A 144,179-nucleotide genomic window follows, 5' to 3' on the forward strand; every position below is an offset into this window, starting at 1 on the left:
AGACTCTTAGACAGGGTTTGCAAACAAGTGGTGGAGCTGAATGCAACGTTAGCAGGATCAAATACAAAACTCAATAAATAAAATCTGCTATTAAAAGCTCTTACAGACTCAGTAAAACCCCGTATATCTTCAAACTGTTTATCCTTTCCCTTCACAATAAAGAAAATAGTTTATACCTTTATGAAAGCAGGAATAAAGAGAAATGAAAGAGAAGCAAGTGCATAAATAAAAAAGAAACCTGGATCATATTCACAATATAAAACCACTGATGACGTCTCCTCCTGCTGCTGACAGGCCTCAAGTGCTCTACTCTCTTTTCGCTTTGTGCTTCTGTTGTCTTACATGAACAGACATCAGTGATACTGTGTGCAGCGTTGTGGCTTCAGCCTCCCGCTGCAGCGGCACCACACTCGGCCTCAGCACAGGTTGTGTAAGTATTTCTGACCGCAACCACAACAGTGGAGCAACAAGGTGGATTACAGTGTTTAACCCTAACGAGTGAGGAAAGCACCAGAGCGAGCTCATCATCACAGTCACTGTCTCTCTGCAGTGCAGGGTTTTAACATGTACTCTTCTTATCATCACGAGGAAGATCTCCTCCTCCTCATCATCATCGTCATCTTGACTAACAGGCTTGTTTTTAAAATCATTTATGTTTTAATATTTTGTTACCTCTACGTCACAAATAATTTATTCTATGATCAAAACAACGTGTTCACTTATTCTGTGATCACAGCAAAGAGAAAAAAAAAAAACCTTGATAAAGACTAAACTAATGTCGTCTCAGCCGTCCACAGTGGCGAGCTGCTCTACTGGCCATGTTGTAGTGGTTACACAGGAGCAGTGAAGAGCCATGTGCGTCTTTACACATCTGAACACGTGATTAGTTACTGTGCAGCTTGAACAGATTATTTCAGCTAACGCTAACTCTCATAGCTGTTGATCATACATCTGATTTGCACGCTAGCATATAAACAACATATAAAAAACAAATGTGTCCCGAATCCACATTATAAACTCATCCTAACTGTGTGAACGTGGTGTTTATATATCCCAGAATGCAATGTAACATCTGTGCTGCTGCTAGTTTGTTCCAGTGGTCAACTTTGGTACTGCATTAAAAAAATCCCCATATCCCCACAGACCACTGCTATAAAAGATGTTTTTTTTTTCTTTTTGTTTTTGGTGTGTGACATCATCTGAAAGTAAAGTTAATGAATAAAAGGCTCCATCCACTTCTTATAATACGACATCCACAGCTGGATGAACAGTGGGTCCATAAGTCTGATACCACACTGTAAATGATGGCTGGAGGTGTGAGTCATAAAATCTTTGGTGAAACTTTCACGTGACTTTCTGCATGTGCACTTCAGTTTTTCAGTTCAATTATCAACTGGACTGAATCGGGAGGTCTCCCAGGGCCCCAAAGACTCTATGGGACCCCAGGTCATCTGTGTGTCAACTACTCTGAGTAATTTGATTAATTATAATCTTTGGTACTGCTGCATCTTTACCCAATTCTGAAGACTGGGCTTGTCTGGACCCTTCTTTAAAATGTAGTCTTAACAGTTGTGGTAGAGTTGTATTATGGTTAGATGGTGCTGGAATTAAATGGACACACAGGAAACCTGGGGCAGGATAGTGGTCCAGTGTCCTACTAGTTGGTTTCTGGGATTCCGAGCTGACTGGTTTCTGACTGGTTTGGGGGGACATCTGAGAGACAAGTTAATCTGGCCCTGATAAAACTTTTGGGAGATACTGTTTGTTACTAGAGGACAGAGCTGTGTGTTAGCCTTTTTTTTAATCTAGTTTCATTAGCCTGATTGCTAATTAGCCAGCTAACCAGTTTAGCTAAGCAGCTGCTGATCTCACTGTGTCACGTGTGTGACCTACTTGTTCAGTGGAACACCTGATGTAGCTGAAAGTCTCTGATGCTAAGCTAACATGTGCTCTGCTTTGTGTTGTTCTTGCTCTGTTCATCAGGTCTGATGATTGGTGCTGAAGCTCAGTGCTCAGTGAGAGACGTATTTTCTTTGGTATCAGCTGTGAGCAGAGAGTTTACAAACATCTTCGAACCTTCAGCCGATGAGCAGCCGTGAATGTGAACAGTCTTAGAGGATGTGAAAGAAAATGGCAACACACAGAGGCTAAATGTCCTGGAAACACACTACTGATTCAGAGCACGAGGAGGGGGTTGGGTGGGGGGAGGGGCAGAAGTATTTAGTCTGTAAATACAAGTTTGCTGCTTTTCAATCTGTTGCTAGGCGACCTACGAGGAATCTGACTGATGGATGGAGGGAAAGCCACCTTCAGGAGCTGCTGGAGTCGGTCTGATGGTCGTGTCTCCAGCTGCTGTGTCTTTGAGGGGAGGATGGAGGTGAGGAGGTGAGGACGGACAAGAAACTCAGGGGGAGGAGTTTCTGTGTCCATCGAGCGAGGAAGAGGAGGAGGACGAGGAGGAGGAGCAGGAGGGCTGGAACTGTGTGGGACTGGTCTTTTCCTGAGTCTGACAGCTGCTGTGTTTCCCACGGTGCCCCGTCATCCCTGCTATGGCCGACTGGCGAGCGAACAGGACGCCTGAGGAGCAAACATCAGGTCTGAGTCAGCTCCACTATCCTAACACCTCACAGGCAGCCATTGTTTCTATTAGACAGAGATCTAAAACTGCAGTGATATAATCCTGTCTGATTTATAGTCTAACTGTACTTAGACTTGTTTGACTGTATGTTCAGACTGAAAGGTCAAGGACTCGACGGGCGCGCTGACGTAGATGAAATAGATGGAATAACAGCTAGCAAGTTTGTTCAGAATGTTTGGTATTGCAAAACTTTATTTAAAGGACCCGCAAAGTAAACAGATATGTCAGCCGGTATCTTTGTACCAACTGAGCACAAGTAGGTTATAAGTTAAGCATGTGAAATCTTTTAAATTAGCAGCGTTAACATTACCAACTGATTAGCATCAAGTTGTTTTGCATGCTATGGCACTAGTTAGCATGTAAGTCCCTCCTATTTTCAGTTTCCGGTAAACAAACAGAGACATGTAGTAAAGGAGGGAACTCGCCACTGTAGTTATCAGTTTCTCCTTCATTGTGCTCTGGAACAAATGTTTGATAGAAACTAAAGTTTACACAATGTGTTTTTTAGCGTTCTCTAGAGTGGAAAACTTCTACATTCCAATTGGTTGCTGTCGTCCCACGTGACTTTTTCTGACGCCCACACTGCCAACGGGCGTGCAGCTCTGACGTTGTGGTTGCTTTCAGTCTGAATGTACAGTAACAAACAGTATACCCCTCCTGTCACTGCCACTGACAGTATAATATATAATTAGGGCTACATCCATACTTCTGCATTTTTATTTTAAAATGCAAATGATCTATATCTGTACTATCACACCTGAAAACACATATCACATGACCATTCATGTACACTGAGCATGTGCAAACCTGTGTAAACAGGAAGCAGATTGTCTTCTCTGTAGTTGGTTAGTTACAGAAAATACTCTGAACAACAAAGACAGATGTAGCGTTAAAATACAGAATTTAACTGATCAGCTGCTAGCAAAGACAACGAGGTCAGTAATACTTGTAATTAATTATCATGTTGTATTCACCACTGGTAGTCCAGGCTGATAAGAGCCAATCAGGGAGTGACCGCGGGTGTCTACGTCAACGTTTCTAATGGTCTCAGTTTCTGATGTCCAGGTACAACACAACCCCAGAGTTTTCAAAATAAAATAGGTCCAGGCAGGAGGAAACTAAAACTAAAATGTAGTAGTGTGGACATAGCACTGAGGGAAACATTATAACATTATATATTTATTTTATATGTTTATTTACTTAATTCCCTCACTCTGTCTTCTCTGGAAGAGAGATCTCCTCTGAGGAGTCTCTCCTTTTGTCCTGTGTTGTACAGATTGTAAAGATCTTCGAGACAAAGCTATGTTTATTAAGTAGCACTGGCTTGACTTGACTCTGGCTTTGTGTAAATAGCTGATCAGAACTCTGATTCTGCTGCTAAAGGCAAATAAATTGCATAATTTAAGATGTTAAATGTAAAATTCGACCTGCAAATTTATATGGATAATACAGAGGCAGTCATCAGTAACTGTTATATTTCATCTACAGATCTGAACACACAGATTAATGTGATGTCAGTCTGTGTCAGGATGAGTTGGATCAAGTCCACACAAAACACTGAGAGAGCTCAGACATGATGTGACGGCCACCAGGCTTATACCCTGACACAACTGGTCCATGTTAAACCAGAGAGGCAGTAATTACTGCAATACACAAGCTGCCTCCATTTACACGCGCACACACACACACACACGCACGCACGCACACGCACACGCACGCACACACACACACACACACACACACACACACACACACACACACACACACACACACTCTCTAGGCAGGCACATAAGACAATAAGCCCCATCGACCTCAAATCCACAGGCCCAATTTTGAGATATTTAACTTTTTTAACTCTATTGGACTGCCACTTCATTACGATGGATTTTATAGCAAAGACATCAAATTGCGTGGAGGACTAAGCACCAGGGTGCTGCTATAACTTATTGAATTTCCTGCCTGCAATTACATCAGCAAACGGCCCCTCTATTTACCTGTGTAGACAACTCCATTTATTTCTATTGACATGTTGATGCTGCTAATGCCGTTGGTAGACAGGTTCAATGCGGTCTCTTGTCTATCATCTGTCAAGAGAGGAGCAGAGAGAAAAACTCAATATGAGCATTTAGAAAGGGAACAGAAGGAGCAGGAGCAGCGCCCGGTGGAGTATTGGTGATAATTCAGAGAGTGACAGGATAAGGAGAGCTTTATTAAAGAGGTCTGGGCACAGAGAACTGTCAAAAGATGTTACAGCCATTTGTACATGTCAGTTATGGATGAATCCTATCGCAGCACACAGTTGGAGAACTTGGCTGAATAAATGTGACAGAAATGTCTTAAGAAAAGAGACCAACAGTACACACACACACACACACACACACACTGATATCAAACTGTCTGTAAACACACACTCATATGGGTGGAGACAAATAACAGTGTTTGGATGTAATCTTTAAATGACAGAGCCACAGCCAGACGACCAGTGTGGGAATTAACCTGAGAGAGATTCTCACTCATTTCTCCATCACGTATCAAGTGCAAAGCCTGCTATTATGACTAATATGAGAGAGGCAGTGATGCAGACAGAGATGATATCACACTCCAGCAGATAGGCCCCTCATTCTTCCTTTAGCCTCTATCATTAAGTCACATGTGACTTATGGTGTGTCAGCCTGAGCTGGCTGCAGCCTGTGGTCCGCGGGAACTATTTCTTCATAACATCTGTGGAGCTGAGCTGCAAATTACACATGTGATATGATGAACTATGTGCACATTAGTGGTTCAGGCTGTCTGCAGGAGCCATTAGCTGCTTTTGACACAGGGCCCGCCTCACACTGTCATCTCGGTCTCATTACATCTGACTCCTGATTGTAAAAGATCCACATTCACATCACGCCCACACATGTGGAGTGTTCCGACAAATACTGATGTTAGATGAAAGTATGTAAGAGCAGCAGTAAAAGTTTATAATTCTACATTTCAACTAATCCCATGCAAGGACCAAGTGACTCTGTCCGTCTCTGACCTCCCTCCTCAGACTTTCTTCTTTAAACCTCATCACAGACATTTATCAGCTGTGTCCCAGTTCAGGGGGCCGAATCCTCCAGAGGCTGGGGCAGCGACGAGACCGTCCCATTTCGAAGTCTCCTCGAAAAGTGTCCTTCCTTTCCAACAGGTGGATCCTTCATGGCCCAACCTATCCCAAGATTCTTTGCACGCCAGTATTGACAATAATATGGCAGCAAACAGCACTGACAGAGAGCATGGGGATCACACTATTAAATGTAAGTATTGGGTTTCAGCTCAGTTCAACAGCTAATGGTACAACTGTTAAAACCAAGGACCTTAAAACCTCAAGTTTCTGTGAAAAAAAAGTTTTGTGTTGTACAACAGTAAGGGTGGGCACAGCTGGTTGCACAAAACGGAAATCCTCCTTCAAAGGATGCGAGGAAAGGACGCATTTCTGTTCAGCTTTCAAAGGACGTGAGGAAAGGACACATTTCGGTTAAGCTTTCAGACGATGCTAGGAAAGGACGCATTTTGGTTAGCCTTCAAAGGGCGTGGTCTAGGACGGCTATGAGGGCTATCCTCCTTAGGAAGCAGCCCCTGAATTGGGACACAGCTGTTGTGTGTGTTCTTGATGGAGCGGGAGGGAAAGGTAAGTCTACCACACCCACTCCGTAATTACAGCTGAGCACACAGGTCCGGTCCTCTGTGCTGTTTCTGTGAATTCTGAAGAAGCTTATATTCCACAAACAAACACAAACACATTAAGAAACAAACTTTTTCTCATTTCTTTGGTCTTGGCCTTGAGCTAATGACTCAGTATTTCTAAAATCCCGTCAACATCCTACTGAAGATTAAAAAAGATGAAGCCTCAGTCAGTGTGTGTCTCACCTCTGTTGTTGAGCTTGATGTTGAGGGGCAGCTGGGTGGCCATGGCCAGCAGGTTCTGCTGCAGGGCGTGCTGCATGATCCGCTGCTGCTCCTCTGCCACCATCATCATCTTCTTCTCTGGTGGTTCGCCGCTCTCCAGCTTCTCTCTGAGCTGCTCCAGAGCTGCTGCCTGCACGGCCGCCGCCGCTTGAGCTGCAGCCGCTGCCTGGGCCGCCGCTGCCGCCTGGGCGGCCACGGCCGCCGCGTGGTGGCTGCTGGGCGACATGGGGAGGGCCATCCGGCTGGGCAGGCAGCTGGACATCATAGGCTCCTCTGGAAAGAGGAAGACTATGAGACACACATCTGTAGCTGATACATGTTATATTTTATAACACACAGAAACCCCCATCATGAAAGATATTCACAGGAAATCCACTAAAATCTGTTCTGAATCTCCTTCATGATACATGTCACAGTATTTTTTCCTCAGTATGCTGGTGACACAGAGGTGCTCTGTTACAGTTGGTCTAGATCTATCTATCTATCTATCTATCTATCTATCTATCTATCTATCTATCTATCTATCTATCTATCTATCTATCTATCTATCTATCTATCTATCTATCTATCTATCAATCAAACCATTTGAATGCTCCATCATGACTGGACCAAAACGGTCACGTGACACACACACAGGTGGACGACAATAAAACAGATGTAACGTACAATATTTAAGAAATGTAATAATGTGGTGATTGTACAGGAGCCAAATTCAGTTTCTGAAGTCTCTTCATTATATCATGTGGATATATGGTGGAGGTCGCCTGTCCATAATCACACATCTTCTCTCTTATGTGTTGCACCTGTCCAGCTACATGTATGAGACTTCATTTCTAACAGTGTTGTGGATTCTTTTAGAATTTGTGGATAATATTTAGTGAACCTTTGGACCCAGAGACAAACTGGGGAATATTAATTGACATCTGTCAAAATGTGATCCCAAAGGAGGCGGAGCTTCTGCTGTCAGGGCACCACAACAACCTGCCTGATGAATTTGGATTCATTAAATCAGTGTCATCTTTTTAAAAGACATTTCTTTCACAAACTTTTTGAATAATCTCTTTTAAATATCTCACATATTTGTGCATTGCTTATTTATTTATTTATTATTGTTTTTATTTTTTATCTTGAGCAATTTGTCTACATGTTTGTTTTATTATTTCATCCTGTTGAAGCACTTTGTAATCTCTGATTTTTATAAGTGCTTTATAAATAAACTTTATCATTATATTATTATTATTATAACAATTTTTTTGTACGATGGAAAATAGATTAATAAAACATTTTTGCTTTACAGGAGGAGTCAGTTTGAGCTTTGTGCCCCTACAGACTTATTTATTAGAGAGCTGCCACACTGTGTGAACATGTATATAATACTTTCTTCTGGCTCACTTTGGGCCCTATAACAGACGCCTGGGACTGATGATGTCCCCTCAGTGACTCAGGCTGGGCCCAGAGGATGCTGGGAGATGCCAGTTATTCAGTGTGTTAATTGAAACACTGGATTTTATTTCATGTTGTGACCTTGCAGAGAAACGACACTAAAATAACTGTGATGTGTTGGAGTCACGCTACCCAGTCAGTCAGCTGCTGTCTCCTTGAAGACCTGCCATCAAAGAGCTGCCAGGCTCTCTGTGGTGCATTAGACTGTCTTGGAAATCGGCGGTGCTGATATGAGGAAGTCCTGCAAGATGTTTCCTCTTTTGGGGGGGGATGACCACACCGCCCGCATGTTACATGAGTATGAATGGATGGAAACGGTGCAGCGATTGTGAAATCAATTTGTGACATGCAAACACGATGACTTCTCCTTACGTGGCTCGGTGATCGTGCAACAGTTTCTCAAAGACATGTTGTGATCTGTGTAATACATCATGTGCAATCTCTGCTTCGACAAAGTGTCCATGAAGGAGGAAATGAATCATCCTCCAGAGTGACAGAAAAAGAATCAGTTTATTTAGGATGTGTTCTGCTGAAGGCTCCATTCCTCTTATTACCCTCCTTCAACATGCACCAGGTTTCACCAGAGCAGCTGCAGGATCCTGGTCCAGGCTTACGCTCGTGAACAGGGACAGTTGAGTCCCAGGTTCCTCCGAAAGTATCCAGGTGTGATATATAAGATATGTTATCTTCCAATCACAGTTCAGGCATCATCAATAACACTGATCACTTCCTGCAGATGTTCTCCATTAAAAGCACTCACAGGAAAAGAAGGTTTTATATTCAGGCTTATAATAGTTTGGGATTTTTCAGTGGTTTTTGTTTTTATTTTGTTTTGACTTTGTGTTTTAAATATCAGTTTAGTTTTAATGAGTTTTTAGAGCAGGTTTGTAGTTCATTTTTTTGTGTGTGAAAATGCTCAGTTTAAGTTTAGTTTTTATTAGTTTCCGTTAGTTTTTTTTGTAATACAGGGCGTTTGCCATCAACAAATTGGACTGTCCAGCACCAGTTATAGGAGCTGCAGCTCTGTGGCTCATCACTGCAGTTAATCAACAATAACATACTTGGCATCATTTATATAGTGAATGTTTTGCTGTGAGATACTGCTCCATCTGACAGAAGATAGATGTCATATCCTTATTTTGTCAAGTCTTGCCTTGTGTGTTAAATGTTGTGTGTTATATCTTGTGTGTTAAATGTTGTGTGTTATATCTTGTGTGATAAATGTTGTGTGTTAGATCTTGTGTGTTAAATGTTGTTGTCTAGATCTTGTGTGTTAAATGTTGTGTGTTAGATCTTGTGTAATAAATGTTGTTGTCTAGATCTTGTGTAATAAATGTTGTGTGTTAGATCTTGTGTGTTAAATGTTGTTGTCTAGATCTTGTGTAATAAATGTTGTGTGTTAGATCTTGTGTGATAAATGTTGTGTGTTAGATCTTGTGTGTTAAATGTTGTTGTCTAGATCTTGTGTGTTAAATGTTGTGTGTTAGATCTTGTGTGATAAATGTTGTGTGTTAGATCTTGTGTGATAAATGTTGTGTGTTAGATCTTGCTCATCTTCGTGTTGTCGTACCTTTCTTGATCACAGGCACCTGGGAGATATGGCCGCTGTTGTGAGTGAGCGTAGGCAGGTGGGACATCTGGATCTTTGGTGAGGACAGGAGGGTGGGGGTGCCCACGGGAGAGTAGCTGAAGATGGCAGAGCCGTAGCTCTGCCGACGGCCTTCCCGCCGGTTGCTGTCGATAGCTGCCTGGAGCTCGCCGGGGGAGCTCAGTCCTCGCTTTTCACATTCATACGGGTAGAGGTACTTCATATACCTGCAGGGGAGAGGAAGTCATTCACTTGGCTTTTTGTTCCTCAGTCACTTTGTACCATGTGATCAATCAATCATTAATCAGTCGATTTTTGCAGGGTAGGAGCAGGACTGAGGAAACAGAATGATCTGAAAACGGAACAACGACCTTCAAACTATGTTTCTCTTCCTCTTTAAGTGTTGACTTTACAAATGATATGCAGCAGCTTATTACGAGTATCGTTAGGCGTCCTCAAGTGGCCGTATTAGTAAAGACTGGAGCAGAGGAGTGAGTCATGTGACGTAGTATTCAGGGCGGTGGAGGTCAGGTTGGATGAACTGATGAACCTTAACTACGTGTTTATTATTGTTAACCTGACGACGGAGGTCAGTCATCCACCTGTAACAAAGTACTTATTCTAACTCAAACCCCTGACATTGACACGGGCCAATCCTGGTACAGAGCTGGTTTTCTGGCTCCAGCCCTGATCCACAACGAATTTTCATTCTGCGGACTGTGAAGTACAAATGACCCCGCCCACTCCTCAGTGTACACCGCGTGTTCATAAATGACATGAACTGTCACATGGTGATGAAGCTCAAACCCTGGATCACTACAGTAAACTGAACATTAATGTCTCAGTATTCTCCTTGACAGAGGTCAGTGATCTACTGAGAACATTTTCTTGTGTCTTTTTCTTTCTTTTTTTTATTCTTTTCTTATTGTATTACTTCATGATCCATTTAAAGCCTTCTATGAGACTCGGTTGCAAACAGAAATAATGAATCCGATAAGTCAAAATAGATCATTCGGAAACAATTTTGGACCAGTGAAGTGAATCAACCCGAGAAAAAGAAAAAAGATCATATTTTAATAACAGCACAGACCAAAAAAAAATGTACACTAACAACAAAGCATCTCACTCATGTTGGACACACCACACCATCATACTGAGACACCTGTCCTGGTGTTAGAGAGCAGCTATCAGTCATCTGTGTTGTACTCACTGTGTTCGGAGAGTGAAAGCTGCACTGGTAATGGAGGTAGGGAGGTTAAGGCCTTTGGTGATCTCACGCCATATTTTCTTATTGATGACTTCCACTAAGCCGCCTTTTTCTGTGACGAGCTTGTAGAGCATGTAGAGATCCAACACCTGCTTGGCCATGATAGGAATCCGATTCACTGGAGTCCCTGCAGAAAGCAAACAATATCCACAATCAATTCCATTAACTTTGGTTCCTCTCATCAATAGGCTGCTGCACCTCCTCATAAGGCCAATTTATCTGGAGCCAGTCAAATGTCTGACAGCTCTGTTAACAGCAGGAAATATAAGTTTCAGAAAGAAGTTTCTAATGCCTCAGCTGCAGCAGCCGCTCGACGCTGCTCCGTTCACTATAAAGGTTTTATTTCAATGTAGGGACAAAACACTTGAATCTCATGTGAGTCTGACAGCTGCTCCTCCTAAACAAAGATTAACAGGCATGAAAAAGAAAAAGTCAGTCATGAACAGCAGCGCTACAGATAAATTAGTCTTGACTTGTTTAAAACTTCACTAATACACTGTGTGGAGAATGGGAGGTCATCCTCTATTAATGACTGCCAGCCCACTCCCTGATTAGCAAAATAAAGGGTCTCAGATAATAATTTGTATTTGCAATTTAATGCGAGGCAATAAAGAGAGAACGGCCGGCTCTTTGTGAGGATTGCAAAGTGGTTGACCCTGAGATAATTAACCTGCATTTTGCTGATAGAGTTCCATTGTGCCCATCGGATTTACCATAATAGCGATCAATACCTGCAGAAATATAGTGCAAACAACAGCAGCGGGGCCTATACAGCGCAGGGGGAGCAGGGCTCTGAAGTATCGTCTGAGGTGGTAAAACCACATCAATTAAGGGCAGTAATTACGGCTTCATTTTGTTGTGCTGGCATGTGAACGAATGAGACACTATTAAAACAAAGGATTGATGTTCCCCTCTGCTCACAAGACAAACAGCAGCAGTAAGTCTGAGGCCGCGCCGCTCGACGTCGCTCTGAGAAGCAGAATCTGCAGCAGAGGCTGGATTCAGACTGAAAAATGACCTGAGCCGGAGCGACTGGCAGGAGGTGTGTGAGCTGGGCTGAAGGAATAACACAGGACAAATGAGAAAGTTCAGCTTAAAATAACTGTAGTTTTATTTGTCAGTGTGTGTTGGAGTAAATGTTCCGTTAAAGAAAAGTCAATTTTAAAAGAGGAACTGTAACATTGGTTATATACAGGAGTCCTCACTGCTGATTTTTAAAAACTCACTCATCTGAGCTGGACAGAGGAAGACCATGCAGCACCTTCATCACAATACACAGCTGAATGAAGTTATGAAGACATCCTACAATGAAGTTGCTGAAAACTTCCCAGCAGGGCTGATCACTCCCTGGTGTAACAACATCTGGACCACAGAGCCAGATTATGAAGCACTACACGGCACGTGCAGTGGCCTGTCCGTGAACTCAAAGACTCTGAAGTCTGGGGAACCCACACATCACCTTAAAGGGGTAGTTCGGATTCTTTGGTGTGGGGTTGTGTGAGGTAGTCATGCAAAGTCAGCGTGTTACCTGCAGTAGATTCAGATTACGGTTACGAGAGGCGGCCGGGAGCACCGGCACAGAGGCTGAGAAATGTGTGTTGCTGCACCGAAACAATCCAATATCCCATCAAATGTACGCTTCATGTACATCATGTAGAATATTTTCAGCGCGATATTTTCCCATCAAACATCTTCCAACATTAAATGTACCGTGATGAAAGAAGCTCTCTACCTGACCAAAGTTCAACTAGCATCAAGTAAGAAACCTGCTACCAGAAACTGGTTCAATGTAAATGCTCCAGACCAGGAAGAGTGGTTGGAAGACATTTTCATCATGAAAAGCCGACATATCTTTTGAGAGTCAGAGAGAATACGTTTAAAAAGAACTGGGGAAATTGGTCAATTTATATGAGACAAAACACAGACTAAATGAATGCCTAATTAAAATAGTTATATGAATATTGGAATATTTCCAATTCCAATTTTTTGTTATTTTATGTTTTATTTTGTATTTGGTTGTGTATACTGTACGTGTTATTCTGTTTCGTTCTTGATCTGCTGTTCTGTCTATATTCTTGTGAAAACAAGACTAGCCCCACTGTCACAGCTGGTAATGAGTGTCATCTTTAACATGATTTACCCTGACATTTAACCGTTTAAACAAACTTAACCTGATCACTTTAAGGTAACCTGAACTTCAGACTGAACCAATCCTTAACTAAAACCTACTGATTAAAACAGGTCTGTTGTGGTGTACAAGTGAGACAATGACAACGCACACTTTTCACGTTTTATGAGAAAAAACATTTGGAGGATATATACAGTATATATACTGTATATATACAGTATATATATGGTTAATGTGTGAGAGAGCTGATCTCTACAGTAAAACAAAAAGAAAAAGCAGCAGCAGCTTCTTCACCTCCACTCCCTCCCTACAGCTTATCTTTATTACCACAGATTATAATGTGCATGTGTGCTGATCTATAAAACTATTATTATGTTGAAGACACAATAGCCAACCAAACAAGGATTGAGGTAATAAATAAAAGTCTGAGCCTTTGTCTGACAGAATCTGAGCAGAGACAAGCCTCTTAAAACAAGATTTATGTGGGTTCAATACTTAGGGTGATGTATTTGTCTCTGTGATTCCCTGAAAGAGATATCAGGAATAAAAGAGTGAGGATGGACCTTTTGTCAGCACAAACTATCTAATCAGGCCATGTATCATTATGACAATGAGTAATGGAGGACAAGGTGGAAGAAATCCACTTTGCACAGTGGCTTTCAGTGGTAACAGTCGTACTCAGTTCATCCCTCAGCCGCTGAGAGAGGAGGAGGTTGTAATTGGAACAATGTGGAGCATCAGGGGCTCTAGTAGCGCAGTAATCATCTCTATGCTTGGCTTCATCGCTGACGTGTTCACTTTGCTCTTAGCCGATAATGGGATGAGAATTTCTCCTCCTCATTGACTTTGCTCTTTTAACCCATGAAATGAACGATTAATGCAGCATCACAGGGGAAACCGACTGTTTATCTGCTTCTGTTCAATGAAGATGAGGAGGAGAAGGAAGAGTAGGGTGGCAAGCATCACCACGACGTGAAGAGCCAGGGGCCAGGACAGGATGTTTTAGGCACTGAAGTGCTCCCAAATCATAAAGTAAATGTCTGGTGATGATCTTTATTTTACTTTCCGTCTACAAATCCCATGAAAAGACCCAAACCAGTTACAAACTGGACTCAGGATGATCATATTTTGAGAAAAGAGGTTGGTTTTATTCTGAAGGACTAAAAGAAACAAACAACAACTTGGTTGGTTTTCAGTGGGTTTACTGCCAACTCATCTGGCTTAGACAAAGTGCGTATATCAAAATCACAGTAGGCTATCCAAAAATAATAAATCATTATCTAAATAACTCCATTTAAAAGCATTAAACTTAAAATCAGTTTATATAATAAAGTATGAGGAATTATTAAGTCTAATATCAAAAAGTATTAAAACACATTCTCTGTTGTACAATTCTTAGAACTAGCATATTTTCAAGAAAACAATAAATTTACCCAAAGATTCCAATATATAAGAATTACAAATTAAAATGATTATTTTCTATAGATTTTCTTACTGCTAAAATCATGTTTCCTGTGCTCAAAACAATGTTCCTTATCCGTACTTACAGTGTAGCTTGATCCAAGTGATCCAAGCATTTATCAGCAGGTTTAGCTAGATCCTCTGAACAACAATAGCCATATTTTAAGAAAATCCACCACAACCACTGACTATCACAGTCATTACCTTCTTGGTTAATGAGCTGTCACAGGTTAGATTATACAGATTAGAAAAAAATCTGTTAAAACTGCTGAGGAACTATGTTGGCATTATAGTGTCGCTGCTGTTACCTAACGTTATAGCTCCCTCAAGTTTACCCCACAATATAACAAAGCACAATACAACAAAGTAAACAAATCACCTATAAAGAGTACACTACTATAAATATTACATTTACCCTCCTGAAGGAATAAATGAAACAAACAATAACTTTGCTGGTCTTCAGTGGCCTCACTGATACTCATGGTGTAACTGCAAACTGAAGAACAAAGTTGCTATTGTTGTGTTACTGCTAAATCAAAAATGCAATGAATTGAATGGGGGTAATCAGGGTTCCTGCTTGAGTAACGTTTGTTAGACGCTACAGTCTCCAGCTGACTGAGTCTGTGAGGCCTTTTAAAAGTTCTCCAGTTGGAACCAATGAGCTTGGAGGTGAGAAGTCAGACAGTATTTAGAGACGGACTAACACACTGCTGGTTTGGGTCTTTTCATTGGATTAGTTAGCAGCAGGAGAACAGTACAACCGTTCCTGACTTAGAAGAAGAAGAAGAAGAGTGTAGAAGAACAGCAGCTGCTCTGTGAGGCCAACATTAAAAAGATTATTGTTCCAGAGGGAAATCTGACTTGGACAGAGAATGCTGCTGCTGCACAGAACCACAGATCATACATGTCATATACTGAGATAAAAGTAGTTGTACAATAAATGACTCAGGATAAACTGTCAGATGAATTAAAGTCTAGAATTAGTGCTTTTTGTTATGTCAATGTAAAATGACTATGTTTAGGCGGCTATAATGTTTACCTGTAAACCATCTTAATCTGTGCGTTAGCATGCTAACATTTGCTAACTAGTAACAGTTGAAGCTGATGGGAATGATATTACTGTTGCAGTCTTGTATTCAAATGTCCTGTTCAACACATTTCTAATGTCACAAAACATCAAAGGTTCTATAAGTAAGAATGTGAAGTGATTTACATGTATTGATCACTTTTTTATTCTCAATATGTGTACATTTTTGTCAAATAATCCTCTGATGTCTCAAAAAAGACTAAACTGTCAGGTGCTGTCTTCAATTAAAACTAGACTAAAATATTGATAAAACTCCTTACAAAATCCTGGTGGATCATCCCTCTCTGTGTGCCTGTCAGTCAGGGTGCACATGCTGTATGCGTGTTACAGGGAATTAATCCAGGTGTCATATGATCAAAATCATCATACTACCAATACCACCACCATTATATAAAGTTGACAACTCTCACTATAGTGTCGGTGTCTGAATGTGAATCTGACACAGACATGAAAAAATATAAACAATATAAATCTTAATCATTTTAGCAGCTTAGACAGTGGAGGTCACATGTACCACTACATATGGCCACAGCTGAAACCCAGTGTAGCTACAATTATATTATGTCAGTGATTTAACTGGTGAAGGGTAGTAGTTTACCTGTGCTCTCTCTCTCTCTCTCTGTCTGAATAAGGGTAAACAAAATTCATGTGACTGCTTTCTGGTTATAACTCTTCACTTGTCAGACCTCTGATTAACGATGGATGAGCTCTATGAGCCACAGAGTCCACACTACAAAGATAGTAAAGAAAGGACAGAGGAAGTGCCCTCAGCTGTTGGTGCAGACAGGAAGTTAGGACAGATGGTTTTTTTCACCTTTTCCATCACTGAAGCCCAGTTGCCCCCACCCCCCACCCCCTTCTTAAATCATGCCAACTGAGAAGTCACTGTGATAAGCTTTTATCCCTTTTTTAATGTGTATTTATAAACTGACAGATATAGAGTGGCTAAACATAGATGCTAGTTCTCCCTGTGCCTGGTATTTACTCCTTTTATTTCACTGTCATTACCAAAGGCCTAGCTGCCCTCCTCTTCCCCCCTCCTTCATTATTCAACGCTTTTCTGTCAAAAATAAATCAAAAATTACACACAGACACACACACACACACACACACACACACACACACGCACACACACACAGCCGTTCAGTGAGGTAGCAATAAAAAATTATTAAAATCACTGAAACAGAAAAATATAAGAAATTCTGAGCAGCGTTTGAAATGATTTGACACGCTTACAGATCCTGTTGTCTAGTGTCAGTGCTGACACCAAATCTTTGATAAATGTGACATATAATATAACGTGTGACATCTAAACCCAGATGTTCCCAGATGTGATTTGGACACATGCAGCAGCAGAGCCCTGCACAGTGTGAAGACTGTCAGCTGAGAGGAGGCAGCAGCACAGCCAGGGGGAATTTTTATTGTCACAGCGATCGAACACTTGGTCATTTTTTAAGCTAACTCTCAAGCAGCCTTTTCTTCTACGATAGTGTTCTTAAGCAATTAGGTGCAGACAAAAGTTGACTTGTTTGAGAGAAAGTGCTGATGGTAGTCCTCAGAGATAATAATCAATTAATAACCACAACCCCGGGGCAACAGTAAATCACCTTGGGTATTTATCAGCACACAAAGGAGGCCATCACAGCCATTGTCTGCTCTGAGGACTCCAGGTCTCTGCTTCCAGGCTGCTCTGACCCTCTGCTGCATGAGCCGAGAGTCCAGGCTCCTCTGAGAGGAGACACTGAGCTGCAGCACAGAGGAACAGGGACAGACGTTCAGACAGGACATCTGAGAAAGACAGAATCATGAATGCGCTGTCCGACGCAAGGATGTTCTGAAACCTGAATCTGAAGACCAGAAATATAAATGTGGGCAAAGAGAACTCGCAAAGGAACAGGAAGACAGTCACCACCCTGGCTGACTTTGACAGGGACACGTGTCCATCACACATGCCTCAGTATATTTTTCGCTTTTTGTTATGAAAGACTGTTATAAAGACTTCGTGACCACAGTGACACTTCTGTGATCATGGTAAAACTTACATGAGTGGAGAAGAGTCATACAATGAACTCACTCAGTGATGTCAGTTATACAGAAGGTAAAGGCCAATTTATGGATGAGCCACAAGGGGAAACATGAGTCTGCCTGATGTAAACATCTGTAAAGGTCTTTGCATGTAAAGTTGCTGCTTGTTTCCTGCAGCATGTGTCCCATACCCCGTATCCTTGGTTCTATTCTCATTAAGCTCATTTAGCTGTCTCTCACACATTTTATTCTTTTTTCCACTAGTAGTATTAGGGCCACGTTGAGGGAAAAAAAATCGTAAATTTCGAGAATGAAGAATAAAGTCCTTAATTTGAGAATAAAATCATAATATTTCAAGAAAAAAGTCATAATATTAGGAACGTGGAGCATCCTGTGAAGTTATACTTGAGCATAGGTTTCACAAATAAGGAGCTACTTCATCATTTGGCACATCATCATCATCATCATCATCATCATCATCATCATCATCATCAGGACATTGTGAGGAAACTGAGCCTTTTCTAATTGACTGACTGTCCTTTCACCTGTTTGATAGGTTGTTGTAATATTCTTAAAAATCACCTTTTTTTTCTCTCAAAATTTTACATTTTGAAATCTTATATTACAACTTTTTTCTTGAAATATTATTTTATTCTCAAAATCTTGACTTCTCGAAATGTCAGATTTCTTTTTTTTCCTCAATGTGGCACTAATACTCTGTTGTATTGTTCAAACAAAGACAACAACCTAAAGTCTCCTCTTCCTGCTGTCATGAGGTGGCCATCTTGTTTTCTAGTGCAAATTTATGGAACATGTCTGTGCATGCAAACCCCTGACATGTAGAGAGGTGTTGTCTGTGTCTGCAGCTGTCTACCTCCACATCTGTCTTGAAGCTTCAGACAGCAGAAGAAAAACCTCTCAGCGTCCTGAACTGAACCATGACTTCAACTTTCTCTCCCAGTACAGATTATAAAAGTTTAACTGAGACTATCTGCTGGTTCTGGTCTGACACCTCACTGCAGGTGAGGTAACATTAGTCCTGGGATCACTGAGGCACTGGAGACTGAATTAGTGACTGAAAACTGCTCAGACCCCAAACAGCTGCAGAGATTACAAATCTCATCTGGGATGAGCTATATAATAAAAATAATATCTATAATAAATGGGAACACTTCTGGTCCCCAAGATAGTATGAGGGGGGGTGGAGGGTCTGGATCCTGCTGCCACTGTGACCATTGACCTTTGACCTCCCTTGTGCATTGTGAGCTCAGACTAAAGTTCTCAGATATCTGCAGGTATTTGGAGCAGAGCCCTCTATCGCTTTGGTATCAGAGCATCTTCTGTTGATGAAAATAATTCAGACAGAAAATACTCCAACCCATTTGTCTATGCAAATTAGTTGTGTATTAAAACACTGGGTTTATACACTGAGCATGTTTCCACCACAGCCAGATGAACATCTACATGATCTCTTCATGACTGTCCTGAAGTGAAATTGCTCTCAGACATTGAGTGGCTGCCATGGTGGCTCCCAATACTCTGATCCGACCACCCTGCACACCACCGAGAGCTGAGTCTGACCTCTGACCATCACACTGCTGGAGAGAGTGGATTGTGGTGGTTACACTGTTAGCGACAATGGAGCTAACACTAACGCTAACGCTAACGCTGTTATTGTCCCAGAGCAGGTAATCAAAGTTTGAAGCTGATGTTTGATCTGTCCGTTCTCTGCTGAAGAGGATTCATACAGTTTGACTCATGGTAGTTTCTATGGTTGCCATGGTGATATAGTGAACCGCTGTGGCACTCACCAACCCTGTGTTCACTCATGAATCAGTTTTATTACAGCTTTTCTATGGCAGATGCACATAAACCATGTCATTTTGCTGATCTGGGGTCAGATAAGAAAACTCTCTTATTTTGAAAGGCCAGGATAAAATTTATCTCAGGATTTAAAAAAATATTTATGAACGAAGTGAAGTCAGCACGTGTGTATCTGTATATATACAGTGGTGTGTATATGTATTATATGTATGTATGATGGTGTCTGTATATGAATATGATGGAGTGTGTATATGTAATATGATGGTGTGTGTATGTATACGGCAGTATATGTATGTATATGAGGGTGTGTATATTTATATGATGGTGTGTATATACGTATATGATGGTGTATGTATGTATGTGTGTATGAATGTGTGTTATGTTGTGTATGATGGTGTGTGTATATGAGACGTTTGTGTGTCGGGGCAGAGTGACAGTGATGTTTTCTAAAAACATTGATCAGATATTTAGAGCGGTCTTCTCTGATCACACTTGTCAGGGGCCAACGGTGGAGATAGGCTGCTGATCGGCTTCACACTGACAATGTCTCCCTACACTAAGTCCAAAATCAATCTCTAATTGAACGCTCCAACAACAATCCATACTGTCTCCAAAACCCAAGTGACCGCCCAGCTACATCATTACTTCATCAACGTGTGCTTTCCTGCAGCTGTCACAGCACAGGTGGACTCTGGTCAGAGGGACCTTAGCTTTTAATGGGATGTTCATAAACTCATGTCAAAGATAAAACATTTGAGTTAGGGCCAGGCCAAACAATATGCAAAAAAAAAAAACCCACAAAAAACATATTGCAATTATTTTATTTGAACAGATATTGTGATATGAGTCATGTTTTTGTGTGAATGTCGATTTTTCATTTCATTTTCACTGAAAAAATTTTTTTGTACCAAACAATCATGTTCCTTTACATCTGGAGAATATGATGTGTAGGTCAGGGCGTCTCTGTAGCACCACAATACTTCATTTTCTTATTTATTTATCTTTATCAAAAAAGCTGCAGCTCCCGTGATTTGGATATTACACTTTTCCATAATGAGATTTCAATAATATTTTGATCACTGTAATTGTTCAGCCTTAATTTGTGTGTCATCCTTTTTTCCCAAATACAGTGTGACTGCAGCTGACAGTGAACGTTTCATCTTCAAATAAAAAATATAAATTAGCATTTATCCTGAAAATTAAAAAAAAGATGAAAAAAGGCAGTTAATAAAAAAATCAAATGTGTTTTGACTAAAAACAAAGGTGTTCATACAGAGTACGAAATTAACAAGTGTAAGAATATGAGGAAGAAGCATAAATATTTACTTCTGGATAATTATTTAATCTTTTCTGAATGTTGTGTTGTAGCTTTATTATTAGATGAATCATGTTCATCAGGTGATTGTTGATAGTAACACACTCCTGTTTTGTTTTTTGATTAACAAGTGAAGCCTGAAATAAATCGTGAATCTTATTTGTTTTTTTATTCTTCTTTTCATTATTAGTGATTCAGTCTTTACAAAATTGAAAATATAAGAGAATTTTAAAATAAAGAAGAAATAAATGAATAATAGTAATATACTATAGAATATGCCTGGTAATAACAGTATCAGAAATCTTATCCATGTTTCCCACCAGAACTTATATTTTTTATATATTATATAATATATTACATATTTTATAAAAGCTTTAATAATTTCAAATATAAAAGCGTCCGTGTGTGATAATGTGTGTAATGATTCATCTAGATACTGAAGATTATATAGATATGGATCAGATGTTAGATTCTCATTATATTTATCTTTTCTGTGGGAAAAACCATTTTAATGTTTCTATATAAATTTTAATTCTAAATTTTCTTTTAATTCTTAATAAAAGTTTTGATGATGTAAACAGGAACTTTTCTTACACTGCACAGGAAATAGAAGAAACAGCAGAATCTGTTGTGGTTAAACACGGAATTAGAAGTTGATTTAAAAATACTCCAAATGATTGTTTCGAAAGTTCAGATGTTGTCATAGAAGAGAAATTAAACTCTTTGTCGGGAGTCAGGGTCACGCAGGTGAGGACATGAAACAATTTGTAAAACATGTTGTACTGAACCAGGAATGCAGAGCAACAAAAACACAGCAGTGACCTTGTGCTCCTAAAATAGACTCTGTCATTGTGACTGGCAGAGCCTTTTATTCTCTGCTGGGTGATTAACTTCCTCACATTATACCAGGCTCTGAACACGGATCTGCCCGTCCTGTAAAACCAGCAGCTGCCGGCAGAATCCTCACACCGTCGCTCTGTGAGCGGCCAATAAAAAACACAGGATTCATCGTATAGAGAGGAGGCCTGAGTAGCCCGGGGAGCAAGGTGACCTGACATCCCCGTTTTCCTGGGACAGGCCACCAAAAACAGGGAGTGTTCCGGCTGGAGCTGTCCCTGGAAATGTCCCTGTTTTTAACTGTGAATTAAAAACAGACCAGAGAGAAAGAAGAGCCGCAGAGCAGCAGGCAGATGTATAGCGTTGTGCTTATTTTGGCCAACAGAGGGGGCTGACTGCTAGCTGTAGCTGCTTCAGAAATGTAGCTAAAACCATCCAATCAGAGTTATACAATCAATTAATTTGTTTGTGGCAGAGAAAAGGTTGGCTGGCTCACTCATTGGTTAGGAGTTCATAACCGAGCAGTAGACTAACGAAAACAAACATACCCAAAGCCCCCAGCAGGAACTTGCAAAACAATATTCACAACCTGGTTTTGATTCTTTTAAACTGTGGACTATTACAAACTAAAGGAATATAAACCACAGGATCCATACTGAGGTATTTAAGGTGGAAATCACTTACCTCGTTTCTGCATGAAACTGAAGAGGTCGTCAAGAAACTCTTTGCGCTTTTCATCATCGTCCAGTTCATACAACTGAAAAAGAAAGCGAGAGAGACAGTTAATCATTTATTGAACATGTTTCTCCATCAGCGGTGGTGGGAGGTCTCTGAGTCTCCTGAACACATGTGAGGACGATGAGGTGATGTTAATGAAAACACATAGAAATGTGAAATCACAAACCAACATCAGGTGAAAACCACAATCCCTGTCATTAAAAACACGACTGAGCTAGATGTGAAACACAAAGACGTGACGTGTATCTGACTCTGAGACACGTGATTCTCTCTGCTGCTCTTCTACTGGTCCATTAGACTGTCAGTCAAACCTAATGACAGCTAACCATGTCACAGTGTCTACAGTACGAGTGCTAGCAAACTCGTTGTCCTGTTTGTTAACGTAAATTAGCTTTTGACCATGAATTGATTTTTCACATCCGGGAGCCTCAGAGAGGTCAAAGTTCGTCACTGATCTCCGGGTCTGAACAACTGACGACCGCCTGTTTAACCCCTTCATGAAGCTGCCTACGCCATCTGGACAGTGTCTGACTCCACCTAACTCCATTGCTGGTTTGTAGCAAGCGTAAGCCTTGTAAACAGGTGAGTTCGCCCTCTGTACAGTTGTCATGAAGGAGGAAATTAGCTATAGAAGCCAAAACTGTTTTTTGTACTGTTATAACTGTTTATTGCTGCTGTACAGTTTTACATGGGAGTCTATGGGGATTGACTCACTTTTGGAGACAGACTGTAGTGGTCATTAGAGGAACTGCAGTTTTTGTCACCTCAGTGTTGGCTTCATTGTTCAGCCTCAGAGGTTGAGGCTCGGCTTGGTTTCCACTGCCTGACTCCACTTAACTCACAGCTAATCTGATGCTAATCCAATATATTTAGCTGTGAAGTTGGACATTTTAACATGGGAGTCTATGGGGACTGGCTCACTTTTGGAGCCAGACTAAAGTGGTCATTAGAGGAACTGCAGTTTTTGGCACTTCAGTGTTTCAGCCCCAGGTTGCCCCATGATCAAAACGTTAAATAAAACAATGCAAAGCCTCGGAGCCTTTACAAATTGATTACAAATATATACTGCAATATTCAGTATCTAGTTAGTGTTTGTTCATGAGTTAGTTATTTATTATCAGACAGATTAAATATGAATTTCCACATCCTCCCAAGCTGCCACTCGACCCTGGTTAAAAGTTAACACACATGTGGACACACATTATATACAGTTAAAATGTGATTATTCTACAACTATTGTAATTGTGTTTTCTTTTTGGGTTTCCCTTGTCCTGCTCTGTAACATTCATCATAATTATGTACTGTTATTATGAAATGTAATACTGAATTATTATTAACAATAAATGTGTTATCAGAGTTGCAAAGAGCTTTCATTTACTGTCTTCAGTGTGTTGACCTCAGTCTCATGTTGTTGATCTGAAAACACTGTAAATGTACAGACTGAGATCAGGATCATATAGTATCAGCAGGATGTCCCCTGGACTTGGTCCTGCCTGTGGCCCTCAGTATAATTTAGTAGCACAGGTTTCCTTATTGGCAGATCCATTATGCTCCTCATCCTCTCTATTCACGGGGCAGCCGAAGAGTCAAAGAGGCTTTTAAATGGCCCTCTGCAGCCAGATACAGCTGATGGAAATATGTTAGTGGCAATGTTCACTTTGAGTGAGGCCCACAGCCATGTTAACAGGCCCACATGATCAATACTGAAAGACAGAGGGATGACCTTTGGAATCAGTGGGGCCCTGTGGACGAGGCCCCTGAGATAATAACTGATCATTTAGAAGTGTATTAGCTGTCACCAATATTAAAGGAGCAGTGCAGGTCAGCACTCAGGAGGAAACTGTGTGTGTGTGTGTGTGTGTGTGTGTGTGTGTGTGTGAGTGTGTGTGTGTGTGTGTGTGTGGGGGGGGGGGGTTAAAGGGAGGGTTCCGGAGGTGGGAGGCAGGCAGAGTGTGTGTGTGTGTATGTGTTTGTGCTGGGGGAGGGGAGCTGTGAGTGCAGTGTGAGTGCTGCGCTGCAGGCGGTCGGCGGCGGAGGGAATATCGAAACGTAAAGGAACAGCAAGTGACTGCAAAAATGTTAAGTGCACAGATGCACTGAGGACGACAATGCTGCAGGATCAATGGTGAGGCCTTAGAGTGCAGAGGCGCACACACAGGGGAAATGATAAGCTGCTGCAGACAATAACACGCATGTTCACACACACACACACACATCAACCAGCACAAAGAGGTAAAGACAGTAATATGAATTCAAAACATCTATATATAACTGAAAAACTGAATACTTCACACAATTTAACAGTTGGCTTCAACACAAACATGTGTCTGAATTTACATTGTTTCTACCTGAGTTTGAAGGAGGTGCAGCTGCACTGAGCATCGTCACTTATGACTTCACATTAGGTTGTTATGAAATTTCTACAGAGGAAATGAATTAATGCAATCCTGAGAGAAATTTGTATAATTGAATAATATATTACTACAGGAATGATTAAGGTTGACTTCTCACACAGATTCTTAAAAAAAAATGTCAACAGTCTTGTGACATAAAGTGTAGTAAAAATCTCTATTTTCTTTCTTTTTCATCTTCCCGTCTTCACTTCCCTCACTTCCTTTCATCATCACTGATTGGCTCTTGTTTTCACCCTTACCACCCCTCGTTAACCTGATTGAATTCACCTGGTCCCTACGCGGTTATTTAAAGACTTCATTCCCATTCATTCATTCTTTTTCACTTTTTCTGTGGGCTGGCATTCTGGTAAGAGACGTTTATGTTACTCTTCAGTTCTTATACTATAAACTTTATCTATCCATATTATTTTATGAAAGACATATGAGGTTCCTTTGATTTATTGTCTCAGGTTAATCTTTAATCTCTATTTGTTTCATTTCAGAAGCAGCAGCCCACATGTGTGTTTTCCCCTTCAATGCTACAAATAATTATTTCAGAATAAAACCATTGTCAGAAGATTGAGGTTTCATGGACTTTTCCTTTCCATGCATCCTGACCTGATGCCCATGATAACTCCTTTGTTCTGAACCTCCTACTTAACATTATAATAAAATGCTTGGGAGTATTTGTTGGAACTTTATTTGAAGTTGGCAGATAAAATGCATTTTACACATGAAGCTGTCTGAGTTTTTAATAGTCCATTTTTTTTCTTTAGTTTAACCAGCAGCTTTAAAGAACCTGCAGCAGTTCCTGCTCAGTTTCCAGTCAGAAAGTAATAATGATGAGTATTGAACTACATCTGTGTTTATCGTTTGTCTTCTTACACCTCAGGTGAAGACGTTCAAGTTGATCTGGAGGATATTATATTTAACTTTAAAGTCAGGTGACCAACAGTGTTTTCCAGACCTCAGGTGTATATTCAAATAGAGCAGTGAGGCAGGTCGATGAATCCATGTGTACTGGACACAGTGTATGATTGTTCATTAACCAGTCACATAAACACGTGATCAGACTGTACGTACATGTAATCACTGTCTGACTGTCTTCATATAGTTAAAACCTTAAACCGGCTGCACGGACTCAACATGTATGAGAAGAGCAGTGAACTCTTCTGATAACATTTCACCTACTTCCTTTTATAATCTGCTTTAATGGTGCACACACTCAGTTTGTTTTCCTGCAGCAAAGAGAAAAAGTCACTGGGCAGCATTCCTGTTTGTTTGAACACTATACGATAACCCCACCCCCACCTGTGTGTGTGTGTGTGTGTGTGTGTGTGTGTGTGAAGTAAATGAACAGACAGGCTGGGGCAGGCTGAAGGACACTGAGTTCAGCTGAACCTGGAGGCTGCGATCAGCCTGTAAGTAACCAGGGTCAGCTGAGTCTACACACACAGAAATACACCTGTAACCTGTGATTCTACACACACACACACACACACACACTGAACTACACCGGTAACCTGTGATTCTACACACACACACACTGAACTACACCTGTAACCTGTGATTATACACACACACACTGAACTACACCTGTAACCTGTGATTATACACACACACACACACTGAACTACACTTGTAACCTGTGATTCTACACACACACACACTGAACTACACCTGTAACCTGTGATTCTACACACACACTGAACTACACTGGTAACCTGTGATTCTACACACACACACACACACACACACACAAATACATCTGTAACCTGTGATTCTACACACACACACTCACACACACTGAACTACACTGGTAACCTGTGATTCTACACACACACACTGAACTACACCTGTAACCTGTGATTCTACACACACACACACTGAACTACACCTGTAACCTGTGGTTCTACACACACACACACTGAACTACACTTGTAACCTGTGATTCTACAGACACACACACACACACACACTGAACTACACCTGTAACCTGTGATTCTACACACACACACACACACACACACACACACACTGAACTACACCTGTAACCTGTGATTCTACACACACACACTGAACTACACCTGTAACCTGTGTTTCTACACACACACACACACACTGAACTACACTTGTAACCTGTGATTCTACACACACACACACACACACACACACTGAACTACACCTGTAACCTGGGAGGGTGAGAGTGAGAGGTGGAGGAAGAGTGAGAGGTGGAGGTAGAGCTGGAGGGGGAGGACGAAGACAAAAAAGGCCACAGCTTTCAGATAAAATCTGGGCAGTCATGAACCACGGGTTGACACTGAGAGAGGCCGAACAGAGGCTCCAGCCCGACATGAGCTGATTTACTGGAGCCTCTGTCATCCAGACGTTTCAGCCGGGGCACAGGAACGTAACCAGAATACCATTCATAATTCAGGCTTCCACTGATCACACTGCGTCCATCACTTCTTGGTCACGTTGTTCACAGAGCCATTGTAGATGGTGTCCTCCATTGCCATGCCAACCTTGGTCGATACAACACAGACCACATTCTCACATTTTTGGACAGACTGCTCAACATTGTGATACTGGTGGACCCCATGGTCGATGCAGAGCAACACTGATATGTGACAGTAGGAGTATTTGATTGATTGATTGACTGAAGGACTGATTTGATTTGTTGTTGTTTTGTTTTAACAGTATTTGTATTTCTAAGGAGAATTCTCTTCATTCAGAGCTATGATGACACGACCACCAGAAGTGCTTAAGATTGAGCACAACAGTGTGTAGTTGGTTAAACAAGAATGTGCAAATATGAATGAAGTCTATGTGTGTGTGTGTGTGTGTGTGTGTGTGTGTGCAACAGTTAATCGGAGAATAATGCTGCTGGCAACCTTCCAGCTGGCTGAGTGCCACAAATAACAGCATTCTGCAAGGGCTTTCCTCCCTCTCTCTGTCACACACACACACACACACACACACACACACACACAGCAATAACAGAGGATGTGAAAGCTAATATGAAGAGGCATCCTGCGCCTCCTCAGGATTAAGTGGCAACAAGCTGACCACATATTGGCAGCTCGAAGTGTTATTTTACCATGGACCCTGCAAGACACACACACACACACACACACACACACACACAAACACACACACACACACACACACACACAGAAGGGAGAAAGAAACAAGCAACGTATGACAGTTCGTTATCAGCTAAAAGTTAGTGAGGACAAATATGAGCTGGGATGAACCTGAGACTACGGAAACCTGCAGGGACGTATTAACAGGTGAGTGGAACTGAAGCTTTGTCTGTTGGAAAACTGAATCTGAAAACACTTTTCAAACAATATGTTTCGAGTTTGGTGATGGTGATGATGATGGAAAGCAGCTGAATGTCTGTGAAACTGTGAAGAAGGCAAACATGGCTGAAGTATCCAGCTGCTGCAGCGTCTGCTCAAACAGTCAGAGCAGATCTCAGACTGGTTTTACACAGCCAATATTTCAGCTGTAATAGTTCTGTAATGTTGGTAATAAATAGTTGCATAGGAATCCAGGTTAATCATGTTAAGGCAGACAGTAGCTGTGTCCAGATTCAGGGTCTCATCCTTTAGAGGCTTCATTTGAAGACCTATTGCGTCATAGTGGCGCGACTAGTTTCGCCCCGTTTCAAAGGTTCCTTCAAATGCGTCTTTCTTTTCCTGGTGGATCCTTCATGGCCCAACCTATCCCAAGATTCATTGTGAGACGGTAATGAAAGCAAACAACAGAGAGCCTGAGGATTACACTTTTAAATGTAAGTATTGGGTTTCAGCTCAGTTCAACAGCTAACGGTACAACTGTTAAAACCAAGGACCTTAAAACCTCAAGTTTTTGTGAAAAAGGCTACATATTGTCAAGGTTGCTAAGTGACAGGAGTCGCGCTTTGAGATGCAATGATAAGAGCGGGCACAGCTGGTGATGTAAAGCAAAAATCCTCCGTAGACCAGACCTACAACGGCTACGAAGGGCCACACCTGCATAGACTGCGTCCTCTGAAGGATGAGGCCCTTCAATTGGGACACAGCTATTGTTTTACTATCTTCACCACCACCTCGCTGCAGTCGGCCCCCGGTTCGGGTCCCGCATCGGACGGCCCTTTGCTGCATGTCACTCCCCCTCTCTCTGCCTCCCCATTTCCTGTCTCTCTCTACTGCACTGTCAATAAAGGCATAAAAGGCCAAAAAAAAAAATAAAAAAAAAAAAGCGGCAGACTTCGTGCAATGAGATAAACTGGCTGAGGAGATTCCAATGATTCCTCTGTATTCACTGTCTTCAGTCTCTGGTGAGGAAGCATCAGACTCAGACATTACTCCTGAGGTCTGTCCTCCACCATCTTTGATAGAAAACAGGCTTCAACGTTGAAGACAGGGTTCGAGTGGTGGCAGCTGAGGAAGTCTGAACTACTGTCTCCAGGAAGAAATTAGGAAATGACATTGATTGTGGTTAAAATCTGGTGTAGGCACGGGGGAAATATGGTGGAAAACTGTGGTACAGATTAGCTACCATGTTCAAGGTCATCTTCAGACGTCCATCATCCTGCTCCCTCCAGCTCAGTGTGACAGTACAGTCCGATACAGTCTGAATGCTCTCTGTCTTCTGTCGAATGTACTGTGATCAGACTTTGGGGTGAAATGCTCAAAGTAAGATGAATAGTCTCACAGGGACAGATCTGGAGACCAGTATCATCAGGATCATCAGCACATGAACACAGTCAGAGCAGCACACTGACATTAGAGAAGGCAGTGTTATCAAGATCAGCTCTGTGTAAGGTTGACATCAGCTGAAGTCGGTGTCTATAGTATCTAAACCTCTGATCTTGTTGCTGCTCATGTTCAGGTTCAGGCCACACGCTGGAAGGTGTTTTAAAGAGCAGGTGGATGAGTTCACCTGCTCTGTAGAGAGAACAGGTAGAACAGGTAGTGTGTGCCTGCGTGTGTGTAGCTGTCACACACTGACCACTGCCACTAGAAGAGCAGACTGCTCTCCTTCATCTGGGTCCCTTCAAAGGCCTCCAACATGGCCTCCAGCCAAACACACACACACACGTACCCGTCCCAGTAAAAGAGTGCACACACCGGATCACCACACTGTCCCTGCCAGCCGTTCATCCTCAGAGGCTCCTCATCCTGAGCTGCTCTGCTGCCGTGATGTTAAGATGCAACAAAGCTTCTAGGTCATACGTGTAGTACAGAACACACAACTGAATCACAGCATGGACGGATGGATAACGAAGCATCGTGGTTACACTTACATTATTCATGTTTTGTTTTGTATAATGTTGAGACCTCTTGTTGTAGAGGAGCACCGAGTTTAAATAAAGTTTAAAGGACTGACATGTATGTCTTAGTACGGGATGTGGCTCCACAGATAAATGTTTAACATAAGAGTGTGGTGGTAGAAATCCCACGTGTTAAAATTATAACTGATAGTGTTACTGTTACCTAATGCCAGTGAATGGAGGAAGGGATGCTCTGATTTAAAGCAGTGCTGTTGCAGATGAACATGTGATCATGATCAACATGATTGTTTCTCTACTCCTCAGTGTGAGCTGTGCTGAAGGTGGCGCCAGAGGAAAGGTCATGGTGTCATGAAAACGTCAGGGTTCATCCTCTGTGCATGAACGTGCTCCAAGAGCGTCTTCTCCTCCTTCTGGTATGTTTATACTGTACTATTGTTTTGTGTGGCTGTTGGTCAACATTAAAATCACAAGAATTTATAAGAATATGTATATACTGTGCAAACACAAGTCTTTTTTTTCTAACTGAGTGAAATGACCTGAAGTATGTGAGCAGCAGCCATGATTAGAGCTGGTCCAGCTTCAGTGCTTCCTATCTTATCTCCTTTAGCAGAGAAAACACTGGACCTTCCTTTACAAATGGAAAGGAGACAATGCTGCCCCACAATCCCTTGCTACAGCAACATTTAAAGTGATGCATCACTGTAGTTTCAGACCCACGTAAATGTAGAAACAACAGAGCAGCTGTTAAATGTTTGTGACAAGATCCAGAACTGATGAAAATCCTTGTCTGATCGACTGAAGCCCAAACCCATTGATTGATTTCTTCTCTTCCAGATCTGTTCAGTCAGGACTCATCATAAAGAACAAGCATATTCAATTTCTAGTTAACAACGCCATCGTTAGAACAATGTACTATAGCCTATACATAAATGTTGTTTCACTAAATCCCCTCCCATTGTGAAATTCGCTAAAAATGAATTTTCTCGACTTCATCTTACTCAGACTGAACCACTGACAGCAGGTCAGGCCAAGCTTTTATCTCAAATCACAAATATATTCACACAGATTAAATAATGACTAATAATATTTAGTTGATGTTTCAAATGTGCTCTGGCTCCTGCTCCTCTGTGTGCGCCTGGATCTTGGACCTCGTCCCACGCTGACTTGTGTGTTCTTGAGCTCTCAAGGCTGCTCTCCTAATTATCTTCAAATGAAACCCACTATGCCTGCATTGTCATTAAAAATACATTCAATAGCCAAAGTGCCCAAACAGGTGTGCTACAAATCCCTCAGCCCCTTCCTGTCCCATTTCACAGATCAGTGCCCCAGTCCTGAGCCGCCATGTCTCAGTGCCTCCACTTAAACCTCCCAGTTAGAGTTTAATCCTCCCGGATAAAACACTAACTAATATTTCCTTCTTAATGCCTGGGTCAGTGGGTCAGTCATCTGCCACTGGTTTAATGCTTTAACCAGCAACTGTGCTCATGGTATAATGTGAAATTTGAATTAGTGAAAAAAACACCTGATCACAAGAGACAAGGGAAACTCTACTCTTGGCTTAGGTGGAGACAGTTTGACCTGATTAGAGATTTACTGGAGAGGCCAAAAACTACAGATTAACAGCAGCAGGTGAGAACAGCTCAGTGTGTGTGCAAAACATAAATGAGACACAGCGGTGAAAAGCAATAATATTCCAGAGGTACAGAAGAGCTACGGTTGTTGTGTCCTATCAAAAATATTTTAAAATATCAATAATGAAGCAAACTAATAGCCGTCACTAATGAAAGCTGGATAAAAAAGATTATTCTCACCACTCTAGTGTGTAACGTACTCTAATAGTCTACTAGGACAGGAAACTACTGGATGGCTTTTAATGTGAAAAATCTGTGCATGAACTGTTGAATTTCAGTAGCTTAACAAAAGTCGAAGAAACAGAGACTAACCCCAACTTAACCCTTTTGTGCCTGTTATTGGAATTAAAATAGAAATTCATTGTACTATTCACTACTGGAAAAACTCAAATTATTACTGTAACATCATTAGAACTGGTTTATTTATAGCGCCACTGTTGAATATAGCGCCACCATCAGGCCGATTGGGATTACATATCATGCAAAGCATTAGTAGATCATTTCAGGTTAAAGTCTCAAGTTTCACATCTCTAGTTCGTTCCAACTCAACAAATTGGGTGAAGGCATGAGATGGCACATAATGATAAATAGGCCACGCCCACTTTTGTTAATCATTATGGCACTTCAGATTTTGGTGAATACTTGTGCCTAGATCATGTTCACCAAATTTAGTGAAATTCTGTCCTCTGGGGTTTGATGTGCCCCCTATGGGTAAGGCTCAAAATGCTTTGGTAGGACTAAACCTAAACACGGATTGAAAATATCTACCATGATTTATGATGATTGGACAAATGGTTACTGAGTTAGGGCCAATTTCCTGCTAAGCCCCACCCCTTGTTAAGTTCATTGGTCAATAACTTGAAAACTAAATAACATATTAACAACCTTTATACAGCTTTTGGTGAATTTGGTCCAGTGAGGATCAACAAAATGTTTAGTAGTAATCACACCGACAGTTTAGGAGGAGATTTCAGAAATGTGTTTTTCAAAAAATTCCAAATCAAATCTATCATGGTGGATGTTTATGTTTCACGAGAGATCACACTGAGCTGGACTTTGAGGGGTGTGGCCTTTCCAAAATGACATTTCTTGAGCCGTAATTACAATTCCTTTGATAATATATTATATAATATATAATATTTATATTTACATAATATAAATTAACATAATATCTATTTTATAAAATAAAATAAATTCAAAAGTTTTTCTGTCTATTATAGCCTGTTTTTAGTGAAGGCCTGTTTCTGAGGAAAACAAAAGCCTTGCTGCTGTTTGAGAATACCAGAACATTTGTTAAGGGAAATTCATTCACATATTCTTTTCCCGGCTTTTTGGAAATTTGCTCAAAATTTGCACATTTCAATGGAAAGAGACACTGAAACCATGTCTAAAAAGTACAAAGCCAAGATCCCATCCCAGTTAACTGGCATTAAAGAGCCAAACTAAATAAGGGAAAAAAACTCAGAACAGACACTGACAGTGATTGGGGTGGTGGGGGATAAAGAAGATCACAATGAAAGCCAGAAATTTCAAAGACATGGCCCCTTCCCTCCACAAACAGTGGTGACGAGAGACAGAGCTCAGAGCGTAACTGCAGGCTCAGCATGAACTCTCAATGAGCAGCAGGCAGTGTGTGTCATACAATGTGACACAGGCCGGCTGGAAACTGCTCCATGTTACACGATCTGCTGACACACTGAGGTCACACTCAATTCACTGGACCTTCAGCCTCTAATCAGTGGTTATCCCTCTCCATCACAGCACCACCCACTCCACCCTGCTGCAAACTGCCCTCCACACAACCCCCAATCAATTCATCAATCAATGTCATCTGAATTGATTATTTATCCAAATAACTTTGTGTGCCTGTATTGGAACATGTAAAGCACTTCCTCTTATTACCAAATATAAAGGCTGCCTGGACTTTACTCAGTATCACATCTTGGTTCATGGACATTCACAGATTTAAGTTTTCTTTCTTCGGATTTTCTCTGATGACTGAATTATAGGAGTTGATGCTCTATTCTTTTACATTTCCAAGTAGTTCTGAACAAACTACGCATGTAAATGACTGCACCTGATGTACCTGTCTGTGGATGTTATTTGCAGCAAATGTAAACACTCTCTGGAGCTGGTAGAGGTTGAATAACCAACGTGTTCCTCAAATCTGCACTCCAAAAATCAGAACAACCTCACAGGGTGGCCATAGTAACTATCCTCACCCACATAAGCCTCCTTCTCTGTTGGGTTGTGGAACTGCAAGTCTGCAGTTAACAAAGCTGATTTCATTGCTTCTGAAACTAACCCGCTATCTCTAGAACTACTGGCGCGCACTGAGACTTGGATCAAACCTGAAAACTCTCCTACCCCAGCTGCACACTCCACTTACTACACATTCTCTCATACTTCCTGCCTGTCCGACCAAGGAGGCAGGACTGGTCTCTTTATTTCCAACAAATGGAAATTCCCCGAACTGTCATCTCCAACAAATACACCTCCTTCGAGTAACATGCTGTTGACTGCTCTGGTAAATGTTTCTGTGGTTGTTATTTAACATCCACTGGCACAATTGGATGATTGTGTAGATGAACTAGACACACTGTTGTCTTACATTCCCAAACTTGGCTCTCTGCTGCTCATCCTAGGTGATATGAGCATCCATTTAAAACAATACGAGTTCTGAAACTTCCTGTCCGATATTTCAATTTTATGTAAAACTGTATTTGAGTTTTGAATAAAGCAGGTTTGCAGCCCTCTGAACGCTCTGACTCACAAATGGGGCAAGGATCTTAAGTCCATTCTCATTTGAAACAGTGCAGACACTGTCTCTGACCACTATTGCATTCCCTTTGCTCCACAACCTCTGGTCTCGTTATGCCGCAATCTCTGTAACCTGTCTCCCACCCACATGTCTGGATAGCCTCTGTCCTCTATCCATGCAACCTGCTCGCTCTAACCAGTCTCATGCACGGGTGACTGAAGCTATCTGAAAGCTGTGTACCAATCTCAGAGCTGCTGAGAAAAAATGGAGTAAAACCAGTGCCTCCACTAATCTCAAGGGCTATCTCACTCCTATCTTTGTTCTAATCAAGCATCAGTGGTGACAAAACTGCATTTACAATGATAAGATCTGCAGATCTATCACAAACACTGAAACAATTTTCCACTTTCAAAATATTACTCAGTCCGCCACCATCTCGGCCATCAGAAGCCGATTCTCTGAACCTCTGTGAGACGACGCCCCCAGTTAAGGGTACGTTGCTCTCCATGATCAGTCTGCTCACTGAGGGCACGGCACCTGCAGGCCAAACATCTACCAGTTCTATGACTACCTTCTTCTGTCTTCTCTGGTAAATGGCACAGCATTCACTTCATTCTCCACTCTTGCTAAGAGGGATGTGTCAAAACTCAAAGAAATATCTCATTCCATCGATAACATGTCTGAAAAATGCTTCACTGTTTTCATGAACGATTCCAACCACATTCAAAAAGAGTGCAAATGATAAGGGCATATTAGGCAAAGTACCTTCTTGGTTTGAGTCCTACCTCACTGGATGCTCCTTCATTGTGTCAGGCAAAGGACAAAAATCTTTATCCCATCGCTTTCCATAGGGGTGCCCTAAGGCTCAGTGCTGCGGCCCCTTCTCTTTGCAATATCCTTTCCTTGCACTTATTAAATAGATGTAGTACCTAGTACTTACACCAAGGTCTCCTATTGGACTGTTGTCCCCTCACTTGTGAGTCACTTCAGATAAAACTGTCATTTTAACAATACTGTGATTATACTGATAATCGTGATCATTTTGGTCACTATAAGCATGATAGTTCATTTCTATACCTTTTCATGCCTATTCATGTCACAACTTTAGCCCTAAAATACACGAATCAATCTTTCTCTCTTCTAGCTCACTCATGCGATGAGCAGACAGTTGCATGTGTGGGAAACCTAAAGGTAGTTCACAGGCAGTTCTTGTGCATACTATGAAATATAATCCTGCTGACGCCACTGATGGGTGCATCCCTGAGGTTAACATGTAATATGTTGCAGGTAAGGTTTTCTGTGCTCACAGACTTAGTTTATGTGTTAGCATGGTACTTTTTGCTTGTTGGTACCAAACACATTAATTGGAATGCCATTAAGTTTGCAGGTACCTGGTCTTGGACATTTTAAAATGTTGGCCAGTCAGAGATTAGCAAAGTGGTTACAGTTCATCCCGAGGGGAACACGGTTGTGTGAGCCAGATTTCAGGGCAATTCATCCAACAGGTGTTGAGATATTTCACTCTGGACCAAAGATGAGTTCAGAGATGATAAAGTTCACGAGATAACCAGCCCTACTTTGAGATGGATCATCTGAAGACAAACAAGCTCATTTTCCAAAATGTCACTCTGTCCTTAGACTACTGAAGTGGACTGTGATGACATGACATTCCTTGAGGTTACAATATTTACTAGAATAAATCATTTACTCGTTAATTCTCACTAAAACACTTTGCGTAACCCATCTCATGTTACTGCAGGCACCCATGAGACGTATGCAGGCACTGCTTTCGTGTCTCAAACTATTTCCAGAGCTACAACAGAGCCCAACGTCCTCTCTAAAATAGACCTGGTGAAGAAGCTGGAATGCTGCTCAGAGCTGAGGTGTTACTCAATGTCAGACAAGCAGGTGTTAGACCTGTGATATTAAAAAGCTGGCGTTGGCAGCTGCTTAATGGTCTGTTTATAGACCGGTTGTTCTTTCTCAGGCTCGATTAATTTATTCCTCACCAGAAGTGAGGGCTTTAAAAAAAAGTTAAAGCTAAACAGGAAGCATGTGATTCTGTAGGTCGCTGAAACCTGAGCTGATGTTAATTCTAACTTATTAGGATTCAAAGAGCAGCACCGGTCACAAAGTCCAGCTGATGATATCTGCTACTTGGGCTGGTTGAAGAATATCTTAAGTAACAGAAGATAGACCTGTCATTTCAGGCCTTTTTAAAAGCCAAATAAGCCAACACAGAAACAATGTGTGTCTCATTTGAAGTCATATTCAGGTGACCAGTGAAGTGCTGAACCTCAGAGAGTGACTGTTGTAATTAACTTCTGTATATAGAGTTTAATGTGACACTCTATAGTGCGACTTTAAATCCTCAACTTTATTGTATGGAAATTGTAGAACAAACAAACAGAAGGGATTATAGATAATGTAGGTAAGGAAAGAATGTATGAAAATAAATCACTGGGTGTGATACTAGATCACAAGATGTGGAGCTGGAAACCCCATAAGTTCTGTATAGCAAAGTTTGCAAGGAACGTTGCATTCTGGGAGTATCTGAATCACGATGTGCAGGTGTGGGGTAACACCGAGCCTCAACCTCAGGAGCTGAAAAACGAAGCCAACACTGAAGTGACAAAAACTGCAGTTCGTCTAATGACCACTAGAGTCTGGTTCCAACAGTGAGTCAATCCCCATAGAGTCCCATGTTAAAATGTCCAACTTTACGGCAGAAATAAAAATGTTTACAGCCTGGTACGAAAAATAGTTTGAAGTAATAATAATCGAGGGCGTGGTCTCTTTGAGTGACAAATTGGTTAGTGTATGTTTGCCCCAAAATGGTGTGCACCAGAGTCTCAGCTCCACCTCTTTGCCCATTTTAGGATTGGCCTGGCGCCAAGTTGAGTCAGACACTGCCAAGATGGCAACAGCGGAGCAGCTTATTCTGAGCTTCAAAACCTCTCTTCAGAAACCTGTGGGAAAGGTCACGATGCTTCGTCCATCTTTATATACAGTCGATAGGCAATGACTATAAAAGCAATTTACAACAATTGTAATGAGCCATGAGGATAGTGAACAATAACAGACATGATGAGGAAAGTCACCGTCATCTGACACTTTTCTCAGCATGTCCACTCCACATGCAGCCACTTCGCAAACTTTTCTTTGTGAACAGAAAAACTAGACCTTGATTTTGTAAATAGTCGGCCTATAAACAGTAAGCAACATCTAAAACCGCTCTCATTTAAAACGACTAAAGAATTATAATGCAGCCTAATAAATCTCAGCTGTGCTGTGGGTTGCTCTCCAGTCCAGTCAAACGCCACACCGGTCTCTGTGAAAGCTTGTAGGCTACATCAGCTGCAGGTGGAACGAGTGTAAAATAAACTCTGGCTGTTGATAATAAACAATAACAAAAAATAACAATCCAATAAACCTCAGAGCGAACAGCGACAGCGGCGCTTGACATGAGAGCCAAACACTGTCTCCGGATGCAGGTGTGTGCCATAGGTGCCTATTAGTCAATCATTTTCTAACGTAATCTACCCCCCACTCTATATGAAGAAGTACTAACACTTATTTTTTTCACTTCAAGAACTGCTCGTGAACCCAAACAATGTAAATACACGTCATCTGGGAGACCATTGTGGTGGCTTTAGGGGAGCTAGAATGCTGGCAGTCCTAGTGTTAAAGCCACATACTCTGAAGCTCAGGCATCTGGCAGAATTTTGAATGAACTGTGCAAATTGAGTTTAAAACAAGAAATAATTCACTTCTGGGCAAAATACAAAAAAATGATCTGTGAATATCTGTGAGGGGCTGGGGGGGGGGGTTATAATTTAAAAAACCATGGTGTTAGTTGTTGCTGGATGAGTGTGTGTAATGGTCTGAATGTGGCGTTAAAACAAAGTACAAATAAATGAATCAGTTCAAAAAGATAAAGAAATGGTTTGAAAAGGTTTACGGATGAGGAAGGATTGTGTTCACGATTCAGGTTTTATTGATTTTTTTGGGGATATTTGGGTTGGAGATTAAAGTGGGATAGTTGTTTATAAATTTTATATATAAGTTAATGGAGGAGTAATGAGAGAGGAGGAGGAACATATTGGTTGGTACTCCTTCCTTCTCCTGTTCAAACATTATTCATGTTTGTTTGTTTTTTTAACTGTTTTTATTTTTCAAGTTCGAAATAAATACATTTGTTCATTCATTCATTATCCATACTGCTTATTCTTATAGGGTTGTTGGAGCAGAACCCAGCTGACAATGGGCAAATTCATAAATTCTTTCATTCATTTATATAATAAACAGAAGTGCATATGTGTGTCTCGTTGTGCAGTCACAAACAACTAATCCCATGTGTGTACCTTGATTAAAACAGTACCAAGCTGTTATAACGTAACCGTATGAACTTCTCTATTTTACAATGCAAATGACGAAGAGGACAGTAACTCTTCTTTCGTTCACTGAGGAATATACTGTAGAATCAGATGTTTCTGTTATCCCTCCAACTGTCAAACTGAGCTCCTGTCTCACTGCACATCACAGAAACACACAGTCACCACACTGTGTCAGCGTGAAGGACAGTGAAACCTCAGTGAAAGCTCCATATAATGGTTTCATAGGTTTCACTGAGGGTTATTTGCTGTATCATTCTGTAATGACCCAGTTTCCCTGAGAGACTCAATCTAATCTAATCAATTTCACCCAATCTAATCTAATCTAGCATCATGTGATCTGATGTAAAGTGGTGTTGATAGATGTTCAGTGAAGACATAGGTGACGGGCTGTAGCTCTGAGTCAACACTCAGAAAAAAAAACATGAGGATGAAAGATATTTGCTTACCTGACAGGTTAAACAAAGTCCAACAGCCACAGCCACATGATGCAACATGGGAGAGAGAGAGAGAGAGAGAGAGAGACACAGACATTCAGAGTCAGCGATGGTTTCATTACAGTATGATGGACAGTTTCATCATGCACAGTCACAAAACATCCTCAACCATCATGTTGGGTTTTTTTAGATAGAACCAGAGGAATGTCGTGCAGCAAATGGTAGAGAACCGGTGTCTCGCTGCTCAGGACATTTGTACCTATGTGGCATGCCCCCCCTAACAATTCAGACATCAGGAAGCCCCACCATGTTGGTTTTTACAGTGTAATACTCTACAGAGCTCAGAGACAGGATGAAAATGAAGCAGTGAAGCAGTTTGAAGATGTCCTTCAGTGATGGAACTGAGACGTTGGACTGATATCCTGCTGACCAGAGAGCTCACTGTCGAACCACAGAGGTGAACTTGTTTTTAACTTTCTACACGAACAAACTAAACATTGAGTTTGGGCCTTTACATTTAATTAAATGTCCATATAGTACAAAGGTAGATGTCAAAGTCTTCTTTGATTATAAAGTAGGTCTAGGTTCTATATTAATACTGTGAAAGTATCAAAGCGCTCAGTCCACAGAGAAATTCACACAGCCTGTATTCAGAGACTGAGCCATAAAACGAGCCGTCAGGACTTCTGTAACTTTGTGATGTCACAACAAAGCAGTCACGGCTTTCAGCCATGCCCAAAGCCCCGCCCACTGTGACCCACCATCCAACCCTTCAGGATTTGGTTTCTCTGAGTGTTTTACCTGAAATCTGAAATTTTTATTCAGTCACTCAGAAAAGAGTCAGTCAATCAGAAGAGAGGAGGCTCTGAGCCTCTCTTTTGATTGGCTCACATACCTGTTGTTACTAGAGCTCCAGAGAGAAGCCTGAGAGAGGAGATGTAAAACTACATTGAGATGGTTTTTGGTTCTTAAATCCACAAATATATCTTCTAATGGATCAACACTTCTAATAAAACACAGAAGAAGAGGAATATGGAGCTTTAAATAATACAAGATTCTGTGAATTCATGCTCTGTATGTTGTGGACACATTTTTTTGTTCATATTCCAGTCACTCAGACAAAAGTGTGAGACAGACATGATGTAGAAACACCGCAGACTAATTGAGCTAATCTTTACCAATTGATAATGAGTCACTATCATCACTGTTTCACCACCTGAGACTCACTGAGCAGCCGGGAAATGTTGCTCAACTAACTGGTCTGGTGAAGGCTCACAGAGTCTCCTGAGGTGTGTGCTCTGTGTGTGGAGACAGAAGCTTCATCATGCTGAGTCACCTTCAACAACATCTTTATAAACCAGGATTAACCTTTACATCAAGTCAGCAATGATTGTGAGACTCTGTGAGACTGCCAGAGGAAGTGTTAGAGAGCAGAGACGGAGAACAACACACTGAGTCCTGCTGCTGGTAACGTTCAAGAACACAAAACATCCATTTCATCCTTTCATCCAGCAATCACAGCTCCTTTACACTGATCTCGCCAGTCAAACACACATCTATATACATAAAGATGTAAGTATAAACAGTATAAACTTGTATTGTTTATGTTCTTCTTGTTTTTATCAAAATTGTCTGATATTGTCCTTCTTAATATGTAGTTGCAAACATATTTTGTAATTTATCTTAATAAGAAATACTAAATTTCATCTTTAGAACATATGGCCGAACAGCTAATGCATTCTTGGATTTAAATTTTTTTGTGATGTTCTTATTCCAACTCTTGGCATATTCTGTTGGTACATTATGTTATACACGTTTAATAAATGCTGTAACACACACAGTGACTGCACTAGTGGCGGGAAAAAAGAAACGCTTATCAAAAAAGCTGTTTCAATCGTCCGACAGTGACTCCTGACAGTTAAAACTAATTTGCTTCTATATTGAAAAACTCTGACATTGCACACTTCTGGATCTTTTAAAGTCCTAATCTGTCATAAGATCATGTCCATGACACTCGAAACAATAAACCCAACAATCGACACTTGAGTGAATTTGCTTATTACGATCCAAAACAGTCTCTCAGGTGAAACTCCACGGAGGTATGACGTATCCACCAAATATTTCGCAGGTCTTGCACGGGCTCTGAGAAAGTCATTGTGTTCTATTCGTCCCCGTGTTTCCTTCGTCCTGGCTCGCCCCTATATTTACATATATACATATCTATATACCGCATATATATGTATATATACAACATAGTCAAAAGTATGCAGATACAGTCATGTGTGATAGCTGAACATGTGGTTCTAACCCAGCTCCACCTCCTGTTCCAGTGTCTCCACCTGCTGCTGCAGGGATTTACTCCCATTCAGATACAACAGCATCAGTGAGGTCCACGAGGCCACGTGGTCATCAGTCGTCCCAGGACGTTGTTGGATGGGGTTCAACTTTACTGCATGTCATATCCAGTTCTCTCCTTGTGTTATGTAATGTCTTTTTAATTACACATCACACTGCATTCTTCATATATCTCCACCATGCATCATCATCATCAGTGTGGTGTCTGAGGTTGTTTTTTGTTAACATAATTCAGTCTCTGACTTCATCATAAATACCACCTTAAATCCCCATAAATAGCAGGTAAACAAAACGGCACCACAATCATCTTCTCAGGAAACACAATGTGTACTCATTCATCCATCTGAACTCACTGTTCAATACAAAATTAAAAATAAACTTGACTGAACTACCATATAATAATGACGCTGACTGTAATAACATCACATTAGTGAGACTGCTGCTGCACAATTAGACCAAGACTAAGAAATGCTGAGTCTACAGTTCCAAAACATCAGCAGCAGAGAAGAGCAGACTGAGGTGTTGATGAAGGCTCCAGGCAGCAGCTTCATCGCTGCTCCTTCACCTAAAACTCCTGACTGTGAGTCCCCAGACCTCACAGCGGAGCTGAAAACTGGTTTCATAGATAGGTGTGTGTCACAGCCAAGGACTCGCTGAGTCTCCTCAGTGACTGACATCACGTCCTCCTTCATCTGAAACTTATATCCTCAATAAATCATGTTTCTCTGACATCAAATAAAACACGGTTTTAGAACAATGTAATTCACTGAACACAGACTGTGTGTGTGTGTGTGTGTGTGTGTGTGTGTATGCGCACGCGCGCGCGTGTGTGTGTGTGTGTGTGAGTTGACATGGAGCCATTAATTGTGTAATGTTTAACTGTGGTGAAAGGCTTGGTTTAATTTACAGTGATGAAACATGACTTCTACTTTTAATTAACAACATCCTGTGGACACACTCCACTCTCTGGTCTCTGGTCCCTGGTCTCACTCTCCTGCTTGACCGAGGCCATGACACGACCTCTGTGATTAACTCTGTTAACTTGTATGTCCATTCAAACATTAACTCCAGATTTAATGACACAGATGCAAGTTTGATTAAAACCCCTGCAGGTCCAGGACTTTGGATCAGTTCAGTGGACGTGCAGCAGGTCTGAAGGCCAGGATGGGTCAGGGGCACCCATCTGGATCACTCTAAAAGTGGGTGCAGAATGAAATCAGCCCCTCAGTCAGAACCAAATGAACATCAGGGTATGCTGACATGGTTACCAGGGACACACTCAAACTAACGTCTGTTTCCATGGAGCTTTGTAATGTCACAACAAGTCCCACAGTTCTCCCACTCTATGCACCATTAGTCTGTTGATTAATTAGTTTCTGGTCATTTGACTGACATATTTATTTAGGAATATTTATACTGTTGGCACAATACAAACTGAAATAAATAGAACTGAATGTTATCATTGTAAAAACGTAAAATGTAAATCTATCAGGTGATCAGCAACATGTTGTCAACATGTTCATGTCCTGAAATGTTAGTTACTGTTTATGAACTGTGACATTTACAGCGCTCCACACACAATGTTCACGGAGACTTACAGTAGCTTGTGTATTAATGTTAGCTTGTTTAATAATGTTAGCTCGGTTAGGCTTTTTAAATTCTTCATACCATGGGTCTGTCACCATGTTAGTCAGTTTGAGTTTATCCTGTTGTGTTGTGTTGTGCTGAGCTGAAACTTCCAGGGATATATATTTGGATAAAGTTACATTGGATTGAATATAGGTTGTACTTATGTATTTGGAATCACACTTGCACATGCTTTTCTTGAATGTGAAAATGTATAATGTATGTCAGTGAATTATCCGTGTGTCTGTCTATGTATAAACCTTATGTACTCAGGTCTCTCTTGAAAAAGAGATCCTGATCTCAATGAGTTGACCTGTTTAAATAAAGGATTTTGGTTGGTAAATCCTTTGGTGAAACTGATGCATTATATACTACAGTGGGTGTTGACGGTGATGAAGGAACATGTGTCCAAGCGCAGCAGTGGGCTGAAGATACACAGTTGTGTCTGATGTTGTAGTAATTATATAAACTAACAGTTGACTAAGAGTTGAGTTCATGTCCTTCATGTTTAGTTACTGATATACAACCACCTTCTGTTCCCAGGAGGACTCAGACCCTCAGCTCCTCCCTGCCCTCTAATCTGATTGACTGGACAGTTTTCAGCCTAATGACAGTTCAGAGGAAACCAACCAGGTGTCCACTGTGTGTGTGTGTGTGTGTGTGTGTGTGTGTGTGTGTGTGTGTGTGTGTGTGTGTGTGTTCCTCTGGATTTAAACCCTGCCACAGGCTCTCTTACTTTCCCACAGTAACTGGAACAGGGACCAGGTTCCATGAGGCCACCATGACTCATCAGGTTTTCGTTTCTGATATGAAGAATTTTCTGAGTGATCTCATGATATAACAGATGTCTGTAGAAGTTGTTACATATAAAGGATTTGGTGTGTATCTTTGGTTTTACACACACAGCATAAGAGAGATCTGACAGGTCTCCATCATCATCCTCACCAAGTCATGTCCAAAGAGCAACAAACTGAGCTTTTCATGTTCAGCTGAACTACTTTATATTGTACAGTGACACCTAGACCATCAACCACCTTCAACAGGGAATCACCACTGCACCTGTGTCTCAGTGTAATACACCCGCACAGACAACAGAGGACACCCACATGATCCCATATCATCCAATCAAATGAATATTAGACAAACAGTCATACAGATCGCTTGGCCCAACCCTCAGATACATCCCATAGGAACATACCAGTGGACCTTTGTGGTGGTATGGTAACAATGATAAACATGTGGATAAAAGAACCAAAGATGATGATTCATGTGGGAAACTATGGAACGTGGATTTGTTGCCTGCGTCAATACATCAAATTTGCAGGTCTCAAGACTGCAGAAACCAGCCTGCAATGCAAATGCAGCCACAGACCATCTATGTTTGGTCATTTCACTTTTACTGGTTTTCTTGAGTTTTGTTGAACATCACTGAGAAACTGACTAGTTCTAACAGGCTGCTGTCACTAGAGAGGCTTTTTGTAGGGTATATTGCCCATTTGAAGTCAGGACTCACAATGCCAATTTTCATGTCTCTGACTTGCTTCAGCTCACTGCAAACCGAGCAAAGGCTTAAAATGGCAGATATTCACGTTTAGGCCCCACCCAATTTCATAAATCAATATGGCACCTCAGATTTAGGTTAATACTTGCCCCCAGAACAGGTGTACCAAATTTGGTGAAAATCGATCAACCAGATTTTCAGGTACACATTTTTGGTATTTGTGGCACCCCCTATAGATATAGCTCAAAAAGCTTTGTTAGGCCTATTCCTTATCACAACATGAAGATATATACCAAGTTCTATGGTGATTGGACAAAGGTTAATGAGTTATGGCCAATATTATCTAAGCCCTGACTCTTTTTTGGTTAATGGCAGCCATGTTTGATCTTGCTAATTTGTAATAGAAATGTATATCTCAGTCCCCCAAGGCTGTAAACCAAATTTGGTGTTGCTAAATTCAAAATGTAAAAGTTCTATGCATTAAGCAGTTTTTTCATATTATGCAAATTATTAGACTCTGCTTTGTGATTGGATGGTAATTGTCCAATCAGATTTATTTTACAGATCTACAGAGTTGACTACAAACTGAGCATCACTTTACAAGCGCAACATCTTTCTGGCCCTAGTTTGAGCCAAAAGAATACTACACCCACTGTGAATCTCATGCCTTTGTTCAGATGTGAACATGCCTCCTGGTCGTGCAGAGGCATGTATGGTGAGGGGGTACTTAGCCATCAACGAGAATACCCTTCAAGAATCTAGAAGAGACAGCTTCACGCTGACTCTGTCCTCAGATTTAAACCATGTCACTGAAGTCTCAGTCCTCTACAGAGAGCCTGGAATCTGTCTCTGGCTGTGGACAACATGTCCGTGGAGAAGAAGCCATTTCAAAGGACCATGGAAGCTAATTAAAGGCTCTGTGTTTTTCAGTGTATTATTGCCTTCATCAGCCAAATGGCTACCTCAAACTGAGGCCACTGGAATGAGGGGAGGGGCAACTGTGTGGCCATAAACCATGGGTGCTAAACCTGAGACTTCCACCAATGTGGATGAGCCTGTGACATCAACCCCCACCCTCAGAACCACACCTAGACAGCCAGACAAAGGCTAACACCCAAATCCTCTCCTGCTGTAATCACTCGCACAAACCTCACACGCCTGGTTTCCCTCCACTGACGTCCCAGGAGGATGATGAGCTACTGTCTCGTCAATAGTCCTCCTATCAGATGAGGATTTTATATCACCTACCACTCCCATCTGATGGCCTCCAACACAGCTAGTATGTCACAGAGAAGCGTCGGAGCTATCAAAACCAGCAGGTCAACACATAAAGGTTTCATGTTGTTACTCAGCAGCAACAGACTTTCTGGGTCTGGATCATTTTTTTCAGTTGTTTTTTTTTCCTTGTTAATAAAGTTCCTTGATTTAATCCTGAATTACAACAAAACATAAAAAAACAGGTGCCGAATCAGGATTTGATAGGAACCAGAACCAATCAGCAGAACTGGATTTGATACAGGGCCCACATGAGCTTGCTGTCTCCCACACTCTGCACATGCAAGCCAGTCTCAACATGTTTCTGCTGCGGGCCGTCTCAGCACATTACAGCACTTCACCTGAACGAAAAGGAGCTCACATCCTCATCACCAGATGGAGAGAAGATAATGAGGGCCTCATTCTTTCTCCACCAATGACCCGACCCCGGGGGGGGGGGGGTCATTTCCACTAAGGGTGGGCTGTTCTTTTTTCAAAATCGTAGTTTTGTCAAGATCCTGTTTTTCTGGATTTGTCTTTATCTGTTGCATCATCTGATCAGGATGTTAAAAGCACAATAATAATTTCAGTTGCAGTAATCCAGATGTTTCAGTCTTTCACCACGTCCTCCACAGACATTTAGACAAATGAATGAAAGCAGAAATAAATACATCAAAACAGGACAACTAGGGTTTCTTATCCAACATCTGATTGTAACCATGAAGCTTAACTCACCCAGAAGGCCTAAAATACCTAATGGTCCTCACAAGTGTGGATGCAGACACACACACACACACACACACACACACACACACACACGCACACACACACACACACACATGCTAACCACAAACAGAAGCATGTTCCTGAGTGTGTAAATCTCACTCTCCCATGCTTTCAGACATCTGTGTTGGACTCAGCCAGCTGGACCCGGGCCAATGCAAGCTCTACCAAAGAGTGTAGTGCAGTGAGAAGGGTCAGACAGAGTGTGGTGTGACATCAGTGCTGGCAGACACACAGGAGCTGGAGGATGCTTAGGCAGGAGAGTACGGCACACCGCGGGGACCAGCACTGCTGCTTCCCCTTCCCTGAGGAACCGCAGGGCTCCCGCAGGCCCGTAGCTCGTCCGCAAATTATTAAAGTTAGTTAGTTACGTGTCATAATTAGGTGACCTCTAGTGGTCATAGTAATTATAACAGGAGCAAAGAAGGAAGTCAGGCAGTCAACTTTTATCATTCAATGTTTTATCCGTGACTGTTCCACAGCCTTAACCGTATGTTTGTTTTTGTTACCATGACGATGAAGGGTCTGCAACTTTAAGGAAGAACTCATTTTAAGCTTGTTTAGGCTAAAATTAATACATTTAGGCTACTGTCAGCTTGTTTAGGCTAATTTTGTTTTGTGTAGTAATGTTACTTTGGTTAGTAACGTTAGCTTGTTTAGGCTAATGCTAGCTTGTGTAGTAATGTTAGCTTGTTTAGTAATGTTAGCTTGTTTAGGCTAATGTAGCAACAGCTCATAACATGACCTGGGTGCTCACAAAATTGGCATATAACATATCCTTTTTAAATTAATATTTTCCCCAACATGGGTCAGTTTAAAGTACCCCTTACACACCCACTATATGGAGGTGTGTTTCTTTGTGTGTGTGTGTGTGTCTGTGTGTGTGTGTGTGTGTGTGTGTGTGTGTGTGTGTGTGTGTGTGTGTGTGTGAAATCAACTATAATCCCTCTCAGTTGAAGACCCCTGCCCCCCACTTTCCATTAGCAACATCAACTGTGTGGGTGTTAATATTTCCCTCCAGCTGTCAGACCTTTCAGCCTCAGTCATTGATAAAAATGTTGCCTGGTTGTGGTTCAGAGGAAAACTCGGGGGTCACCAAAACATGTGGATCTGTCCTTTCTTGGTCTGGACCAAAGTGCTGGACTGAAACTGATGGACAGCTGAGACTATAGTGCTTGCTTTCAGTACGTTTAAAGTATGTTTAAAGTCATGACCTTCCTGTCACAGGTCTTGTTTTTATGGCTGATGTTTCTGCTACTTTCATTAGATCTGCCCACAGTGACACTGTGTTGGAACATGAATGCCTGTAAGTGACATCATGGCAGATTCTATTCAGCCTTATGAGAAGTTGTACCAGTTGTTTAGAGCAGCTGTGGAGTCGTCTACCTGCTCAGACAGTGGAGAGGAGCTCAGTGTTCGCCATCAGCAGTGTGTGTGTGTGTGTGTGTGTGTGTATGTGTTTGTATCTGTGATATCACCATTTTATTTTGGAGGTGGTGAAGAACCAGTGTGGCAGCAGTAAGTGGCAACACGACAAACTGAGGTGATGGGACAGCAAAATGTCAGTGTGATGGCATATCAGTGGCAGGGCATTGAGGAACATGTGAGTGTGTGTTTGAGTGAGTGTGTGTTTTTGTAATGTGCTTTTGTTACCTCTTTGGGACATTTTCCAGTATAAACAAAAAATACAGCGTTAAAGCACAATATTAAATAACTGATAAGAGCCTCAAGGCAGGTTCCTCCACTGTTGCCTGCCCTGTCTACCTGTACTGTAGGAAGTGTCACAATATAAACAACATATTCCTGAATGAATTGGAGTTTTTTATCATAATAACAAACCAGAGGCTCACTGGAGAAGCGTGATGAGCTCCATCTGGATAAACAGAATCTTCTACCTGCCCATCAGACTTCATGTACCTCTCCTCACCCTTCATTGAGTTTTTTTTTCAGTTTGTTCTATGATTGTGGAAGATGGGAGGACCCCCCCTCCCCCCCCCCCCCCCTCCCCTCTGGCTGAGACCAGCAGTCCTCTCATTAACTCACAGTCCAGCTCCCAAGAAGACCAGCTGATCAAAGTGCACCATCCTACCGGGGAGTTTATCTACATTATCCGGATAAACTGACCATAAATTCAATTCTAAATGGCTGCTTCTTCTGTTGGACAGTTAATAAGGAACATGACAATATATGGAATGCCATCTAAATCAATATTAAATAACTAAATCAATACATATTTAAATACAGCTATGAAATAAATCCTGAAATAAATAAGTGCATTTATCATTAATAAATGAATAAATGAAGCTGTTGCTTTGGTCTGAATCTGTGAGATAACCACGCCCCCTCAAATGAATACAACAAATGGAAATAAAAAGAGCTGTGAAATAAATGTGGCATTTGGAAATAAAAGTCTTCGGAAATAAAATAAATGTGAAATTATAAAATCCATTAAAAGTCAGCTGAAATAGCCGTGTCAGTTACAGTACTGTGATGACATCTGAGATCAACACTTAACACATAACTGAAGAATTCCCAGTCCCACTCTGTACAGGTAGAGGACGAACAACTACTGTCCATCATCTGCTATGTACTGTAATGTGAACTGTAGAAGATGAATGCAGTAAATACACACACACACACACGTGCACATGCACACGGACACACAGATGCACACACACACACACACACACACTCAAACAAACACAAAGAGCCTCTGGTCAATATTAGCAAACACACAGTGCTAGCTGAGGGCAAAGTAACCCCCCCCCCCACCACCACCACCACCCTTGCTTCCTGCAGCAGGAGGATGCAGACTCTGTGGCTGCTGTGTGTGTGAGTGTGTGTGTGTGTGTGTGTGTGTGTGTGTGTGTGTGTGTGTGTGTGTGTGTGTGTGTGTGTGCGTGCGTGCGTGTCTCATTAACCTCAGCAGTAGAGTAGGGGAGCTTTGGCGAATCAACAGCTCGTCCCTGTGTGTGCTGGCCTTTTATAGGACCTGACAAGCCAACTCCAAATGGCTGCCATTCCCATGATACCTTTGTTTTTATAGGGCAGTCAACAAACATCTCCCCAGAGAGCACATAGGAGCCCCAGCACTGAGTTGATCCTGATCCTGAGTCCACCGTGACTCCACGAGGCTGGCTAACATTTAACATGTGTGGCTCTGTGGTTCTTCACTTGGACCAGAACTCATCCTCCTTCGCCCACATGTTCAGGACTGTTTGCTTCAGACACTGTATGTGTCACAAAGTTTCAGCCCCGAGCCTCTGTTCTAGCTAATGTCTGTATAACACAGCAAAGGCTGATAGGGACGGAGCTCCAGTTTCATGTGTAATAGGCACAGTGAATATCCACAGTCTGTTGATAGTGCATAATTTAAAGGTCCCTCATTATAAAGGTAGATGTCCATGTGTTGTTTGATTATAAAGCAGGTCTAGGTTCTATAATAAAACTGTGAAAGTATTAAAGCGCTTCCACATAGAAATGCACACAGCCTGTATTTGGAAACTGAGCCTTAAAATGAGCCGTCAGGACTTCTCATGAGGACTCACAGAACAGAGAGAGGAAATTTTTGGTTTTTGATTCTTAAAATTACAAATATAAAAGGTCCATATTTCACTCTTCTCCTGAGTTTTATGAGATATATGACAGGCAGCTGAATGACGTCGATCATGGTCCATTCTTCTCTTTGCTTTCTGACCGTGTGAAACCACAGCTCATTAGATCAGAGAACAAGGAAACAGAACACACCTCATTTGTTCTTTCATTTATCAGCACATCTGACTACAGTAACACAAGTGGGTGGAAGTGTTTCAGACACACACATTACACTCACACTCACTACGAGTGATGAAATATAAAAGCTGAAACAGCCTCTGGTTTGTCTTCAGTATCATTAGTCCAGTTTTCTTTGTTCAGTGTAGGTCTGCTGTGTCTGTGATAATGAACACAACATGTAGAGTATTTGTGTAGCATGAATACATACAGGAGTAGGGCAGTGGGACATGGTGAAATTAATTGGTAGATTAATCAAAAATAAATCAATATGAACTGGGATAAATGTGTCTGTCCACAGTGTTAGTGGATCTACTTTCTACAACAGAAGCATTCCACATGAAAACATCCACAGTGTATGTGTGGTTCATAAAACTGCTGAATATTATAAACAGTCATTGTGTGTCTATGTGTGTGTGTGTGTGTGTGTGTGTATGTGAGATTTGTAGTATCTCAGACATCTGCTTAGACGACGCTGGTCTGAGCAGCCTGGAGTCCTGGCAGGAAATACCAGCTCTGTGTGATGATGTGGCACTCTGAGCCATAAATTCACCATTCCCCCTCCTCCTCCTCCTTCCTCCCCCCTCTCAGCTCACCCCATCCCCCATCCCGCTTATCCACATCCACTTTCTGCCTCTCTCATATTTAGCGTTCCACACTTCCTCAGTTCTTCTAAGAACCATGTGGAGCCACAGGGTTCTCCAATGGGCCAGGTTATGAACCAATTTATTTTTTTGTAATACAGGAAAAATAATGTCTCAGCCAAGCGACTTCCTGTCATGTAGCTCTTGTTTTGTGTCGCTTGATTAATGGTCTGATTGCATCCATCTATTAGATGAATTAGGTTATGGTAATCCAATTAAAAACCCGAGCAGCAGCAGAGCGACGGCGCAGCTCAGCAGGGTCTGGATCAGACCACGTCAGTCAAGTACTCAGAGTCAGATGGACAGGATCTGAGTCTGGAGGTCTGATGGAAATGTGATTTGTCTTTTGATAATAGGTATGTTAACAACATGGATCAGCGGAACAGACATGAACACTATATCAGCTCAGCGTACTGACTGACCGCATCAAACCACAGTCAGAGTGTGTCTCACATACAGTGAAGTGACGGCAGCACACAGAGGAGATTCCCTTGACTTAACGAGGATATAATTCAGATTAAACATGAGATTACCTTTTAAAATGACACATCTGTAATTTCCTTGTATTTATTTCCTACAGATTTGCTGAAAAGATTTCAACACAAAGTACTATGTTATATGAGTTTAGTTAGTTGTTATTGGCAAAGCCCCATTAAAATTTAGTTTTCATTCATTGTGATATATTATTGGAAATTTATCCTCTTACACTTTTAATTATTTATTAAGACGGCCACTGACTCTATTAGGTTTTCTCAGCTCTTCCAGATTAGCTGGTAGCTTTCAGGAGCGGGTTACCCACTTGTCCTCCAGGCCGCATGTCGAAGTATTCTTGGGCAAGATACTGAGCCCCACATCGCCCCTGATGGCTGCTCCATCAGTGTATGAGTGTGATGTATGAATGTGAGTGAATGGGTGAATGTGGCGGTATTGTAAAGCGCTTTGAGTGATCAGTAAGATACACTGCTGCTGCCAACATTACATGTTGTACATACGCTGTACTTTTAAAATAAGACACGATGAAGATTAGAGCCCAGGCGATTAATAAATTAATCCATTTACTGATTAGCTAATCAAAAGAGAAATAATCAACACAATTTCATAAGTTCAGTAATCAATTAATCATTTAAATCACTTGTTTTCTTTATTAGGAATATAAAATTACTGACACATTTATCAATAACAAAAACAGCTGTAGAAGTTTCAGTTCACTGTGAATATAAAGCTGACCACATGTGTTGAACCAGTGTAAATACAAACAATGTGAGTTCCTCATGAGCTGCAACAGGAAGCAGTCTGTCCCCCACGGAGCTGGACTGTGGGGCTTTGGCACCTCTGAAATGGGATGTGGGATTAGAACAGCAAGCTGATAAGCTGCCATGAGGTGATGATAACCATATGGGCATCAACAAATCTAAGCTATTACACATATAATGAACCCAGTTTTTCTTGATAAAGACAGGAGATAAACCCTTCTGCAGATTAGGATGAAAACTTTTTGTTTCATGTAAAAATGTGCAGCAGCGGCAGCAGCTAATGCTCCCTGTTCTCCATCCCCTTTACATAAATGGTCACGTCCTCCTCATGCGCTCAATTGCTAATCTGCGGTTTTAATCTGATGTTGACCCCCTCGGTGATCTCTGACCAAGTTAGGTATGTAAGAGAGCTAAGCAGCATTCTGATTGGCAAGTAGGTCAGAAGCCTTCACAGAGTGTCAGCAGGCTCCTGTCAGATTTCACAGGAGTGCACGTCGATTAAAGAGGATCACATTACAGGCATGGCCACATTCCTCCAGAGTCACTGAGTCTGTGTGACTGCACATACACGCCGTGCTCATCCTACCATGTTAGACACAATAAAGATCAGCTGTTCCTTCAACAAACGAGAAGAGTCTGTGTGATAGGCTCAGATTCTTCAGAGTCATACAGCATGATCATACAGCATGATCTGACCTCTGTTTGCTTCTGCTCTGATGGCTTCAGCTCATAATTGTTGCCATCACTGATTCTGTTGGTTAACCCTTCAGACTGTTAATGTGACTCATAGAACAACACTCCTAATGTGTGATATTTCATTATCTTGGTGCAGCAGGTTGGATGAGTTTACAGTGTTACTGTCAGTCATGGTGAGGTGAAGCTGCATGTCATGTGACAGTGTGTTGTTAGTGGTACTGAAGAGTGAGGATCATCTAACTGGATCCAGGCGACATGTAGGTTTTTATAATGATATTTCTCACTGACTGTCCACTCACTTCTCCCTGATGAAGGTTCATTTGGTGGCTGCCGAGCCGAAGGACCTGTTCATGTTTGTGAGTCAGATTTTAGCACAGAAGCTGATGTGTGTTGTTGTTCAGGGTCTGAGGCTCTTGTGTTGTGTAGCAGCTGCTGTCTTTCTCAGTGTTTTAGTCTCATTGCTTTATGCAACATTTGATTGGCTGTGGTGAAATAAGGCCTTGTCTACATAGACAGACTTTTTAAAGTGTTTTAAAGGTCCCATATAGTATAAGGGTATTTGTGCATGTGTTGTTTGATTATAAAGTTCTATATTAATACTGTGAGAGTATCAAAGTGCTCAGTCCACAAAGAAATGCACACAGTCTGTATTCAGAACCTGAGCCTTAAAACCAGCCGTCAGGACTTCTGTGACTTTGTGATGTCACAACAAAGCAGTCTCAGCCATGCTCCAAGCCCCGCCCACCTGGACCCACCATCCAACCTTGCAGGATTTGGTTTCTGGCAGTGTTTGCTAATCAGAGGAGAGGTTCAGAGACTCCTCTCTTCTAATTGGCTCATCAACCTGTTATTACTAGAGCTCCAGAGAGAAGCTTGAGAGAGGAGATGTTAAAGTACAGTGAGATGGTTTTTGGTTCTTAAAAGCACAAATATATCTTCTTATGGATCAACACTTCTAATAAAACCACAAGAGAAGTGGAAAATATCCTTAAATACCTTTAAGACAAGCCGTCAGGACTTCCTTAACTTTGTGATGTCACTATGAAACAGTCTTCACCCTCAGCATGCCCCACCTGGACCCACCATCCAACCCTGCAGGATTTGGTTTCACTGAAATCTGCTGTATTTTTATTTGATCTCTGTTAAAGACTCTTAAAATATGTGACGAGATTTACAGAGCAGATGTTTTTTTTCAATGAGATTTTAGGATCCGAATAATAAAAGAAATGACATGGCGCTGACCCTGGCTGCTTGTGATGACAGTTACTTCTGCTTAATCAGTGTCACACCCTGTGACTTCAGACAGTGTGAGACCTGCAGCAGCTTCATATTGTGAAGGAGTCTGAGATAGAGATGGCGCCCTGAAGAAGACCTGTGTCCACCAACATCCTTCCTCACACAATCACATGGTGTCTGTTTGACATACAAAACAAGAACACTTTTTCCTGCTGCTGACTCCGTCACAAATAATACAGGTCTCTCTAGGCTTTTTTCCAACATTTCAATATTGATTTTTCATTCCCATGTGAGCGACGCTAAATAATCTTTTCCACGACAATTTCTGACAACGCTGAGACATCCGTCAGGAGCCTGGATGGGGCTGGAGATAAAACCGGAGAGGCAAACAAATCCATCAGGACTTCTTTTTAACATCAAGAGGTCTCTTCCTGCTGAAAATGGAATAGTCTCTTTTAGAAGAGCCACGAAACACAGCTGCTCGTGCCTCTTCTCTCCTAAAGTCATAAACATGGACTCATTCCAGAAATTATTAAAAAAGAACCATTACGTCCCAGTTTAGGGTGAATCAAAGCCACCAGCTTATTTCCCAATGGCCCCCGCCAGGCTCTCCATAAATTACCGCTCCTCCTGCAGTGTTGCAAGCCTTCCTCTGTTTGTACAAAGTGTTTTCTCAACAAAAGGAAACAAAGACAGGAAGTAGAACTGTTTCCTTTTTTCACACTGAAGAATCCATAAGCACATTAGGAACTATATCTGGTTTGTATTGATTGCAGCTGCACTTAAGCTTGAATTTACTGATTGCTTCCCTGACCCTGTGAAGAGAGAACAGGCTTCTGGCTGAACTTCTCTCAGTCACAATTAAAATGACTTGGTAAATGTGTTGTGTGGTATTTATCACCCAGCGTCCTCTTCCTTTTGTGCCATTGTCCACTGTTCATCTCTCCAGGCAGTCAGTGTGTGTACCGAGGCGTTTGTAACAAGCCTGGACAAAGAACCACTAAGCCAATTTCCATGTGTCAACAAGCTGTGGAATTCCTCCGGGTTGTCTCCATAAACAAAAGGACACACTGATGTCATAATAATAATAATAATTAAGATTTTTCAAGGTACCCAAGGCCGCTTTACAGAGTAAGAAGACAAAAAGTAAATAAATAAAACAAATAAATGAAAACAAGACGAGACAGAATAAGGATGGCAATGACTAGAGGAGATTGGAGGAGAAGTGAGCTAGAGGCCAGAGGCCTTCATGAACAGGTGGGTTTTCAGCAGTTTTTTGTACATGTCCAGAGATGAGGTTGTGCGGATCTCTGCCGGGAGAGAGTACCAGAGGGTCGGGGCTGCCACATTGAATGCTCTGTCACCGAAAGATCGCAGTGCTGTGAGGGGTGGAGAGCAGACACATGTCCGAGGACAGTAGGTTCCGGGACGGGGTATAGGGGTGGAGGAGGTCAGACAGGTACTGGCGGGCCAGATCATGGAGGGATTTGTAGGTGAGGGAGAGGAAGTTGGATGAGGGTGGGGGTGATGTGCTGCCAGGGCTTGGTGCGGGTGAGAACCCTGGCATCTGAGTTTCTCGACATACTGGAACCTGTCCAGGGTTTTGCTGGGAACCCCGAACAGGACTCCATTGCAGTAATCCAGACGGGTGGTGACGAAGGCGATGGCCGGAGTCAAGAGATGTTTTTGAGGTGGAAGAAAGCAGTCTCATCTTCAGCTGTGACCTCATCACTACGTTCAAATCACTTCTGAGAGACAAAGTGGGGTCATTTTAAATATATTTCCACAGTCCTTGAGGACTTTTTGTCCATCAGAGCGAAAACAGCAAAAACTGATATTTGCTGCAACGCAACATCACCCGGCGAGGTGCTGCTCCAGGGCAGCTTTCAGTCTGAGTCGAACACACTGACCATACCAACAGAGGGAAGAAGCTCAGTGCCGGAACTGAAGGTAAAATAAAAAACTCATCCGGCGCTAAAGAGCTTTTAATCAGATGTGAGGTAAAGGGGGAGTGGTCTGCTGTGTACAGAGCTAACACTGATGATCTGAGTCAGTCACAGTGTCTGCAGGTGAAAGGTCGCTGTGATCACCTGTATGAGCTCAGACACTGTCTCTCAGCTCAGTGCTTCATCAAGCTCAGGTTACACATTCATTAGACAATGTGACAACATCTGGTGTCGTTAGCAGTTAGCACTCTCAGCTAACAGGAAGTCCTGCTTTCTCATCGTCATAAAGAGCATGCTCCAACATGTTTGAACCGCTTCACTGTCCACTCCTCCACCTGGGATAAAAAACTCTACTTGACAGACGGAGCAGATAATTGACTGCAAGCTCCCATTAACACCTGCAGCTAATTACTCAGCATCCGTCACATCTCATTTCCTCCTGTTCTTCATTTAGAACAGAGGTTCCCAAGCTGGAACCGTCGATGCTCAAAGTTGTGCAGGTTTTCAAACAGGACAAACAAAATTTCAACAACAAATGTGTGAGATCCAGATCTCAGACTCAACCTTCACCCTGTCACTTTTTCACACTGTCACTCTATCACTCCTTCACTCTTTCACTCTTATACCCTGTCATTCCTTCACTATGTCACTCCTTCACTCTGTCACTCTTATACCCTGTCACTCCTTCACTCTGTCACTCTTATACCCTGTCACTCCTTCACTATGTCACTCTGTCACCCCTTCACTCTTTCACTCTGTCCCTCTTTCACCCTCTCACTCTGTCAGTCCTTCACTCTTTCACCCTCTCACCCTGTCACTCTGTCACTCTTTCACTCTGTCAGTCCTTCACTCTTTCACCCTCTCACCCTGTCACTCTGTCACTCTTTCACTCTGTCATTCCTTCACTCTGTCACTCTTTCACCCTCTCACTCTTTCACCCTCTCACTCTGTCACCCTCTCACTCTTTCGCCCTGTGAACTGTGTCTGCCCCCTCATGGACAGGAAGACCCCTCCACATTAAAATGTGCTGCTGTTCTGCTACATTTCAAACATTTGTCAACAAGTGGAAGTAAAGAAGAAAGAAGCACAACACAATCCTCTGAGGGTGGAGACAGTGTCTTACTTCAAATGACACCTGAACAGATTCCCTGCCTCTCAGGGGCCCCGTGTCCAGGATTATGCAAATGAGCTCTCACTGATTTCCCTGTAAAATTGAGTCTATGACACAATGACCAGCAGCGAGTCTACATCCAACCCTCCCTCCATTTTACCTGATTACAGTGACGGTGTGTGGCTTTGCTTCGAAGAGGAAACCCTGACAGGACCTCACCAACTGTTTAGCAGCTGTTTACACACTAACTCCAAGTTGTTCCTGTGGTAAATATTCTTCTCACACACTGTGGTGACATGGGGTTGTAGTTGTGTGAGCTCAGCTGAATCCATCATTTATGTAGGTTTATATTTTTATCAAAATTTTTCAAACCTTACAAACTGAGTTGTAATGTGGGTTTTTCACAAATCACAAATTCACAAATCAAATACTTTGATGATAAATCATAATCATAATGTTCCTTTAAAGCTAACAAGTGCAGTTTCCCCTCCTTTTAAGCTCTGTGTTTGGTCTCCACCAGCTACTGAGGGAAATATCTGGCTGTTTAGCTGCTAAATGATCCACTTTGCTCTCTGGTTGGTGCTGATGTAATGGCATTAATGTGCTGCCTTGATTCACTGTGACACTGGTCAGGTATATGGGAGTATAATCCTGATTTATGTTCATTAAATTGTCGTGCCGTACTGTGGAGGTGGCTCCTGCACCTTTGCAAGTGACCTGTAACCCGACACTGTGCCCCTGCCTCCACTTTATGGCTTCTCTTGATTAGTGGACTGAGTGGGGAAGCTCTCTCAGTGGAGTGTCACCTCACACTTCTCTATCAGCCGGAGAGGGTATTGTCTTTCCATCGGGCCGCAGTGGTGTGAGAGGAGAGCAGGAAACATGACCAGCAGCTATTGTTAGGTGGATGTCACCCTGTCACTCACAGCCCAATGAGTGAGGGGAGTGAGGGGTGAGATAACAGGTCTGTCTGTGTGTGCAGGGGGAGATGGTGATTAGTGATGGGGGTGGAGTTACTGACCTCCTGAATCAGAGGCTCTGAACTGCCACCGCCACTTGAATTTCCCAGCTTCCTCTGTGCCGGCCCGCTGCCTCGGCCTGACTGAAGACATTTAAAGGAGACACTTGATTATCTCTGTCTGATACTGGAGACAGCAGCAGAATCAACAGATACAGGTGCTGTGATGTCAGATGAATGAAGTGCAGGAGTATTCAATTCAAATTCAACCACATTCAGTTAGACAAAATTTCCTCAAGCAGGGGTTGGTTGCACAGGGTGATAATACCTCTTCTATATAATAATAAATATATAATCCTTTAGCATTTCAAATACAATAACAGCTCTAACAAGTAACAAATACATGACAGAGGGAAAAATTCAAAATGCTTCATTTTACAAAATGCAATAAAAAGTACCAGCTTGACTTTCCATTTTTCTTCTCTATGGTTAAAGCGATAGCTCGGGTTATTTGTCATGGGGTTGTGTGAGATAGTCATGCATGGTCAATGTGTTACCTGCAGTAAATTCAGATCAGCTGCCAGTTACGAGAGGCGGCCGGGAGCGAGGCACAGAAGCAGAGCGGTGACTTACTGTGCATGGGGCCAGCAGAAAAAAATGTTTTACACACTAAAAGAATGTACGCTTTTAGAATATTTTCAGTGCTTTATCTACCTGTCAAAACAAAGTTTTGATTCACTCAGCTGACCTGTGGCATAATACAGTGCGTTCTCTAGTTACGCTTGTGGGTAGGAATACGCTAGTTCAGCAGTTGAGAAATTCCAAAGAGCTGTTTTGACGGGAAGATACAGCGCTGAAAAAATGCTACATGAAGCGTACATTACATGGATAATGAATTGTTTCTGTGGGCGTCTTTTAAAGGTGTCCAAAACATTTTTTTCTGTTGGCCCCATGCAAAGCAACACACTTTGCTCTGCTAGTGTGCTGTGTTCCCTGCTGCCTCTCCTAACTGGCAGCGCTAAACTATAATTTTGGAGGATGTATCCATGTATCCAGCTGGATCATTATGAAATGATGATACAAGGTTAATAAATAATATTTCTAATCTACTATCAGTGACATGTGGCCACTACCAGTCTGCATTATCAGGGCGTAGATGTGGGTATGGACAGTAGGGACATGTCTCTACCATCTCTGACGATCTTCCCATTTTAACTCAACTGTGTTTCAGCTGAGATCTATGAGCTGTCAGGTTTGAGTTGGTCATCAGGATACAGGGTGACAGACATAGAGGAGACTCATCACTGCATCACTGTGTTGAGCAGTTGCAGCAGCAGCAGTGGAGACTCTGAAACAGTATTTATAGTCTAAAGGTTTCACATGTCACAGAAGTGAAAACGTCTTCACATCAGCTGATGTTATATTTAAATTTGTTCACGTGTGAATGAAGACATCAGGACCTTTTAAAGAAGAACTGAAGCGTCAGTAACAGCTGAGCTCAGCTAATCAGAAAGTTTTGTGATCAATCCAAACATTGATCTGCTTTGAAATCAGCTGGAGAAATATTTACTATTGAAAGCTATGATGTCACACACACACAGACAGGTGAGCTGCAGGCTCTCAGGTGAACTCTGATGTAAAAAAAAAAAAAAAAAAAAAAAAAAGAGATTTATTTTTTCAATTTGACAAAAAACATCCAAGATAAAACCAAACCTACACATTTGTTATAGACACACCACAAAAGTACACATGTAGTAAAATATAAAAATGAATGCAAACTACCTGTGGTGTTTTCTCTGCAAAGCAGATGCAAAGAAGCCATATGACGTCAACATTTACAGACTCAGCTCTTGTTCTGCCAGACGCTTCTGTCGAGCTGCATTGAGGCTTTTTGAAAAGTCCTCAGTGAGCAGGATTAACACAGAGGTTAATTAACTTATGTTACACCTGATCTTTGTGGCCCATTGACCTGAGCAGATCCAGATTATCCTCAATCTGGAGCCACACAGAAACACTGAGACCAGGCTTCAGCTGCACACACACACACACACACACACACACACACACACACACACATACACGCATTTGCTTCACTATCTGACATGTGAGTGTGTGTCAGAGCACTGATACAGAGAGGCCCCTCAGGCTTCAATAGGAATGTAATGGAATGGTATGCATTATGTGCACACACACACACCTGCACAAACACATTAATCTATGACAGGAGGTACAACAGATGGAACTGGTGTGTGTGTCTCTTTCTGTCAGCCAGTCGCCTTTTTTGCATATACGTCCACCCCCCACCAACCCCACCTCCAAAATACATGCAGTTCACATTTCAATCCTTCCTGGGTTTCAAGTGAACTCTCCTGAATTACCTCGAAACTCTCCTGTCCATGTGTGACCGAGGAAGATCTACATTAACCAGCATTTCTCTCTAAATACTCTCCACCATGCTCTGACAGTCAGAGAGGAAGGGGGGAGGCTGGGGGGGATTCACTGCGCTGGGGCAGCGAAGGTGTGTAATCCAAGAAACAAGACTGAGGGTTTATGTCACCCAGTGTGAGCGCCACAGAGAGCCTGAGTGAAACCACAATGTTTGAGGTTTGATCCAGACTTATAAAACATCATTCAGTGTCTTGGGGGGGGGGGGGGGGCCGGGCCCGGATCTGAGTCCACTTGACCCCAAAGTCCAGTTTGTTTGATTAATGTGAACACTGTAATGTGTCCGGGAACGGATCAACCAACCATTCTCAGGTCCACTTGAAAAGGTGCTCTCAAGTACAGTTCATATGTACTTGGGTACAGTTCACATCAGAGGTGTGGACTGCTGTTTACAGTGTGACATCATAACTCCTCGACCCTGAAAGCATCTCTCTATGTGGGACTTGGTAATGAAAGCAAAAAACACTGACAGAGAGCCTGAGGATTACACTTTTAAATGTAAGTACTGGGTTTCAGCTCAGTTCAACAGCTAACAGTACAACTGTTAAAACCAAGGACCTTAAAACCTCAAGTCTACAAAGTCACAGGTATAGTCATGTAGTCATCAGCTGTGTCCCAATTCAGGGGCCACATCCTTTAGAAGACGCGGTGAAGGTGTGGCCCTTCATAGACCGTGAAGGCCGAACTGAAATGAGACGGTCTAGTCTATGGAGGATTTTTGCTTTGTGTCACCAGCTGTGCCGCTTTTACTGTTGCCTCAAAAAGTGCAGCTCCTGTCGCCTTGCAACCTTGACAACATGTAACTTTTTTAACAAAAACTTGGTTTTAACAGATACACCATTATACACCTTTGAAATAGGACAGTGCAGCCTCTGAAGGATGAGACCCTGAGCTGAGACACAGCTAGTGATGCAACTGAACTCTTCTTCTTCGTGTTCATTGGCCGATCACAAACCAACCAGGTGCATACTGCGTACTGTGTTGGACTGTGTAGATACGTGAGTGTTCTCAGGTGCAGAACAAAATCGCTAATGTGTTGTTATTGGACCTTCTTACATTTCTGTAACGCTTATTATTGAAAATCCAACCCTACTACACAACCTTACTCAACAATATGTCGTGCATTTCCCTGCATTTGTCTAGACAGGGATCAGCCCAAGACTGTCGGGTTAAACTTCACCAGCTTCACAGATTCATCACGTTGATCACGAGTTGCAATAATGACCAGTGGAAGACGTAATTCTGGGCTTGGGTGATAAATTAATATCTCGATACAGCCTGGCCCAAATATCAGGATATACGATTTTATTGTGATTTTTTTTTTTTTTATGCAACAATATATAATTATATTACTGAAGTTTATGTTTCCGGTCTAATTGATGCTGACATTCAGACTCATCAGCTTGTGTGATCAATATTATAAAGTATATTGCGATATTATTGAATATTGGTCCAAGCCAAGAAGAAACAAACAGCTCATTTCCATCAGTCAATGTAACTAATCCCCAATCTTATGGATATATTGCTATGTTGTGCAGACAACCATGTTGATCTCATCTGTCTTTCTTTTATAAACACATACGCAGGTTGTACGCGGTACCATTGTGGACTGACTGACCGGACAGCAGTGAACGCCTCCAGGAGTCATTATACAAGAAACAATTCAGCACCAACGACAGATCCTCTCATCCACCACACAGACCTTGACACACAAACAGAGACTTTTATGGCAGCAGTCTAATCTGCTAGCTTGGCGTTTGTCTATCAATGATTGCTCAATCTTGTTAGCGCAGAGCAGCTACCCAGGTGGCACATACAAATCTGCAGCCATTGACCGTACAAGCGTTTCATTACATACACTGGGTCAGAAAAATGCTGAATGGTCATTATAGTGAATGCAAATGAGGCTGAAGGTCATGCATATTGAAGAATCAGTGGATTTTTCTGCCCTAGGTATGTTATCTGTGGCCCCTGAGACAGGCTCTGATCTGTGTGCAGCGTGTACAGGCTTCAGTCACAGGAAAACACACTGATAACACCACAGGAAAAGGGACATGTCCACTGAATAACCAGTTTTCTTGATGCATGTTTCACAGCAGTACCAACCTGAGAAATTTAACCTGCTCCCTTCAAAGGTTATCCATGTTAACAAGTCATTTAGACTCAGTTTTTCTTCAGTCCACAGGACCGTTAGGTGCGGACGTTGGCTGCTGGAAGGAACGTTTTCAGGTTTCAGGATCTGAGGATTTCATGTCACGATTGATTTCAAACACGTCCAGGATCTACTTCTCAAGCGAATTGCTGTACCAGCTCCACTCTGTCTACCCTGATATCGTGGATCCAGCAGGATGATTGCCGACTAGATGGCTTTGCTGACCGGCCCAATTATATCATGTGTCTCTATCACAGGGTCTCTTTCATGAGTGACATATTTGAAAATCAATTCAAGGTGAGCTAGCAGCTCAAGGCGGATGAGAAGGTGGTGCCAGGAAAGGACTTCACTTAAGTAGCATGGCAACAGCTCGGCTACACACAGTCAGATATTTCCAAGCATTAACTTCTGAGGCTGAAAAATTAAGCCAACAGGGAAGAACCAAAAACTGCAGTTCCTCTAATGACCACTAGAGGGTGGCTCCAAAAGTGAGTCAATCCCAATAGACTCCCATGTTAAAATGCACAACTTTACAGCCGAAATAAACATGTTTACAGCCTGGTACAGAAACAGTTTTAGTCTCTAGAGCTAATTTCCTCCTTCATGACAACAGTACCGGGAGTGAATTTTTATATAACTCACCTGTTTACATTTTATTAAGGCTTAAAGTTCTGCCTGATTGAGGGCGTGGCTGCTTTGAGTGACAGATGAATGTATGCTTGCCACCAGCCGACATGCACCGAAGGCTGGGCTCCACACGTGCCCTTACTCTTTGCCGATTTTTGGATTAGCCGGGAGTTCGGTGGACTCAGGTAATGCCAAGATGGCGACAATGGAGCAGCTCACTCTGAGCTTCAAAACCACTCTTCAGAAACCTGTGGGTGACATCACAGAGGCTACATCCATCTTTATTTACAGTCTATGGATATTTCTCAAAGCAAAGTTGTCTGTAAAGTTTGTCCGGCAACGGTCATCCATCCAGAGGTGATGCAACAAATCTATTCAATCGCCTGAAAAGGGCAAATCCAAAGTGTTTGACTCAGGGCTGTAAAACTCCACTCATCTGTATCATCACTGACCAACCCATTAGATCAGTCAAACAAATAGGATCGAAGCAACAAACGATGGAAAGACTGAGGCAGTCGGATTCTGTCGACCTGAGGATGTGGTGCTGTTCAAAGCTGTGGACAATACGAGATTTAGGGCACTGATGCAATATAGTGTTTTAAATGGTGCCAACAGATACGTCCATCAGCTGGTCTGAGTCTGAATGTTCTCAACAGTGCAGCTCAGAACTGAGAAGAACGACCACAGTTCAGACAACCAAAAAATAGTCAATGGTACAAAAACAAAAGCAACGCCTGATTGATTCTGACTGCGAGGAATCTAAAACCAACAAATGTTGAGTATTTCAACTTAAATATTTATTTATTAAAATTATCACTGATTTATTTGTGACAGTTACTGCCATCCACATTAGGTTCTTATGTATTCCAGGTTGATCAGTCAAGTCTGAACTACTTTCCAGGGACACAGGAATCTTTTCTGGGAGTGGTGACTTTGATCAAAGGAACCAAGGTCTAATCTAGTTTATGGACCGTAGATACTGGCTCCCCGGTCTGAGGGTAGAACTTGTTATACTGTTGTTGTTTCATCTTTATGGTTCTTCAGATGACTTTTAGTTCTCTTCTTTAGTTTCCTGACAACTTTGATGATTGTGGATAAACTGAACCAGGCATTTATACAAGTCTCAGCAGGTTGACTTTCATAACATACAACAATGAATGTGAACCTGTGACTGCATGGCAATGTTAACAACACAATTAAGAAATCTAGAGCTAAGTTTTCTACTTAAGTACAACACTTTAAGGTTTAATTTCTCCCTAGCTGAGGGAGTTCTTAACGGTGTTACACAGAATCTCTTAAAAGGTTTCCTTTGTTCACGAAAAAAGTTAATTATTTTACAGCAGTAAAAGTCATGTTACAATGGTAAAATTCTACTGTTTCCATGGAGACCGTTTGTTCACTGGCATTAGCTTGTGATACCTGTTATCACTTTTGGGAAGATGGTAACATTAAAGGAATGTGTAATGTAGAATCAACTCCTCATTGAATCAGATGTACCTTTAGTTTTGTTTCTTAGTTTGGTTGCTATGGTGTTTTGTGCAGTGGTTTAACTGACTTAGTAATTCCTTAATTATAGGACCTTGATAAGGAGAAACATTAAGTATTTATGTGAACATTTTAAGGAAACCTTAAGGAGAAAACTTAAGGGTGTTTTGTCCAACCATTTTTATTTTAGGGAAGCCTTAATTCAGACTTTAAGGAAAATCTTAACTTAAGGTGTTTTTCTGCAACTGGCCTGTGCTCATTAACCTGACGCGCACGAGGCCCATGCTCTCAGGTGTGGGGGAGGGGTAGTGCTACACACTGAGCTCACTTTGGAGCTGATATATCGTCCTCACCACATTTACTTATGCCTTTAATTTTTGTGACATCATCCCCTCACAGAGGGCCTGCTCCCAACCCAATAACTCAACCCTTAAGGGCCTCTCAGGGGCCCATAACCGCTGACGTGAAGTCCTGCATCATTATATTGTCTTACACCACGTTTATCCTACAACAACGGTACAAACTGACACACATGTATTTAATCCAAAGATAAGGCATTGTCATGGTAACTCTGGGGCCTCACCACTGTGGAAAAAGCGAGTCGGAGAAGCAGCAGTAAGGCAATGTTTGCCCAACAGTCAGATCTCGTAAATAGAGCGGGGGGGGGGGGCTTTTTTGCAAGCAGCTGCAGAAATTCCAGGCTGCTGCGATTAAAAAGTAACACCCACATTGAGGGTGGGAAAGGTGTTTGAACAAGCTGACCCTGCCTCTGTTTTAATGAAAAGAGAGGAGCCTTCTGCTGTAAAAACAACTATTTCTCAATGGTGCAATTGTGCCGAGCCCAGTTTTAACTGCATGCCAGCTCCCATCTCCCTGCACACACAGACACAGACAGGAGACCCGGTGGTACCATCACACTGTCATCATGAGGCTCTGCAGAGGAACCAGACTGTGGGTGTGTCTGAGGGTTGGTATGTGTGTGAGGAGGGAATTAAGATGAATGATGTTTCTGTAAATACTGCTGAAAATGGAAAAAAGATCATGTGATCATTGAAAATGTTGAAAATACAGCAAATGGTTTCATTTGTCTCAAACTAAGAAACCAGAATTGTAAAATGCCACAGTGAAACAAGTGGTTGATTAATTATTATTTAAAATTAATTAGTGATGATGTTGATCATCAATTAATCATTATTACGTCATCATAAGTCGCTGAGTTCTAGCTCCATAATCTTTTCTATGTTAGACAGAGAACAAACAATGAGAACAATGACATACATATATGTCATTCATTTCTCCTTATGCTGTATATATATATCTATATATATATATATATATATATATATAGATATATATATAGATATATAGATAGATAAAGACCAGTACAGACCAGATACATGAGTTTCATTATTGTGACACAGATCAGAGACTAGTCCTCCACACATTACTGGCCCCAGGTCATCTGTGTATAAATTAAGTTTTTAGTTATCTGAATATACACAACTGTAAACAGGGGGCCCCTTCTACACAGCATGGCCCCTCCATCAGGACCTGGTTTAGTGGACACTGTGATGAAGTTGTAAATGAATGAATAACTAAAAGCTGACAGACACAGGGACAGAGAGGGAATAAATACTCCGGGACCAGCAGAACCATGAGGAGATACCATCACACACAGACCAGGTCACACAGACCTGTGATGATATCCTGTAGCTCTGAGCTGATCACAGACTCTGAGGTCGATGTTGAATAAAAGTCATAAACATTCTCACAGAGTTTATTTAAAGAACCGAAGGCGATATAATTTATTAGTGAAATGATTGTTTACCGACCCTGTCACCGGCTTTTCAGGCCCAGCAACCAGCCCAGTCCCCCTGCACTCTTCCTGTACCTCCGGATTAGGCGCTCTGTACCTGGGCTTTCGGGGTCCCCAGGGCCCTGGGGCAGTTTCCTGCATCACCATTAATCAGCTCAGGTATTAGCACTGAAAATGAAGTGTCCAGGACTTACAGACACAGTTCAGGTCCTTTTCCTCTATCACTTCTTCTATTTTTCCACTACAGCCTCTCCACCCGCTCCCCCACCCCCAACCCCACCCCTCCCTTTCTTCACCATATAACTGTAATGGCACACACTGAAAGAATCCAGGAATGCCATTAAAGCATTTCCAGTGACGGAGCACATTTTAAAGTGCGCTGCAGCTGTTAGACGAATACGAGGAACCACAGATCCTAACAGGGGGCCGGGCCCCACACACGGCTCCAGCTCACTCCACCGTCCGATAAAAAAACAACAAAAGAAGAAAACAACAAAAGAAAAAAAAAACTAGCTCTTCACCACGCGGAGCGTTTGAAGTGACCTGTGTTACAGTAGCTTCATGTCTCCACACAGTGTTGACACAGGAGTTGTGCGGCAGCAGCATGTGTGTGTATGTGTGTGTGTGTGTTTTCCAGCCCGTGTCTCCCTGCCTTGGTTTTATGGTCACATTAAAGTGGGTGGTGCAAGGGTGGAGGGGGAGGGGTCAGATTAGAGGGCTGATTGTTTTTCAAGACAAACCTTTGAATAAACGACTGAAAAAACACTGAGTGAATATTCACAGAGGCGGGTTTGATCGCTCAGTGCAGTTCACAGCGGCTCCTCTCTAAGATTTTAAAGCTGAATGTTTAAACCTGCTTGATCCAGACTTGATGTTCACTCTGGTGGATCTCCACTTGATTTTCAAATGTGTGTTTATGTGTTAAAAAACGGATAAAAGCCAGTGTACTGCTCTTCTTGGCTCAGATATCAGAGTCAGCCTCAGTCTCACAGTCTCATTAACGAGGAACAAAGAGTTTAAGACTGATATTTGATTTGGTGCAAAATGAGCCAAACTGCAAAAAATATCTTCACCGTGAGACCAAACCAAGAGTCATTCTGTCTGTTCTTCTTCTGATCATCTGATTTTATTGAAACAGAGCAGCATTGGTAACATGTAGATTTATTTTTGCCTCTCTGCTTCACAACCATGTGCGTTACAGAGCTGGCTGCTGCACCACGATGTTTGAAGGTGGATATTTTTGCAGTGTGGATGATTTGAGTGGCAGGGGGAGGGGGTGAAATCATACACCAGCAGAGCTGCAGCTCCTCCTCCTCCAACACTTTTCTATAGTTGTTGGAAAAACAAGCTGGAAGAGGCACAATCCACGAGAAGGAGCGGCTCCACAAACACAAGCCCACACTCCGACATGTTCACGGCATCATTCGCTCAGGGAGGGAGGGGTCATGTCTCTGTCCCTGAAGATTTGCCAGCAGCAACATAAAAGCTGCTTGGTGGCGTATCAGTATAGAAGAGCCAGTTTTCAACGAGCCGCCGCTGACTGTAAAAACAACTCTCTCAACATGTGACATCACCTCACGATCTGCCTCAGGAAGCTTCTAGAAAATGACAGAAGTACTACACACAATGAGACAGCCCGCCTCTTTAATTACAGAGGTCACAACGATGAACTGTGGGGAATTCGTCAAGTTCATGTTGTTCAAAGGAAAATCATTCTTATGACTCTGTGATGATTTACAGTCAGTTTAAAATGTGAGTGACAGTCAGTACTGAGAAAGACCTGTCCAAAAACACAACACAGAAACACACACACACACGCACACACACACACACACCGGTCGGTTCACTTCGGTTAAGGTCCCGATTTTGACTGCAAGTGGTTCCCTCTTTCATTGATAATGTTTTCACTCCCACTCAAAATATAATATCAACAGATTTCAAAATAAAATATCATAAAACTCTAAAGGAAAACAGTTCAGTTAAAGGATTTTTCTAACTTTACATTGAACGCCCTGTTTTTTCTCCTGCTGCTTTGACTGTAATGAATAAATTCAGACTCCTATTATAACTAATACTGAACTTTGATGCAGAGCTTATGTTGTGTAATGTTTCTGACTGCCACACATTAACATAGTGTGTGTCTCTGTCTCTTGGACTGAGGATAAATTGAGGATTAATCCCTCCACCTCTTGCAGATTCTTGCTTGAAGCTATAATCTGGTGCAAAGCGTCAGATAATGACATTTATGTTGCACACGGTTCATTGATAAAAATAAATCAAAATAAACACATTCTATAAATCTAATCTAAAAAAATATACACAAACTACACAAACATTATGAATAATCCAGATTTCTGTGAGTTTACTTCAGTTCGAGTTTTGACTGTTTTAGTATTTGGTGTTTTAGTATTATGTTTGTCGTGTTGTGTTCATTGCTACACGTGTGTATTAGAGTCAACATCCACACATTAAAATGATGCTATTATTTAAAAAATGAACAGGACACTGAGCAGAATGAAAGTTTTGGAATATTTCAGGATCAGTTCAACATTGTCCCTCAGAACCACACACACATTCTGGATTATTTCTGAAGTAGTGTTTATGATATTTCTTGTCATAACTAATTTTCAGTCCAGTGAACTGAAAATCAACCTACAGAATGTGACGACACTAAAAGTTCAAAGCATTTTCACCAGCGGCCTTCAAACATCGGCCGGAGGCTGTAAAAGAGAGACTCGCTGTAGATATGTGGATGAGTCAGCAGCCGCAGATAAAACACATTTCCACGCAGCTCTCTGGATGGAGCTGCGAGTGTGAACAGTTTACTCTCCTCCTCAGACGCCTGCAGGCTCACATATCCCTGCCAACACGCCTGTAAATAATGTGTGCGTGTTTCAGAGAGGAAACACAGTGGAGTGTGTAACCCACCGTTTTCTTTCTGTCGTAATCGTCTGGCACAAAGCCGACTCCCAGCCACACACACACACACACACACACACACACACACACACACACACACGCGCGCTGCCAGACAGGGAGATCCCAGCATTTTTGGGTGTGAGCCAGGCGGGAATACCACCAGGTCCAGTTTCCTGCATTTCCTGATCCACTGCCAAAACTACACGCAGCAGCCTCCCCCCTCCCTCTCTGAGCCTCAGGTCTTTGTGTCGTCTCCTCTCAGCATCTTTTTCTGTCACCACAGGAATTTCTTTTATGTTGAAAGTCTCATCTCTACAGGTTCTGCTGAACTCTGCAGCCTGTCACTGAATATCTGACAAATGGTTTTAATTAATGGTTTTAAGACAAAAACCTGATGTAAAATAAAAACAAAAGCAGGTTCAGTCTATTTTTAGTTTCTTCCAGCTCTGACTCTCATGTCAGAAGTTACTCAGGAGCCACTGTAAACACAGACTGGTCCCTTTTGGTCGAGATCAGATTAAAACTGGTCCGCCTCACTGGGGCCTTTTTATATTTAGCCCACATCTTGTTCCTATTTCCAAAGATGCATTTACTGCCTTCAAATGTGGTTTTGTTTTGCAGCTTTGGGCATGCTTAGCATGCTGGCTCCACTCTGTCTGCCTAGCAGCCATAAGCATCCTTTTATTGTCCCATGACCATTACACTGAATGACTACATACAAATGACCCCCACAATAACGGCACATCCTGAGGAATCTTTGAAGCATAGAGGTTGATTTTACACACAGCACGCAGCTCGGCCACAGGAAGCTGGCCGTAATGAAAATAAAAGTGTTTTCAGATTAAAGGAAAAGCTTGATAATAATGGTAAGAGGTGTATTTTAAATCCATCTGAAGCTGAACAGGAAAAACTGCTGTTAGCTGTCCACTCATACACACACTGACCTTACAATAAGAATGATTATTAATAAACCTTTAATAAAGAAGAAGCTGGACGCTCCACTGACTCGTCTCACCATCCTCCACATATTACTCTCTCTGCACTGAGGCTATTGGTTTCAACCTCTATTTAAATTGCATTTCCATGCATTGGGTTGCTTTAATGTGCGGCACTAATGCAGTCACTAATGTACACATCACATTTAGGGAAGTCCGTAAATGATCCATCATAAATAAGAGATGACATGGAGAGTATAGATCTGCCGCTGGCGGCGGGAAACAGACAGACAGACAGACAGTAACTGACTGTCAGTAACCAGGAACATTAACCTGGAGGAGCAGCCTTCAGTATAATACAAACTAAAACTTTAGAATGGCTTTATTAATAGTTAACAAATCACTGAAGTGTCACAGATCAATTATCAGCATTTAATTATAATTAATAAATTATTGAGCCATGTGACCTTCTTCTTTCTGAGAGAGAGCTTCAACCAAAATCTGTTTTTTATTAACTCAATATGGATCACCATAATGTATTACTGTATAACCAAACAGCCTGACGGGGAGAAATGTTCTCATTAATAATGTTTCCTTACTTAGTCTTTTTATTTTCTAGATTGTCATAATTCAGATCCAGATCCTCTACAGTGGATTTTGCCTATCACCCAGTCTGCCAGTCGCAGCCTGAAAGTTTTTATTATTAATTAATTAACTAAATAGTGAATAAGACCATTAATAAAAGTTTAAGTTACAGTTTATAAAGCCGTTATAAAGTCTCAGTCTAATTAGCATCAGCCTCAGTGGGTCAGTGCGCTCCTACCTGTTTGAACTGCTCCTCGTAAGTCCACTCGTGGTGCTGGGACTGTGGCTGCGCCGACGGAGACTCCGCGCGGCGGGCTGGGGCCACCGGGACTCGGGCCATGAGATGCATAGGGGCGCTCTTCGGAGACAGGCAGGCTCCTTGGAGCGAGGACTGTCGGTGGTGGTAGTGGTTCAGCCCGACGTCTTCCTCGTCCTCCTCCTCCTCGTCCAGGATCTCCTGCTCCTCCGTGTCGTCTCCCTCCTCGTCCCGCTCCTTCTCGCTGCCCGGTCTGGAGGAGCTCCCGTCCCCGTCCACCCTGCGGACCTCCATGTGAGGGAGCGTCACCACGGGGGACGAGCCGGCCACTCCGGCGGCCAGGGCGCCGCGCATCGCCGCCTGGTAGTGGCGGAACGCCAGGGCTTGTTGGTGTATCTGGGACTCCACCATGGACCTCAGGTCCTTCTCTTTCTCCGCCTGTCGGAGCTTCTCCTCCAGAGCCAGCCGAGCTGCCTGTTGGCGCTGCAGGTTCTCCATGACCGCCTCGAGCTTCATGCCGCCGCTGCCGGCCTGGTGGGACAGCGCGCCGGGGAACGGGCTGTGGGAGGAGGCGGAGGGAGCCTGGAGGGGAAGGCTACCGGCGGACGAGAAGGAGCCTTGCTGCAGGAGTGGGACGAGAGGACGGTAAGTAACGACTCACCGGCACTTTACCGTGAAAACACACAAGGTCTACCTGAGATCCCGATCACACACACTGACACAGGTACGGAATCTGAGTCTGGTTCTGAAACATCTCACAGTAACAAACAATAACAAACAAACGGAGGAGAAAACTTCTAGTGAGCAGCTAAAACACTGTTAAACTGTCCACACACACACACACTCAAACACACACACATAGCTACACACACATACTCTCACACAAACACACACACACACACACACACACACACACACTCTCTCACACACACACACACACAGACACACACACACACACACACACACACACAGTCTCAGTGTGTAACATGAGCAGAATCAAACGTTCAGACACAATCAGCTGAGTCCGGTAGAAATAAGTCCTGGCCGCTTACCAACGCAGATTTAGTTGCTATACTCGTGTTATCAACCATGCTTCTCTCCGTCAGACGCGCGAAATGATTTATCAGAGGGATCGGAGTCTTCTTTCAGTCCTGGGTCCGGGTCTCCGCATTCAGCATCCAGGTCCGGGCAGCAGTCTGAGTTAGTAGTTGAAGTGTGTTTGGTGTTGAACGGCGGAGCCTCGAGCTGCTTTTGGCAACAAGTGGTAACAGTGGAGAGGATGACCTCTGGAGGCAGAGATCAGCCCCCTGCTGCCTGCTGCCCGCGTCAATACGGAGCAACTGAGAGCGGAGGCCCGGCTCCAGGGAGACCACCACCCCTCTGTCAGGTCCTCTGCTCATTTACAACACTTCATCTCATTAAAATAATACATTCATTTATTTGTTTTCAATTGTTTTAATGCAGGAAAACTTTTTTCTAACTTTTGTAAAGCTTTAAATAACGATTATTAGATGTAATTTTATATTAAAGTATCCATGCATATAGTGTAATTACATAAAGCTGCTGTTGCTGTTTTTATTATATTGATGATTTTTTTATTTATGTTAATTTATGCATATGAGATCCTGAAGATATTATTCATTATTTATGTGTTTTTATGTGTGTTACTACAGACTGATGTCCTTCTACTGTCATGTGTGTATCATGTTTATGTTCAGTTCATCACACTGATGCAGAAAATCGTATAAAATCCACCACTGATATGATGATGCTGCTGCTCATTAACACAACCAGACACTCTGCTCTGTTTAAACTGTATGAGTCTGATAAATGTATAGACCATCTCTACAGGAACCCCCCCCCCCCCCCCCCCCCCCCCCCCCCCCCCCGTGTGTCCACCTGTGTGTTCGTCTGTATTAAAAGGTCACATGTCGCTGATGCTGCCTTCAGATTAACCTCTGGGTCTTCTCCATCTACTTGAACTCAATCCTTCAGCCTTATGCTCCTTCTCAGCCGCTGCGTTCCCCCTCCATTGCCGTCCCAGACAAACTCTCAGTCCACACTGTTCTGGTCTGTGGTTCCCCGATGGCGGAGCAAGCTACCAGATGTTATCTCTCTATCTATCTTCAAGAATCTGATGAAGACTCATCTTTACGGTCTTTACTTGATCTCCTTCACTTATTAAATAGATGTAGCACTTAGCTTTGGTGATGTCCCTCACTGTAAGTCTGACAGAGGAGTAAATGTAAATGTGTGATCTCGACCTCTCCTGTTACACGTCATGTACAGGTGGAGAGCAAAGGCTCACCTGTCCGACTGTGAGAGAGAGACGACACCTACAATAGCCTCCTTCACTGCCGTCTGCTCCACCCTAACAACATCCACCTGCTCCACTCCGTAAAGTGGAAACCTGCTCCACCGTTTGTTTTCTAGTTATATAACGTGACTTTACTTTAAATCATACATTCACTTATTAAACACGGTGTGAAGTGAAGAACTGTTGCTCTGTGAACATGGTCTCTGAGAAGCAGCACTCGCCACAGAGACTCCACCATTAAGAAAGAAAGAAAGAAAGAAAGAAAGAAAGAAAGAAAGAAGTGTGTTGTGTCTTATTTTATCACCTGTTATTTCCTGTGTTCTGTGTGTTGTCGTGTTGTTATACCAGTATCTGCTGCTCAGTGTTGACTGTGAACAGAGAAGAATAATCACACGGTGATTTGTCAGTTGTGTTTTAGTTACAGCAGCTGTCTCTTCTAACTCACTTCAGTTCTCTAAGCTGCTGTACACTGCACATAAATATGTCTCTGTTTTTAATTTGTGTCTCTGTCATACGCTCCTGACCGGTGGAGGACGGCATCTTGTTCCCATGTTATGCAAAGTGTATATTATGGAAGTGACAAATAAATGTGCTCGTGATTCTTTCAGTCTGCTCGGTGCAGAATCACAGGTCGACCTGGAGCCTGATAAACACATTAAATTTCATTATTCAGACAAAAATAAATCTGGTCTTTTCTTCTCTGTATGGAAGTGAGTCCATGAAGAAAACTAAGAGCTGTATTTGAACATTTTGCCTTTTCATTATTTAATTCAGAACTGATGTATTTATCAGAGAGTTGCTTCCATGTGTCTGTACAATAAAAAGAAACTACTGAAGAGACAGTGATTATTTTGCCATGTTAATTCATTACCTGTTTATTATTATAAGTGATGACCTGGTTTTAATCACAGTTTGCTGTTAAAAACAGAGAAGAACAATGTGCTGCTGTGATTATAAAATACTGAAGTGTAGTGACTGTTGTACGTCCATACTGGTCTGTACTGGGACACCAGAGTGGGGCTTAGTGCTGGTTCTAGTGATTCTGATCTGGACTCACTCAACAAGCATGTTGCTTCATCTCAGTCGGAACCTGAACCTGATGATACTATGGAGCTGTGGAGTCAGGAGAGTGTCCTCTGATTGTCTGACAGGAGCCTTCACATGATTCAGATACAGATCCTTCAAACAGAACCTTCCACAGTTTAATCTGAGGCTGGTTGCAGTGTCTTAAATCACCAGAGAAGACCGGACTGAACATCAGGTAGGTTTTAATGCAGGAATGTGCCACAAGTTCATTTGTATCTTTAGGTAGTTTTGAATACTGTGAACACTGTAGTGACACAGTGTGCTGTAGAACAGCGCCCCCTAGTGGCTGCTCAGAAGACCCCACAGGAACAGCTGAAGTCCAGGTACTGGAGCATCACTGCGTCCATGGACAGTTGAGGCCTGCACTGCGGAGCAGGATAACTTTTCATTATCTAACTGAACCTGACATTGACTTAACATTTGTCTGATGATGAACAAACTGTTATGAACATGAGATGCAGATAAAACAGTTAAAGTTCATGTCAGGCTGTTTCTGCTGCAGAGAGGAGAGAAAGAAAAGAGAAGTAGTCGATGTCTGATGAGTCAGTCTGACTGAAATGTTCATTTATTATGATGGAACTATTGAACAGTGCGTGGACCATTTAGTTTAGTTTTTATTTCCAGTCTCCTCGTGTTATTCTGAGCTGCAGTGATGAAGAAGAGAGTAAAAGCTTCATCACTGTCGTATTAAAGAATCTCTGTTCAGCTCAAATGAAGCTGAAATAGTTATTATGTATCATTTAGCGTGATAAACTCTGTGCGTTTATTAGTTAAACTCTGTTTTAAAACCAGAGGGGAAACATGGAAAACTATTCCACTGATTTTTTATATTTTGTATCTACTGCTTTTTATTACTGATCACTTCATTGTAAACTCTTATGTCTCTGTTAGGATCCCTGGAAGAATGATGACTCCTTTTTTCCAGTGATCTGATTGGTCAGCAGTTTGGACGTTGACAGGTTTTGTTCTGATCCTCTGAAGGTAACCTGCGCTGGATGCAGGTTAGGAGTTAAGTGAAAGTTACCATGGTGATTTACTCCAGTAAGACGTGAATGACTGTCGTAGGACTGAAAAAAGAGTTAAACTGTGATTTACCTCGATAACCTCAAATCCTGCTTGGTAGTACAGCAGGCCTCTGGTGTTACTGTAGGTGTGTACTGTGTGTCCGTTTATCTATGCAGCACCATGCAGTTCACAGGGTTTTACAGAGCCATAGAGATGCATTAAAATGAGACATTAAAAGACAAATAAAAACAAAGTGAAGGAGTCTTCCCTCCTCTAATGTATCTGAACACTCTGCATCACTTCGACATCATATGTTTACACTCACTGTGGCGTAGTTTCCCTGTGGTCAGTCTCCATCCTGCAGCAGAAGCACCTCCAACAGAGGATTCAGTCCAACACTCAGATTTACTGGGGGAGGGGAGGGGGGTGACAGGGGGAGGAAAAAGCAGAGCAGATGTGAGCTCAATAATGATCAGTGATATTGATCAGCTACTTGGTAACATAAAAACACTGGGCCTGTAGACAGGAGGGCAGAGGAGGCAAGTGCATCCTCATCCGCACTCGTGACCTCGTCCCATTTTACGCTGTAAATCAGTTCAGCGACCTCTGAGTCTGTTGCAGATCATACATTAAAGAATAATATCTTTTTATCTGAAGAGTTTATTCTAACAGTCTTTCATTTGTTGTTCTGAACCACAAAACATACCTGTTCAGGTGTTTGACCCCAGCTTTGAACAGGAATGTAAAGATGTTTGCTCAGTAAATACAAAGGTGAGGACACGTCATGAACAGGTATGTCAGTCTGCTGCGGCTACACCTGTCGCCTGTCTAATGTAGGAGACATCTGTTAAATGTTCCCACCTCTGTGTGTTTCCAGGTGTTGGGGAGTTCTCCTGAATGTTTGTTAAAAGTTGTCACAACAGAGGTCCAGCTGAATTGTGGGTAATTTAGGTGAGTTAGAAGAATGTGTGGAATAAAAAAAGATTTTATCTCTGGTTCTGCTGGTTCCTGTTTGCTATCGGACTTCTTCTGTTTGTTTGGCACATTACTGCCACCTGTAGGCCACAATCTGCATTGCGTCCCGCTTCCGTGTGTGTGTGAGTGTGTGTGTGTGTGTGTGTATGAAACAAACACAATGGAGACCCAATTCATATGAAAACTGCTCCACACCTACTAGACCTAAAAAAAAAAAAACCATGATAAACAAAAAAAATGACATAATTATAAATAAATAAATGCAAAAAAAATAAATTCATTGTAGTAATGAAAAGATGCAGAGTATCTCTCCTGGGGGCAATAATGGCGACTTCTTCTCTCACTATAGCGGAGTATGAATTACAAAATAAACACACATGCACATGTATGTTAATATTGTTTAACATTAAAGAAAGCAGACTGGATACCTATTATAAAAACTAATGTTAAAGGTAAAAGACGAACTAACCCCATTTATTTATTCATACTGGGGGGATACATATTAAAAATGGTTCATGTCCCTGAGTTGCAGCATAGATTTTCTCATATATTACATGTGTTTTCTATTGTCTTCATTGTTTTCAGACAGCTGGCTGCTCACCTTACCCTGCCGCCTCCTCGTCCTCCAAGGCCCTCCATGTCTCTAATCTCTTCATAAAGTTGGAGCTATCGGTGATTTGAGGAGCCGCGGCTCTCGAGACAAATTCTCAGGGAGTTCCAGATGAAGGGTTATCGACCGACCCCGTACGCCTCGAGCCGTGGAGAGGCTGACCCCTCCATCCTGTCAGTGATTAACCTCCAGGGATTGTCGACCAAATCGCCGGGTGCAATCAATGGCTTCACAACTGTCACACACTGACCACCTCCACTAATGATGACAAGCTAATTAGGTGCTTCTCGGTGCAAGGGCATCAACTCTTCAATAATTTATTTAGCCTTTTTTATTCTGAGCAGTGTAATGACTGTGTCCTGTGGTTCAGGACGCGTCATCTGGGACAGCGGGTTAGGTCTACCTGTCACATGGCTGTTGTTCCTGCTCCTCTCTCTTTATTCCAGCAGATCAGTTCAATCCGAATTCATCCAGATCAATAACAGATCAGTGTTTTATCCTGGTCTATCAATGACACTTCACCTGCTAATCTCCTCCACTCAAACAGAAGTCACAGCACTGAGTAACACTGGGACACAGAGCAAGATATTTTACATTTTCACAAGTCTTTACCTAGAAAATGACACGTTTTCCTTAACAAGCAGAATCATATCTACCAGCAGGTTACTGAACACTGAAATACCCATAATGCCCTTTAATGCCACACTGGAGCTCCATCATTACTGACTTGTGTGGTGCAACCAATCACTGATCAAAAACCTGAGAGTATAGGAAAAAACCTAACATCTGGTCCACTCAAGCTTTCTCAGAGTCATCTCTGAATTTTTTTTTTAAATCCTATTGGACACTGTCACGTTCACATTTGGGGAAATGAAGAGATGCACACATGCAATTTTTCCATTTTGTGGAACAATGCAGCCATAAAAGAAAAACAATGTTGAATGCTAACTGCTTTGGTGAGAAATGAAACAAAAGGCCACAAATGTCATTTTCTCTATGATCAACATCACAAACAGTGATTTAGTTTGTGAACCCAACACAAAAACATGTCGTCCATTAACTCATGAATCTTTCCATAGGTTAGAAATTGAACTCAGGGAGTAGAGAGAAGAACATTCAGGTGGATGAGCAGTGAAACAGAACTGAACAGAGAAAAATAAAGACTTGAAAATATTTATTCAGTCGCACCTGAGGCTCATTGTTTCTACCTGTACTTGAAATGGTGACAATCAAACATGATAATAATCATTCAAATAAATTTTAGTCTCCAGCGCATAAATATTACAGAGATTGTCTGAACTGTAACACAGTCTGCAGTCCGCTGCTGTCAGCTCATGGTGTCAGTGGTGGTGAGTGGTTCTGGTCTTCTACTGCCCTCTAGTGGCTCCTAATGTTCTCTAACCTACAGAGCTGATCTTAGTGAACAGGCTTTTCAACATTACAGCAACATTACATTACAGTACTGTGGCCTGTACTACGAAGCAAGTTCAACATGCCCAGGATAACTTTTAGTCCTGATAACCTGTAGGTTATCGGTTAAGATCTGGCAACCCTTGCCTTTAACTATGGTGATGTGCGATTCCACTGATTTCCTTTCCGATCCAAAACCAAATAATACCCAGGCTGGTATCGCTGTTACCTATACGATACCGATACAATACCGATACTCTGTACAAAAGCTTACTATGTTCAGAGAAGGCAAATAGGCCTAATAATAAATAGGCTTGCCTCAACCTTTTTACAAACCATTCCAGATTCAAATTTTTTGTCTGAAGAAGTTCCACACACGAGTTTGTTTGCATTCGGCCATCATCAGTAGGAAAGGTAAAACCAGGTATTATTAAGACTGGATAGCGTTGGTACTTTCTACTGTTTCCCTGTTGATGATAAAAGACACATTTACCCCAAATTATTGAGTTCGGGTATCGATCTTTGAATGTGAGAATCGATTGTAAAACCGAAATGTTTGGAAACGGAAGTATCAATATTTCAGTATTGATCCACACACCACTACCTGTAACCACTTTGCCCACAATACACACAGCATAGCAATCCCCTCATACTGTAACCATGGTTACTGTTTGTTTGTTTGTTTTATATCATTTCTTTGCAGTGGATATGAAGCAGTAAAGTTAACATGATTTACTAACTGGATTTGTACTAAATAAAAAACAACAAATGAAAATATAAAAGAACTAGAATCACCCTCTCCTGGTTGCTTCCTCCATCAACCAGCCAAGTTACAGTAACTGTGGTCACTATCTCTCCTTCCTGAGTTACAGCATTGACCTTTGACCTTTGACCTATGACCACCAAAATCTAATCAGTTCATCCTTGGGTCCAAGTGAATGTTTGAGCCAAATCTATAGAAGTTCCCTGAAGGTGTTGAGACGTCACGTTCACGAGAATGAGACTGCTGACCTGAAAACATGATTCTTCCGCCTGTAGAGACAAGAAAAGGAGAAGCCCCGCTGCGTCTTTCGTAGGGAGGGCGTCGCCATCTTGCAGCATTATAACCCGTCGACACGGGGTTAGCTGATTTCAGCCTAAAGCCTGAAGCTGCTCTGTCTTTTTTTAATTTCACCGCCTGTAATGTGCTCAGCCAGGCAGGAAGAGACGGCATTTAGTTAGCGAGTACTGCGATACCAAATATGACCATACCACAAAATCAGTAATAAACAAAGCCTGAGTCTGTTAGAACGTCACTGACTTCCACATCAGTGTAGTTCCACATCAGAGCCTCTCTGAGTCATTGAACACACCCGTCAGTCTAAACACAGCAGGCAACATGACAGAACCACAACCATCAGAACCACTTCAAACGTGATTCCTTTAGAGCAGGTCACAGCTGACCCAAACCTCCACAGAGATATTTCTTACTGTGACTCCTAGTTTACCAGAGCAGGACTAAGGACCGCGTCTGGACTCCAAATGTTAGATAATCCCAGACCTTATCACATGCAGGTCTATTGTCTTTCTCACCATCATCTTCTTTCTTCCTTTTTCATTAAAGTTTTTTTTATGGGGCTTTTTATGCCTTTATGATAACACAGTAGAGAGAGACAGGAAATGGGGAGGCAGAGAGAGGGGGAATGACATGCGGTAAAGGGTGATATTCAGCCTCTAAAACTACTACTAGTAACTATTATAGACAGACAGACAGACAGACAGACAGACAGATAGACAGACAGATATGTGTGTTCAGAAATGCTTCACTCTCTTACGGATCCAAACAACCCTGTGACGTACTGTAGGTGATGACATTATTCGAAAATGGCGGCTCACATAGATAGCTATTACAAAACACAAATTTGTCATATCTATCTGATTTTTGTCAGGGTGGGTTTATTAATATATCTGAGCACTACCAGTACCAATACATACATGTTTGTAGTGCTAAATATGACTCACGTTTGACACGATCCCACAGACTCTGATTATCTGACTATTTTACCTACTGACCTGTAAGACAAGAAGGCAAGAGTGGAAAATGACAAAACAAACAGTAACAGTTGCTAACAGTGTTAATCAAGGGGGGATATTGTCCTAATGATGGATGAAGCCACTAAAAATCATCAAATCAATCATCCAAAATTCATCCAGACAAACACTGGTGTATGTGGACAGTAGCTGTTGATAGTAAGTGTTTTTCAGATGGACAGCCATTAAACTCCAACATCATTTGAATACCAAGTTATGAGACTTTACAGTGGTGTTATGTCTAAACTTCAAGTCTTTTCAATCCTCCTGTTGATGCAAGCTTCCATCTTAAGGTTGAAGTGAGCCAGCGGAGGTGTGGGATGGATGGCAGGATGAAAAGCCAGCACAAAGAGGGTGGACATGATGAACCATACACGCACACGCACACACACACGCACACACACACACACACACTCTGACAGCCTGTCCTCAAACACATTCATGGTGCTGCTCTCAGTTACTCACATGAAAAGTTTCAGATGTCAGTTGTCAGTGAAGTTGTTTAAAATAGAGCTTCAAACCTCACCTGCTTTCACAAACACAGGCGTGAACGTTGCACCATGCTGCAGTTCCTCAGTGATGACATCAGACAGGTGTGAGGGGCGGGGCTTCAGGTGATCTGACATGCACTTCATTCACTGAATTCTGATGCTGTTTGACTCATGAACTAAATCATGTTAACCAAGCTCACTCAGCCAAAATCATGATGGTGAAAGTTAGAATGATGACTCAGACTATTTATTGCAGTGTCATGGGAAATATAAACATACTGTATAAAACAACACAGGTTGCAGTAAAGTGGAATGATTCTTAAAGTGTGATCAATCATTTTGTCGTTGCCTAAAATAAACATCTCAGAAACAGTCGTGACAGAGGTCAGTGGAGTCTGGTTCAGACCTCAGCAGTGGTGAACAGCTAATACACAGCAGAGCACTCAGGTGTTTGCAGCAGGTTTGGCAGGAATGAGTTGGCATAGGAAGGTTTCCGGCACCTTCAACGGATACAGGTGATACAGGATCTACGAGGAAAAGTCTGTAAGAGTCTGAAGCTTGACTCAGATCCTTTGTCACAGTGGAATTAACTGAGGAAAAAATAATCTGGGATAAAGTCAGTGATGACATATGCAACAAATATCAGAATAACTAACTGGCTTTGAAAATAGCTGTGCATTTCCCATGTGCCCCCTGAAGCTCCAGATACTTATATATATATATGTATATACAGAAGAGAAGGATACAGTGGATCAGAGGATTATTATAACAAAGGTTTATTAGGCCTGTCAGATCCTCTGAATGCCCAGTGCTCATGTTGCAGGCTGCAGAGACAGTGGAGGATACAGCCCAAGCGAAAGTGTACTGCCTGTGATTCATGTTGTCATGGTTTCACTGTGTGCTCTGTCTGTTCTGGTTCCTCTACAGGCCCCAGTGACACTATGCACCAGCATACAGAAGTATTTGTGTCTTCATACAGTTTCCAGCTCTGAATCTTCGAGTGCACTGATCCTCCACCACCTCCCTGAGCTGAACAGATGATAATCAGTTTTACTTTTCCCTCTCTGGGATGGAGTCAATTATTAAACATCTAATTCATCAATTCCTACATGGTTTATTCTATTTTTCTTTACCTGTCAGAAAATCAGATACAGATCATCTGATTCCTCAAGTTAAGTCAATTTCTATTTGACACAGCACAGCAATTATGACAAAATTTCATATAAATTCATTGCAATTTTGGGGGATTTTAACCATGCCACATCCAGAAATACTCGGATGACACAGCTGTTGTGGCGCGAATCAGGAATGGGCAGGAAGAGGAGTACAAGGATCTGATGATGGCCTTCAGTGAATGGAGCCAGTCAATATTCAAGGGTAGGACAGTGAAGTCATGCACACTTATAAATACCTAGGTGTGCACCTGGACAGTAAACTGGACTGGTGCCTGAACACAGATGCCATCTACCTGAAGAGGCAGAGCCGGCTCTTTATCCTCAGGAGGCTCAGGTCCTTTGACGTCTGCAGTGAAATGCTGCACGTTTTATCAGTCAGTGGCCTTTACTACAAATGTGTGTTCAATAAAGTGGCATGTCTAGGATTTTCATTTTCATTAAGTGTCTGTTAAATCACTAGACTAAAAATAAAGAAAAAGAGCTCTTCTTTAAACTAAAGTGAGTTTGTTACAATATCTTCAAAATCACCCGTCACCTACATCATAGTTAATACTGCTGATCCAGCAGCTGCAGTTTGTTGTTCACTGTTTGCTGTTGTCAAGGACTGCAGGGACAACCAGGATTTTATTTAAAACAAGTTATTACAGACAAACTTTTCTGTCCTGTTCATTTTTATAAGTATATGCCATTGTTTTTTATTAAGCATATCAAACATGTTTTCTGATTGACACCCCCCTCAAAAAAGTCACACTCTTCTGCAGCCCCACCTCCTAGAAATTAGGTTTATATACAGCTACTCAGTGACAGTAAATACGTTCAGAAGGAAACTTGACTGTAACCAGGTTAAGTTTTCTGTTAGATGTTCCATTTAATGTTACATATCTGGGTGGAACAGGATTTGGTTCCGGTTAGAGAAAGATCCTGGTTGGTTCTCCTATAGAAAAAGTTCAGTGACTTCAGACACAACCTGTTTATTTACATTAAACCAAAACCACCATCTTTCACCAACCAGAACCAGAACCAAAGAGCTGCTGTTGTCTAAACCACAGACAGGACTCTGGGTGTGAACCTGTTGCCTCCGAACATGACCCAGTCAGGATGTTTTAGATGCAGAGCAGGTTAGAGAGTAACCATGGAAACCACCTCACTGCCTCCCAGGCTACAATATAAACTCATTAAGTTTGAAAGACTCCATTGTTTATCAAGTATCTAGTGAAAAGATACTCTTGAGGTGCATCATGGGAACTGTAGGAATCAGTGTTTTTGGAGCTTGACTCGCAGCAGGATAAAGTCAGGACATTCTGCCTCCTTTGTTTGGACTCTTTTTCTTTAATGTGTCACATGTCAGTCCTCCAGTCTTATGGAACTGTAATACTGAACCACTGGAGCACTTATTTATCTATGTCTCAGACTGACTCTGTAGTGGAACTGTCAGGATCTGGATGTTGAACAAGTTCCCTCTGGATCAAAACTGTGACAGACCAAACATATATTCATAGGATATTTTGTGCATAGTGTCAACAGGCATGAACTCTGGGTTGTGAGCATGTAACTGAGAATGTCATGAGACTGAGGTGTGTTGTCAGGACATATGTATGTATAATACATACACAATATTCCATGATCCTGTCCTGTCTCATCCTGAACCATGATCTGAAACTGAAGATTAAAGCAGACACACTGAGGGGTACTGGACTGGGGCAGTGAGGGCTGACAGCAGAACAGGGAGGTGCAGGTCCAGGCCGCATCATAAGCTTTTGCTCTACAAGTCTGTAAATTGTCTCGGTGGATTGTTCACATTCACACTCTGAAAAACTACCAAGCATTTATACAGAAGCTCTTCCCTCCAGTCTCAACATCAGTTCTCAATCTCATTGAAGTACTCTGAGAAGCCTGAGTATGGAGTGATGTCACCAGGATCTGCAGGACAAGACAACACAGATGTTAAACACTCACCTGGTACAGATGTTTACAGTACAGTAACGTCTGATTTTAAAAGAAAAGAGATTTTTTTCTTATGTAACAACATGTGTTTGTTAGTTTGGTGACAGTCAGACACAAGCAGACACACAACAGCTGATCAGAGTCAAACAGCATCTTCAGACTTGTACCTTCACATGGTCCCCTTTTAAAACTGATGTCATCAATAGCAATGTCACTTCGTAGTGATGGGCCCCGGATGGCTTCAAATATAATCTGCAGGAAACACAAACCATGTGACTATGTTAACCACCAGCCACAGAACAATAGACACCATTCATTTTGACCTCAGTTTGTTTTTTTGGGGATTTTTTTGTTTTCACATTTCACAATTCAACAGTTTTAAGTAAGAAACACAAAGTTTCCTTTCCCACTCACACCCAGAAAAAAAGAGGGAAACATAAGAGAAACATCCTTTTGTAATTGTAAATATGGGAGAATCTTGTTATACAATTTCAGACACCCCTAAAGTGGACTGTACCATTTCTTAACCTTGACATTAATTGAACCTCAAGTCTTTACTCCTGTCCGTCACGGTGACACTGTTTCAAATTGTTTCTCAAACTGTCTGAGGGACCACAAAGCCTATAGTAGTGAGCAGTGTATACAGTATATATGAGTAGTATATTATATATATTATATATTTTTTTTATATCAAATCATCTCAGATGTAAATTCAAACATTATTTGAATTGGTTGTTTTACCGTGTTGTTGGAGTTCACTGTAACCAACCTTTTTGCAACACTGTCTACTCACATATTTACATCAGTTTACAGTTTGTGTTCCATGTTAACATGATCAGGGTGACATCTGAAAGGAAATGTGGATGAATCTTATGGTTAATCTGCTCTGGGATTGTGATAAATTTCTCCAGTTATCAGCCTATTAACTGTCAAACAAAGACAACTGACAAGGTCATGGACCAATGGATTAAAATGCAGCGAGTACTCGACCAATCAGAAATGTTCAGCACTGCAGACACCTCCCCTAAAAGTTCCTGAACCTTTGGAAAGTACTACCCCCCCCCCCGACCAGGGACTTTTTTGAGGTTCCTGCAATGGAAACATGCATAGTTCCTCAAAAGGTTCCAAGTTCCTGGGGAAAGTTCCTGCGGTGGAAACGCGCCAATAGAAGACAAAACCAAGCTCAACATAAACACTGCTGGAAAATAGCTGCATGAGAGGTAAAACACAACGATGAGTTCATGGCCCAGTACAGAACTGAAACACCGGACCAGAGACACAGCAGGGTGCTGCACTCTTTGTTCATTTCAGTCCAAACCTGAATGTCCCACACATGAAATGAGAAACCTTTACAACAGGAATCAAATCCACCTGTGATTACTTCATCACTTATTTTGACAACTACAAGAGATGTTTTAATATTAATTATTATCTGTGTAGTAAACAAATACCAACTAAATTATAAAATAAAATAAGTAACTAAATAATTAGAGATCCACTGTGAGGACAGAGATCCTAGAGCACAGGTTACACATCATCAAAAGGCTCAGAGTCGCTCAGACCTGACACAAAAAGGTCTCCATAATGAACTTGGCTTCTCTGTCAGCTACAGTTAGTAGCACAATGCAGTGCATTAACCTGATCAATTTGATGACGACCCTGTCATTTACATTTTTCTACGTACCTGGTGTCGGGCATCACAGTGGTAGTCCACCATCGCCCTCATCCAGCTGACGCTGTGCTCGCCACGCCTCCTCCACAGCAGCGCGTCCCGCTCTCTGCTGCTGTGGCGCAGGAGCACGCTCAGTATGCCGGTGCCTGATCCGTACATGTGGTAGTGGAAGATCAAACACTGAGGGGACGAGGAGCCCCGCAGGTCAGAGGTCAGCAGCCGAGCTTTTTCACCCGGACGAATGAGTGATGCCTCGATGTACATGAAGTAACCTGGAAGAAGGAAACGCTATATAAAACCAGGACCAGATCTTCAGGTCTGGAACATTAATGTTATACTTCACATCATCTTGTGAATCATCTGAGTGAATGAATGAAGCAGTAAATGGAGAATGACTCACCCACCCCAGTGGTGTGGTCTCCTCTGGGTCCTGTGTAGGAGGTGGGGGTGTATCCTCGGATCCGCAGCCAGTTGGCCTCGTCTCCCGTCTTATCCTGTGTGTACCCGCAGACTCCACTTTCAAAGTTACACTGGCCTGGGAGGGAGCCTGTGGAACACACACAGAGTCAGTGCAGACATGTAAGGTGGAAGGATCCACTTATAGAGACTGGCTCAGTGCAGCTCCAGGATCTGTGAGTGAAGGAGACCCAACAGCCTCAGTTCGGGGGGGTCTTTATACAGTTGTATAAAGTCTACTGTGGCTTTGTCCAGTCTGATGATGTCATCAGGTTTGTCTCACAGCTCCAACCTGCTAATGAAAGCTAATGAGTTGGATTATGGGAAATGTAGGTTCAAGCTTGTCAAACTTGACCCACATATGAACTCAAAGTCAGAATCTTAGTCGGGCAATACTTCATCACTTCATCACAGGAGCACCTGTTACATTAATACCTGGTAACATGATGTTACAGAAATGTTCATTACCTGCTTTAAGATCAGTTTTAGTTATACATACATCTGTAATCTTATTGGTTTATTTATTCTCAGCTAACTGATACAGCATCTCTTCATCAACCAGCCGAGTTACAGGAAGTACACACACAATCACAATCTCTCCTTCCTGACTTAGTGTTGAATAATAACCAGAAGTGTTTTTACAGAACATTATGATGTCACAGTGAAGTTGACCTTTGACCTTTTGGATACAAAATGTCATCACTTCATCATTTTCTCCTATTAGATATTTGTGTTAAATGTGTCATAATTAGCGTAGGAGTTCTTGAGATATGGCCAAAAAAAAAGTGTTTTGAGAGGTCACAGTGACCTTGACCTTCGACCTTCGACCATCAAAATCTAACCAGTTCACCCTTGAGTCCAAGTGAATGTTTGAGCCGAATTTGAAGAAGTTCTCTTGAAGTGTTACTGAGATATCACGTTCAGGAGAACGGGACAGACCTGCCTCCACCCTGACTGTCGCTGGTGCAGAGGAATAATAACTGATGGATCGGTGATCTACACCATTAAATGCTGACTTCATGAGTCCATGGGGTTCAGGTTGGCGTGTAATAAGTGGAACACTGTGGGAAATTATTGGTGTGATATTAACTTAAACACAGTGTGTTTGTCTACAGTTGTGGCTTAGAAGATCAGATCATAGTTTATGGTGAGTTAATGCAGGAAACTGTAAAACGGTTCACATGCTTTTTCTTGCCACTGTGGATGAAGAGCTGCACAAAGTGACCAGTCTTACTGTGACCTGCTGCTGCTTTCAAACCCACCATGTGTGAGCAGCATGAAATCAGATGGAGTCAATTATTATTGATTGACTTCTTCATGAGTTTGTTTGGCTGCACTGGAAACAGACAGCTGCTGTAAACCACACCTGCTGTTCCCAGATCAGCCAGCAATGACATTTAAATTATTACAGATTCTCCTGGTTTATGTCAGACATTAATAATAGTTGTCAGTTTACCTGATGTGATTTGACAGTCTCCCACATTGACAGTGATGTCATCGATGGCGATCAGGCCACATTCCCAGAGGTTCTTACATATGCTGACGAACACCACCTGGGAAACAGGAAAGTAGTGAGTAATGCTGTCCAATTATCATCCGGTCCATTCATCATTCATCCATCCATCAGCCTGTCTCACTCCACAAAGAGTATGTCATCGATCTGACGCTGCATACCTTGGAAAGCATGGGCTTCCTGTAGGTGACCTCCACCTGAGTCCACATGGCCCTGGACGTGTCAGCCAGGCTCCATACCTTCTCCTGGGCCACGTTGTTCTCATCATAAATGTAAACAGCCAGAGCACTTTCCACTTTTTTAAATCCATGCAGCATGTAGTAGAACCTCAGGCAGTATTTGTGGTTCCCCGGTAAGAAGGGACCATGAAGCCGACCCACGTAACCGGGCCTTGAGGCTAAACAAGTGTTAGCCAGGAGGAAACAGCCTGAGACAGATGAGACAAACAGGGTAAAGAAGAAGAGAGTTATTAGTTCATCTACAATAGACACTTTAATATTAAAGAAACCTTTGCAAACTTAAACCCTAGATTCGAATCTATCCCTGTCACCCATGCTTTTACTGTGTACGCCAAGTGTAGCTTCCTGTTCCGGGTTCACAGGTGTGGGGGTGTGGCCAGGAGAACAAAGGAGGGTGAATTGTTTGGTAAAGGAGGGAAAAGGCATTTATCCCCTTTTGTGGTAAAGTCTCATCCACACGGAGGTCATGGGAATTCACAAAACACACATTTCAGTACAACAACAGTTCTTTTGAGAACCCCTGCAGCAGCCTTTTGGACAAGTTGGAGACAGTTGATGGATTTCTGGGGAAGCCCAGCAAATAAGGAATTACAGTAATCAACGTGGGTGGAAACAAGAGCATGAATGAGAGTTTGAGCGGAGTTTTGCTTAGATCAGATCATTTCTGATCTGACAGATTCAGTGATATTGCTAAAACGTTTATTAAAATTGAGGTCTGAATCAAAGATTACTCTAAACTAAAGCTTGGCTCACAAAATCCCTGTGTTCTGGGTCCGATCACCATTACCCCTGTTTTATCATAATTTAACATTAAAAAGAAAAATTTGAGACAGATCCACATGTCCAGCCATGTTCCAACTGTGAATGGTGAGATATAGTAGTAGTATTGAATCATCACACATAATGCAGCATATATTGTGTACAGCTGTTGTGGCGCGTATCAGGAACGGGCCAGAAGAGGAGTACAGGGATCTGACGATGGCCTTCAGTGAATGGAGTGACAAGAACTGCCTCCTTCTGAACACCTCCAAGACCAAGGAGATGGTCATGGACTTTCAGAGGTCCAGCCCCCCAACCCCCCACCCCCCACCCCCGCCCCCACCCCCCCCACCCTTCAGCCAGTTCAGGGACCAGTCCAGTAAACTGTAAACCTCCAGTAAACTGGACTGGTCCCTGAACACAGATGCCATCTACCTAAAGGGGCAGCGGCAGCTCTTGGCTCTTTGTACACTGACTAAATAACATCAGGTTTACTGTGTTTGCATATATTAGAGGAGATGAAGAAGAAAAAAAAGTAGTTGTTTATGTTCTTCATGTACAAAAACACAGATGGCTTCATTTGGAATGATCCTGACATCCATCGCTGCAGTGACTCACCTGCTCCTGTGGTGTGGTCTCCTGTCCTGTAGGCATTAGGTTTGACCGAAGCTCTGCTCCACGCCTTCATCTCTGCTCTCTCCTCGTAGTACAGACACAGGCCGTTCTCAAAGTCACAGTTGGCTATGGAGGGGTCAAAGGTCGGCTCTGCAACACAAACCACAGCGGGTCCAACATGAACCTCGTTAACAGAGGTCAGAGAGGAAACAGTGAGCACTGTGAAGCAGGAGGGGAGGGTTAGGACCAGGAGGCTACAGGAACAGAGGATCACAGAACAACATGAAAGAAGACATAAACATATACAGACAACGCTCTAATGACTTCATAGATTTCAGTTAATCTGAGAGATGAATTTTTCTCTATTAACAAGAGGCTGATCACTTTAATTTCTATCTGTTCCTGTGTGTGTGACACACTAAGGCCCAATTCCAATCCAGATAAATCCTAGAACACAGTCACATTTCTGTTTGAGGTCATTTATGACTTCTCCTTTGGAAACAAACACAGGAACTCACATTTGTAGGTTTGTGACATTTCCTCCATCCCAGACTCAAAACGATGCTGCGCTCACCTGGGAGTGTGGTTTGTTAGCATGCATTGATGCGGCACTGGGTGCTGGAGGGCTTTATAACCCCATCCCACTTAAGGGTCACTAGTTTGGAACAACACTTAATGTGGCGGACCCTTCACGGGGTGTAATGTAAATGTTGAGTTGCACATAATACAAAAGCCGACAGAGCTCAACACACTGCAGCTTCAGATAATATACCGTAAATACACAACACACATAATCTTCACTTGTGTGACAACACTTATGTCTCATTTAAAAAAAACACATAGAACCTATCCTGTGTTGTTTCCTGTTCTCTCTCTGCATCACTGGTGGATTTTAAAACTGATTTTGATTGGCTGATGATTAATAACCATCTAATCAATCTAATCAACCGCTCTCTAGATATATGCTCTCATCTGTGTCATCATTTCTCAAACAGACTGTCTACAGTCCATCAGCGCCTGAGCAGAATTTAATTAGCATTGACTCACAGACTGTAACAGAGCTTCTTCTATAATCTTCTACGTCCTCCTGAACATGAGCAGGTCTGATCAGCAGCTCCCGGAAGAGCTGCTTTCAGGTTATTGAGGTTCAACCGGTTATTAAATCCGAGGTTCACTGACTGTTTCCAGCAGCACTGTGAATGTTTAATGACTGTGATCAATAAAGACAAAGATGATGATTGTTTGTGATAACGGCTTAGTGACGCTGTTTGTCTGGATCAGATCACAGATCAGTTCATGCAGAAAACCAGGTCACTGAGCGGGGCCCACTCACTCGAAGTTCACTAACCCAGGACCCTCGGGGTCGGCTGGACCTGGAAGGGCCCCACTCTTGCTCCATGACCCAAGCTATGGTTCTCGACGCCTAACCATAACAGTTCACCCTGTCTCTGTTGGGTTCCTGACCTGAACCATCGTCCCTCTCTTCTGTTTTCCCTCCATTCTTTCCTTCTGTCCTTCTGTCTCTTTCTCCCTGTCTCTATCTTTCTTTTTGCCTCTTTCTTTATTGTCTTCTCTCTTCTTCAGCCGCCTTTTCATTTTGTTTCTGGTTTTCTGACTTTTCTCTCTAAGAGTGCCCCCCCCCACCTTCCCTGGCATCTCTTTCATTCTGTGTTTTGTCCCTCAGAGGGCTTGGTGGTTGATGAGAATCTGAGTCTAACCCTAAGGTGTAATTAACATTACAGCCTCTAGTGGCCATGAGTGAGACTTCAGACCTGGAGTCCTGCTTATTGAAGTGAACCAGGACTGAGGTCCAGGTCTGTGACTGAGGTCTGGATGTCTCCTCTCACCTGTGTCAGTGTGGCAGAACTCAGGGGAGAAGGAGATGTCGTCTATGGCCACGTATCCACCTTTGGCGCTGTTGAAGGCCACTTCAAACACCACCTGACGAAACAGACATGAACACTGTGAGAACATGTGTTGGGGTCTGACGACTGATGGATGAGGCAGCTGTAGGAGCCCATAGTGACATCAGGGTAAACTGAGGAACATGGGTGAGTCAGCTGCCTGATGGAAAAGCTCTGGTCCAGTGTTGGCTCGACCCAACAGAGGAGCTGACCCAGTTAGTGGAGTTAAAGGAGCTTTTTCCACACGACAGCAGCGGCTTGTGGGAGGTGTTCTTGGCTCAGAGCTCAGGGAAAGGAAGGAGGGGAAGTGCAGGGGAAACCACAGCAGAGAGAGAGTGTGTGTGTGTGTGTGTGTGTGTGTGTGTGTGTGTGTGTGTGTGTGTGTGTGTGTGTGTCTGCCCAAATGCACACACCACAGCACAAACATAACAATCAGACAGACAGAGAAGTAACGTGTTTTTTCTGCAGCATCAGATGAAAAAGAGATTAAAGGGAAACAAGGTGAACACAGCAACATCTGCCCATACACTTCTGATCTGTCTGAACACACAAACACACACACACAAGTTCATTACAAAGGAGAGTATTTACTGGAGTCACAGTCGTCATCCTGCATAACATGATTTTTATTTAATTTACAGGTTTTAGATTTTAAAGTTTTCATTTATGACAACTGTCATTTCCATCTTTCTTCTGTTGGTTCTGGGGTTGAAGCACTGACCAGGGTTTGGATCTCTCTGTTCACTCATCTCCTGTAATCTCTCTACTTCCTTCCTATTCATGAAGTTTTTTAAGGAAATGTTATAATGGAGTCAATGAGATACAGTTTTTTTTGTAGTTTTATTTGTTTGCACTTTGTTAAAGCAGCTGAATCAGCTGTGATCAGCTCCTGTTTGCAGTGTATTATGGATGTACAGACAATTATCACTGGATCGATGTGATATTGAAGAAGAACTCTAAATGAAGTCTTGTCTCTGGTTTCTAAGTGGATCTCTGGACAACATGTGAGATAATATCCTGAGAGTGTAGGTCACACCGAATCTAACAACATGAGAATCAGGTCGTGTTTCACATGAGACTGAGAGTTATAATCTGTAACTTTTCCACATTAAAATGTCTAAAAACTAGATCTATGTTCTATATGTTGTTGAGTTGTGTTCTTACATTTTCCTCCATCAATTCTCAAACCAGAGAAATCTGTGATTTTAATCATGGAAACAGTATGTTTCATTTGGTCTCCTGTCAATGATATCATATCCTTTATGATGTCATTGACAGGAGACCAAATGTTTTTAAGCCACATACACTTTTTACACCTTGGTGGTTTTCAGCTCTATATTTGAACCAGATGAAGGATTTTAGTCATCGGACGTCTGGATCTGAAGTTATCAGAGAAACAAGCTGAGTAAATGTTAGACAGCTCAGCTCCCAGCTGCTGGAGACGTCCTGTCCTGTGTCACTGAAGAGCATCGGTGAATCTCTGATTTTTAAAATGAAACTGCTTTATTCAGTGTTTCTACTGGTTTTAATCCCCTGGTGTGTTTGTTATGGAGAGGAGGACACCTCTGTGGGTAATTCAGCTGCGGGTAAAAACCTGCTGAACGTCTGCTTCATAAGTTATCAGAGAAACAATCAGGACAAAGGTTAGTATCAATCTCAGCTCCAACTCTTCCCTGAGTCTCTGTCCTCCGTACAGCGTCGCTCAAACACTGACTTTAAATGTCAAACTGCTTCATTCAGTGTTTTTAACAGTTAGAATCTGTTTGATTTCCTGAGCCACTGACACTGAAGGAATCCAAACCTGGAGGAGCTTACAGCAATGGTGGTGAAGACAACAACTCCCATGATCCCATGCTATTTCATGATATCACCCAATGCTGTCTTTTGTTATTGTTTTGATTGAGAGACCCTTAGAGGCAGAAGTTAAAGACTGTGCGTTTAAAGCACCTTCATCACCTCCTTGGATAGACCACAATAACTTACTTCCACATACACCTGTCCCTCTCACATCACACAGCATCTTTGCCTCACATATCACCTGGTTTCCATGGTGACTCAACTTAAAGTTTTCTGGATCATTAACTTTGACATGTTTTTCTAACACTTGTAACATCCATACAAATATAGTTTTGGTCTCATCTCTGTATTCAGCAGCAGTTTATTTTGCTTTAGTAACCGAGAGAATGTATGTGTGAAGACTAACATGCAATTAAACTGGATATGTGTAATAATGTACTTGCTCGGTGCAGCTCTGACCTCCAGTGGGTGGGGGGCCTTGATGTCCACGCTGACCATGGTCCAGCCTCCAGTAACGTATACCCCCGGCCTCCAGATCTCCTCGTAGTGGCCCAGCTGGTCTCTGGTGAAGACTGAGAAGATGTTTCCCCTCTCCTGGTCTCGCTGGTAATAGAAGGACAGGCAGCCGGCCATGGGCACCGTGGTCATGGGGGAGGTCAGCTTGGCCACTTCCTGGAAATGCTTGGCATACACGGAGTCCACATACATGTAGTGGCCTGGGGCAGAGGAAGATGAAGGTTCATGGTTACGTACATATGAGTGGTCGTAAAGGCCGTCAGCAGACTGTGTGAAGAGACACACTCACTTACGGACTGTTACTGTGACTCATGACACACACCTCCAAGCAGAGATGATAACCAGCAGGTCTTCACTCTAACCCAACAATACAACAGCTCATGTCAGTGACCAGCACCTTCCTGATTACAGACTCTGCCTCCACAACCATCACTTCAAGTACACTGACAACCTCCAGAGACCAGATGCATATAACTCAGTGTAGATTCATGACTAAAACTATGTGTATGCACAAAACCAGAAATATGGTTCACCTTTATATTAGGGGCACATGTGCACGAGCCTCATTTCCACTCCCACATTCAGCCATAAATGGATGAAGACACTCCCTTAATCCATCAGTTTTCATTAAAAAAAACAGTCTGTGCCACAGGTGATCAGACACAGAGAAGAAAGACAAGAAAGAACAATTTCACTGATTGTGCAAGTGAAGTAAAAACATGCATCAGTTTACTTTAGTACAATCACTGCAAATGTGAAATGCTGTTTTACTCATTTATTGGGACTAGAAAGTCTTAATGGAGCTCCAGACGGGCTCTAAAACTGTGATTAGTAAATATTAAAATAGTATGAAACTGAATGAGTCACAATAAATAATAAATATAAGATTAATATATGAATTAAAATCTAAAATAAATAAATCAATATCAAATGATGCCAAAGGACACATTGAGCACACACACACAATTATTTCCATTTATGAATTGTAAAATTGTAAGACTTATAATAACAATAATAATAATAATGAATGAAGCTCTGTGAAATTTTATTTTATGTTAAATTAAGTGTTGCAACTTATTTTGTATTTTCACTTCACTGTAACTTGGATCTCTTTGGAAAACCATGTGTACGCATGGTCAAAGGAATGAGATGAACACACCAATTTATGTGTGCGAAATGGCATACGCATCATTTATCCATCTGGTCCCTGGTCTCCTCAGCTTCATCTGCAGCTGGAGCCTGGTCTTAAAGACCATGAACTGTTAGAGTTGGGAATACTTTATGAGTATGAAGGAGGGTCCTACAGCCTGAAAACTGTACCAGTTATTCCTTTAATCAAAAACTAAAAGGTGCCAGCAGACACCCTCTCAACAGGTTCATGGAAAGAGTTGTGTTGAGTCAGATAAAGAAGCTAAACTCAGAATCCAACAAGCCTGTAAAGATTCAATCTGCCACTATAGCTTCAGTGCCGACGACTGATCAGTGGTTTAAGATACAGAAAGAAATAGAGTAGTTGGTGCTGTCTGATCTAACAGACCATGAAACACTCTATATGGTTTTAATTGTACTGCTCTTGACTGGATGAGGAGCTGACTGGCAGGTAGAAAGGTTAAAGGTGTTTAATGGTAGTTTTTCTAAGGATGTCACAGGATGGCATCCCTCAGGGAAGCTGCTTAGGGTCTTTGCATTTCTCTATATGTATTAGTTTTTTGTGATTGCTTATACACTAAAAGTGAATGCTTAGACCAAAGCTTCGAACCCTTAACTTTTGAAATCATGTCTTAAACAGAAGTACAACGACATTTCATAATTTTCAATTCTACAACACACACACTTTTTCTTACATAAGAGACTTTGTTCAAGACTTAAATCTAGCAATCATTGATTGATTTGGCAACACAGACACACACACAACTAAAAACTGAACACCACTCGGTATGAGTCTTAGTGCTACAGATAGACCTCAGGTGAGCTTCTGTGAGAACTTGTAAACAACAACAACAAACAACTCAGTTTCACTGGGTTTGATGTAACTTTACTGTTTATTGTATGAAGTGCAAGTGAAAACACTTAACTATAAGATTTATAATTATATAAACTGGTGCAGTGACCGTTCACAATATCCCTGATGGGAGTAATGGGTTAATTTTAAAGCAACATGACATCACAGTTTATGTGACATCATTGTGTATTGTTAAACTGGAGTTCAGAAACTCAGCTTGGAGGGGTCCACACAGAAAGGAAGGTCCTGGCAGACAGCTAGTCAGAGCTCAGTACTCACAATAATAAGCAGCTACAGACAGCTGACCACAGTAGTGACAGACGGAAGCTGTATATTTAGCTGAAACATTCTGAACACACAAACCACAGAGAGGAACGTCTCTGCTCTGTTACAGTACAACTGAGCTGCTGCTGGACTCCATCATTACTGCTCGGAATTCAATTCAATGTGCAGTTTATTCACAAGCAGATGCAAAGTTAACGTGACCAGATAACTGAAATGAAAATCGGGGGCATTTCCAGTCCGACGGTCAATATATCATTAAGATATCCAATATTTTTTATCTATGATGTAAAAAGGGGGACAGTCCTGGTTTCATGTATTTTGACCATGGTAACTGTCGTACTGTAGTAAACTATGGTGAGGGCCAACTTATAAAGTTAGTAGGGTTGCCCAATGTCCCGAAAAACTTACAGAACTTAGCTACATAATCATCCCGTAATTGGAAACTAAATGATGTGTTCCATATTGAACTGATACTGTCCCGTATTTTTGAGACTCAATTCAGTGCAAATCTATGAGAGATACATACTACAGGTTAACAATTAAGGCTCCTTCAACTTTCTCAAACTGAACAGTGATGAAACAGAGGTTCTCCTTTTTGGTACCAAAAACACTTTAGTCAAACCCAACAGTGCCTTGAGTACCTTGAAAGGCGCCTATAAATAAAATGTAATTTTGTTATTACAACAGGGTGATTTGTGTAAAATAGAAGGAAACCCTCCTGTTCTCCCTAAGCCTGACATGTTATGTTCCCAAACAGAGAATTGTGGTCCTGGCTCACGACCAGTGCATCTCAGCCAATAATTTTGTTGTTTTTGCTGTTTTTCTACATGGAGCTTAAACAGAAGAAAAATACAGAGGGGGCTGAGTCCAGGCAACTAGATTTAAGCTCCTCCTCCTAAATTCTTCTCTTTTGTCAGTAGCGACATGCAACACATCGTTAGCTCGGATAGATTCTACACAATTCAACTGTTCATTTCATTTTACAGAAACCATGAACAGTATAAATCATTCAGATTTACCGCCATCCTAAACCAGCATGACAGTGAAATGGTGGGGACTCCCTACCTCTGAAGAGGTTGTGAATGTCTGTTCCTCAGCTGGCCAAAATAAGCACAACAGTAGACGTCTGCCTGTCTCTTCTGTGGTCCATTTTTAATTGACTCTTTAGGGGACAGCTCTAGCCAGGGACAAGCCACCAAAAACTGGGACTGTCCCCAGAATGGGGACGTCTGGTCACCCTAAGCAAAGTGTTCATTCTACACATATTTGAGTCAGAGTTCAGTCCTAGTCTAGTTCTCCATCTCCACACAGGACCTCTGGAGCTCAGAGTGACCATCAGGTTCTTGGTCTCCTCTCTTCGTTCCTTCCTCCTCATGGTTTCTGCTCTGATATGCATTGTCAGCTGTGAGATCTTATATAGACAGGTGTGTCTTTATCATGTCCAATCAGCTGAGTTTACCACAGCTGGACTCCAATCAAGGTGTAGAAACATCTCAGAGATGATCCAGAGAAATGGAGGAACCGGAGCTAAATTTACAGTCATAGTAAAGTGTCTGAATACTTATGTCAATGTGGTATTTCAGTTAGTGTGTTTGTGTTTGTGTGTGTGTGCGTGCGTGCATGCGTGTACCTCTCTGGTTACTGCTGCTGTGGTCTTCCAGCAGGTTGGACTCTGGTTCTCTGATCACACTCCCTCCAACGTACCAGTTGACATTTGGGTTCCAGCTGTTGCTGTAGCCACAGAGGTGATGCTCTTCAAAGTCACACTCTGGTCATAGGAACATTACAGTCATTTCACTCAGTCTCACATACTGTGCATCACATCAGATTTTAAATCTGAAACATCTCAGCCAATATGAAGCCGACACTGACCGATACAGTAACCATGAACAATGTGGATTTCAAAGATGGCCACGCTGTTCCCTGGGCCAGGTTCTGGTCGACCTTCCAGCAGAATCTGTGGAGGAAAAAAGTCTTACCATCCACCTGTGTCTGAAGAGCCACCAAGTCACACCAACATCACCCCACATCAGGTTGTAATTGCAGGACATTATAGTAAAGCAGCAAAGAGCAGGTGTCAGGTTTGACAAAGCAAAGTCACCGACCCGCAGCCCTTTGCTCCATGTCATCCCCTCTCTCTCTCTCTCTCTCTCTCTCTCTCTCTCTCTCTCTCTCTTTCCCCCCTTCCTGTCTCTCTCTAACTGTCTCTATCACAATAAAGGCAAAAATGTCAATCAGTGTATGTAGAAAAATAAACTAAATTCAACAGTGTCTGTGTGGTAAATAACATCTTGACCACCATATTGTAAATACAGTGACGAAATAATCTACTTCAGTACAGTTTAAGATTTTGCTCCAAAAAGAGTTAAACAAAAACTTTAACTGGAGTTAATGGAAAGAGAAGAAGTGGAAGCTGATATTATGATGCTAAGCTTATTTGCTTTGCTTCAGCTACTATAACCGAAATATTAAGTGTATTGACCCTTTATGTTCAGGACACCGTGGGGGGTGTCTCCACTGAGTTTAATCAGGATCGTTCTAAGAGAGGTAAGATTATTTATAAAGAACATTTCATACACATTTGAGTGTATGAAATCAAATGAGTGTTTGAAATCACAAGTGAGTTACATAGTAAAACTAGAATAAACACTTCCTGGTTGTTTCCTCTACCAACCAGCCAAGTTGCAGGAAATATGGTCACAGTCTCTCTTTCCTGAGTTACAGCAGTGAATAATGGCCAGAAGTGTTTTGGGCATTCCTGATATATTGCATTCACAAGAACATGAGATCACTGTGACCTTAAACTTTGTTAACCAAAAAGTCCAAGTGAACATCTGGGCCAAATCTTAATAAATTTCTTCAATGTAGTTTTCAGATATCACATTCAAGAGGCCAAAACCATGTTTTGTGAGGTCACTGTGACCTTGACCTTTAGCCACCAAAATCTAATCAATTCATCCTTGAGCCCTAATGAATGTTTGTGCCAAATTTGAAGGTCTGTCAAGGCGTTACTGAGATATCACATTCACAAGGCCCACACCGTGTTTTGTGGGGTCATCGCCACCTTGACCTATGACCACCAAAAATCAGCAGGGACAGAAGCTCAGTTTTACACATTCACAGGTGAGTATCATTTCTTCACGCTGATTTAATGACCAGGCACGTGTGAATGGGTGAGGTACACACATATAAACATACAGTATGGACAAGGCCTGAGTCAAAATATTGTGTCACACGACACCTGACGCATATGATTTGTTCTGCCAGTCTATGCAGTGAATCACTGTGTTCACATCCTCCAGTCAGAGCTGTAAACACTCAGTGAAGATAACTGCTCTGTCATTAATTTAATTACCAACATGATGTGGTTTTGTTTCCCCTCATAACTCAGCATGTCGTACTGTTCACTCTCACGTTCTCATGTTAATCATTGCTCCTCCCACAGAGACGTCAGGAAGTCAGATTCAGAAAGTGACATCATAGATGTCATCATAGAAACTCACTAGTTTTCTTTACATTGTGATTAGTAGCCAGCAGAACTTTATTAAAAACTTTTTTTTTTTAATATAAAAATATAAAGTCTGCTTGACACGTAAACATTAAAAGCATGTGAACTACATACATTAACAATTAAAAACAATGAAATTTTAAATATTGACACCATGATACCAGCTGATGTGCAGGAGAAAATAAAGATTTCACTATAACCTGCTGAGTGGATCTGGTGTTATATGGTGGAACTATTGATCCCTAAAACAATCAGATGGACCGTCCCACAGTCTGCTGTGATCAAACTGACTGGTTTTCTTTGGTAGAACAGTGAGAACCTAAACACCTGTTTAATGACAGGAAGCCTCGTACTCTGGAGTTTTCCCAAAGTGTTAAGAGGCTGAATTACAAACACTGGACTGGAAGAAGAGAAAAAGAACATGTCAGACACAGAAGAAACCTAGAGCCAATGAGGTCAATGATTGGAAGACATCTGTGACCTGCAGTTAGATGGTGAGCCATCATAATGACTGGAGGATTAAAACTGGTGGATCTAATATAAAGGAAACTCACCGCTGCTCTATGTAGATCACCGCACCACAGCTGTGATGAAGCACTGAACTAAAGTATAGTGTCTGTAGTTCAGTTTCACTCAGCAGCTTCACTGTGTCAATGAAGCTGTAACAACCTGAGGCTTGTGTTTTGGACTTATCAGTGACGCACACTGCAGACACCTCCAACATAGTTCCTGGGCTAATCAGAGGGCACTACCCTCAGAACAGGGACTTTTTAGGACCAGGAAGTGAATTCAGACCAGGTCCCTGTGGTCACACACACACACAGGTACAGTTCTGACTAAGTCTAACTCTATACCGATATATTTTTATTTTTCATTTTCTGAAAGTATCTGTTTTATGCGCTGACAACTCAGGAGTAGTGTGGAGTACAGGAGGAAACGTAGCAGAAAAGATGAGTTTTGAAACTAATAATCCTGCTTCTGATGCCAAACAGCGTGACTCCATCCACACTACCATGTTTTAGTGTGGCAGTGACCCTGAACCCTGACAAATGTAGAGTTAAGAGACATAAAAACTGCAGGACATCATTAGAAGAAGTGAAAATATAAAAAGACAGATGCAGAGGGAAGTGAGTGTGTGTTACTTTCCAAGATGTTAACTAACAGCAGACAAGACTACAGATCTGATGAAGGAGAACCATCTGTCATGGAAAAGATGTCACGTTTCAAAAAACAGGTTGGACTACCAATCCTAAGAGAGTACCAGCATCAGACATATTAGACCTTTGTCGTCATGGTTACAACAATAAACATGTGGTTACGCTTATGGAACAGTCATGGTTTTGGTAGGTTTAGGAAAAACTTGTGGCTTGGGTTAAAATAAGTACTTCCTTAAGGTTAGGCGACGCTTGTCGTCATGGTTACAATAATAAACCCATGGTTAGAGTGGTGAAACTGTCATGGGTTAAAGAAACAGCCCTGACAAACTGAAGCCTCCTTTGTGAAAGACAACATCACCTGGAATGTGAACATGACAGAGCTCACTGAGATTCTGCTCTCTGCAGACCTCCATACCTGGTACGGGATGGTGGAGTTGGCCAGGTCCACACTTGCAATGAGCCAGCTGTCAGAGGTTTTGTTGGCCGTCCAAAGCCGGTAGTCAAAGTTATCACTGTCTGGTCTGAGGTCCAGATGCAGGGAGCCCCGTCCAGTGATCTGGTACACCAGCCTCATACAGCTCCACTCATGCTGGTCCAGAACCGGACTGACAAGAACCGCCTGCTCCTGGTCGTCTAGGAAGGCGGAGTCCACCGTTATCAAATGTCCTGTGACGACAGCATGAAGAGGTGTCAGTGCATGTGGATGATCTACTAGTTTCACATTAGATTTGTCTGTCAGAATGAAAAGTGGAGGTTCTCTCAGACGTCTCAGGGGCTCTGTTTGTTTAGCAGAGATTATCTACTGATACTGATACTACATATACTACTGAACGTGACCATATTTATATTCATATTTGTATGTTGTTCATATCAAGAGAATACTGCTGTTTCTTGGTGATGTGGTGCCAGATGCACAAAGATATGTCAGACTGGTCTGTAGTGTTGGTCCATTCTTCATCCTGCTCACAGATCAGTCTGATGTTAGTCGGACTGTTTCACACAAATAAAGACTGAGACTCATTTAAGCAAAAACATTAGACAGCTCCAGGCTAACTCAGTCCTAAGACCAATGTTACCATGGTTACAATCAATTACACCCACCCTGAGCAGTAGCACCCAAAAGACAAACATTTTCTACTGGGTTTTTTTTTATTTAATTTACCCAGAATTCATTGTACCACATTCCATCTTAAGATAGTCAAGAACTAAACTGCTTTGTGCAATGGATGAATTCCGATGTCTGACTATTTGTTATAGCTAAGACACAGTCAAAGTCTGTCTTTGTGAAATTGGCCCCAGGACTTGAATGTGTCCTTATCTTCTGTCCGTCTCATGCCCTGTCTCATTAGAGAGAGTCAGCCTGGACAGACAGAGGAAAACTGACACCATCTGTTTGTCCATATATGAGATGATTCAGCTGTGGTCTCGAAGAAAAGTAAATTATTATTCTCAGCCTCTGGAAGAGGAAAACATCAGCAGATATAATGAAACACTGTTTAGTGACAGAGTCTGTTGTGGATTCATCTTTAAACAGTGGGATCAAGCCATTTCTAGAGTTAATCAAAACTGTAAAAAAAAAAAAAAAAAAAAAAGCCTATTGTAAGTGCAGTCAGGTTCTTGTCCTAAGTCCTTATGAATTCTCCTTCACCTCTTTCCATGATCTCATCACGCTTTCCATCGAGGTCGAGGAGAAGCGTTTAGAAAAGGAGATTATTTTGACATTTCGACCGCAGCCCTTGACAGTGAGTCCCTGAGATGAGCTGCGATGACTTATTACCAATGTATCCTCTGCCTTCTGACTGTGCACCCCTGATGGACTGTTGGAAATATTTGCTGCAGCAGCATCGTGCATCCACCTCCACAACAAACCCGCTTCTTAGGTTTGTCTTTCAGTTCAGGAATCCTCTCTCAGACACTGATATAAATTTAATATGAGCTGATACTGATTTACAATCTGCAGACATGGAGGGAGACAAAGGCAGCAGCAGTGATAGCGCTTGATACTTGATTACTTTCTGACCATGTTCTGAATTTAACAAAGTCGACGTCTTTTCTGGAGCAGATCAGTAAAGTCTGAAACCTGAGGAAGAGTTTTCATCTTTACTCAGATCTGAGAGCAGCAGCAGTTCAAAGGATGTAAACAGAGTTTATGGAGAGCCGGTGTAAGTGCCCCCAGCTCTACATCATGCAGCGGAGGGGTGGGGGTTGCTGCTGTATCTGTAGTCCCTTATTTGGTCAAATGAAGTTGATGGAGAATCTGTGAAACAGTGGAGCAGGTAGAGCAGGCCAGGACTGAGGCTGCAGACACACAGACAGCCTGAGTATGTGAGCGTTAGGGGTTAAGTTGATTTACTGCACATCACATGTATTAAAATCACAGATAACCACGCAGATGTTTGAGGAGCTGTGCGGCCTTTGCACAGCTGCAGTCACATGTTGTGAGGTGCTGCAGTGCTGCAGCACTTTATCATTATACAACAGTGTCTGACACAACACAACAATATTACACAACTGAAACAGCTGTCAGTAATCAGCTGATAAATTCATGCATACCAACTAGTTCCATATTTCCATCAGTGCAATGATGAAATGTTGTCAGTTAGCATGATTGACTTTGATTGAATTGAATTTGAATGCATCAGTTCACAGACAACTCATCTCATATCTTGGAACACCCACTGCAGCATTATGAAACAGGTAGTGAGTGTTTACTAGAACTGAACTGAGACTGATTTTTCTGCTGCTTCAGTCAGACCACAGACAGTCCTGGTCCCAGTCCTTGGCTTTCTACACCCTCCATCCACCCTGACCTCCTCCCTCCGAGCTCTTCATTCATTCTGTCTGTGAACACAACCCAGGCTGAAATTACACCATTACGCACTGTGGTTGTGTATAAACATAAATTCTGGAGACAGCTCAGAGGAGAAAACATCTGAGGACCAGGCAACAGAAATCCTCAGAGAAAGACTGCTTTAGGAAATTGTCAGTAAAAATATAAACTCTACATGATTTATAGTTACAGACCTGCAACTTTCATTCTAACAAGTCAACAACACAAACAGTCTGAAGCCATGCTAGTCTGTCCTGCAGTAACCTTACTGACACCGGAGGAAATAGTGCATCTGTTAGCGAATATTTTCAGTTTAATCTGCCTTAGTGAATATTTGTAGAAGCAGGACAGTGTGTATGTGTGACTGAGTCAAGATAAGCTACAGTGCGTGGTGATAGTGAAGGAACATGTGACCCAGTGACACAGAGTGTGTCGCTGATGGAGCTCTGAGGCTCAGAGCGAGGAGACGTGAGTCGGTTGACAGCGGCCCCATAATTCAAACCTTCAGAAATGAGAACAGGTAAGAACAGGTTTATCTAACGGCTACTTCAGCATTACTTTAAAATACGTACCACTGCTTTGTGTTACTCCAGCCATCTATTTACTGCACTGCATTGTGGGAATGAATGGTTATCATATTGTTCAATACAGTCAACTGTAAAAAAAAAAAAAAAAAAAAACGTGTGTGTTCCATATTGCACACACTGCACTTTGTGTTACTGCAATCTTCTACAGAGTGGAAAGGCACAGACATGATGGAGGAAGAGGTCAGATGTTTACACAAGAACGGGAAGTGGACACTGTAAATATGGTTTTTACACAGACATGTATGGTCTTTGTACAAATTCTTATATGGTTTTGTTTTCTTGTACAACACTGTACCACAGTTACAACAGTAATGTTTTGGATAACTAAATAGATTCAGTTTCAACACTGCGCTGGTGTTTGCTGTGCTGTGTACATTTCAGCCCCTTCAGATTACTGTACTGTCACTTTCCATTGTAGGAAAATGTATACAAGTCTGTGGAAGACAGAAGAGCTTCTTTAGAAGATGGAATATCCAAATATGTTATGAAAAAAGGAAAATCATGAAAAAAAAGTGTTTGGCAGTTTATGCAAATGCCTGATTCTGAGATGTGTTTATAATATTTCCAATGCAGTGTTTCATTGTTCAGCAGGTATGTGGCACTTACACTTTTGGCTGTGTAAGTTTCTAAATGGGACCTAGTTTAGAAAATGTGCAAACACAGCTGTAATAAAAACTGTAAATCACTTCCCTCGCTGATCATGTGTGTGTATCTGTGTCCTGGTTCAGTTATGAAACCCTCTGGCACAGAGGAGTCTCTCCTGTGAGAGCTCACTGGCAGCAGAGGAAGCAGTGCCAGAGTCTTCACCAGATGTTTCGGTGGTTTTCATGGCACCACAGCTGGGGACGGCGAGGGTAGAGCTGAGGGATCTGAGGCTCGGCTCTACTTTTCCATCACTCTTCTGTTTCCATTCCGCTTCCATCTGCAGCTGAGTCATTCTGAGACCAGACTCAGTTACAGGGGTTTGTACAGATTCAGACTGAGGGCTGGAGAGCTGATGCATTGACAGGGAGAGGAGACAGGGAGAGGAGACAAGGAAGGGAGAAGAGGTCTATTTATGGCCTATTCTTCAGTCTTAAGTGCCACTAACATCAGCAGACCCCTTCACCTTGAGGACCACTCTGGTGGTGGTCTGTGGGACAGATCTCCACCTCACTCCATCCATCCATGTCTCTGTGTTTACTCTCCTCCGGCCTGAGCTCTTTGTCTCTGTTTAGTGAGTATAATCACCTCCAACATCCATCCTCCTTTAACCACAACTTCTTCTTTTTTTGGCGCAGCGTCCTTAGCTGGAGCCCACGTTGCCATGGCAACCAAACAGAAAACACCACCGTGATCCCGTCTTCTTTTTTTTTTTTTTATGAGCCTATTTATTGCCACAGTGGGTGTAGCCTATCCCCAGCTCCAAGGTCGGACTGGAGCTCAGTCCCCCCTCAATCTGGTTAGTGGTTTAGAGCTGGGCCTCAGCCGGAGCTCCTGTTTGGGGTTCGGCTCTACAGACTAGCTGCAGTCACTTCACACTTGGCTGGAGCAGAGATGGCACACACAATTTACACTTATGTCACCAGTGGGAACATAAGCAGTGCTGACAGATGATCATAAACAGAGGAGGGAGCTCTGGCTTGATGCTCGCGGAGCCGCAGAAACAAAAAGACAAAAGGGGGGAGGGGAGGGGTGGAGCAGAGGCTCGGTGTGTGGAACGTGGTGACACACTTTCATAACACTGGAGATCAGATTCAGCACAGCATTTCATGACATCTTATGCATAGTTTAATCAGCTTATCTTTTACCAGTCAAACAGGGTAATGACATGTTTATCAGCTGCAAGTCACAATAACTGAGACTGCCTCGTTGTCTCCTCAGAAAAGGTCAGAATATTAGGAGATAAAGTTGTAAGCTTGTGATTATATGATAATAGCGCTGTAATTATTACCAAAAAAAAAAAAAAATCACAATGTCACAAGAGTAGTACGGTGGCCCTGAGAGCTCAACACACTGCAACGTAAGAAAACACATGCAAATAAACAAAACACAAGCAACTTCAGAAAACATCTTCATCAATATGACAACACACGCGCTGCAGATACTCACACACTCACACAACAGAAGTGTTTCCAGAGGACAAAAAGAAAAAAGTGATGAACCCAGCTGGGACACAATTGTTCAACGCTTTGTGACTTTTGAAGTTAAAAGCATTGAACAACAAGTGCACACGGATTATTATTATTATTAAAATACATCCATGCACATCATCACTTTTTTTTTTTAAGTTATTTTTTGCCTTTATACTGATACAGACAGAGAGAGAGAGAGATGGGAAAGTCAGGGAGACAGAGAGAGGGGATGATATGCAGAAATGGGCAACAAACTGGACTCGAACCCAGGAGCCCCCTCATCACTTTTAAGTGTCTACTGGAAACACTTGTGTTGTGTTCCTCGGTGTGTTGTCATATTGATGTTACTCAGTGAGTAGCCTCTCCCCACAGCCTGCTGACGGGACTGTGAAGCTGCACTGATCAGGTAAACACACCTTCCTCTGATGTGTCCGGTACCAGGTGAGCTGAAGTTGTGTCATCGGTGAACATGTATGTGTGAACGAGCACATTTCAAACAGCTGACTCTGACCTACTTCAGCCTCAGCACTGAAGTTACCAACAGACTTTCTCTCTCTCTCTCTGGTTTCAGCTGCTGTGTCCAGTTTTCAACAGTTTGTCTCACGTCACTTTTGTCTCTTCGCCGACAAACTGAGAAACTAGGACAGAGTCCACCTGACTCCACAGCTTTATTGATACAAACACAACACTGTGGCGAACCCACTCATTTTTTTGCCTCTTTTTCCTGCTGTAACACCGTTCAGCTCACAGACACTGTAGACACACCTGTCTCCTGTCACCACGGTTACACCTTCCTCTGAGAGTGAGCTGCAGCCCGGAAACAGAAAACACACAATCACCGATCCAAGCGTCTCACACGGAGGCTCCCGCATAATCACAGGAGCAACAGCCCGACGATGAGACGTGACAGATCTGTTTCTACCCGTTTCTAGCAGCTCACTTTTCCTCCACTGCGTCTGTGTGTGTGCTCTGTAAGTGCATGTGATGACATCACTCCCTGCAGTTGTGTGTGTCCTCAGTCCAGACAGAAAGGCAAACTTGACCGGCGGTGGAAAATTGGTCAATCAGCTTTTATTGGCAGGTTTACCTGTGTTTACAAAAACCTGCTTATACCTGTTCGTTTTGTTGGAAGACGGGTATGAGCGAGCGTCAGAGCCACCACACTGCAGCTGGAGGGGTGGTCTGGCTCTGCTGAGGAAACTAACTCCAGGGCTCTTACCTACAGGAAGTACAGAGGTGAACCTCCAAGGCTTCAACTAGAAGTCTCTGCTGTTTAACAGTCCTCACTTCCTGCTCTTTTGTTTTCCAGCTCTGCCTTGGTAGATGATTTTTTAAATCATATAAAAGTGGCTCAACAGACTCTCAGCGTTTCATAAACACTCCCTTATTCCAGAATCAGTCATTGGAGCCTGTACAGTTTAGACGAGGTGCCCGCCGCCTGGAGGGAGGGGGCTGTACAAGTTCTTTACACCGGTACATTCATGAGCACCAAGCAGCTAGTGTCAGAGTTTGTGAACAGCTGAACTCGATGGTCTCTTCAAGGTTTCATTGAGGAGGCCTGTAACTTCAATCAAGAGATATCAGCAGAGTTCTGGGAAGAGACAATGTCCCCGGTTCATTGTTGTTGTATTCGCTCACGCTGCAGGTGAATTCAGTTCAAGGTGATGCACAGGCTGCATTACTCAGAAACACAACTGAACCACATCTTCCCACCAGTGTCTCCAGTATGTGACAAGTGTTGCTCTGCTGTTCACTAATATTTCTCTCTGCTTTTGTGCTGCTAATACACAATTTTTGAATTTAAATTTTTAAAAGCTCTAGAGACTTTGAGCCCAACCACAACCTGGTCATCACAGGATGCAGACTGCTCTGTATATAGGAATTGTGGTTGCTAAGAAACTTATTCTTTTAACCAGGAAGATTACAGCTCCACCCTGCTTAATGTATTGGCTCGCATATTACCCAGCATCCGTATCCATATCAACAGTCTGTGTCCTGCATCGCCTGTGATTCTGTCTCACTTGATGTAAACAAATGTCCCACATGTGACCATTTAATCTCATTCCCACTCACACTAGTCCTGTGCTGTTACTACAGGTTCAACCACCCCGCGGCTGCAGTGAGCGAGGCTGAGAAAGATGAAGTAACATCACAGCGGCAGCATCCTGTGGAAGGTACAATGTGATGTTTGATGTGAACGGCAAAGAGAGACAACCTGATCAACTTCTGATCAACCTCTGATCAACCTCTGATCAATCTTTGATCAACCTCTGATCAACCTCTGATCAATCTCTGATCAATCTTTGATCAACCTCTGATCAACCTCTGATCAATCTCTGATCAACCTCTGATCAACCTCTGGTCTTTCAACAGGAAATCCTCACAGAGCTGTTTTATGCCAGGAAAACCCCCTGGTTATATTCTATTATCCATCTGAGTAACTGACTCAAATACACACATACACACACACACACACACACACACACACACACACAGACACACAGAATAATAGAAAGAAGAATATTCTCTGACTTCTTTCTATTCTCTGCTGTTTTCTCGTGACGTTCTGCACAGTTCTCTCCCGTCCTCTGCTCAGCCTGTTCAATACTTCACAGCTACAACTTTCAACATGGCACCAGAGCCTTGCTGTAATTAACCATTTGTGTGTTTGCATTTGTGAGCTGAGATTTTCTGGACTCGCATCAACAGGACTATCACTAGATCTAGACTGCATTTCACCTGGGAGATAAAATAATGAATCCTGTCTGAGGGAGCATTAGCATGTGCATCATAGAAGCTGAGACACATTGATATTTCTCATTGCAGGTGAGACGTTACTGCACCGATGTTACTGAATGCAACATTTCTAATCAACCCCTGAAAAACATATTATAATCAAAACACATAATGCACTTAATGTGTGTTGTTATGCACATTAAACACACAGTGAGTCTTCCCTGAAATATTATTTCAACATCATCTAACACTGACAGCGTATTGTTGGCTGTATATAATAAATATGCCGTCTGTATACTAATATTTGAGATGATGATTTTTCAGCAGAAGCTCGGCGTGAACTTTAAAGGATGAGGGTGGATGATGTTGATGTGGTTGTTTATTAGTGGAGTGAGCTGTAAGCAATACTTTATAATGAGAAATAAAAGTCTTTAGAGGCCGGAGTGGTGCAGATGTTCAGTTCTTAAAAGCGCCACCTACAGTCAGAGGTGGTAAACTCAACCCACTCGTTGGCAACGTCTGCAGAAAACAAACAGAACCTGGTCTGCGAGTCCTCACAGGAGGCAGATATGCTGATGTGATGGTGATGACGAGTCACAGGTCAACACCTCAGAACAGCTCCCACACAGCTGACACGCTTTCCACATCTGTATGTGGGTTTGTGGTTTCACATATCAGAGACATTGTACTGTGTGTAAATGTGGATCAGACTCAGTGTGCCTGGACCCGCAGTGCTCACTGTCTAACTGGATCAGTTCAGTGTAAGTTACTGTTCAGTTTTCTTTATATTTCTACAGCACCCGTCCACTGTGGACTCCATCATGGTGTATTTGAATGGCAGTGTGTTTGTTTCTGTTAGCGTGCAGAGCTCATGATGACACTGTACCTTCTTCATTCATCCTCCAGCTGCCGAACTGCGGGTCCGACGTGTAGCCACAGGTGCCCAGCTCAAAGTTGCAGGACCCGGGCAGCAGCGGCTGCTGCTGCGCCCCGAGCGGCGCGCACAGCAGCAGCGCTGCAACAAGAGCAAACACAAGCATCCGCGCTTTAGCGTCTGTGGCACAGCAGAGAAAAGTGAACTAACAAAAACCAAAAGTCGTGAAGTTTTACCCTGGAGAGTCAGACACCAGCTGCGCATCGTGTCCGCCGCTGAGAGTCTGAAGATCTGTCGTTAAATCACTGTTCGTCCCAGAAGAACCAGCAGCTCGTTTACACCCTCACTGACCGTCTCTGTCCTTCACATGTTGTAACGGTGTCGGCGGGAGGGATGCAGTGTCGGTCTGGGTGGTTGAATGGAAGTCGTGGAGGCGGGAGGGAGCAGCAGCGGTCCAGGTCTCAGCGCCTCCCCGCCCCCCCCCCCCTCCGCTGCTCTGCGCCGTCACACTCAGGGCCGGACCCAGAGGCGCTCAGGGCCTTTAATACCCTTTCCTGCTGCTGTATACAAGCCAATAAAAGTCTGGTCATGTCCAAAAAAGTTATTAGTGTCTTAGTAGCATGGTCAGGAGGTCATCATGACTCTCACTCTGTTGTTGTTACAAACAGAAATGACCAATGAGACAAATATGGCTTCAAACAAGTTTCAATTTATAATAGATACACTGATTTTTAGATTTAGATTTTACACTTTTTTAATCCCACAACTGGGAAATTCATTTACCACAGCAGAAAAATAAACATCTATAGAATAAACATCTATGGAAATATGGATGTCAGCTTAGCTAACATCCTCCTCTCACCTACTTCCTCAATAGAGTCTAGTCTTTAAGCTTAATATTTTAATTGGGGACTTTAAGTTGCACGTAGGTGTTTATCCAATACAATTAAAATTAAATGAAATAACATTTAGATGAGGAGTGGGCGGAGTCATTTGGCGTTGTGGGAGCTGTAATTTAAAGCTCAACCTGGAAAAAGTTAGCAACATGTGATGCTGAGCCTGAATTTTTATTAAACATAGACTAATATTATAAAACATTTTATTTTAATCAAGTTCTGCTTTCTCTCGCACTGCAGAACGAAGTAAAGAGCTGCTGTTGATTAATGATGAAAGGAAATACTCCATCCCTAACAGCTGCCCGGTTGATGCTGATGAAGAACACACTACCCTGATGCAGACATGATCAGTCTTCAGCCACCCGGTCAACCATGTGACATGGGGTACACAAAAGAGCTGAGTAAGTGCATAGCAAGCTGCAATACTTTCATGTCATCACCTTTTTAGCTGATATGGTGAACTTACAATAGAGCAACATGATGATTCATGTGGCGTGATGTTTGTGTGATCTAACCACTGTCTGTCTGTAGTTAACATTATGATACAGTTCTCACTGTTATATGGTTTTTTCTACCCAGCCACGGTCTGGCTAGAATGGTTAACAAGGCACATCTGTAATTCAGGTTAAGTGTGATATTAACTGGGATGCTGAACTGGACAGTTGACTCCTAAGAGTGTCCTTTGGTACCGAACACTGGACAAGACATTTCAGTCACACAAGAACTGAAAACACACAATGAAAGGTCTGAGTTCTAGACACATCACTATATCCTCTATCCTGATTGGCAGGTCAATGTGTGTGGTACGGTCTGTCAATCACACAATAGCCACGCCCTAAAGCTTACCCTGCTTTATCGCCTGTTTTCCTCTAAGTGGGACCATGATGTAAAAAAATGGACATCATGTTGCATTGAACAGGACTTGAAACTAGAGACTGAGACCACAAGCTCGTTAGGAAGTCATGTTTACTGAGGTAATAAATCAAGTGCAAAGTACAATCATTTTCCCATAGACTTCTATACCAGTGGTTCCCAACCTGTGGGCTCGGGCCCACTGGTGGGCTACGAAGGTATCGCAAGTAGGCCGACAAATCATTTGCTCAACAGACCAATTTTGGTGAAAATATGTAATGTTTATAATGTTTTTAAATAAAATGATCTGAAACACCATTAAAAAAAAGTTTTTTTTTCTTGAATTCGGGCCTGTCATTGTGATAAACTTTTAAATTGTCACTACTGGACCTCACCATATACTTTGTTATTTCAGTCTGATTGTGTGCTAACAGATTAAATCCATGGCAAAAAACTGGCGAATTAAAAGGAGGAATGGAAAGAGAAAAATTGAGCTTTCAGTCCTGAAAGTTCCATCATTACCATTAAAATAAAAAGTGCTCGGAGAAGGCGTTATCTGGCTTCCATATTGTGACGGGCTCGGACGTGGGCAGCCAACATTTTTGAGATTTTCAAGTGGGTCATGAGTTGGAAAAGGTTGGGAACTAGTGTTCTATACACAGACTTCTTTCTTCATCCAGTGGACTCGCCCCCTGCTGGCCATTAGAAAGAATGCAGGTTTAAGGCAGTTCAGAACCAGAGTCTACATCCACTCTTATACACAGTCCATGTAAAAGCAGATAGAAAACATTCATACATTACTTAATAATATATCAACTAGTAAATTATTACTTCCAATGAACATCAAGTTTTCATTCTTTATAATACAAGACATACGATGAGTGAAATAATCATCAACACCATGACTGAGTGTTTCCACCGTGAACTGCAGTGAACCAATGACAGTCTCATAAAAACAGATTCAAACAGCGTCACAAACCTAAAGAACCAATCCTTGTCCTAAAGTTTACTTTTATTCCATGATCTGTTACTGGGTAAAGTTACTATTTAAATGTAAATCCAGATCTTAAATGTTAACAAACCATTTGGTTGACAGCATAAAAAAGTCCTCTGAGTTTTGGAGGGGTTGTTGTGTCCTTACCAGTGACCAAACCTACGCCCTTGTGTTGTAAACACAGACACATAAAACACAGTACATTACATTACATTAACACCAGAGAGCACCTTTAAACGGAGCCAGGTGTTTCCCATATATGACCACACAACCATGCTCTGTGTGTGATGATAACTCCATGACAACTGAACAAACATCATGTGGTGATGAGGACCGTGAGACATATGCTGAAGGACCAGGAAAAAAAAAGTTGTTACACCATTTTACGGCCTGAAGCAGACGAGTGAGGTCACAAAGATATGAGGGAAAATATTCCTGAGATGTGTCTGATATGTGGAAAACAATATGTGGTTAAATATGATCATAACTCCCCACCAATATCACAGATCAAAGCAGTCTCAAAGCACTACACGAATAACAGAGAGGTGTTCATTTGAGTTCACCCTCCACTACATCCCTGTGTATTCCTCTATTTCCTGTTCCAAAATGAGGATGGTTTTTCCAGGGAATCAAACAGCTAATGTGAAATATATGTGGGGATTGCAGGATATTCCCAAAGCTCAGGACTACTGTGGACACATATTACACATCTGGATATGGTTATATTCAGAAACACTACATCCCATAATTCTACAAGTCTGCCTCTACTTACTGAGCAAATATGTTGTTCCTTTCAGCAGTGATAATGATGTGACTAGAGAGGGAAGACAGTTCTGACCTCTGTATTCATACATTTAAACCAACACATCCTGTACACAACCTATACGCGCTGTAAGTTATCAGCCCATTAAAGGTGACGATGTTACCAGTTGTCATCACTCCCATGATTGTGCTTCAGGAGGGGCACACTGCGCCTACACCAGACGCTGTCCTCCCTTGTAGTGGTGGACAAAGATGAACAAATTCATCTTTACGGCCTGCGGACATTAGGCCTTGCTCCTGACTCCTGTTACCTGCAGACTTTGGAGAGACTCACTGCTGAATTTTTTAGTGCCTGTAGCCGAAGGAGGCGAATGAGGAGATGCGAGTCCAGGGTGATGTTTTCAGCATGAACACTGTGTAAAGCCGTTCAGCCCATCACCTTCCGGCCTATCCGAATGAACAGAGTGGCCTTATATGAGGGAGTCCTGTGTTTCCTCTAGAATGTTTTTCAGCCATGGTGATGTTGTTCCGGTGTCCATGAGGATGCGACCGCAGCCTCTTTTCATGCAAGTCAGAAAAGCTTCAAACTAAATGACCAGGCCCTCCTCGCTCCTCTCCTCGCTCCTCTCCTTGATCCTCTCCTTGCTCCTCTCCTCACTCCTCTCCTTGTTCCTCTCCTTGTTCCTGTCCTCGCTCCTCTCCTTGCTCCTATACTTGCTCCTCTCCTCACTCTTCTCCTCACTCCTTTCCTCACTCCTCTCCTTGTTCCTGTCCTTGCTCCTCTCCTCACTCCTCTCCTCGCTCCTCTCCTCGCTCCTCTCCTCGTTCCTCTCCTCGCTCCTCTCCTCGCTCCTCTCCTCGCTCCTCTCCTCGCTCCTCTCCTCGTTCCTGTCCTTGCTCCTGTCCTTGCTCCTCTCCTCACGCCTCTCCTCGTTCCTCTCCTCGTTCCTCTCCTTGCTCCTCTCCTCACTCCTCTCCTCGCTCCTCTCCTCGCTCCTCTCCTTGTTCCTTTCCTCGCTCCTCTCCTCGCTCCTCTCCTCGTTCCTCTCCTTACCTCTACTTGCTCCTCTCCTCACTCCTCTCCTCGTTCCTCTCCTCGTTCCTCTCCTCGCTCCTCTCCTCGCTCCTCTCCTCGTTCCTCTCCTCGCTCCTCTCCTTACCTCTACTTGCTCCTCTCCTCACTCCTCTCCTCGTTCCTCTCCTCGCTCCTCTCCTCGTTCCTCTCCTCGTTCCTCTCCTCGCTCCTCTCCTCGCTCCTCTCCTCGTTCCTCTCCTTACCTCTACTTGCTCCTCTCCTCACTCCTCTCCTCGTTCCTCTCCTTGCTCCTCTCCTCACTCCTCTCCTCGCTCCTCTCCTCGCTCCTCTCCTTGTTCCTTTCCTCGCTCCTCTCCTCGCTCCTCTCCTCGTTCCTCTCCTTACCTCTACTTGCTCCTCTCCTCACTCCTCTCCTCGTTCCTCTCCTTGATCCTCTCCTTGCTCCTCTCCTCACTCCTCTCCTCGTTCCTCTCCTTGATCCTCTCCTTGCTCCTCTCCTCGCTCCTCTCCTCGCTCCTCTCCTTGCTCCTCTCCTCGCTCCTCTCCTCGCTCCTCTCCTCGCTCCTCTCCTTGCTCCTCCCCTGGCACCTTTCCTCAATCGTCTCCATGCTCCTCTCCTCGCTCCTCTCCTCGCTCATGACCTACCACTGTACCTTCTCTCTCCTGTCCTCCTTCCTGCTCTCTCGCTTCTCTTTCCTCCCTCACCTGCACTATTCTTCCTAACAAACCAGTTTAATAGACTCATCTGAAAACTGAAATATAATTTAACTAACAAGATGTATGTGTTCGGGACAAATCTGAGTTTAGTCTAAGCTTGTACTTGACTTTCACTTACTGGACAAGTAAGTGAGATAGTAATAACATTGCTATGTCAGGTAGCTTGTCTCACCCTGTGGAGCGCAGCAGCTATGCTGTAATTACTAACAGAGGATCTTACCACTGGACATGAAGGTAGGGGTGGGCGAGATATCGAATATACTTGATGTATCTTGGCTTGTTCCACATGGGATGTAGTAATTGACAATATCGCGAACACTGAGTATAATGTATCACAAAATTGTTTAATATAATTATTCATTATATAATTATTAATATTAATATTATATATATGCATATATAACAACAATTTTGCAACACTTATACATATATATATCTTAATATATATCTTAATAAATATTTACACACCCACATAATAAATATATTATATAAACACATTTACACGAATACACACCATGGCCACGGATGTGTTGAGATACTCAAATGGCAGGAAGTAGTTCAGAGCAGCACTGACAGACTTCACCTGACGTGTGCATGTGGTTGTGAATGGCGGCAGAGTTCAGATGGCCTTGAGCCAAGTTGTCTGTGGATTTCTATGAACTTGTGGTTAACAAGAGACTGGTTGACAGCCGGTCAGCTTCAGGTTCAGCTTTGTGTGGCGCAAACCAAGGTTGAGCTCTTGAGCCGTGCAATGCACATACACTTCAGTGAGTCGCTCTCTGATTCAAGCTTGGAAACCCCCCCGGTGCTTTACTCATGATGGATGCACCATCATAGGTTTGTACAACACATATTAGATCAACTAAGTTATGCAACTGTGGCACCTCCTCTATTGCACCAGCAATGGATGATGCATCACAGCCCTGTTGCTTTAGAAGTCAAGGAAACACTGACTATTCCTTCCAAAAAAGGGTGTCCAGTCCGGCTTCCTCTAAATAAAATCCATCTTCAAAAGCAAATCCATCATCTCACAACCGGATCTGATAAAAGTCATTCATGCATTTTCTCAAAACTGGACTACTGCAGCTCCCTCCTCTATGGCATAAATCAAACTCTCCCGCCTCCAGCTAGTTCAGAACACAGCAGCTCGTCTTCTTACTGGTATTAGACTTGCTTTTATGTGATGTCTTTTATCGTGTCCAGATCGCCCTTTTATTGCTTTTATTGTGTGTGTGTATGTGTGTGTGTGTGTGTGTGTGTGTGTGTGTGTGTATTCATAGCATCTCCTCCCTCTAATTGTCCTTATTTATGTTGAAGTGTATTATTTGTCCTCCTTCTGTAATTCGGCCTTATTTCTGTTCTGCTTTTGATAGTCAAAGCTTTTGATCCATTTGTCAAAGCACTTTGTAAACTATGTTTTTAAAAGGTGCTATATAAATAAAGTTTTGTTCGGGCAGAAAGAAAAATGTTATTGAGTTATTGCCACTGATCTGCAATTATATATTTTATTATTCATCCAACTTGTTTGAATGTAAAAAAGTTTTAACCGTCACCTCTGCTAAGGGCTTTTAATTTGAGGGCATCGAATTTGCACAACAGACAAACTATTTATTACCCGCTGATCATAGAAAAAATGATTCATACTACACGTTCATGCTTTATTCTGTCTGGATATTTGGAGAGGTGAGGAGCTGACCTTTAATTCATGGTTTCACGTATAAATCCCTTCAAATATATTATCATTTAATTTATTACCTGGTTGTTAAAACGTGGAGCCAAACCAGAACCAACAGAGAGAAGAGTATCTGTGATGCTGAGACACAGACAGGTCTCCCGTCTGAAAAATGACATTTTAGTGTCAGAATATTTGGTAGATATGTGGTTTGTGAATAACCGGTCCAGTGTTTACTTTGGTGACTATCAGTCAAATTCTGTGATCAGGTTCATTTCTCCTAGTGGAGTGAACAGACTCAGGACCTGCTGCTGGTCTCCTAAAGGCGCGGGGCAGTGGTGAAACCTAGATACAGGAAATGATCCCCTCTCTGCACTGTCTCTGGCCTGGGGCAGTGATTTTTGGTCCCACCCACCGTAAATCAAAATGTGATTGGTTAATTTACCTGCCACTTTCCAAACAAACACACAGCTGCGAGGTCTTCAGCTAACCTTTTCTCTGGCAAGGCAACAAAAAAGAATAACTCTACTGTGATGCTTTTAGTAACTCTTTCATTTCTGAAGCAATCTTGATAGAAGTTGAAGGAGTTAGATAAATGAGGCTAAAATTAGAATTGCAAAATAATAATTCTGAAATTAGAATTAGAGGGGAAAATGTACATGAAAGATATCAATTATAACATTTAAAATGCTGATATGTTTGGCCGTCTCTCTCTCTCTCTCTCTCCACCTCCCCCCGCACTCCACCTTAAACTATTCTGAAACACAATGATAGAGTTTTTCTCTTTTTCGTGGTTGACTGATTTTTCTTTTAAAGACATGATGATCCTGGAAGTGTGATGTTTCCTTAAAGGATCATTTCTGTAGGAACTAACTATTGCTTTAGGTTCAGGAACATATTTGAATCAAACTGCGGTGCGCTTTGAAAAACAGACAGTAGTGTCTTGTCAGTTTTTATATCATCATCACTTGAGTTTTACTTGGCATGAAACTAATTCATAAATCCTGCAGTTTGTTTATCAGGATTGTCACATTTGTTAAACTCACTGAAGTCAAATCCTGATGGATAATTCAAGCCATTTGTGTTGGTCGGCTTTCTTTAATGAATCAGACCCAAACAAAACAGAGCTGAAGTTCCAGTGTAGTGAAAGGTCCCCCGCCCAGAGTCTGGCAGCTGGAGAGAATAGTTCCCCTCAGCTTGTCCTCATACCGTAGTTTGACCTAAAGTCACTTTACCCAAACATTACATTCAAAATACAAGGCAATAACTACAAGAAAATAACAGAGATTGCACTGTTCTTTTAAAGCCTTACAGGTCTAAAAATAACAACATTTCAATCCCATGTGTGTGTATTAGCATGTCGGTTGTGGTTAGCCTAGCTTAGCATACAGTATGGAGGTGGGGGAAACAACTGGCCTCGCTCTGTCCAAAGTTTAAACAAGAAAAGCCCTACCAGCACCTCTTAAGCTCACTAATTAACCCGTAGAGGTCACAGCCTGTGCGTTCAATGAATGCACCAGATCAAGTCCAGTTCCTGTGAGGAGGTCAGATTTCAGTTAGTAGAAGTCACAGAAACATATGATGCTGGATTCTGTCAGACCAGTCTCCACCATGGTTTAACTGTGAGCTACATAACACTGACTATTTGGCAGATGATTACTGAAATACTCAGAACAATACAACTGAATGGTATTGATGGTCAGCTATCACAATAGCACAATGTTCTGTCAAGATTTTAGATAGGAAAGCACTTAGCAGGGAGAGAGTGGAACTTAATTCATTATCAGTATCAGTTGTTGTGTCGTCAGATCACTGTAAAGGTTGAGAAACTGTATAACTAACTAACTATATCCTGGAAAGACAGATTAAAGATAGATCGTGAACGTTAATTAAGAAAGTGATCCGGGAGGACGTCGACCAACTTCCAGATGCCGTCAAACAGACTGAACCTGAGCCACATGACCTCCTTTCCACCATGAAGACCTGGTGAGATGACAGACTACACAAACACAAAAAGCAAAGCCAAGCACAGAGACAAGGACACAATTCATACAGAGAGAGAGAGAGAGAGAGAGAGAGAGAGAGAGAGAGACAGAGAAGGTGGGGCTGAGTCTCTTGGAGAACAAACACATGTAAAATATGTCCTGGCTTGTACTGCAGGATGTTGTACCGCAGGTCAGGGAGTCACCAGAATTATTTCCTTCACTCATATTGGTGGATTAGTGCTGTGTTGCACAAGATAGCAACTAGATAAAAGTACAAGTGGGACCTGCACTGCAAAACACCATTGTTTTTACATTTGCATCCTAGACACCAGGGCATAGTAACCTAGGAAACCAAACTGGACAAGAAGAAGCTGGAAAAGATTGTGTGTTTCTCATTAAACTCATGAAGTTAAAGTGAAATTTACAAACAGTAACTGGTCAGAATGAGAAACAGAGATTAATGATCGAGGGATTTAAATGGCCATGTGTGTGTAATAAAACATCAAGGTGGCAGATTGCACCACTAATCCTGGGTTTGATTAATCCAACACTCAACACAAGAAAAATACATGAAGAAATGAGTAGATTTTACACTTTGATGTGGACTGACTCGGGATTGAGATCATTTATAAAGGACCTGTGTGTCTTTTGCTGGAGACAATAAATGTATTGTCATTGTGCTGCTCACAACAGAAGAGGGAAGCAGGTTGAATCAATAGTTTTCACAGTTTCTGGCAAGAAAACAGTCGACTCCCCCACTGTGGTTCCCCCACATCAGGATAACACACTTTTTCCACAGATGCTCTCCATCTCTTATGTAACGCTGTTTGAAAGTGAAGTTGCAGGCTTCACTTCAGGTGGGGGAGTCAACGGGAGACTGTCAGGCTGTTTCATTTCCCCAACACTTAGTCTTTTCAAGATTTTCTTTTTTCAATATTAGATCACACCAGGGAGTTTTTGTCTGTCTCTGTGTTGCATGCACTGCAGTATTTTAATCTTATCTCCAGTGAGTACAGTGAGACACTGTAAAGCAGATTTACAAAGCAAAAGATATAAATTGCAGGTTTCATTATGTGGGAAAAATGATGCATTTGATGATTCTGTAGAGAAGATTTATACTACATGTAAATTAACATAGACTCTTGAGTAATCCCAGTCACAAATACTGCTACAAAGGGTTACATTAGGTTGAATGCTAGTGAGCCCCAGAAAAGTTTTCTTTAAAAAAATTCCAATCATTTTTTTTCTGAATGAACAAAATAATTATCACAAATAAATAAAATAAAATAAATAAGCTAATGTTTATTTATTGTCTACTTACCAGTGTATCTGAGTTTTATAAGTTGGAAAATGGCAGAAATAAACTAAACTGTAAACTGTAATTAACGAGATATTTCTATAATAATCATGTTAATTGAAAAAAATACAGCAGAATTTAGATTTCTCATGAAAACTTTTCTCAGAATTCTGAGATAATTATCTCAGTAATTCAGGAAAAAAGAGCAGACTTTTTTTTCCTCAAGTGAATGCATTAAACGCAGCCTTGCTGCTTAGCCCCCATTAGACCTTACACCCACGAGCCTCGGCAGTATCTTTACTTATGGCTTTTCCGGGCTTCCGTATTATTGTTTTTTTAAACCGGAAAACGATCTTTGTCTGTGTGACGTCACTGGATGTTCTAAAAATGGCGGAGTCGGAGGAGGAGGTGGACGTCCTGGTCCAGAGAGTTGTCAAAGACATCACTAATGCCTTCAAGAGAAACCCCAACATGTAAGTAAAGCTAGCCGTGAAGAACCCAGACAGACCGGGGTGGTGGCGGTCACATCCATTGACAGTGTCCGATGTCACATCCATCTTCATCCAGCTATTCAACTGTGTGGGCTCGGACTATCACCTGGAATCAGAGCGGTCCACAGAAAGTTGACAGTTTAGTGAGCTAGCTCAGCTGTTCGTTTGTTCCGTTAGACAGATAACGTGTTTGTTCGGAACACGCCCGCGGAAACTGTTTCCTATGTGCTCGTTAACAGATGAAGTTAACGCTGTTGTGTTTGGTGCAGTTAGCTCGATAACCTTTTGACGTGATAAGGCTGCTGTCAAATCTACCACATTCTGCACGGGCCAGTGTCGCTAGCTCATTAACGATGAGATCAAGTCATTTAGTAATTAATTAATTTTTATGTCTTTTTATTGCTGCCTCCGTCTCTTTAATTGAGGTAAACCTGCAGCAGGCTGTCAGGTTTAGCTAGTGATAGCAGCCAACGTTACCTGTTAGCGGTTCATCTGTCTCTGATAACTAATGAAGCAGGAATGTGAGCTGTGGAGACCAGGACCAGAAATTCAGAAAAGGTAGTCAGTTAGTCTTTTTTTAAGAGACGGCTGGAGACCCTCATGGACCGAGGGATGCTGGACTGTCCTAATGAAAGGTAACAGCCGTGAGAAACAAGCTGAAACCTCTGGTTGTTGGTCAGCTGTGGTCCTGAACAGCCGGTTTAGATCTTTGGAGAACAAAGACAAAAACACAAAAGTTGACTGATGTGAAAGGATCTAGTTTTCACAGTGTGACCTGCTACAACCCATGTCATCGTCATAACACTGGCCATGAAAAAGGGGATAACACTTTTACTTGGCCTGTACATATTTACAACAAGCATCATGTTTGTAGTAAAAAAACGAGTCTGTTTGCTCATATTTATTAACATCATAATACTAAGAATCATTCATCACAACCTCTTAATATGCCCCCAAATTAATATCGTGTAGTCTGACCGATTAATTTGTGACCAAGATTTTACTATACACATCTCACAGCAAGACATCATGACATGAACCTGTTAATCACAGTGTAAAAGGACCTTTGTGGAGCTAATTATAAGTTGTGCTATTGCTACATAGCCATTAGTATTAACAGCTGTTTATGTGCCACGCTAGGAGAAACATAGTGAGTTCAGCATCAAACTTCATTACTTTACTCACCAAACACTGTCTCCAGAAGTGGAAAGCAATGCAAATGTTAACTCTTGTCTCTATCATCTTTTTTCTTCTACTGAAGTTAGCGTGCTAACCAGCTAGCCCCAGCTCAGGCCAATCTGCCTGGAAGTCCTGCTTAGAGGACGTATTATAACCTCTTGTCTTGAAAACACAACGATGGCTGAAGCTCTTGTCATGTGACAATCTCCACAACCTGATACTGACAAGAAACCACATTCGGCAGCAGAGAAAATTTACAAATAGTCCCTTTTAAGAAAAAGTCTTAGTCAAATATCCTACAAGAACAAAACAAACAAAAAAAGCATGAAGAAAACCAAGCTGAGCTGTGACTGATTGTGTCTCAGCATTTGAACAAAAGGTCTTTCAGAAACTGTCGAGCTGTCCCTGAGAATGTGATTTGACGCCACATGATGTGATGTCAGTGATTCTTCCATGTTAATAGACAACAGGTGAAAACCTCCGTCACTCTCTCCGTCTCCTCCCTCAGTGACGAGATCGGCGTGATCCCATGTCCAGAGGCTCGTTACAACCGCAGTCCCATCGTGTTGGTGGAGAACAAGCTGGGTGTAGAGAGCTGGTGTGTCAAGTTCCTGCTGCCATATGTCCACAACAAACTGCTGCTCTACCGCCAGCGCAAACACTGGCTGGACAGGGAAGGTAACTGAACTCACTCAACGTCTGCCTGGTTACAGTCAGATGATTAGATATGATGGTGTATTTATTGTGACATGTATGTCATATCTGTACAGAGAGTACTGGGACCAGTTTCATTGTCTTCTTTAACCTCAGAACTGCAGCATCAGTAACAAGCAGGATATACTGCAGCAGTGATGGGATGTGGCAGCTACTGATGCACACAATGTGCTTGTTATGTACAGAACCCTTGACAAAAACTCTGGCCCAACTGCATACAGTTTTTTTTTTTTATTTTTTTTTTATTTTAATAAGTGTTTTTAATGGCAGGTCTCAGTCGTTAATATGACAAGATGACACCCTGTTTTATTTTAGTTTTTGTATTATTATAGTTTTAGATAAGTGAAGATTGTGTCCTGGTGATGCTGTTTATCTAAGGCTCTTACTAAGGATGGGTATGGTTAGGATTTAAATTGTACTACTACTTTTACTGATACTGCTTATTGACCTGGTACTTTAACAGTTCTCTCATTGGACCTTTTTTTTTATTTTGTAAGAGGAAAAAAAATAAAATAACTGAATTAACATTGCTTATTTTTTCCACTTATACTCAATTAACATTCTGTTGTAATAAACTGCAACAACGTTGTTTTGAACAGATCACTACTAACAGGCTGATTTTGTAACGATGTAAATGTAATACACAGTGATTTACAACAGGACCTCTTTCACAGTATTTTACTGTGCAGTAGTGGCACAAACACACCTGGAACACCTGGAACAGACTTTCCCTGGATGTTTCTGGAGATTGCTTGTGTTTCTGCTCTGAAATGCAAAACCGTTAACCACACTTAGAACGTTTAGTCCTCTCCAGCATTGTCACAAAGAGCAGTCTGTGTGTGTTTTTACGGTGCTACAGTGTGTGACAGAGCTGCCCCGCCCTTGATACACACAGATTCAGAGAGAGAGAGAGAGAGATGCAGATGAACTGCTGCGCTGCGAACAGTGAGAATGCATTATAGATGAATGTCTTAATCAGAAACGGAGTTGATGAGATAAAATGTGCCAGAGAACTTTCATGTTGCAATAAAACATAGGAAATCTATTTTCATAATTTCTCCAGTACTGAGAGCCAATGACCTGCCAGTAACTGAATAAATGTAATGTTATATAATAATAAAGAAAACGAGAGAAGCTAATAGATGGTGTTTGTGTGTCCTCAGCTTTAGTGGATATCACCTGCACACTGCTGCTGCTGAACCCAGACTTCACCACTGCTTGGAATGTCAGGTACAGATTCACCAGCACAGCTACATACATTTGTTCTTATGAATGTCAGCTGTGTACAACAAGTGGATGACATCTTTACACAAAAGACGACCATATAGTCAAAGCTGATCTCAGCCCAACACAACACAGGATGTAGTCTGCTGTGCGGCCACGCTCACACCCTGCAGCCATTCTCATTCATTTGAAAAGAACAACACTACGATGTGCTTCAAAAAAAGTTGAATCTGGTTCATGTGATGTCATCCAGCAAGGCGCTGCATTGGCCAATCACATACAGAGCAGCACACCTTACCTGGTGGATTCCTCTGTACTCTACTGTGTTTCTGCTGTGTACCTGGAAATGGTCACAGTGAAAGATAAAACAGTAGCTGCTGTGAGAACTTCCCAGAGTCCAGAGTATTTCAAACCACTGGTTAGCTTCAGATCCATTCACAGATTGTATTCTATTGTCTCACCTTTATATGAAACAACAACCCCCCCCCAATGTGGCCCAGGATGCATTTGTGTTCACACTGTTAAAAGAATGTGGCCACATGTGGCTCAGACCACCTCTGAATGTGGTCTGAGTGATCGGATCTCAAATGTGTCCTCAATGTGTCTTGGTGCATTCACACCTGAACTTAGAGCTGACCACTTGTGATCAGGTCACCTGAGACGGATGTTAATACCAGGTCTGAACAGGGTTTCTGTTCGTTGAAAGCAGCCTAATGTGTGGCTGATTGTTGTTGCAGGAAGGAGCTGCTGCAGTGCGGAGTTCTTAACCCAGAGAAGGACCTCTACCTGGGCAAGCTGGCCCTCACCAAGTTCCCCAAGAGCCCGGAGACGTGGATACACCGGTAAGACTTGGCTGCAGAGGGCACTGTTGTTGTTCATTTGTGTTTTTGGGGCAGTCAGTGTAAGGACAGGACTCATTAGCCACTGTACTGTAACACCTGTTATGTAGAGATCCAGTTGGACACTGCACCTCTGTGGTATTTGCCTTAACCGTCCCACCCTGTTCTTCACCGAACACCTCCAAATATTAGTCACTACAGTGTGTTGGCTGAAACGGTTGGTAACTGAGCAGCGTTTATGAATGACAGCAGCTGTTGGAGTCCGGTTGAGAACCGAAACTCTGTTCAAAATGCCTGTCCGTGATTACGTCGCACATCAACAGTGTGTCATTTTGTTAACACATGAGCTAGTATACATGGCTAACATCACAACAAAGACCCTCCAGAATGTCGGGATCACAATAATTAATGCAATTTAATTGAACCAATCTGTGAATTCTGCGCGACCTTGCATTTTTGTCCAGTCACCACAACTCTTCCGCAAATTTAACCAATCATCATAGTTTCCAATGAGTTGAACCAATCACACCAGTCCCTGCGCGAAACCTTGATGTACATCACCAAACTCACTTCCTTGTTCCCTGCTTGAAGAATGTTGTGAAGCTGCAGACACGTGTGACATGAGCATCTCACATTTACCAACAAAAATGACTGTTAAAGACCGTGTAAAGCACTTCCCCGACGTTTTACACAAAGCAGGGTTAAAATGTTTTGTACCACATTCAACAGTGTGGTGGAACCACAGGTGTAGAGCTGCCGGAGCCACTGGAACGACGCTCCGCTACTTTTTTTCTCCAGATGAAATAAAATATTTCAATTTTTATTTGTTCCCACAGTTTCATTGCAAAAAAAACAAAAAAAAAAACTAAAAGCATCACAACATTCATTGCAACTTTTTAGAAAAGCTGCCCAGGAATCAGGTATTTTAGCCAGTAACAATCCCAAAAAGCCAACTGACAACAGTGTGAAAGATGGACTGGGAGAGAGAGGAGAGAGACTGTGGTCATGATCAGGCTGAAGACTCTTTGAAGCATCTCTTTAACTCTGAAAATAACTCCTCCTCTCCATCTCTGTCCCAGTGCTTTACTTTAATATTTGTATCACTACAAACTGCAGCCTGACAGAGCTAGTTGTGTGCTGCATCCACTGTGTGCGTGCGTGAGTGTGTGTGTGTGTGTTGCAATCCCAGCCTGCGTCAGCCGAGCAGCTGCTTCTGCTCCTGTTAAAGACTGAGGCTGAAACAGACAGCTGCCAAACAGCTGGATGCAAGCATCTCAATGCTTAGCTTTATAATTAGTCAGTAAACACCTGTAACTCCATCTCACTGAACAGTAAGAGGCACCTAGTGGTAGAACCAGGTACTACACAGTGCAGCTCCTCCTCTGCATCCTCTGTTCATGTGTCTTTAATCAATTAGATTATTAACAAGTTAATCATTGACAGTAGTAACTGCCCTACCTGCACACCAGGTGATGTCACTCAGCAGCTGATGTCTCCCTGCAGACGCTGGGTGCTGCAGCAGATCCTGCGTCAGGTGTCTGCTGTGGGCCGCAACAGGAAGCAGCAGCAGGGTGAAGTGGAGCAGGCTGATGGAGGGAGGAGCCAGCAGCTCAGTGATCACCTGGCCAGGACGCTCCACCAGGAGATGAAGGTGTGCTCCGACGCCGCCTGCCGCTATCCCAGCAACTACAACGCCTGGTCCCACCGCATCTGGGTGCTTCAGCACATGGCCAATGGCAACGTCAAGGTAGGACGAGGAAGAGTGGCTTTTATTGTTTTTAATTTGTCATATGACAACCTGCTAACAAGGAGCGTTCAGTTCAGTTCAGTTCAAAATAGCGTATTTGGACCAGTTTGTTGTCAGTTCACAAACACGGTAAACAGTTTATTTACACACAGTATATGCAAACACACGTTAAACTGACTTTCTGATGCCACGTCTCAAACACTTCCTGATGGTCTAAGTTTAAAGTCATCATATAAAGGGATGGCAATCATCTGAATTTTATTGATCCTGTTCCTTATCAATTCTTGGTCAAATATTTGGATAAAATATATACATATTTTTATTTGTCTAAGTGTTAACTGAACAATCACAAAGTAAACAGTATTTAGGCGACGCTAAACCTTACTGAGTCAACACAATTTGAACGCACAGCATATAACTTCTGCCTCTATATGAAGTGCAGACGAGACCTTGAAAATCTCATGTAAATCAAATGATGATTGACCCTCAAGGGTTATTTCCTGTGTCCAGTGGGTGGCGCTATGACTATGACTTCATTTTAGCATGCAGATGTCTTCAGTGTGGGGGACAGTCATCCTACATGGAAAGTTTGGGGCAGTTTTGACATACGTGTTGGAGTTATAGCAACTTCCGCTTTCATGGCGAATACTTTGAAATTTGCCATGCCGCCACGGGCAGGTGCTCCAATGAAAATTCAAACGCTTAGCAATTTAGCATTGAAAAGGTCTTTAGATTAGACTGAGCAAATATGATGTCGATCTGATTGATTCTCTAGGAGGAGTTTGTTTAAGTATGACACCTGGAAATGGGGAAAATTTGCACCAAAATTGTGTAATAAATTAAAAATGGCGGACTTCTTTTTGACTTTAGGTTATGGGGTTTTTGTAGATCTCCATAGGACACACATGCAATCCAAATTTCAGACATCTAGGAGAATCCTACTGCAGGGGCTACTGTGAAACATGACATTCCTCTGTCATGGCACTCCAGCATAAAACTACGTTACCAGGAGCGACCATTACGGTTGACACTCAGTCATCAATGACTGACCGTGCCTGCGATCAAAAAATGCGTGTGTGCACGTTCATTGCTGAACATGATCTGTCTTTCACAATTTCTTTGTTTACAACCCAAAAAGAATGAAGAAATAAGTGATCCTGGCCTTCTTGATTTCACTTTAAACTTCAGTTTACCAGTTCTTTAAGCACTTCAATGTTACTGTATTTTATGTATCTATATCTTCAATATTTTTTTTTCCCATTATTATCTGTTTTTCAGAAGGAAACATTTAAACATTGCTATAGTATTGCAGTATTGTTTACAGTTGTGTTTTACATTGCACATACTTTTATAGAGAATAGAGAAATATTTGATAAATATAGATAAAGTCATTTATGATGTGTCCAGTGATCCCCCCGAATTTCATAAACATCTGACCACCTTTGTGCCGACATGGCCCTATGAACAGTGTCTTTGGTTACAGTACGAGGGGATTGCTATGCTGTGTGTGTATTGCAGGCAAAGTGGTTACAAGTTACTATTTACTGGTATTTACTTACATTGAAAACATATGATCCACTGATGTGCATTGAAAATATATTAGATAATAGAAAAAGATCAAAACAGAGCAGTTCATGCCACTGCTGGTTGTTTTATTGTAAAGTTCTGTGACAAACATGATCCTTCATTTGTCCTGTATTTTACATCACACACTGTCCTCACTATCCACACACACACACACACACACACACACACGCACACGCCAGGCATCATCAGGAGACTGAACTGTGGATCAAGGACAGTACATATGTTCACTTGGACTCGAGGATGAACTGATTAGACTTTGGTGGTCAAAGGTCAAGCTAACTATGACCGCATAAAACACTTTTTAGCCATAACTCAAGACTTCACACAGCTATTATGACAAAATTTCACACAAGTGGTTCATATTTTATATGACTCTGGACAAACAGGGATGTAATCTGAAACTAGTCTGAATGAAGAAGGCAGACAACTGTGAGGCGGTGATTCTAGTTCAGATAATGAAGTCAAACACTGGATTATTGATGGTCATTATCAAAGGTAGACTCAATTTAATTTAATTTAAGAGTTATATTGTACTATAACACTGAGCTCTTTCCTCTGCTCTTCACACATCTGCGTTCTTCACTAACACCATCCTAAAGTCCCTGTCCCTGAAGACAGCAAAGACCAACAAGGTCATCGTCAATGTCAGAGAGTCACAGGAGGGGAGGAGTGGAGACAGAGCGGAGAGAGTCCAACTCCAGGACTCTGGACATTCACATCTCAGAGGACCTCACATGGTCCACTAACACCACTGCACTGGTTAGGACTGAAAGTAAGCCGGTCCTCTCCAGCAGCAGCTGGTGACCTTCTCCTGCCGCACCACAGAGCATCCTAACATAAGGCATCTCTGCGTGGTGTCAGGGCTCCAGCTCCAGGTCTGGAGGACGTTCGCAGCTCACACTGTGAGGACTCTACACACCCAGGTCATCATCTGTGTGAACGCTTCACCTGAGAAATGGCTTCTTTCCCAGAGCTGCTCTGAACCCGGCGTCCTCCACATGCTGCACTACACTGTAGTTAATGTCCTCATTTCTCAGGGATGAAGACATTCACCTCATGGTGTTTGGTCTGGTGCTCCTGTACTGTTCACTACCAGACACTGCTAATACTGTCCGTCACTTCACTGCCTTTTTATCTGTTATTGTTGATTTCTAACCTTTTTATTATTGACTTTTTATTGCATCATGTACAGAAGCTGGAAAACCAAATGTCTTTGTTCTTGTCTATTCTGTTGTAGTCTGACCTGGATCTAACCTCCCAAACAGCTGCTGTATTTCACCTGAACTCTCTCAATGTGTGCAGGTTTTCCATGATGAGCTGTCCTCGATGCGCCTCTGGGTGTCCATGCATGTGTCTGACCACAGCGGCTTCCACTACCGCCAGTTCCTGCTCAAGGAGCTGATCACTGAGCTCTCCCAGACTCCAGCTTCCACCACTTCCACCACTTCCACCACTTCCACCACCACCACCACCACAACCACCACCACCACCACACCACCACCACCACCTGTTCACCGCAGCACCGTTCCAGCACAGACCCCAGCACCAGCCCCCTCCATCACAGCCACGCCCAGGCTAACGGGGAGTTGTCAGGCGCAGAGGCAGCGGGGGAGGAGGAGAGGCAGCCCAGCTCCACCACGGTACTGCAGCTCTTCCACCAGGAGATGGAGCTGTGCTCAGACCTGATCCAGTCCTTCCCTGGACACGAGACCCTCTGGAGTCACAGGTGAGGCCACAAGTAATAAGGACACAAGGCTTTTACTATTAGCAGCAACTTATTATGAGACGGAGGTTTTCATATCAGTTCTAAATGCCATAAATAGGTGAAACTCAGGCACAGTAAACTGTAATCAGTGAGTGTGCTGTTAATGTAAGTTACTGCACAGGCCATGGAGCCTTAGAAAGAACCTCCTGCTTCCCTGAGATGTTTGTTTGCTGCCGTTCTTTGCTGATATTGTGAGGGATTGCTGGATTTCACCCATTCACACACACATTCATACTGCACTTTATTCTACATATGACTCCTTTCTACCACACACTCTCACACACACTTGTATGATACATCAGGGGCAATTTCTGTTCCCGATATCCCTCTGGAGCCGCAGCCGCCTTTTGGCCAAGCATCCTTCTTTAGCCCAACAGTACAGTTTCGAGACCGCATGTGTAGGACACTGCTTTTTCGGGCCAGCGCCTCCTAGCGTTTAGGAGTACCAGAGGCTGCAGTTTCAGAACCATATTTCTATGTAGTTTTAAAGGTTTACTCCACCCAAATACTTCTTTCTGTCTTGTGGTCGCTAAGAGTTGCGTGTTGGGTAAATTGTGTAATTAGAATAATTAGATAATTATCAGATAAAATAAAGATGGATTAATATGCTACGGCCTTTGCAGTCACCAGATCTGGACCAGATATTTGAGAGAAAACAGAAATAACATGTTCTAATACTAATGTACTATGAATTTCCCTCCAGCTATAATTGAGTAGTTAATTGTTTGTAATAAAAGATTCTAATATTGTAATATAAGATAGTACATTCCTGCAGTAGCCTGCCGAGCCTTAGGTTCTGCAGGAACCCCCTTCTCCGTCAGGCTCTTTAAGCAGTTTCCGGATCAGACCTGAGGGCCAGACCATCACTCTCACACCTCAGTCGACCCCTCACAGTGAAACCTGTGTCCCAGGTGTGACAGTACATGTCAGCAGCTTCACATCTAGCTGGAGCGTCTGTGTTGGGGTGAATGATGATATTCTGGGTACAGCCAGGAGCTGTTAGACGTGTGTGTGTGTGTTAAAGTGTTAATTTGCTGCTTCCTGACAGGTGAGAAGGTGAGCAGTCAGAGATGAGACGTGTGTCCTTGTTAACAAGGTTAAATGCGGTTGTGTTGTGATGACATATGGTGGATGTTAGTGATGTAATAGCCTCAGCTGTATTAGACCCTCTACGGCTAAAAGGACCATGTCCCACATGCTATTACATCTGTATTAGTGCAGAACATTTCAATAATAACATGGCTATATCTCCCCTCCCCCCCTCCCCTCAGGCGGCATGTGTTTTACTTGTGGCACGACTGGAGGATGGACCACCAGCACCACTGCAGTAGTAATGGAGGCAGCCAGTCGGTCCACCTCAGCGACAGCGACCCCGACCTGACGGAGGGCGGAGCTCAGAGCTGCGCGGGGCGGGGCGACAGCGTGAACGGACAGAGGCATGTTAGCGAACCTATGGAGGTGGACAGGGCGTCCTTACCAGACCCGCGTGATAGCAAGCGACTGAAGAGAGGCGTCCAGCTGCCGGCCCCCCCCACCCTGCCCTCTGAGCACAGCTTTGTAAGCGGCGTCCTGGACAGGTGCTCCAACCCCGAGCAGAGACGCTTCGCCCTGGCGTACAGGAAGTGGTTAGACACTGTCATTGGTCAGCAGCCTTGAGACAGAGAGAGAACAGTTAGCCCCATCCTGTCTTTACATTGAAGTTGCCTTTAGACACAGATGTAGGATCAGCTTCCCCACTGTAGTGCTGACAGTAACTAATAGTTGTTCAAATGCAGTGTTGACTTTAGGAAGCCCAGGTTCTGTCCTGTCCTCCTGACAGTGAGTAGAGAGGATGAGGATGGGATGTTCTTCCTCAGAAACATCTGGATTCTTTTGAGCTTCATCTGAGCCAGTGCTCCTTCAGAATGGAAATCTGCACGCACGCACATATACACACACACACACACACACACAGACACACACACACACACACACACACACACACAGCGCTCTTATTTCAGGTGTCTCGATGCCTCAGGACAGTTTTCCACAGCTCAGCTTCACCCACACGTTACTTCACCTCTCCCCAGATGTTTGAGCAGAGACGCTGAGTGAAGCTGCCAGAGGAGGAGGAGGAGGAGGAGGAAGAGGAAGAGGAAGAGGAAGAGGTAGAGGTAGAGGTAGAAGTTAAACAGGTCACACTTGTACGGAAGGGCCAAAAAGGCCAATATTATAAATAAAAATATTATTTAATAAATAGAATATCCTTAATTATTAAGGATTTAAATTAATTTAAATAAATAGTTAAAACTTGTTTGTTTCACCTCATTAGAATATTTTCAAGGTTTATTGGAGTCAATTTTAAAAGTCTGTTTTCTCGGGTGATTAGCTGAGAGCAGGAATCAGCTCTAACGGAAGTGACACGAGTGTGAGCGGGAAAAATTACATTATGAAAATAAATCTTTTAAAAAAGGTCAATTTTTAGTAATATTGCTAAAATGTTACCAGAAAAGTATTTGTCATTAATTAGTTGGGTTTTATATACCTATATTTATTCCTGTTTATTTTTGAATGTTTAATATTTTTATTTTATTTATCGGCTCTTTTGGAATCGAACAGAACGATCGTGGCTCTGATTAAACGTCTTGCAATTGATATTGGAAGCTTTTGTTTTAGCTCCTCTTCAGATGAACATTTTGACATTCGGTCCACCCCCCCACCCTTCGGTGCAGCGGTGGTCTTAAGCACAGCCGGACTCGGGGTTCCTCAGATTTCCATTCTGAAGCAGTAACCTGTATTAACCCTTTCACCTGGTGTTCTCCTTCACTGATCCTTGGTTTGCTGCTCATGGTTCATTTCTGGGTCAGTTAGTCCAAACATGTAGCTGTGTGCTAAGTTACAGTAGCTCGCAACAGAAATCCAAACAGCTTGTCACTAGCTAAAAGTCAGTCAGAGGTAATGTACAGGTCTTTAACCTTCTGACAACCTGCAGCACTAAACACCTGAGCAGAGAAACGTTCAGTGGGACTGATGTGACTTTGAAGGACAGAGTTCCCCAACATCCACTGGTGCTACATGCTGCCATCACTACAGCTGTTACAGGTGTGTAGTAACAGGTGAAACTGAACAGCACTTTGGGCTATTGATGATAATAGTCTGTCATTGTTTTCTTGGGTATAACAACAATATTACAGGCCAATATTACATTAGGCCAAGCTGCTTCATGTCACTACATTATTAAATAATACGTGTAACATCATAAAGGTCAAAATCTTCATCATGTGTTTGTGATGAGGAATTGGTTGTAGCACGCTGCAGCTGCAGGTGATAGCTCCTCCCTCTACAAAGTGTCATTATACTGAGGGAGGACGAGTGGTACTCTGTGTCTGACACACCTGAGTTCACCTGAGGTCACCTGTGTTCCAGGTCAAAGCTAACTGGCTGCAGTTTGAACAGGATCCATCTTTGACTTTTTGTTTTGGGTTATTACTAGTTTAGTCACAAGTGAACAAATACATGACTTGTTTCATCAGTGTTGCCATGGTCTTATTTTATTATATTATATTATTATATTATATTATAATAAAGACAGATTAGGCTGTGTCTGGTCTCAGTCTGGAGCCTGAACAGCTGATCTCCCGTCACAGTCACCATGAGCTTCCTCGTCACCCTCTCCATGTTGTACTTAGCTTCTCTGAGATCCGTCATCACCTCAGATCACTGTGTACATGATCATATATAATCTTCAAACTAGTATTTTGAGCCATGAATCCTGTAGGTTTGGTGCATATCATTAAGTGTACGTTGGGGTATTTTAACATCCTTACAAACCTAGAACACAAACTTTGAATACAAGTCTATCTATGCAGAAACGTTTTTTAATGGTTCTACAAGCTTTTAAAAGAATAATGTAGCTTCTGTTTTCTCAGATTTCTTCTTCAGTCAAGGGTTTGTCCTTCATGAATAATCCTGTGCATCTCATTCATTCTCTATTTATTTATAGAGTTAAAGTATTTTATCTTCACTCTCAGTGTTTGTCAACTGCTTACCAAGAGAATAAAGCTCATCTGGAATAAAGGTTTGTTTTCACCTGTTCTTTGTGTCTGTGTGTGTGTGTGTGTGCGTGTGGATCATCTCATGAACCACTGCACTGATGACCTGCTCATAGAATATTTACATGCTTCAACCCGTTTCTTGAACTGGTTCACGAAAGATTTCCAGGTTTGCTTTGGATCACGGTCCTGTTGTAGAAACCAGCCTCTCTTCACTTCCACTGCAGGATGTGTTCCACCCCTCCTGTGTCAGCCCAACCTTCCTGCAGCTCCTCTGCAGCCATGGATGTACAGCAGACCTGCAGTTTAATCTACATCTCATCTGAACCCCCCCAACAATCCCTCCTAATGCTCGTACAGCCCTGCAGCAGGATGTAAAAGACAAAACTTTTTCAAAAATTTTTCTCAACATATTGATTCTTCAGAAGAGAAGTTGTGGTTGTCACCTTCAGTACTGTTTTATTGTGGACTCTGGACCTGATAGAAACCTGGGTTGAACTGACTTTATCTCAAAATGTTTTAGGGTCATGATTTCATTCTGATAAATGTCCATAAAATCAAAAGTCTTATGAATCTGTTATAGAACACTAAACATGTTCAACAAAATGTAAAAACCAAACTGACTAGTTTTATTTCAACACTTCAGTCGTCAGTTCAACGCAATGAAAAGCTGTTTAATCATCCTCATGTTCCCAGTGACGGAGCTACGGATAAATTCTGACTTCAGCTCTCATGTCTTTAGATGGCCTCTGGGAATATGCTTTTAAGGAGTTTACAGTGTTTGGTTACAAATATTATTTTTAGGCAAAACGAAAAAAAATAAATCAAAGTTATTCTCCATGTTTTAGACTGTAAAAATCCTCTGATTAATTAAGCAATATCACATGAGGGGGAGTGAGCTACTGAATATCAGCACGGCTGTGATTCGGTCATAGGTGCGAGTTCCACGAGCGCCATATTAGTTAAATAAACAACAACAGATTGTGAGTTGTTTGTTTATTTCATCATTTATTTGGTTACGCCAACACAAATAGTTCCGCAACTGGACTGTTGCTAAGCAACACATAAACATTTTCCTGACCCGCACAGTGCACACTAGCTTGCTACTTTGTCTACACGTTACCTCAGGTGTGCGCTGATGTATCCAGGCGACCAGACATCATTTAATTCAAATGTTATTTCTGGAAATATATTCATCCTTGCTTAATTTGTGACAATAGATATATAACGACTGTAATGTCTGTAGATGTTTGTCTTACTGGCATAAAATATAATAACAACAGAATGAGCTAAAACGTGAGTTCTTCATCCGTGTAACGCTTTCCTGCAGCACCACAACACAACTACGCCTTGGTGAAAATGGTAATATGGATTTTCTGCTGAATATTTTACTGTTATTAGGTAAATTATTTATACACAAATGCGGGTATTTTAAAACCAAACCATGTATAAATCATTAGCTGAACGAATTTGAAATACTAAGCAAGTCTCTGAAGCTTATAAAAGATGATAAAGCCCTTAAATTAATTTCGTTACCTGATTTATTTAAGATAATTTGAAATAAGCCCCTTTTCTATTTTTCTTTCTTTTTATATGAAGTACTTTTTGTTTGTTTATTTCTGTAATGTGCTTATGCTCAACCGCTGTTAGTTCTTATTCTTTTCTGTGAAAAAGATAAATGCCTTATTTGTTTTTATCTTTATATGTTTTTGAATAAAACAAACAAAACAAAAAAACACAACTACGCCTCCGCATATGTCACTCTCTGACATGTTCATTCACGTTGAGCAAATACAATAACAGGTTCTAATAATTTCCATTCATTACAATGACTGTTGTAACGCTAATTAACCTTTAATAGAACGGCTGTAAAGCGGGGTAATACATGTAGTTAAAAGTCACAGTGTTGTTATACTCTATATTTTTTAACATGGTTTTCCACATTAAAACTGTATTTTCCTCATTGAGAAATCTGTATCAGGCCTTGTGCCCCACCCACCGCCTTGTTGCTCCAGGTTGACAGGTAAAAGAGCAAAGAGTATCAAGATGGTTAGAGGAGGAAACATCAGACTCAGCCACATGTTTGAGCCCCAGTCAGACCCAGACTCAGATGAAGAGTTTGTTGAGACCAGAACCAGAACCTAGCAGACGTATCAGAACGGTTAGCGCAGTTAGCATCTTTTATTTGTTTGTGTTGTTTGTTAGCTTGTAACTGGCAGTGACTGACACAGTGTTAGTGGTTGTGCTAATATAAACTCTCTCTCTCTGTACTGACAAGGTTTCAGGTTTATTTAGCCCCGCCCCCTGTCCCCACAAGTTGACAGGATTGGTTCCTTAGGCTTGTGACGTATGAAACCCTGGCTGTTTGAATCTGTTTTTATGAGACTGTCACTGATTCACTGCAATTCAAGGAGAAAATGATACTGATACTGTATCTCTTGTATTATATAGTTAAATGTAAAATGTTCTGTAACAAGATTTTACACATTAATAAAGCAGCAAACATCTATTTTCTATTTAGCGATATAGTGGAGTAATGACATCCTTAACAGAGAACAAAGCCAAACCCTCTCTGTGTGTGTTGTAACATTAGTTTGTCTGAGCTTTTCTTTGGTAGCCATTCTGTCAGTGGAGGCATGTTAGTGCATGTGAGTCCCCTCCTGTTAAACCGTTGGTTCTCCCCACGTTTATAAACACACAGGCTCCGCCCACAGGTGAGATGTCACAGTGCTGTATGCAGCATTCAGGTGAAAGTGACCATCAAGACATTGTGACTACTGGCTCAAATCCTGGTCAGCTGATGGACCGTCACAACATCCATATAGTCTTTGGATCGGCTCCATCAGTCATTCATGCTGCCGGTCCCACTGAATCAGTCCATGGCTGAATTTCTTTCCCAGTCCGACTGTGGAGCCAATACTGGTCTGGCTTTACTGAGATTGAGAGTCCTACAAGCTTCTAAAGACTACAGAGGTCTGTACTACAAAGCAGGATTTGAGTTTATTGAGGTAAGTTCAGGTTTTAACCCTGTGTTTTCATTCCTATGACAGTGGTTCACTTGTTACTGAGGTAAATCACCATGGTAACTTACGCTGAACTCCTAACCTGCTCCGACGCAGTTTAACTTCCAGGATCAGATCAAAACCTGTCAATAGCCAAACTACTGACCAATCAGATACCTGGAAAAACTGAGTCATCATTCCCTCAGGATCCTGACAGGGACGTTTACAATAAAGTGTTCAATATAACGAACAGTAGACATTTATATAAATTCGTATTGTTCGAATCATTTTGTTGTTCCAGGTCTTGCGTGTGTCCACTCTCTGTTTTATGACAGAGCTTGCATGGAGAGTTTATCACACTAAATAAACATGTCATAACTTTTATAGATTCATTTTCAATTAAATCCGACAGGATTCCTGACTGTACTGATGCTCTTATTCTTCTTCATCAAAAAACTAAACTCCTGATGTCTTTAATTAGAACAATGATCCACACACTGTTGAATATTTCCCATGATTATACATATGATTTATAATTTTTAAACATTTCAGTCCGACTGACTCATCAGACATCAACTACGTCTCTCCTCTTTTCTCTCTCTCCTCTCTGGTGGGAAAATACCTTTGGATCTGTCCAGCAACACTTCAGCTCCTCCAAAAAGGTGGGTGAAGGTGGGACCTCAAAAGGGATGGAAACCGGAGTCCATTGAAAGAATAGGTTTTCCAACCAAATGTGTAGTCAGTGCATCATCCAGTCCAGTCTTGGCAAGGGCTGCGTGAAGCGTTGCTCGCAATGGGCAGGATCCTTCTCTCAGCTCAGCGCTCCCAGAACTCCTGAGGGAAGTCTCGAACCCATCCTTAGCTTCTACGCTTGCAGGCTCAGCTCCCTGGCGAGACCCGCCAGGTGAATGATCCTACCTAGGGTTAAATGCACCTTCAAAGGCCTGAAATTGAGAGTTGGACGCCCTAGTTGACATGCAGTTGTTGTTGCATCATCCCCATCCTCACCTGAATCCCAGGAAACCACCTGAGATCTGAAGGAAAAACGTGACCAAAACACAGGACATGACTCAGAACCTCTAGCAAACCTCTTAGCCCGAAACCCAGAACCAACAAGCTAGCAGGCCGTGGATTGGGGTCACAGCCTGGCAAACCAAGTGAGAGCTGTGGCTGGGTGCAGTCGCGATTGGAACTTAATAGCAGCCTTACCTGTATGACTTTATCCCACCAGACAAACAATTAGCTAGCCCGGCAGCTTAATCGTAGCCTGCTGCTAGCCTGCCTGGAAAGCACTTGCAGCTAGGTAATCCAAGTGATCGGAATGTCCAGCAAATTTATCAACCAGACAAACAATATCTAGCCGTTCAGGCAATATGAACCTGCTACCAGCTGGCTTACCTCTTTCTTTTCTTTTTTCTTTCTTTGCTAAGCAAGAAAACCAGGTAAGAGCTGTGTACTATATCCACAGCTGGTAACCAGACTGCAGCATTCGGAGGAATTTGAACACACAACCAACTGTTAAAGACAGTCAGTGTAGTTGGCGAGCGAGCCAACACAACTTGGAACTGACTCAGAGCTGTTTTTTCTTCTACTCCATGTGTCAGTATCTTGATGGTTCATAATGTTAAATGTCTGTTTTCGTTAGTGACGGCTACAGTAGGTAACGTTATCTAACTTCTTGTTACCCATATTGTGAATGTGTTCAGCAAATCGCTATCGCTAGCTGGCTAACTGTTAGCATTGCTATGGAGCATATCACAGTGATTGCTAGCATGAGCTAATGGTTGCGGCTGGATTGTTTTTGTTTTCTCTCATGTACACAAAGTTACTTTATTCAGTTGAGCTTCTATGTTGTGTGTTTAGTGGAAGATTTCTCTGAGCTTCATTAACACCTTGCTGACTGAGAACATGAAGGGGGGGGGAGGGGGAAAGCGTGGACAAAGAAGCTTTGTTTTGGTCTGAGATGCTGCCACATCTAGTAGCAATAATAATCATTTACAGAACCTTTAAACACTTGATGTTTATCAGAGGGGTCTTTAAAATGTGTTTTAGTAATGTCAACCAGAATTAAATTCCTGACGTGAACAGTCCTGAAAAGTTTTTACAAAATAAACACCAATATTCTTTATAAATATTTCATAGTTGTTCCTTTGTTTCACACATAAACAATGTCTTTTTTTGTTTTTTCTTCTTCTTCTTCCATGTTTCGCCTTGACAGACATTAAATAAACAGTCAAACTGGTCAGGCTATTTTCTGTGTCTTATGATGATGTGACGGTGGCGGTGGGAGAGGGAGGGGCTGGGAGGCAGGCAAACACACACACACACACACACACACAGAGAGAGAGAGAGAGAGAGGCAGACGGCAGCGACTACAGGGAAGATGGAGGACTGTGTGTCGGCGGCGGAGCAGACCTCCAGCCTGCAGCTACATCCCCGCTGAAAGCAGGTGAGTCCGCTTGTGGTTCGGCTCAGATGCGGCTCAGTATCGGCCGACACCCACAGCTCGGAGGGCGGCGTGTCGTTGCTGGGCTGCGGGGACGGTGTGTTGTCGCCGCTCGGTGTGTTGACGGTTTGAGGAGTGGCTACAGGGACAGATAACGGCGCGCTTCAGAGAAAATGCAATACCGGGATCCAGAGGGACAGACACGCAGAGCTGGCTCTATGTACGAGGCTTTGTGCCGGGCTGAAGCGCGACCGCCCCCCGACCTGACATGAATGAAACGGCCCACAGAGGCCCTGTTTTGGCAGGTGCAGAGTCCCGGCAAAGCTGACCACAATCCAGTCCACACTCCGGCCTGGTTGAGTATTGATGCTTCCTGGGTGCTGTCTCTGTCCAGATCGAGTACATCGGTTCATGTGATGCAGAAACTAAACGCAGACACATGTTGTGTGAGTGTGTGTGGCCTGGTTGTTGTTGACAGAGATGCTGCAGGTTAGTTTGTGGTTATGCAGTCTGTCCGGGCTGCAGCACCTCCATCCAGAGACGTGGTTCATCACGTCCTGATGAAACCACACTGGAAAATAAAAGAGATTGAGCCAACGTACTGAATATTCCTGCAATCGTTCTTACAGTCATCACATGTAGCCTAAGTGTGTTTTTTAATGTATTGTTAAACAGGGTGTGTGTGGAAATATTAGAGATGCTCCTGTTTGTGTCAGCAGGTAGAGGGGTGTGTCTGTGTTTGATTGACAGCAGCAGGCAGGCTGGGAAGGAAATATAAATCTGTTGAAACTGTAAGTCATGGTACCGACTGTTTACTGTGCTGCAGCTGATCAGTGTGTCTCAATTATGTCCACACTCACACTTTTCATTTAAGAGCGTAACTGAGTTCACACTGACGGCAACATGCATGGTTCACCCATAACAGTTTCCATTAACTTGCTTAATGCACAATTTGAAACTGCGAAATTGAAGTTATAATATGTAACTTTTCCTAATTAGAATGTCTAAAAACAACTAGACCTATTTTCTATATGTTGTTGAATTGTGTTCTTATGTTATCCAAAACGTTTCCAGCAATTCTCAAACCAGAGAAGTAGGTGATTTTAATCATGGTATCGCTCTGTGTCATTTGGTTTCCTCATTGTCATTTTGGTATCCTCTATAATCACGTCTGACAGAAGCTAATAATAATAATAGCTAATAATTGACTTTTATCTGCTTTTAAGCCAGATACACTTTAAACACCTTGGTGGCTGTCAACTCTATATTTTAACCAGAAGAAGGATTTTAGTCATCGGATGTCTGGATCTGAAGTTATCAGAGAAAATAGCTGAGGAAATGTTAGACAGCTCAGCTCCCAGCTGCTGGAGACGTCCTGTCCTGCATGTCCACTGAAGAGCGTCTCTGAATCTTCTGATTTTTAAGTGAAACTGCTTTCTGGGTGTTTCTACTGGTTTTAATCCCCTGGTGTGTTTGTTATGGCGAGGAGGACACCTCTGTGGATAATTCGGCTGCTGGTAAAAACCTGCTGAACGTCTGGTTCATAAGTTATCAGAGAAACAATCAGAACAAAGGTTAGCATCAATCTCAGCTCCATCTCTTCCCTGAGTCTCTGTCCTCCGTACAGCATCGCTCAAACACTGACTTTAAATGTCAAACTGCTTCATTCAGTGTTTTTGACAGTTAGAATCTATTTGATTTCCTGAACCACTGACACTGAACGAATCCATGAAACTGTGAGGAGCTTATGGTAATGGTGGTGAAGACAACAACTCCCATGATCCCATGCTATTTCATTACATTACCCAATGCCGTCTTTTATTAGTGTTTTGATTGAGAGACGCCTAGAGGCAAAAGTTACAGAAAAAAACAAATTTAAAAACAAGTAATGGAAACACGTGAAATTACATGAGGTGGTTTTTCAGACTATTCCACAAAACAACATTTCACAAAAGCAAAATAGAAACACCTTTTTCACACTCAAGTCATGGCTCCTGCTCTATCAGGCCCCAGGGAGCCAGTTCTCACTGCTGGAAATCTGTTACCATGTTTAATTGGAATGATATCATGAGAGGAGAAAACCCAGTTCTATTCAAATAACAGCGCTCAATGGAAACACAGCTTCAAAATTGTGTTTTGTTGACTTCTGAAATTTTTTTTCTATTTTGTGCAAAACTGAAATGGAAACCTGGCTAAAGTTAAAAAGATGAGTGTGAAGTGCTGGACCTTCACCGGAAGCCATCTTGGCTTATAGTAGAAGGGGAGCGGTCTGGGTATTGTTGGAAAAAATCATTTGTAATTCAAAAATCAAAAAAAAAAGGCATAAGTGAACTATAAAGAAAAGTCCAAAAAAAGCCATAAATAAATAAATGCTATATACTACTACTACTTTACTACTTCTACTGGTATAAAGAAATGAAAAAGGAATTGCCAAAAACCAAAAACAGACCATTTTGATTGGTTTTTCGTTTTTTGATTCTGACTGAATTTTTTTTTTCCATTTTGGTTTTAAAACAAATATCAGACTTATGGTTTTTTTTTTTGGTTGTTTTTGAATTACAAATGAAGTATGTTTTATCCGATGATACCCAGACCCGGAGGGGCCGACACATTCTGGCTGAAGGAGAACATCGTCGTCAGCGTCCATTGTGGTGTGATTTTCCACGTCACATGAAACGGGGCCACACAGGAACAGTAAAATATTTAGTTTTAAGTCACATGACCAAAACAGCAACATTTTGATGGCCAACAGTCACTTTAAGATGTTGTGATTATTTCCGTCTGGTGCCCAACAACAGTGTTTGATTTGAGACAACACTACCCTATTGAAATTCACACAGCACGCCGGTGATGCTGTGTACACATGTGAGTGCACTAATGGAAGTGTGTGAACGGAGACACAGTTTTCATCAAGCTGAGCTGCAGGAAGTGTTCATGTTTGTTAGCAGAGGAGCTGATGTGTTGTTGTGCAGCAGCTGCTGTCTGCCTCGGTTTGACCGTCTCTGCCCATGATGCATCACTGATCTCACTGCTTTATGTTTAAAAAGAAGACAGCTGATTGGTTGTGTGGACGGTTCCTGATGAGCAGGGCTGAACGAGATCCAAAACAAATCATTTGATTTTCACAGGAAAAAAAAATAAAATGATGATGATGTGATTTTTGTTGGGTCTTGTACCAAACAACCACGTTCCTTTACATCTGGAGAATATGATCTATGAGGCCGGGGCGTCTCTGTAGCACCACAGCGCTTCATTATGGTCTGTTGTTGTGACACATTTTACCTTCATCAAAAAAATTACAGCTCCTGTGATTTGGATATTACACTTGGCTGATAATATTTCCATTAATTGTTCAGCTCTACTAATGATATTCTGCTGAATTAAAGCCAGACTCGGACCAATCATGATGTGTTCTCAGAGGAGAACAAAGGACGTGTGAATTACACACACTATGTTTGTTGCTCTCTCTCTCTCTGTCTGTTCTGTGGTTGTGGAAACAGCTAAGTACTAAATCCAGTCTCAGTGTGGTTACTGTTGCTCAGCACTGATGGACCTTTTCACACAGACATGACACAGCAGGAAAAGCTCAGGTGTAAATAATGACATGATGGATCACACTCAGCGACCCTGGTGTTGATCACGTTGTCTCACTCTCACACTGAAATGACATCATCAGATTTCATTGTTCCTAAGAAAGTTAGAGGTAGTTAACATCAAATTTATCATTTTTACCTTAAAGTTTAACTTAAAGCTCGTGATGTTGATGCAGGAAAGTCACTGACATTAATGTGATGATCATGAAATAATTAAAATAATATAAAAAAACAGCTGCTGATGATGTTTCCTCCTCTGGAAAACGTCAGGTGTGACAAAGACTGATGGTGGATTGATGCCGAGCCTACACTCACTGTGTGTTTACCAGTCTACTGATTGTCCTGCTGTTAGTATAACTAGTCAGTGATTGTGTGTCAGCAGGTGTTATGAATTTAAAGGGTGTGGACGCCACACCAGCACAAACAGCCCTGTGCAGGTGTTACACCACTTTCTGTGACAAACAACTGAGGCAGGAAATCTGTTGAGATATTGTCACATTCTGTGTTTTGGTGCAGATGAAGTCAGTTTTTTTAAAACTCAGTTTCGCACAATTCCTTACATTTAATCCAACTAAATATCACCTGTCTCATGTAGGTTAGGATTACTGCTTCGTTTTACAGTTTTTTTCGATTGCTTAAGCACGATTTGGAAAACAGGGCCCGGTTTTTCAAAACACTACATACAATTAGCAGAACACTTCAGATCCTTTGCAAAATGAAACTGTCTTGTAAAAACTAAACACTAATTTATAAAAAACATATTTTGTTACCATATGAAACACACACGTTTCATATGACTTAATTCTGTTTGAACCATTTACACACTGCTGTGCTTTTAGCAATTATACTTCTCAGTGATTAGGGCACTGTAAGTGAAGTACAGGGAAAGGGCAAATATACAATAAATTCACCAAACACTTCACAAGACCAATGCTGCAGACTGATGAAACTATCATGTATTTCTCTCCATACAGACAAATCAGTCAACATGGAGAATCACAACAAAATATGTCCCAGTTTTCATGCTACTACAGTCGTGTGCATGACACTGTCAGCTCAGCAAGTATCAGACAAACATATAATGCTGTATCCAGTACAGGTTACAATTACAGTAAAAAAAAAAAAAAAAAAACATCTGACAGTACAATACAGTACAGAAAAT

At 42.3% G+C, this 144,179-nt stretch overlaps 4 protein-coding genes and 1 long non-coding RNA gene across 5 annotated transcripts in view; 2 read left to right on the top strand and 3 right to left on the bottom strand.

Annotated features, from left to right (window-relative positions):
- Positions 1–2,067: 2,067 nt before the first annotated feature.
- Positions 2,068–72,722, bottom strand: arid3c (AT rich interactive domain 3C (BRIGHT-like)). Its single transcript, XM_056375699.1, has 8 exons — positions 72,594–72,722; positions 71,524–72,162; positions 22,234–22,306; positions 10,816–10,999; positions 9,588–9,832; positions 6,536–6,847; positions 4,633–4,722; positions 2,068–2,577 (listed from the first exon to the last, which is right to left on the bottom strand). Exons 1-8 carry the CDS (start codon positions 72,630–72,632, stop codon positions 2,405–2,407), a joined length of 1,755 nt encoding a protein of 584 aa, XP_056231674.1. The 5' UTR covers positions 72,633–72,722; the 3' UTR covers positions 2,068–2,404.
- A 2,407-nt stretch (positions 72,723–75,129) lies between these two features.
- Positions 75,130–76,981, bottom strand: LOC130168967 (uncharacterized). Its single transcript, XR_008827763.1, has 3 exons — positions 76,811–76,981; positions 76,275–76,357; positions 75,130–75,309 (listed from the first exon to the last, which is right to left on the bottom strand). It is a non-coding gene; the product is annotated as an uncharacterized LOC130168967 (long non-coding RNA).
- Positions 76,982–81,736: 4,755 nt separating this feature from the next.
- Positions 81,737–110,634, bottom strand: mamdc2a (MAM domain containing 2a). Its single transcript, XM_056377301.1, has 14 exons — positions 110,425–110,634; positions 110,201–110,329; positions 101,463–101,713; positions 98,255–98,339; positions 98,013–98,150; positions 94,039–94,295; positions 91,726–91,819; positions 89,882–90,028; positions 88,427–88,692; positions 88,209–88,305; positions 86,697–86,843; positions 86,309–86,568; positions 84,792–84,876; positions 81,737–84,600 (listed from the first exon to the last, which is right to left on the bottom strand). Exons 1-14 carry the CDS (start codon positions 110,450–110,452, stop codon positions 84,539–84,541), a joined length of 2,046 nt encoding a protein of 681 aa, XP_056233276.1. The 5' UTR covers positions 110,453–110,634; the 3' UTR covers positions 81,737–84,538.
- Positions 110,635–120,779: 10,145 nt separating this feature from the next.
- On the top strand, positions 120,780–134,002 carry ptar1 (protein prenyltransferase alpha subunit repeat containing 1). Its single transcript, XM_056377198.1, has 8 exons — positions 120,780–120,872; positions 122,578–122,747; positions 123,947–124,013; positions 124,745–124,849; positions 126,350–126,593; positions 129,483–129,610; positions 129,673–129,906; positions 131,217–134,002. The coding sequence occupies exons 1-8, from the start codon at positions 120,787–120,789 to the stop codon at positions 131,599–131,601; spliced, it is 1,419 nt and encodes a 472-aa protein (XP_056233173.1). The 5' UTR covers positions 120,780–120,786; the 3' UTR covers positions 131,602–134,002.
- Positions 134,003–138,724: 4,722 nt separating this feature from the next.
- Positions 138,725–144,179, top strand: part of apba1a (amyloid beta (A4) precursor protein-binding, family A, member 1a) — a 50,084-nt gene continuing 44,629 nt past the window's right edge. The window contains exon 1 of the mRNA XM_056377469.1: positions 138,725–139,427. The gene's annotated coding sequence lies outside the window, so the exon portion shown is untranslated. The remainder of the gene's footprint in view (positions 139,428–144,179) is intronic.

This window comes from Seriola aureovittata, chromosome 5 (genome assembly GCF_021018895.1).
Source record: "Seriola aureovittata isolate HTS-2021-v1 ecotype China chromosome 5, ASM2101889v1, whole genome shotgun sequence".
Lineage (NCBI taxonomy): Eukaryota > Metazoa > Chordata > Actinopteri > Carangiformes > Carangidae > Seriola > Seriola aureovittata.

Coding starts and splice junctions, on each gene's coding strand:
- mamdc2a (XM_056377301.1), bottom strand. CDS start 110,452: ATGCGCAGCTGGTGTCTGACTCTCCAGG. Junction 90,029..91,725: donor GTTCTGCCACACTGACACAG/GTGAGAGGAGAC, acceptor TTTGTGTTGCAG/AGCCGACCTTTGACCCCTCC. Junction 86,844..88,208: donor AGACTGTCAAATCACATCAG/GTAAACTGACAA, acceptor TGTGTTCCACAG/GCTCCCTCCCAGGCCAGTGT.
- arid3c (XM_056375699.1), bottom strand. CDS start 72,632: ATGGTTGATAACACGAGTATAGCAACTAAATCTGCGTTG. Junction 22,307..71,523: donor ACGAGGAGCAGTTCAAACAG/GTAGGAGCGCAC, acceptor TTTCTTTTTCAG/TTGTATGAACTGGACGATGA. Junction 6,848..9,587: donor GGTGCCTGTGATCAAGAAAG/GTACGACAACAC, acceptor TCCTCTTTCCAG/AGGAGCCTATGATGTCCAGC.
- ptar1 (XM_056377198.1), top strand. CDS start 120,787: ATGGCGGAGTCGGAGGAGGAGGTGGACGTCCTGGTCCAGAGAGTTGTC. Junction 122,748..123,946: donor ACACTGGCTGGACAGGGAAG/GTAACTGAACTC, acceptor GTGTGTCCTCAG/CTTTAGTGGATATCACCTGC. Junction 129,907..131,216: donor GAGACCCTCTGGAGTCACAG/GTGAGGCCACAA, acceptor CCCTCCCCTCAG/GCGGCATGTGTTTTACTTGT.